Genomic DNA, 125872 nt, shown 5'->3' on the forward strand with positions numbered 1-125872 from the left:
ACCTATCGGTTAATAAACCTGCAGACTCGCGGCATTCCCCTGTCCGAGATACGCCTCCTACACACGGTCATAATAACCCATGAGCGCCGGTTTAACGCCTCATGGGGACAGCACTGCACACACCTCCACTCATCCCCTGAGCGTGTACACGCCTCATGATGACAGCCGGAGTGAAACGCAGCGTGTGGAGGTTTCCTCGCAGCCCTTTTGCCTCACGGGCAGCGGTGGCGAGTGCAATGGCGTGGCTCGTCACCATGACGACCATTACAGCACGTCACAGAGAAGCCAGAACGGGGGAATGAGCAGTATTCCAGGCTGAGTGCCCCCAGCGGAAGCGCCCGCAGCGCCACGGTGCCAGGGCTCGCTGCAGAATCCTGCTGGTTTTAACCTATCGGTTAATTAACTGCAGAGCTCGCTAATTAAGCCGGCTGCCACTAATCTGTTGATTACCAGCAGGGCTCGCTGCAGAAGCCTGCCCGTTTTAACCTCGGTTAATAACCTGCAGAGCTCGCGGCATTCCTCTGTCCGAAATACGCCTCGTACACACGGCCTTAATAAACCCATGAGCGCCGTTATAACGCCTCATGTGGGCAGCACTGCACACACCTCCATCCATCCCCTGAGCGTGTACGCGCCTCATGATGAGAGTCGGAGTGAAACGCAGCGTGTGGAGGCTTCCTCGCAGCCCTTTCGCCTCACAGTGGCGGCGAGGGCATCACAGAGAAGCCAGAACGGGGGACTGAGCAGTGTTCCAGGCTGAGTGCCCCCAGCGGCAGCGCCCGCAGCGGCAGCGCCCGCAGCCCCACGGCGCCAGGTCTCGCTGCAAGAAGCCTGCTGGTTTTAACCTATCGGTTAATAACCTGCAGAGCTCGCTAATTAAGCCGGCTGCCACTAATCTGTTGATTAAGTAGACAGCAGGGCTCGCTGCAGAAGCCTGCCGGTTTTAACCTCGGTTAATAACCTGCAGAGCTCGCGGCATTCCTCTGTCCAAGATACGCCTCCTACACACGGTCATAATAAACCCATGAGCGCTGTTATAACGCCTCGTGTGGACAGCACTGCATACACCTCCATTCATCCTCTGAGCGTGTACACGCCTCATGATGAGAGCCGGAGTGAAACGCAGCGTGTGGAGACTCCCTGGCGTGGCTCGTTGCCATGACGACCACAGAACATCTCGAGCATGTGCGCCCGCTCTTAGAGTGTTTCTCAGAGTGGCAGCGCGTGTGTCTGATGGACAGATGGATGAGCAGGCTGATCAGCAGAGGATACGTCCTGCAGTTCGCCTCTCCCCCCCCCCCCCACAGTTCAATGGGATACAGGAAACACTCCTGTCCTCCCAGAAGCTATGTCTTGCGCTCCAATCCGAGCTGCTGGAACTCCTGTTGAAAGAGGATATTTCCAGGGTTCCTCAAAGGGAGGAAAATCAGGGGTTTTCACTCCCGTTATTTTTCTAATCCCGGAAAAGACTGGGGGAATGAGATATCCTCGATCTGTCAGTATTCAACATGCTGACGATCAAACAGGTGCTGGAATGGTTTCACCAGGACGACTGGTTCACTACCACCTGAAGGATGCATACTTCCACGTACCCATCATCCCGAAACACAGGAAATTCCTGCGTTTTCCATTCAGGGAATATCAGACCAGACAATCGTCTGCCGTTCGGATATTTCCTGGCTCCTCGCATTTGTGTAGAGAAGGCTGGAGCCACTACACAGAGGAGGGATGAGAGTGTGTTTCCTCTGGAAGACCTGCTATTTGCTGGCTCGCCCCAGGGAGGAAGTCGCTTTACAGACGGTACATCTCGTATCGCATCTGTCAAAGCCTGGGTTTCATAATAAATTGGAAGAAGAGCTGTCCCCTTCCCTCTCAGACAATCGTTTATCTGGGAGTGGAATTAAACTCAGCCAGCATGAGAGCGCGACTCTCGCGGCAGCGAGGGGAAGAACTGACAGCTCTCCTCCGGCGTGTCACAACCCACACAGCCCTCTCCGTGACGCACCTGCTTGGCGTTGGCGTCAGCTGGTCACGTGATGATCCCCCTGAGTCTCTTCCAACAGGGGGACACTCCAGAGGTGGTTCATTCGCTGCAGAAGCCTGCTGTTTTAACCTATTGGTTTATAAACTGCAGAACTCGCGGCATTCCTCTGTCCCAGATATGCCTCCTACACACGGTCATAATAACCACGAGCACCGTTATAACGCCTCGTGTGGACAGCATGCACACACCTCTCATCCCCTGGGCGTGTACGCGCCTTATGAGGAGAGACGGAGTGAAAGGCAGCGTGTGGAAACTCCCTCGCAGCCCTTTTGCCTCACGGGCAGCGGCGGCGATGGCGTGGCTCGTCACCATGAAAGACCATTACGGCACTTCACAGAGAAGCCTCTCCCCCCAGCAGTTCCATGGGATACAAGAAACACTCCTGTCATCCCAGGAACAGTGTTTTACGCGGTTTTTACCCCCGCTATTTTTCTAAATCTCCTCTGTCCTGTGCGCGCGCTGTCTTGCTAGTGGCGCGCACGGCTGCCTTGCGCCATTCTCAGCGCCTGTTTGTGCACTATAGAGAGCGCTCGATCGGGCAACCTCTGTCTGCACAGCGGCTGTCACACAGGTTGTGTGAGGCTGTGTCACAGGCATGTCTCCTCTGGGGTGGAGCTCCCGGAGAACGTCAATGCGCACTCCACCAGAGGAATTTCCTCCTCCACGGCTTTGCATGGAGGAATGTGGAGTGGAAGATATTTGCACGGCTGCATCTTGGTCTTCCCCCTGTTCGTTTATTAAATTTTATTTGAGGGATGTCTCCCATTCCTCTCTGACACACCCTGTACTGGGTGTCCTGTCGGAGTAAGTGACGTCAGGGAGCCAGCTGTGCGCCTCTCTCCTGCCTTTCGGCACGCGGAGAGCGGCCCTTTTCCCCTCTTATAGGAGGGATGTTCCTTTTTCCTCTGACACACTTTGTACGGAGTGCCTGGTCAGAGTGAGTGACGTCAGGGATCCAGCTGGGCGCTCTCCTACCTGTCTGACACGCAGAGAGCTGCTGTTCCCCCACTACGATCGCAGGACGAGGTGGGACTTTCGTCTCTACTTTCTCACAGCGGCCGGTATGTATTGTTCCCAGCCTTCACCCCGTCGGGAAGATAGGCATGTTTTGCTATGTTCCAGGTACGGTGATGAGCCATTAAGCATGGCACATCCAGGCAGGGGGGTGTTATTGAGCAGGTATGTCTGTGCTTCTAGTGCCGGGCGGACCCAGTGGGGCGCAGACTACATCATGCTTCGCCCTTAACCCAATAGCGATAGCCTTAGAGGGCGAAGCCATATACGAAATAGAACTGAGGTTACCTACTGTAACCCCAGCTTCTATGAGTAAATGGCGCAGCCCTCTAAGTGCGGGGCCCCACTGGCTCTACGAATAGCTGAAGAAAAGTTATGTTGTATGGGAGCAGATTGCCGGGCCACCTTCCTATTTATACCGGAAGGAGGCCCGAGGGTGGGGCCCACCTTGCGGGTGGGCGTGGACTACAAGTGTTTCAGTGCTGCGCGGGGGCGCAGGGGGATTACCCAATAGCGATAGCCTTAGAGGGCTGCGCCATTTACTCATAGAAGCTGGGGTTACAGTAGGTAACCTCAGTTTCCACTCGGACTTTATTACAGCTACACCATTGTTTGGTTTCCATGGTAGCGCGTCTCTTTAGCAGCGCGAGCAACTCAAAGTCTGAGAGGGTGAGGAAGATGAAAACTGAACAAGAATCTACAACTCGACCCTCTGATCACTCCTTTCCTGTAAAATACAGGTCCAGCCCACACATATGCTCCATGGTGCCACAGGCATTGCCCTTACAACTACAATAAGCATGTAACTGTTAATCTACAGCTCCGGCAATCCACGAGCACCGGAGTCTACACCTGCAGACAACTACTGTAGCGTCACCTTTAATACGAGTCCAAACAACTCAAAGACACACAGGCCAGTGCGCTGAAAGGGCGCCCTTTGAGCATCAGCTCTGACGACGCTGATTGGCTGAGATTATGTTTCGGCGGCATAGTTTACAGATAGCAACAGTCAGCTTGTTGGCTGCTGCTGCTCTGGCTGAGGGCTCCTTTCTACCGCCCGGACGAGAGAGGGTAATGATACACGCTGCGGCCAGGCAGGAAACATGTGATTTATCAGTAACTTTAGACATCGTAAAAAAAAAAAAAAGAGATTTTATTGTAGATTATACATTTTACTGATACCAACTATATAATATTTACCTTGTTATTTAAAAATAAAAATAAAAAATATATATTTTTTGGAAATATATTTTTTTATTTATTTTTTATTTTGAATGACAATCAAACATGTGGGAAGAGGGGGGGCGGCGCCCCTAGCGCCCCTATGGGCCGGCCACCACTGATTGTAATAGCATTACGTTTCCATTTTTTTCAATTAAATTGTTTGGTATATGCATAAAAGCATGCTGCTCATATTAAAATATAAATTGTCAACACACCGATTATTTGAGGACAATAAAAACACTGCTGTCATTGGGTCTAAACGGGTAAATAAGAAACACAATTTAAAAGGTTGGCCATTTTATAATCATGCCATACATATTCCAGGGATACATACCTCAATTACTGCCTCTTGAATATTCTTTCTATGTGTGGTTCTAGGTATTTTAAAGCTGTTGCAAGGCTCCAGGTAGCCTTTGTAGCTTCGTTTTGGCATCTAAACAGTAAAATCATGTTTAATGATCATAACATATTTTCCAGAATATTTTTATATAAACAAGGCTTCTTATTTAAGATTATACTTTCATCAAATGCATCACAAAGAAAACTATCAAGTGAAACCTCTCTTTTCAAGAAATGTTAGATTCTGATACAGAATCCCACGACAGCTTTAGAAAATAATGTATTGGCAATGCAGCAAATCTTAGAATATAAGCGGTGTATATTTTGTGTCTGAATATTGTGTATTATACATTTTTCTTTTTCTAACAACCATGTAAGCAGCATTGTATACAAATAGTATAGGCCTTTGTATTAGGCTGTATAGGATATAGTCTTTCCATTGTAACACAGGTTTCTGTTTAAACACATTTCAAGGGTTACTTTTGATTCAGAGTAATCAAACTCAATGGAAATAAGATATTTCTATTGAGTTTGATATATGTTGCTCCTATCTGTTGTTCTGTAGGCTACGTTAAAACGTACAGAACAGATAGGAGCAGCTGTTGACACCGCCAACAACTAGGGGGCAGCAGAAGCGCCAGAGTGAGTGATTGACGTTTGAATGAGAGAGAGTAGACGGAGGCCCATTCCCAAACCGCCCCCTACATCCTACCCCCTACCCCTCCGTTTGCGCGTTCACGCGGAGGGTCCGCCATATTGAGGGCTGTTACAAACCAACGAGTTTGGAGCGGTGTGGAGGGGGAGTGGGCTATAGAGAGGCGAAGTCCCTCCCCTTCCGGGAGCCTCCATGGGACCCCGGAAGCGGAAAATTATACATTGAAGTCAATGGAGAGAGAAAAGTTATCTTTTGATCCCGTTTGAATTGTGCCACGAATGACACATATGATGTTTGTCAATCTTAAACAATCATTTCCATGCAAAAAAAGTCACAGTTTGTCGTAAAAATGCTGAAATATAAGACTATGAATAATACGCAACTAGAAAGACTACAAATCCCAAATGCATTCTGGGTCGCGTAAGTGATGTCATAGGCGATAATGCTCCAAGACTGGTTGTGACTCGCAAAGCAAAGAGGAAGAAGAAGACTGATTTATTCCCTCCAATAAATATAAGAGATTGCTCCAATAAATTCACTTTTACAAGATGCCTGTGTGCTTTGTACGAGGTTGTAATCACAAAAGAGATCATACCACTTGCTCGTTCTATCGCTTCCCGTCTGATGAAAGGACCAGGAGTCGTTGGACCAAACATATCAGGCAATATAGGCTACATGTTTTGCATGGAACATAGTCAAGTTAGCTACCTAGCTAGTAGCGAGCATGTTAGTTAGCATTATATTACATTACTTAGCCTTGTCATTTGTATTAGCCTTAACATGAAGTAAACCAAAATGTTAAACAGTAAGAGTAGTCATGATGGTAAGTATTTTGTGAAACATTTGAAGAGTAGCCTATCGCCCCCTCCACCAGGTGCTAAGGGGGCGGGAGGTAGGCTAACGCCACATTAGTATCAGCGATCTTTTCTACTTAATGCTATCTGCACAAATGGTTAACATTGACCATTAAAAGATCAGGCAGTTCAGGGAGAGTCGAAGGAAGGAAGGCAGGCAGCTTTGCATGACATTCTTCTGGACGTGTTTCATTGTGATGATAGTGAGAGTGAGTCAATCTGTTTGTTGGAAAGACAGTAGTTGAGTGATTACTGAGAGAAAATTATTAAGAGATAATTATTCAGTGTTGTTACTTTAAAGTGTTGTTACTGACCTTTTTCTCTTTTATTTTCTTTACCTCACCTGTAACTGCTGAGACCCTGAGGAACATGCACATTGGACTGACCTGCTTTGGCAACCTGATTTCCACTGTACGTAATAGTATTTGGTTATGGTATATTATTTATATACATCAAAGGCACAATGCACCCCTCAGAGACACACATGTATTGAGTGTGATATTTTGCATTGGTCATGTGAAATCATCTTTACACACTAGAAAACTGTAGGAGCGGCAACTTGTTTTGAAATTGAATTTTTAATATCCGATAATAAAGTTGATCTGTTTTCTTTATTCTTCTCTCTTCCCAGCTCCATCCATCACCATTCTCTGTTCCTGCCAGGTCCTGCTTGCTAATCAATGCTCATATTTTTTTTACACAATTACAAATAAAGTCAATGTATTGTATGACATGAAGTTGTGCTTCATTCTGAGTCAATAATAAATTCATTCTGCCTTCAGCTGCAAAATTATTGTGGACTGCACCGACATCCATGTAGCAGCCCCCCCCCCAGTAAGATGAACCAAGCAAAGCTGACATACTCAACATACAGCTGTGCTCTTAAGTTTACATGAAGAATTTGTGAAATATTGGTAATAACAGGTTTAAATGATTATAAGTAATTAATTATATAATTTTCTCATCGTAGATGAGCAGACAGGGAGCAGATGAGAAAAGCAGAATATGCAGCTGCCATTTTCCACATGGAAAAGAGAAAGGGCCAAGTGTATTTGAGTGGACAAAAGAGAAATCCCAAATACGAAAAATAAAATTATACAATTTACAGATATGTATACAAATAAATACATATCCTATATACACCATCATGTATAATGATGGTGTATGATGTAGAAGGAAGTGTGGTAGATAACAAGTAAATATAGAGTTACATACAGATCCATGTTACAGCAAAAGATGGAATAACTAAGAAGCACGCAGTATAATAATAATTACACGCAACAATTAAATAACTGCTCAGCATCTCCACCACAATCCCAATCTGCTGTGTCCTGTTTTCCTCCCCTCTGCATAACACCCCATCACACATACGAAACACAACGCAGAGTCCGAGGGTGTTAAGAGTATGTTTATTTAAATGTCCTCCTCTCTACTGGCCAACACAGGGAGCATATGTTGGGTGTAGAATTGTTCCAGGAGGAGGAGATTTCCATGCCATGCAGGGTCTTTGGGGATGGGGATGATGATCCCCTCCTTCGTGGTCCACAGTAGCAGAGACTCCGGTCTGTGATTTGCAGCTGTTATATAATATACAATACATTTTTTTGAAAAACATTTGATCAAAAAATAAGGATTTGGTCAGGATCTAAAGTCAGTGTGTAGTTTATTAATTAATCAATGCTCTCTACATTAGGAAAACACATACCAGTGTACCAGAGGGAGTCACACACAGCTGTGCCTAGATAACCAAACAAATTAACAGGGATGCAAACTCATCAGGTATGAAAAAGGTGACAAGGATCCGAGCCCCCTGACCCCACAGAATATCGGCTTTAAAATGAGGAATAACAGAGGATTTTAGCAGTCAGAACAACTAAAGCAGCAGTGTTAATATTAACAGAAACGCCATAGAGTCACATCTAATAGAAATATATAAAAAGCATTTATTTTAATTGTGTAGTAGTCAGTTTATAATTTTGGCAGCACTGTTGAGCATTTTGAAAATGTATTTTCAGGCCTCTGTCCAAGGCTTAGTCTTTCTATCTTTATAGCCACTGGTGTAAAGTAACTAAGTTCATAAACTCAACAAGTACTATACTTGGGCACAATTTTGAGATACTTGTACTTTACTTAAGTATTTCAATGTTTTGCTACTTTGTACTTCTACTCCACTACAGTTCAGAGGTAAATGGTGTACTTTTACTCCACTACATGTATGTAATACCTTTAGTTACTTTACAGATGTGGATGAATGATGTGAAATATAATCAAGTGTTAAATCAGACTTTAGTTCCACCTGGAGTAAATCCAAAAGCTACCCTGCAGTATACAAAGTCATTCAGGCTAGCTGCACCTTTACCAGCTTTGAGAACACTTTCATGATCAATCATTATAAAACATATCATATTATTCTGAAATGGACCAATCTGCAAAATGACTACTTTTACTGTCGCTACTTTCACTATATTTTGATAATAATACTTTTCTACTTTTACTTGAGGAACATTTGGAATGCAGGACTTTTACTGTAACAGAGTATTCCTACACTCTGGTACTTCTACTTTTACTCAAGTACAAGAACTGAGTACTTCTAATTTTAATCAATTCCAAGATATATACTTATACCACCTCTGTTTATAGCCTATGAAAAAAACGATTAGAAAACGAAGGCTAAAGCTAACGTTAGCAGATAGTGACAATGTATGCTAGTTAGCTAGCTCAAAGATAATATTGCGACGGGGAAAAAAAACTTTTCAGTGCACATCACGCTCTGCCGCTCCGACAGGGAGCTCTACTGTGAACACCTGAACGGCCCGTTCTAACAGCTGTTCACCAGCGGTCCAGTCTGTGCCACAGGGACTCCGGACGCACAGTTAATATTAACGAACGCACCGTAGGTAATGTAGCTGCTGAAGCTAGACCATCATCGCCGAGCAGCAGAGGCTTATTATACATCATGAGCAGAGCCGACAGGCAGGAAGACTCGAGCACACAGCTCACGCTTCATTATAATATATATAAAAAAAGCTCGCGGCCGCACATTAATCCGGGTCCCAGACCCCCTCCCATACCCCAAAAATATTTTTATTGCAGATCTACAGGAATCACAAAAACGACCTATTTTGGATTCAAAACGGAGAATTTCGCCGAAAGGTGACAAGTTTGCATCCCTGGACAAGATAACCAAAATCCTTGAATCTACACACAGCAAATAAACTCAAATGACACAACGAGATGTAAAAAGGAGATCACACATATAGTCTATATAGAACTGGCCGTTTCAATCTGAAGAGCAACTAAAACAAAACACGGGAGTGTATCTTGTTCTTGTGAACACTAATGTTATCCACAGCATACACAGACACCACAAAGTTCTTAAGGAGAAAACTAGTTTCTAAAACAAAACACGTTAGTGTACCTTGTTAGCTAGCTGACATTAACCTTAAACATTGCACTCATATTACTCACTGAAACCTTGTAAAGCCGATCCCGCATGCTGGCTCTTACAGAACCGCTCCCTTTCGTGTATGTACAGCTCTCAACATGCCCAGACTTGTAGTGATTTTCACCTCGTTTTATACTTTTTCGCCTCATTCTGAAAGAAACAGGTGAAATTTACTAACGTGACAGCCATCTTTGTGATGGTGACGCGTATTGTGCGAGACCAGAGACCTGTAGTTCACTGAGCGGTTTCACACAAAAAAAATTGTAACTTCACAGTTTTACGACACATTTTTATTTTTTTGACTTGCAAAATGTTCTTTTAATTTGACAAACATCATATGTGTCATTCGTGGCACAATTCAAACGGGATCGAAAGATGACTTTTCTCTCTCCATTGACGTCAATGTATAATTTTCCGCTTCCGGGGTCCCATGGGTCGGAAGTAGATGGGCGGGACTTCGCCTCTCTATCAAGCCCTCAAATAGCGAGTCTGCAGCGGTGCTGACTTGAGACCGGTCTCTACCTAACCGGAGTCACGCTGTTTACAAGTAGTTCCAGCAAACATCCACTGATAAACTGCGATGTTAACAACCTCATGATAACCTCATATTTTTTAAACTTAGGATCATACCTGTGTTTAGTCTAGAAAAAGGTAAATGTGTGCATTTTATTATAAAGTTGTGTATATTTACAGACTGTTGCAAAAACTAAGAAGCTTATAAACATCAGGTTTAAAACTAAAAGAGCTTTACAAAAAAGTAACACAATGAAATATGTTTGGAGTTTTATTTGAGTGATTAATTTACATTTTTTGTCAAAGAGATGCTGATTTGAAACCGTTGTTACATACAGTTACGGCATTTCCTGTTTCTGCCGGAGAGAGGGGAGGCCGTCCCAGAGCTTGCTGCTGTATTTACTCCCTCCACCTGACAGGAGGGAGCCTCGTTGAGCTGCGAGTGTGGCTACGGACAGAGTTCACTCCGTCACGGAGGGGTAGGGTCGAGGGAGTGGTCTGGGATTGGGAGTGTAAACAAAACTAGATAGCAAATATGGAGAAGGAAAATTATGTTTAGTCACTTAAAGAAACACCCTTTGAGAGGAGGACACTGGAGGGAAAGCTGAGAGTAAAAGAGCTCAGACCTGATCAGTCTGACATAGGCAGGGCAGGACTTGTGTACAGACTCAGAGGAAGGCAGTACACGCTCTTTTTCAAGAGGCGAGGCGAGGCCTGGCTGTACAGTAGCAACACCATGCTATATTTTATGTTCCCCTGCCTCCCTTTTCAAACGTCAGGATCAGACCAGTCTATGTAACAGACCTAGCATGGGTCCAGACAGATGAGAGTGACTTAAAGCACATATCAGAAAAAACTAAAAGCATGAACAAACTAGAGTCCACATGGATGATGCTATGCGACTAGCCATGTTTAGGAAAGTAAAAACAGTTGTCCAATGAGGGTACAGGATAGGGATCACTCAGTAGCCTAAGCATAATAAGGAGGTTGACAAAAACAGGCAGTAAAATAATAGACTGTATCGCGCCACTGCATTACATAATAAGATGAATGACAGCGCTTCATGCTATAATGACAGCTCTAAGAAGAACATTCTAGAATTCAAGATACCAGAGCAGTGTCTCGTGCGCAAAAGAAATAGGTAGCGCATGAGGCCAAGAATGTATACAAGTAATCCGTTCGGCCCGACATCTGTCAGCCAGGATGTTTGCTTATGTGAAATACACGGAAAGATTTAAGGCTATTTTAGCTACCTATAACAAACATCCAAAACTTCAACCTAAAAACATATCATGCGGACATCCTCTATCCCATTCTTTGGGAAGAAAAATATTTCAAGGACCAGGTTCTGCTTGTGAAAGGTACGAATAATTAGGCTACCTTAACATTAATAATTAATAAGCGAGTAGCCAACGGCTTATTCTAACCGTTAGACTTTAACGGTAAGAGTATGCAGACTTCATAAGCCGTATATATATATATATATTTATATTAGTTGTAATATATTCGTTACTGGTACGTTAAGATGTCTTACTCTAACGGTTAGAATAAGCCGTCGGTTTAAGAGAATCACTTTGCAAGCCAACGGATTATTCTAACCGGTTAGAGTATGCGGACTTCATAAACCGTATATACTGTATATGTATGTATATAAACTACCGAAATTAAAGTAAGGTAAAATCATTACCATGGACATTAAACATTAACGTTAGCTTCACTTACAGTTACCTTTTGACCAGGACTCATCAAATCCTCCAAAAAGAATCAGAGTTCCAAGGATCCAAGAAGATTTTGTTGATTTTATCATTGTCAAGGGACATCCACAGAAATGGATGCTCTAAAAATAAATCGGTATGTTGTTCTTATTTTTAAGGGAAATGTTCTGAAAAATTCATCTTCTGCTTCTTCCTCTTCTTCTTCCTGGTGCATGCTGGGAGATTTTCGGAGGGGGAACGTGTTCTATCAGGTAAAGCTATCTGGTACCCAGTTATTTTTTTGTTTGAATTTAGCCTTTGGAATGTCATTTCCAACAGTGCATTGTAAAGACTGAAAGATTTAAAGCTTGACATGATTTGGTCTTTTACTTAAGAGGATGTTTGTCTCTGAACTTCTTTAATGCTTAGTTTTTGTATTGATGATATTGTTTTGTTCTTTATTTTTGTAGTGAGAATCACTTTACAATTGTGTAAGTGCTATATAAATAGTTATACTAATATTATTGTTGTTACCATCATTGCTATTATTAATAATGTTTTCTTTGTTTCGCTGCAGAAAGGATCATGCCAGCCCACATCAAACATCTGATCAAGAACTTGTGAATCTTCAGGCAGAAAAGATGAAAACACCTGTTCAAAGTTCCAGTTCCCTGTACATGGAACCATGCCTGTCTGGGACTCTGTTCCACATGTCTTCAGTCAGTCCTGGACCCTATGACTAGGACACTAGTTCTACCAAGGCTTATTAGAGGTAAGCAGTGGTAGGAGAGGAGTGGAGTTATCTTTGTATTTAGGCTGCAAGTAGACAAAGGTGATCAAATGCTGATGCTAATAACGATCCGAGTCATTTGATATAGATTGTCTGCCAATACCGAATCCTTACCCGATTCTTCTATTTCCCAGATAATACAGCTGCACAATTACAACAGGAACTAATCTTTAGACGGTTAATAGAGAAGGTACATTTAATGTTTGTGTTTTTACCAGTCATAGGGTAACAACAGATTCGACTGGTGGTAGGCTAAAAGGCTGTTTTGTTGATCATTTTATTTTTCATTACATTATAAAGATCTGCTAAATTGGAGGATTCCAAAGCTGAGCTGGAAGGGAAGTCGCCACCTACAGGACAGCAAATCTAAAAATTAATTTGGATAAACTATTAAACCAGGTATTTTCACAAAGTAAGTACATTTGTTTTTAAATTGCAAGCAAATAATAATGACAGTCTTGGATCGATTTTGCATTTTAACTTTCATCAGCAACTACAATAAAAGAAACAGACAAGATGGCAGTGAAATGTGTAAACAATCAGCCCATCAAGATATACGCATATTAATTTATACTATTGATGAAATGTTTTTGTCCTTTCTTTGTCTTATTCACATTCTGTAGAAGAACAATCTGAGACACCTGAACAGTGTGAGCCGGCACCCTGGACACCCACACACCCCAATAATCCCCTTCAAAGAGTGAGCCGCATGGGAAGGTATATATTATTTCCATAGTGGAGCCTTTTTATTTTTGCTCCTCAGTCACATATTAGTGTCTACCTTTTTATGTATAGGCTACTGTACACATTTTATGTTTCAGATTCACTTGCAAGGGGAGATTCCAGTGCGTCCAAAGGTCTGGGCAAAAATAAAAAAAACAACACAAGGGACTCCATGTTCGTGAAGGAGTTGGCTGTGGCGTTTTGGGGCACCGACACCTAGGGGAAACGAGCCTGACTGGAAAAGAATGCCCCACCAACAAGACCACTAGGCAGCCTCTAACCCTGCAGAAACTATGGGGTTTGAAAGGTATGTTCTTAGCAGCACTAGCCACTTGCTCTTTGTGAGATACCAAGTTCTTGGTTATTTGAAATGTAATATTGGGACACTATAGTGAGGCTATGAGGTGTGATTTGTGCCAAAGAACGAACTAACTGAGAGCCTCCTCGATGCTCGAAGCTCGGTCCTCGATGTGCATTTATGGCGCGTTTCCACTGCAGCACGGAGCTCGCTTTAAGCGTGCCGAGCCGTGCGGGGCCCGTTTTTGGTTGCGCTTCCACTTGGCCTAGTTTTGGCCCGGGGCTACTTTTTCACCTTTTTTCTGGACAGAGTAAATCGTGGTTCTATCGAGGCCAACAAACAGGGCTGAGTCGGGCTGAGTTTGCTAAACTAGAGAGAGAATCGCTGTCAAGGGGGCTACAACTACAACAAGATGACAATTTTTGACCGTGATTTAATTGTAATACACGTTTCAAAATGATGCCGAAGTAACAACATACTGATACCGGTTAGTAAAAACCATGAATTAATGCTTTGACAAGTCTGTAGACAGACGGCAGGCGAAATGCGTGATCTTCTTATTATACGACACATGCATTTCCAAACATTTGGTCTACCTACGCTGTAAAATGTATTATCTTTTCAATTTACACACGGCATCTATTGCACGTCTGTCCGTCCTGGGTAAGGGATCCCTCCTCTGTTGCTCTCCCTGAGGTTTTCTCCCATTTTCCCCTTTAAATTGTGGGTTTTTCTCCGGAGGTTTTTCATTGTACGATGTGAGGGTCTAAGGACAGAGGGTGTCGTTTTCTCATACTGATATTCTGCACAAACTGTGCTGTTGTATTTGCTGTAAAGTGTCTTTACTGTAGGGTATTTTTATTATATGTACAGCACTTTGGCTCGACCAAAAATCGTTTAAAAAAGTGCTATATAAATAAAACTTGATTTGATTTGTTGTCTAAATGGAGATCGGCTAAGCTAACGCAATATAGGCTATATGCTCCGACCGTCCACACTCACAACGGCCTATACAGACATAAATAAACCAGCAACTGTATTCGCCATGACACAGACAGTCAGTGGTTTGTACTTGTTTAACTTTTGTCTAGTTTCTGAACAGATATGAGGAGCTTAAGTGCAAACAGCTAACGGCTGATGTTTGTTTTTCTGGGGTGCTCACGGGTGCTCATTGAAGATAAGATGATGTCACGGCTCCGCCTACACTGTGTTATAGTTACTGCCCCAGCTCCTAAACTGTAATGGAAGCGCAGCATTAAAGTGAGCCGGGCCTAATAAGGCCTAAACAAACCGAGCGAGGCCAAGCTAGGCCTGCGGTGGAAATGCGCCATTAGAGAAATGAGATGTCCTTCAACATGGCGCGCTGAAATCCATTTCCGGGTCACTACCGGAGGACCGAGGAGTCACACGACTGTCACTGAAATGCGTGACGTATCAATTTGTGGGACGCGGGACAAATGATACAAATGCTGTGTGTGCAGTCCTGCACAAAGCGGGACACACACACACACACACACACACACACACACACACACACGGTGCTGCCCCTCTCACACACACACGCTTCAAATCAAGTTACATAAATGCTTGAGCTACGTTTTTATTATAATTAATAAATTAATTTCTAGTAACTCTATTGCCCCATCCACAAGTAACGTTTCCACGTCAGGTATATATTATGTATGCTAGCAGCAACACACGGAGTTAACTAAATGATACAAACATGGGTTATTGATTAGAGGTAACTGAGTTATTTATTTTGTTAAAGTTTCAGCTATTCTGTTTACAGTTGTGTCATCACATAATTTAATATGATTTGTTAAAACATTGTTGTTTCTTATTTTCAGTTTGCTTCAAGCATGGCTGCACGAGAAATACGTGGAGGACCAAGAAATGCTGGCCGGATTGGCAAAGACCGGAAGATACACAGAGAAGGTAATGGATATTAACAAGAAAAATAAAAAAATACTTAAAAAAACAAAACAAAAAAATGTTTATAATTTCTTTGTTGCTATTTACATTTTGAATTATATTTGTTATTTCTAAATCAAATGCATCTATTTTAGATGATATATTAATTTAGATATAGGTTTTTTTTGTAATTATTATATTGTTAATGTATAATTTATTAAATAAAAATACTGTTATGAACACTATACAATGTCTTCATTTTGATAGTTACCAGAATACATTGTATATTTAATACTAACATAAGCTGGTGATAGATAAATGCTGGTCTGCTGGTATGCCAGCAAAACCAGCATATGTTGTGTTTTGGTCGCTTGTATGCTGGTCTATGCTAGTATGCTGGTGACCAGCAAACCAGCATACTATGCTAGTATGCTGGTGACAAGCAAACCAGCATACTATGCTGCATCGTCCCCAGTATGATCCACCAGCATGGACCATCATGCTGGTGGTCCATGCTGGTGGTCCATGCTGGTGACCAAAACACAACATAGGCTGGTCCATGCTGGTCAACACCATGCTGGTCCATGCTGGTTTTTTCAGCAGGAGCAGAGAGTTTGGAAGAATGTGCTTTTGAATAATTTTGGTGAATATTTCTAATGTAAAATCTTCAATAAACATGGCATCATCTTCAATAACGTTACTATTATACAGTATAAATATTCACCAAAATTATTCCAAACCATATTCTTCCAAAGTCTCTGCTGTAGTATGACCAACAGGAGACTATTGATGTGTGTGGTGAGTTTGGTAGAAATATAATAGTAACGTTATTGAAGGTTATACCATATTTATTGAAGATTTTACTTTAGAAATATTCCCCAAAATTATTCAAAAGCGCATTCTTCCAAACTCTCTGCTGTAGTATGAGCATCAGGAGACTATTGATGTGTGTAGTGAGTTTGGTAGTAATATACTGTATAATAGTGAAGTGATTGAATATTATTGTATTCTCTTTTTTCGGTGTTGCACTTTGCAGACGGTTCCTGAGAACTCGTTTCTTCTTCGGCTGCGGAAAGAGACCAATTTAATGTGTCCAGTGTGGAGGACAGCACGTATTGGCTTTTTTTGATCAACATGTGATTGTAATTCGTTGTCAACTTTACCACGGTACTTAGGAGACATAATTTTTGTCTGAATAACGTTTTGTTCATGAGTTATTGATCCGTGAAATCTGAATCTGCCAATATCGTTCTAACTTTACTCAACTTCCACACCGAGGGAGAGGCCTGCCGATGCGGAGCCTGAAGAGGCTTCAACAACGGCCACAGCCGCCGGCGTAGTGACACCGTCTGTAGTAGTAGTAGCCGAGTGATTTTATAGCAATTGATCGAATCCGTGCTGCTGCGCCAGTGAACAGAAAGTGCGTGTGATATATTTAGTAGCAGGATGTGCACTGAAAAATAGGGCTCCCCCGAAAGCAAATGGGTAATAATTCGAACACTGGGCCTAGCCACTCTCCAGATCTCAACCCCATAGAAAATCTTTGGAGGGAGTTGAAAGTCCGTGTTGCCCAGCGACAGCCCCAAAACATCACTGCTCTAGTGGAGATCTGCATGGAGGAATTGGCCAAAATACCAGCAACAGTGTGTGAAAACCTTGTTACAGAAAACGTTTGACCTCTGTCATTGCCAAATTAGGGTATATAACAAAGTATTGAGATGAACTTTTGTTATTGACCAAATACTTATTTTCCACCAACATTTGCAATAAATTCTTTAAAAATCAGAACAATGTGATTTTCTGGGAAAAAAAATTGTTCTCATTTTGTCTCTCATAGTTGAGATAGGAGGAAAATTAAAGGCCTCTTTCATCTTTTTAAGTGGGAGAACTTGCACAATTGGTGGATGACTAAATACTTTTTTGCCCCACTGTAAATGCTCTTCTCCCACCAGTGTCTGTCGTTGTTTAATATCTTGCTACACTAAATGAATTCCCCATTTCAAAAGCCAACTATTTCTGATCTTCTTCTATCCTTTAGTAGAGTTGTATGGTGATCTGCTCAAAGTGCTGCAAGTACTAGGAATTTGATACAGAAGTCATAGAAACTTTAAAAGTATGCAATCTTTAAAGTATAGCTGCAAATCATTTGACTTATAAATACATTGAGGAACGGTAAGATAATTGCCAAAAATGTAGATAAATTATAAATAGTTAAATGTTTTCCATGCAGAAATGTCAGAACATGTTTTTTCTCTGAAATAATTAGGTTTTCTGCTTAATTGTCTTATACTGTATATCATATTCAAGTGAACCATAACTGACAAGACAAAACCATACAATAAGTCCAGAAAAGATTGGCGGTTAAAAAACATTATATAAATAATTGTATTTATTTGTTATAGCCCTGGTGTCGAAATCTACCTGGAGATGGCTTTGAATGTATTCGGGATTACGCTGATTTGCACATGAAAACAAAGACGTGATTTACATGGGCGTAGGAAGCATCTTGAATATGGGGGGGACATTTTTAACGGGTGGGGGTCCTCCCCCACGGAAAAAAAAAATAGATTTCCGGTATTCTGGATACTAAACCTTGAGTTTATGTTCTAAAACATAATATTTGCATTGTGTATCATATGTTGACGCCGGGCTGTGTTTCAAAGCACTTGACTACTACTGCCATTGTGTGTTTAAGGGAAACTTCTGCAGCAATGGAGAGTCAGGACTCAGAGAGACACGGGACGAGCAGGAGTTCTGATGTCCAACACGGATCTTTAATCAGTGATGCAAATTAGTCGCTTTTCGGCGCCTCCCGCTTTTTTGACGCTGATTTGGGTGAGTTGTGTAATCCGTGGAGAACCGAAGAGTTTTCGTTTTGGGGGGGGGGGGGGGGGGTCCGTCCGTCAGTACGTGAGTACGTCAGTCCGACTGACGGACAACTTCTCACTTCAGAAAAGAAGAAGAAATCTAGACTGCAAAATAATTAAACAAGTGAGTGCCTGTTTTTCCTGGCCAAGGACAGGTTCCTTGAACACAACACGCGCTTGTACTGTCAGATTTGCATAAACGGGATTTGATTGGCTGACGCTTCCAGCTCAGCTTCAAAAGTTGAACATTGCTCAACTTTTGAATCCTGAAAATCCTGGAAATCTTCGCTTTGCTTCCCCACAATGTAGTTCGGCGAAAAGCGAGGCAAAGTGACGTCACTCCCATTGGAAGATTTTTTTAAGGCTGCTGTGTGGACGTACCGTTACAAGCCAATCAAACCGCGTGCATGCTGGGAGAGCCAGACCGCAGTTCATTTCCTCATACTCCAAACGAGAAATTACGGTAGCAAATCACCCGGTTCTTTACGACCAGAACTATTTACCGGGATACAAACCGGAGGAACCAGGCATGGAGGGAGGTGGCAGAGACAGTGGGTGAAACTGGTAGGTTTTCGCCTGTTTGGGGAGTTTATATATATATTGTAAACTGTGTTCGTTATTCTCCCGTCCAGGAGAGAAGCTTTAAAAGGAGACTAAATGGAGTCTCTGTGAAGGTTCAATTGGGTACTTTAATTAAAAAAGGCGCGGGTATGTCACAAGCATGATATTGTTCAGTCAGACAAACAGCTGTGATCCGCTCCTCGTTAGGGAAGAGAAGAGAAGAGTCCCGATCCCTCGTCCGGTGCTGTTATATATATCCTCTGCTGGCTCCTTCCCGCCAGCCGGCTCGCCTCGTCTCCAATGTCCGTTGTTGCATTTAAACAGAGGATTGGTTCTTTTCACATTCAATATATGCTTAACACGCCTTTTCTCCTCATATTCTCTTTCATCACTTTTCATGTAACACATTCTAAACGCTGTAATCAATACTCTAAAAAATACTTCTCGGCTCGTTTGGTTTCCGGTCATTCCGGATGTTGTCACATGCTACTCTCGTCTGTAAACAATAATGTATTCAAATAAACTGTACCTTCATTTAATATTCAGCATGGTAGTTTCTCGACATCTATAGTTGTAGTGTTAAATCAGTAGGCTTCGGTTTGCACCACTCCATATCATTTCGCTACTAAATTCACCTCTTTAGGAAATTGTAAATTTACCACATGCTAACTGCCAACCGGAGATGAAAGAGTTTCAGAATAAAGCTTAACAGCTGGTTGTGCATAAGAATTTCTGTTTTTTCAGTGTAAAACTGCATTAAAACTGACGGCATGTTTAAACTACATTTCCCCATTAAAACATTGATTTTAATTTCTAACAGTCCCTCCTTACACACCTAAAAGGTGTGTATAATACTGAAATCAATTAGTTCTTCATCTGAACTTTGCATATTACATATCTCATATTCACAAACATACAATCAAATGGAATGGTTCAGTAGGCTTAACTTTACAAAAATACTAAATAAATTATTTGCCTGTGCTTAAACATAAAAGTTTTCCCTTGTGCATAACTTCTGGTGTTTACATTCAATCATTCTTCAAAATAGCAGCAATGGCTTGGTATCAGAACATTTCTTCCTCCCTCCTTTCACAGAAACTGTTCTCATACCACGCTCAGTGTTAAGGCACTTGTTTTTACAAAGTGAAAAGAAACAAACCATTTTAGAATAGCAATGATTTTTACAACATGAGATCCACCAGATTAGAATAGTATAAAGTAATAAAGAATCAAATAAAATATCTTGGATTGGCAAAGTAAATTGAAAAATAAAAATAAACTATCTTGGAATAGTGTAAAGTAAATTTAAATGGATTCACTCCATTTTAGCATTTTATTTTGCTCACTTCTTCACATGATTTCATAATTTAAAGAATCACATCAGCTGGACATTCATTGATCAATCTCATCTCCGAACATCCATATCATTTAAACTAACTCATCATTGTCATCAACATCTGTATACGGGGTGGGTCGTCTTGTTCTGCTAGCTTAACTGTCTCCTCATGAGAAATTTACCCTCCCTCCTTTCATACCATTTAAGGTATGAAAGTAATATGTTCTCTAGAAGGGGCCGTCGTGATCAATCGGTACGTTCTACTCTGGGGTACGGCATTCTAGACAGTCATTTCTGGGAGAAGATTTTGGTCATTTACAACAGTTGTAGAATTTCATCACTTAAATGTTCCTACTAAGTACCTTTGGGTGGTCTGTTCTAATGCAGTGATAAAGTCCCTGAAATGGTGTGAGAACCGGTGGAATATCAATAACGCATTATACTCATTTATTTTCAATTATGGTCTACTTAAATAACTATGCTAACCCCTTTTACAGTGTGTGGAACCTTGGGTGCCCGAGCATGTGATAATTACTCCCTCCTTTAACAAGGACTTTAAAACAGAAGCCATTTCATTAATGGTTTGCAGTTCAATTCAGGAATTTACACTTATGGCAGATATTTTTCTGCTTTAAATAACATCTCTAAATGTCAGGTCATCACTGATTGAATGGATGACCTTTAGGAGCTGGTGGCGCTTGTCTTTTAAAACTCATACTCTGGTGCCGTGCGCTCCCTCTGAAGCTGCAAGTAAGATTTAAAACATCTGCAGGGTGGGTCGAGCGATCCCTTCTCCCTGAACGATATTTGTTGTAAAATATGCACCATCAGAATGAGTGATCCAAGGCCCCGCATGTATTACTCCCAATTATATTAGTTTTTTTTTAATTAAAATGTGCAATCTCTCTTTGCCCAGTGTCTTTTTAAAACTACATCTTGGACGAAAAACAAATGTTATTTCCACCTTAATCTTCCCTCCTGAGGTAATATAATAACCATGCTACAATGGAGAAATCAATACTCTAGATTGGAATACTATCTTTCGCTTGGTACTAGCTCTACCTTTAACATTTTCCATACAAATAAAGATTTGTCTGCTTTTATAGAGTGGTTACTAAAACCATCCCTTTAAACTGTAGGTCTATACTGTAACAAATTAAATCTTCCCCAAATTCACACATGAATAAAAAAACTCTTAAAGAATAATTTGTTCATATGATGAAAAGATTAAATAATATGTTCTACCCTCAGTGTGTTTTTAGGGTTATCTAATAGTTTCCTCTTTCTTTCTTTATAAATTCACCAATTGATTAATTCATGGCTAATAAATATTTTTTCTTTACGTATTTCTCATTGGTGAATAAGTGTGTTTATGTGTAAACTCTCTCACTCCCGTTTTCCTTCTCTCCCCCTCTGGTTGTCAAGCCACAACCCCCTCACGTTCTGCCGGACCATGCCAACTCCTCCGACCTGTCTTCTCCTCCGTCCACCTTCTCCTCAGTCCATCTGCTCTTGGATCCTTCCGCTGTAACTCTTTTCAGTGTCCCATCTGCTTTGCATTTCATCTCCTCCTTTACAGGTCTCTACTGGTTGCATGGAAGGCGTATTCTGCTCTCATGTCCCACACTCTGCTCTTGTGTCCAAATCTTGTGGCTCAGCTTGGAACTTCATGTCCTGTGGGGGACCGATGAGAGTGTGCCTTTTTATGTCACCTGCAGTTCTGGATTCCTCAAGTGGAGATGGTTCTGGATAAAGTCTTGTCATTGTTGGTTCAGCTCTGGTTCTCTGTCTGTTCGATGGAGAAGGAGGAGTCTTCCGTGGTGAGGTCTTTTGTCTGCTTGGAAGTTGGGGTCGTAGCGTTCTGACAGGCGGAGACATAGAGAGAGAGAGATCTCGGGATGCATTATCTATAGTTAATTCTAACACACTGAGGTAAAATAAATCCAATCTTTCCCACTCTATTTTCATAACCATACTATCTTTCTTTGATGTTAAATGTCATCTAAGCCCAGTTAATGTCTTCTAATAATTGTACCATATCCCTAAACATTGTTTTCACCCACTAACATTTTTACTCCAATTAACTCTTTCAGGAAACCACTTTCTTCCATAAATGTAAATACCTAGATGTTTCAAGCACCACATATTTCATACACTATAAAAGAACTTCTCCATATTTTCTCCATCCCTTTAAATCTCACTGTTATTTAGAACATAAGTAACTTTTGTGACTGGACATATCTGCAATGTCGCCACTATCTGCTGGGAAATTTTGTTCATAGAGTTTGTACGTACAAAGCTGTACTTGTGGGTTAGTAGCCTGTTTCAACTGTAATCATTTTCAATAATTCTACTCAGGTCACCGGTCGGTTGTTCATAAACTTAACAGGGGGTGTTTCTGCTACAGACTAAAACATGGATCCAGTGTATTTAGAGATTCCCCTAATCTGTTAATCCCCATCACTTACATATCCCGATCACTTAAACCCATCTCATCATTTGATACAAGAACTGCATATAAGGGGGTGAATCATCTTGATTATAACCGCCTCACCTTTGGGAACGAGTATTTCTAACTCCTCCTCTTGTTGCTCAGCTGATCTTTTGGCTCTGGGGATAAGTGAAAGTCTCTGAAACTCAGCTGGAGTCTTGTTAGTGATGTGGGCATTCTCTATGAGTGAACTAATGGTTCCATGTTTTACTTGATATTGTACTCCCCATCCAACCAACAAGGTGCCAAGTGTAATGAGCACAATCAACAATGCTATTCTGACTCTTATCCCTCGGGGACCCCACAATTGGTTTGGCTTTGTTCTCGTCATCATCTCTATTTTATCCCTGGTTGTGTCCGTTACAGAATTTAAATAATGAGTACAAAAATAACATACAAAAAATTGGACTCTTTTTCAGATGTTAAACAAAAAATAGGTTTTCACTTTAATGTACAATCTATAAAAATCTATAGACAATTTGTCTTTTCAGCTGTTTCTATCTTTATCTTATTTCTATTTATTGTTTTGTTCCAGCTCTGCCAAATCAGTCCTGACTCCCAATAATGTTCTGGAAGTTGCCAGTGAAGGGTGACAATGTGTGAGATGGTGTCAATTTGCTCCTTTTTCTTTACCTTTAAACCGGAGCGCGTGTGAAGTTTGTTACAACTTTTCACGCTTCCGTCCACCGGGGATGAGCCCACTGTCTTTTGTGAACTTTCACCCTCACCCATTCACCTGGCCAAACAGGAGTCTCTTCTGGTGTCTCGCCTGGTATCTCTGTAGCTTTCCTAGCCTGTGTAGACAAAACTTGCATAATATTACTCAGTGTTCTGACATATTCATCCACTTCTATTTGTCTAATATCTAAAACTGGACCACTCCCTCCTTGGAGAAGGCCCAAGCTTTGGCATACCTCTTGTTGTTATGAGACCTATTGTTAACTACATGTTATATTATTTATTAACTACAACGTCACTGAAATCAACATATCTGTATAACCATGACACTCCCTCCTTTGAGCATAACATGCTCAATTCATATTGCAATGATTACCCTATTATGAACAAGACATGTAAAACCCATAACGTTCCATTAAATAAATATAACTTCTCCATGTACCCACAAGGGGTACAAAAATATCGTATGATGTATGGTTTTCTGATGGTATAAATGCATATTCACAAAAAAATCTGCCATTAGCACAAAAAATATTTTACTTGTTTCAATAATGGCTTTTGTCATAGTATTATGCATCATCGTTGCTGCGAAAAAAATACCCCTGGTTCCGCTAATGCGTCTCAATAATTCTAGGATTAGAGGATTGGTTAATACTGCTGAACTAACATATGATAAAATAATATTTCTCCAAACTGGAGGGAAAATATGAACTATTCTCACAGAGAGTGACCTGCATGAAGGGCTGGTGCCCCTCACTCAAAATGAGATATTGCCTTACGCACTACACTATAAATCAGTAAAGTTACTCAAGAATAAATAACTAAAAACTGATTCTTGAAACTGTTGTAAAAACCCTACAACTTCTTCCTCCAAGCTCTCAATCAGTGTTATGTTATTTAATCTGCCGCTCATGCCTTAAAACAGATACTTCAGACCCATTATAAAATTGTGTTTATGAGAAAAATTTAATCTGACTCCATAAATCACATAATTGTTTGATTAAAAACTGCACTTCTGGCTAAGAAAAAAATGAAGTCCCCCTTTAAACACAGCCCCGGTCTTCTGACGGGGTCTATCTATGTACTGGCTGAAAAATGTTGGGCCAGTCTCTGTCGCTCCGTCACAGTTCTCCCGCTAACAGTCACTCTCTAGTTCAGCTGGGTTCTTGTTGACTTCTTCACTGGTTTGAGACAAGCGACCCTATTGGAACACCTCCCTTTGTAGCCAGACTTCACCACAGCAGAATCGAGTTTCTGTTTTCAGGTCTGGACAGCTTCACGTCAGGTGTATCGCCGCCCCTTGCATATTTCGGGTGGAAGCCCATCGTCTTGACCTCACTAGCTGTGTCGACACAATAGTTTTCTGTGTGGGGGAACAACATCACTTGTAATCTGTATCCTTCTCATAATTACAAAAATAGTCTGCTCAATGTTCTACTCTGCTACTTCTAATCTGTGGATGCTCTATGTGTAAATGCAATATTCTACTCACTATCTTTTAAATAACATTCAACCTCTCCCTCCTGTGGTGACATACGTGGCTCTATGTAGCTGGATTTCTAAATACTCTAGTGCTGAAGATGCATCGCCTGATGGTCTGGTCCTCTAAGCTTCCTCATTGTTGTGGTTGATACCAGGCTGTCAGTGGCATTTGGTTCATGTTTGGAAATCCTGTACGTCTTTGACATCTCTGGGACCCCCTGCCTCCGTCGTCATCATGGAAACTGCATGGTGGGCAGTTGTTTGGTGCATGTGGTGGGTATTTCATTTGTTGTTGTGGACAATCTCTAGCCCAATGGCCCAGCTGATTGCATATGTAGCATCAAACCGGAGAACTTTTCCTCTGCCTCTGCCTCCTAGGAAACCTCCTGGTTGTTGGTTCTGCATCTGATTCTTTGGTGTAGCTGCCATTTGCCTTGCCGCTTTCTTGTTTTGATTAGCTTCGGTATCTTTCTCAGCTATTTGTATCTTCAAGAGTCTTAGTTGTAATGTTTTAATTTCTTCGTCTCTTTCTCTCTGGGTTGCTTGGTATTTCATATCGTGGTAAATGAGATGTTTTCTCCATTCTTCAATGGGTATAGCGTCCAATGCCACCACATCTCCCAGGCTTGCCTGCACTGATTGGGGAAGGGCGTTAATGACCGCGTTCTTCCACAGCATTACGACAGACGGTGAAACGTCATGTCGTTCTCCAGTGCAGTCCTCCCACACTCCTTCACATCTCTTCAGGAAGGCATACATGTCTTCCCCCGGTTCTTTTCTCAGGCTGTTGAGGGCATGTAAACTCTGTGTTGTTGGGTAGATTTGACGAATGGCAGCCCAATACCTCGACCTGACTTTTTTGAAGCAAATGTAATCTGGAGAGTTGGTGCATTTGGCCTTGGAATCTATTGCTCTCACTTCAAGTCGTCCTTCAATCCGTCCGAGCAGGGCCCTCATGTCTCCCAAGCACAGGTGGTCTTGGGCTGTGTATCTCTCCAGATCATTCACCCACTTCTGACCTCCTTTCGTGAGTGGAGGTAGCTTTGCCACTAATGCTTCCATGTCTCTGTGAGTCCATGATTGGTATTTCAATCCTCCTTCTCCAGCCGCTATCTGTCATGTAGGGAGGAGGCGCATCTGTCAGGCTTGGAAGGAGCTTTGAAGGTTGGATTACTGGAGCTTCTTCTATCTTTTCTTTCTTATCTTCCTTTGCTGTGAGCTCTGCTCCTTGAGCCACATACATGCTGTTCGTTGATTCTTGGCTGACATATTTTAGATGGAGTACCAGACTTGTAACTAGATTTTATTTTTTCAGCTCTGTTCATAGCGCTTTTAGCAGGTCCACACCAAGGGAGTTGTCCGGCTTTGATCCATGCTTTTCCTGTTGTAGGTATTCAGCATTCTCATGTTCAACTACAGCTTTTCTATGGGCTTTCGTTGGTCCAGGCTGATCATCTGCTGGAAACAGTCCTCTCGTTTGCCACTGTTCCAACAGTTTCTCCATGTGGTTCCATGTCTTTTGTCTAAGATTTGGAACTGTTATAGCATCTGATCTGATTGTTATCCTTCCCTTGATATCTGCTGTTGAGCCTGGCTCTGCGTCTAGTCTCAACTTAGTTTGTTTTGGTGACATGTTCTCTAATTATTTATTAACTTATCAAAGATGAAGCACTAATCTTCTGACTAGCACCTTCGTTGCTGTTCGTCCGAACTTTAAATCTTTTTTTTAAATTAATTAATAAGTTAATTTTCTTCATTATTCGTCAATTTTTTTTTTGGACGAATGCTCCGGGCCAGTGGTTACAATGGTGGGGCCAGTGATAATATAATGCCAGTGGCATTTTACCCTTAATGTCTACCTCTGCGGTAAGTCACTAGCACCGCGGTGGGCCAGCGGTACCGAAGTGGGCCGGTCGAGAGTCCCAGGCTGATTTGTAGTCCCAGTCCGCCCCTGCCCTGGATAACGATCCAGTTTCACCTGGTTGGGTTTATTAACCCCAAGATCATTTGGGGCTGTTGGTCTTTGAGCGATTTTTGGCCCAATAGTACCTGTTGATGTGCTGCAAGGTAGCGTCTGTAGTGGAGGCACCGGCACCGGCACCGGCGAGGAGGAGGAGGAGGATGCTGGAGGATGCTGGCGGGTGTGGTACAGGGTGTGTGGCAACGCAGGTGGTGATGGTAGGGGCACAAGGAGCTGTGCCTCGGAGGACAGCGTTGGTGGCGGCTGTCTGGATGAGTCAAGGCTTGGGCTCGCTAACTCAGCCCCGGGGTTTGCCGAGGTCAAGCTTGTGACATTAAGGCGTGCTGCTGCAACGGCAGGTGCAGGGTCGCCAGCAGCACCATCGGCTGCAGTTCTTTCATCGCTATTTCGTTTTAATAAATCCTTAGACCTTTTAAGCCGATTTCTGATGTCCATTTTGTAATTCAAACTGAAATGGGATTCTACAGAATGCACAATAAACAAATCCAGACTAGGCGGCAGATTGTGACGCTGGGATTGGTCTAAATGTGGACGAATCACAAATCACAACAGACACATGAATTTATTTGACGTAGCCTGCGATTTTTTTTAGTTACTATCTGACATCACACACATCGTAGCATAAAACTTCACAGTGTATTTATAATTAAAAAAAATTAAAAAATATATTTTTTAAATTTTTATAAAATAAAAATCGTGTTTATTAGGGCCTGTCCCTCCCTGGCCCTTCCACAGCGCCGGGCATGCTTCACTACAGCGTCTATTCACAGGCGCGACCCCACTACTGAGCGGCACGGGGATTTGACCTGCTCCGTGTCCGACCTGGGCCGGTGCCCCACTCCTTAGACGACCTGGTAGTCCCGGGCTCCCCCAGGAACACCATATCGATACCAAACTTAGTGCGGACACCCGTTCGACATAGTCCCTGCAGCTCAGAGCTCCTGAGCTCAAACGCTCCTGCAGCCTCAGCCTTCCGGTAACTGGGATTACAGGCGCGTGCCACCGCACCCGGCGAGAGGACTCTGCACGAGAGAGGGTTTGGGGATTGGAGACGTGACGTCATATCTTGTTTTGCATTCATACCGTTCCTATTATACATCCATGATTCATACACAATGATATTCTTCCTCTCTTCATCAGTTTCCAACTTGGTTATCAATTCATCTGATGATTTGTTTTGCTTAAGTTATTGGGAAGTTTCATTTGAGAACATTTACAATTAGAAAAGTAGTTTATGCCTAAAAGTATTTCGTTTTATTTATCATAAGTCTTTTTTCAGTTTTTATCAGTAAAAACTGGTTTAAATGTTTTATATTATAAAGATTCATTCACTTCTCATGAAGTCTGAGGACTGGCTCTATACCTTTAAAAATGATTATTTATATTTTTAAGTCTGAATAACTTTACATGTGTAATATTAGCTAAGAATATGAGTGTGTTGTTTTAGTGTACATGTGTCCTTATGAGTTTAAACATATCCATCACAATCATTTCTACAATTACTCTGATACTAATAACAATGCTTTGCTGCTGGCTATCTGCAATAGAACATTTAAAAATAAACATGAGAACTATTAAAATATCTATGCTTTGGTTTCTTTTTGTGGATTCAAAGGTCTGATGACTGCAGAGATTGATGGACTTTATTGAGCTTTAAGAAGAGTTGGTGATGAAGGAGGATGAGGAGGAGAAATAAAGGTCTCTGATGCTCGGCTCTGGATCAGCTGCTGTAGATCTGGAAGTCTGCAAATGTAATTGCCATTTCTTCACTGTAGCTTATGTACATATGACTGTTACGACCCGGGGTCGTTATGTTACTTAATTATTTACTACTGACCCTTCCATTGAGAGATTAGATGACTGCACAGTTGCAGATTTAGTGTTAATTGCACAGTTTTATGACGTGTTTTTGCCTACAAAAACAAAAAAACACGAATTGAAAGACCTCTTGTGTGCAGAGCTAGTCAAGAAGGGTGTTTTTGAGGAAAAACATGAAGTGGTGGATCTCGCCGGTTTGTCCGCCCCACTCCAAGACCTGCCTTCCCAAGCTGGAATGTCTGCAGAGGGGCTACAGCTCACTCTGCGCATCAGGGAGGTGGAGCTTAGACACAAGGAGTTGGAGGTGGAAGCCATGCTCATAAGGGTAAGAACCCTGGAGATAGAGTGGGGAGCCGCTCTACCATCCAGTCAATCATCTACCCATAGACCACACACAGATCCCATGACAGTTTTGATGTGAGTAGGCACATAACATTAGTCCCATCTCTCAGAGAATCAGAGGTGGATACGTACTTTAATGCTTTTGAACGTATCGCTATTATGCTGCAGTGGCCAAAGAGAGTGTGGCCTCTGTTACATTGCAAATTGGTGGGTAAAGCTCAGGAAGTCTGTAATGCCCTGACTATTGAGGAGAGCCTCGACTATGATATTGTAAAAACCACAGTCCTTCGAGCGTATGAATTGGTACCGGAGGCATATAGACAAAAATTTAGGAACGGTAAGAAAAATTTCAACCAGACTTATGTAGAGTTTGCGAGAGGAAAAGGTGGCCTTTTTGATAGATGGTGTCTAGCCAGCAAAGTCACATCCAGGGAGGACATGCGTGAGCTCATTCTGTTGGAAGATTTTAAAAATCAACTGCCCGTAAAAATTGTCGGGACGGGTAAGATCTCCACCCCGTGGTAACACCAAAACAGCTGATAGTAGGGAGTGTTATTACTGCCGTGAACAAGGACACCACATCGTCGACTGTCCTAGCCTAGAAAGGAAAGAGCAGCTTGCAGGTAAAAGAATGCCATTTCTTATAGGGTTCGTTCATACCAAGCCGCACTCTGTAAAAAAAGTTGCATCAAACGTGGAGGATAGCGCAATTGATGAGGCGTTCAGGCCGTTTATTTCGCAGGGTTCTGTATCGTTGACAGGTGACGGAAAACAAATTCCCATCACAATTCTGAGGGACACGGGTGCAAAACAGTCGATTATTCTTGATGGTGTCTTGCCGTTCTCAGCTCAGTCGTATAGTGGGACAGGTATTTTGGCTTGGGGGGTTAAACTAAGTGTGTTGCGGGCACCCTTACATTTTGTTCAGCTGTTGTCCAAATGTATTTCTGACATGGTTCTGTTCGTCCCCAGTTACCAATTAACGGTGTTGATCTGATTCTTGGTAATGATTTGGCTGGGAAGAAAGTTTTTCCGTCACCTGAAGTGGTAAATGATCCAGCTGTGGACACATGTGTGTCTGAGTCCACGGCGCTGGATTCGGTTCAGTTGCTTCCTGTGTGTGCCGTAACTCGTGCCATGTCCCGAAAATTGGGGGACGTAGTGGATCTGAGTGACTCCTTTATGAGTGACTCCGATCCAATGAGCCCACTGGCAGTGGGTCAAGAGAAAATATCTGTTTCTGTAGAGCCTCAGCTTGACGACAAACCCCTTCAACTTTCAGTAGATAAAGATCAGTTGATTAAAGCACAGAATTCGGACAGTACATTGTCGGCCTGCCTGTCTTTTGAAAAAAACAAAACAGCTGAAAAATCGGTGTCTTACCTGTTTGATGATGGTGTTCTGATGCGCCGCTGGTCGCCAAGCTCCGGTTTTGCACAGGAGTCTGTGTACCAAGTTGTAGTTCCACAGCCGTTTCGTTTACAAGTACTGAGTTTGGCACATGATCACACCCTCTCCGGCCATTTAGGAGTCCGAAAAACGTACCAGCGGGTTCTCCATTATTTTTTCTGGCCTGGACTTAAATCAGATGTTGTTAAATTCTGTCATTCCTGCCATACCTGCGAGGTGTCTGGTAAACTAAACCAGGTGGTCCCGAAGGCCCACCTTAGACCGATCCCCGTCATGGGAGAGCCTTTTGAGCATGTTATTATTGACTGTAACGATTACCGTAAGCTAAATGCCGTTACGAAACCAGATTAGTTCCCACTTCCACGGATGGATGACTGTGTGGACCGCGTGGGCTCTGCTAAATATGTAACAAAGTTAGACCTCTTAAAGGGATATTGGCAGGTCCCCCTCACTAAACGTGCCGCTGAAATCAGTGCTTTTGTTACACCGGATTGTTTCTTTGAGTACACGGTTATGTCGTTTGGATTAAGAAATGCACCCGCCACTTTCCAGCGGCTGATGAGCAGGGTCTTATGTGGGGTTGTCAACTGTGAAGTTTATTTGGATGATATTGTGGCCTATTCATATACCTGGCTTGAGCATCTGAAAACTCTGAGTGAGAGTGAGATTTTCGATCGTTTGCGTTCAGCTTCCCTCACACTCAATTTGGCTAAATGTGAGTTTGGGAAGGCAATAGTGACATATTTAGGTAAGCAAGTGGGATAAGGTCACGTCTGCCCTGTGGCTGTCAAGATACAGGCTATTATAGATGTCCCACCTCCACAGACGCGCCGTGAGCTTCGGCGTTTTTTGGGGATGGCTGGCTATTACCGTGCGTTCTTCAGAAATGTTTCTGATATTGTGGCTCCTTTGACGGATTTAGCAAGTCCCAAAGTCCCTTTCCAGTGGTCATCGTTATGTCAGTCGGCTTTCGAGGCTGCCAAGGCGGTCCTCTGCAGTGCCCCGGTACTTGCTGCTCCAAACTTCACCCGCCCTTTTAAACTGGAGGTGGACGCAAGTGCGTTCGGTGCGGGGGCGGTACTCCTACAGGAGGATGAGCAGGACATTGATTATCCGGTTTGTTACTTTTCAAAGAAATTCAAGAAACACCAGCTTCATTACAGCATCATTGAAAAAAAGGCACTGGCTTTACTTTTGGCGTTACAGCACTTCGAAGTGTACATAGGATCGAGTTCTGTGCCAACTGTAATATTCTCTGATCACAATCCCCTCGTGTTTCTGTCTCGGATGCAAAACAGCAACCACCGCCTTATGCGCTGGTCCCTGTTGCTATAGGATTTCAACGTCTACATTTGCTATAAAAAGGGTGTTGATAATGTCATGGCTGATGCTCTGTCCAGGTCCCTATGATTCCAACATTTCTTTGGAGGGAAATGTTTGATTTTTAGTTGGGGGGGTGTTACGACCCGGGGTCGTTATGTTGTTTGTGTGCAGGTATTTTCTTCCTCCTCCTGTGTCTGTGTGGCTGCGTATGATGCGGCTTTCACACCAGCGCCTTTCCCTTTCTAGCTCCGAGCGGGAGCTTTTCTGGTTCAGCTCCGGTTTCCCTTTTCTGCTCCCGCTCTGTTCACACCGCCCAGAGCTGCCGCTGCTGCGTCATGACGTCACCGTTTACATCGCTGATTTGCTCCCCAACGGCGTTACGGCGCTCACAACAACAACAACAACAACAATGGGGGACGAGGTCGATGATCGTGTTGCTTTTAATCACACGAAGCCAGATTAAATTAAATAACGACTTCTCCAACCTTATGCTTTTCTCTAGAGTGCCGTGGTTCATTGTTTATTAATGTGTCTCAGCGGCATTTACCGACCGCTGCAGTGCTGGCTGCTCTTCCACGGGAGTTTATTCTCCTGTTAGCCCCCGGTTAGCTTACACTGCAGCGGCCTCTCTAAAGTATTCACTGTCTGACTGTCACACAAGCAGCTGATACATATCCCCAGTTCCCCTTAAGTGAATGTGTGTCAATCTGAATTGACGCTGTTTGGCATCACAATGCTGTTATGAAAGTTTATCTGGTATAAAATGGGTGATGTTAGCATAGCAACCGAAGCTAAACTGACTACTTGCTATTGCTATCCTATTGTGGCATAAACCGTTTTCTACAGGCACATTTTACCGGCGTATTTTTCATTATGATTCTACTTGTGATAGTCGGACACGACAACCTGTGCAGCCCATGTATTGATTCCATCCGATAGCTGCTATAATACAAAACAAAACGTCTGGCTCTCTCCACAATGATCAATAACAGTGAACGGATGGTCAAAGTAAGGCACACATAAACAGAATCACACGAAGCCTGGTTAGTGTTGCCTGACTTTATAAAGTGTGTTTACAACCTGTGCAGCCCATGTATTGATTCCATCCGATAGCTGCTATAATACAAAACAAAACGTCTGGCTCTCTCCACAATGATCAATAACAGTGAACGGATGGTCAAAGTAAGGCACAAATAAACAGAATCACACGAAGCCTGGTTAGTGTTGCCTGACTTTATAAAGTGTGTTTATAAGCACTACTGCTTGTAGGCAGGCATGACGAGACTCTTCAGTCGACCCACGTTCAGGGGAGGTGGGTTTAGTTTCCTGCACGCCTCGACGTAAGAGAGACGTAAGCGACGCCGCCTCTTAGCTCTGAAGCTCTTGCCTCTAGACCGACAATTTTTTGGAGCTGGAAGTGAACCGGATTCTGGAGCTAAGAGGCGGCGCCGCTGCGGTGTGAACAGCAAAAAACGGCACTTTTCAGGCTCCAGCTCCAAGCCGGAGCTGAAAATGCGTTGGTGTGAAAGGGGCATGAGGGAAGAGATGGTGCCCGGTACCTGATTGGCTGCCCTCGACAGACTGATTGGTCCACCTGGGGAGACGGGAAGATATTTAGCGGCAGCCGTGCAGTTCCTCGGCCGCTCTCACTGACTCAGCTTTCCTACTCCTAACGCGGCGCTTTTTCTGAGATTATGTTCTATGGTGCTGTGTTCATATCTTGATGTCATTGTCCTTCTCCTCTGGCTGCGGGCCATTTATACCTTACCTGTCTTTCAAAGACAGACGTATGTTCTTAGGAGTACAAAACCTTTTTTGTTTTTCTCTTCCCTTTTTGGGTTGATCGTTTTCTCCTGTTTAGGTTAGTGTAGGTAAGAAGCCTGTATATTTATTTTCTCGGTTAGGTAAGATTTTCGAGTTTTAAGGTTTGTTTCTTTTTTGTTGGTTTTATTACTCCTATTTTTGTATAATTTTTGGGTAAATACATTTACCAAACGTTTTCTCTGACTCAGTGTCCGTGTTCTTGGGAGTGGGAAGAGTGGGGGAGAGTGCATTTTGTGCTGCGCCTAGGTTCCCCTAGACCTGGGCGTAACAATGCCAATAAAACCTTTGAATCTTTGAATATTGAGAGAAACTGAGACAATACATGTCTTACTGTTGTACATCAGAGTAAAAACTTTAACTGCAAAGCATTGTGGGAAGAAGAAGATCACTTTGCTGTGGATGAAGTTCAGCAGATGATGGAGGCTCATGTTGATGGCTGTATGCTCACAAACAATTCATGAGAGAAGAAGAAGATGTAGTTTATACTATTTCATAGGAATATTTTACTGAAAATGTAGCATTTATTCCGATAAAAAAAAAAGCTTCCATATCATGTGCGATTCAACAGAGCAGTAAAACTGGTCGAATAGGGCACATATATAATTTGATTTAAATGTTATTTTTTTGTAATTTACGTGAGTGTTTCATTTGAAACTGAATTTACGACTTTTCCCATTCATCCTCAAATGTTTGGGGAATATTCTTGTAGTCTAATTGATTTTGGCATCAGAAAACGATATCATTATCCACAAGACAAAATCACCAAAATTATGCAAAGGCATAATACTTTAAAAAATAAATCTTGTAGTATAACGTGCAGGAGTGATTTTGGAAGCAGCTGTTGCTGCTCTCCTCCAGGAGGAGACGCTGCAGGACAAACACACAGAAGTGGTTTGTGAAGGTTTCCATGTGAAAAACCAAATAAATGTAGAGAGATGAAACTGCTGTAACATGTAAACACATTGTTGTTGAGTGTGTGTGTTGTCCCAGGTGTGTGTTCAGAGTATACAGAGTGTATAAAGACTGGGTCCCGCTGTATTGCTCAGGCTTCACTGCAGCGTCTATTCACAGGCGCGATCCCACTATTGACTTCAATACATAATTTTTCCAAAATAAGGTCCCATGGACTGGAAGTAGATGGGCGTTACTTCGCCACTCTATAGAAGTCAATGAAGAGAGAAAACGTATCTTTCGATCCCGTTTGAATTGTGCCACGAATTACAAATATGATGTTTGTCAATCTTAAAAAATCATTCACACAAACGTGCCATAAGTGCACTCCACCAACTCACATTTTGCGACAGTACTAGTTTCTTTACGTGAGTTCACCACAACATCAGACATCATGGCCTCCGGCTCCGCAGCTCCGGAGGATTTACCGGAGAACCAGGAGGGTTTAGCGGCCTCAGGAGACACTGGGACACCGGGGGCTGCTGCCATGGACAAACAGGTGTGTCTGATTGTGCTGGGGATGGCGGGATCCGGGAAAACAACCTTCGTTCAGGTGAGTTAGCATCGGGAGCTAACGGGAGCTAGCTGCTTCCACTAGGGGTAAAACAACAGTATTAAAAGGGTGTAAAAAACATTCTTAAAAACGGTATGAAAACAGTATTAATATAGTATTTAAAACAGTATAAAAACAATTTCGATACAGTATTCAAAACGGTATTAAAATAGTGTTAAAACGGTATGAAAACAATATGTTATCAATATAGTATTAAAAACAATATCAATACATTATTAAAAACAGTATAAAAAAGTATCAATACATCATTAAAAACAGTATAACAACACTGTCAAAAACGGTATTGAAGCTAGGGATCGACCGGTATGGCTTTTTCAAGGCCGATACTGATTCAGATTATTAGTAATCAAGGAGACCGATAACCGATATTTAGAACCAATATACATTTGAAGTAAAATCAGAAAATATTGGTGTCAAAATGTAGAATAACACAAACTTCACCCCAATTCGTTGAAATGCCTTTAAGCATATGTTTAATGAACTTTTCGACATCTTAAAACAATAAGTGCAGGGAGTATGAAGGTAGATATGGTGCAAAATGCGAGAGCGTGTAAAACCTGATGTGAGGACTTGCAGAAAAAAAAATCTGAGTTTGTGTGCATACATTTACACTTGTACAGGGGTGGACTGGCCATCTGTAGAATCTGGAGAACCACAGAACGGCCGGTGTTACAGTATAAGTTGAGTCATGACAACTGGCGACATTCTATTATTTTCGTCATAGGAATCCGGGGCGTGTACATTGAGGACCCATTGTTGACTTACCAGGAAAGAAACATCGTTTGTCGTTTACGTTCATCTTTTGCTATATCTGCCTCCATAGGATCACTTTGATGCACATTCAGTACTCGTATGTGAGGTTGTGGGGCAGAGGCCGATATCGTGACGCTTACAGGGAGGTATCGAACATTTCAAAGTAGGTGACTGTGTGGATGCCTGTTCAAAACATTGCAAACTTCAATAAATCATTTAAATTATATATTTGTGTCCGACTTTCATTTGTTCATCGTTCTTAATGTGATGTATAGTAGCTTTGATAGCTGTCCATACCTTCAGACAGCCTAAAAGTAAAACACAAGTTGTTTATTCACAGCCTGAACGCTCATCGAGATGACTGGATCAGTCATGACAACTTGTGATCAGCTCCGATTAAATTGTGATATCAATTCTGTAGCTAACCTCCAGGGATCACGTTTATTTTATGAAATACCTGTATCCCTCTCATCACAACACGACTCTACACTGTGCAGGAAAAACAATTACATACATGAAAATAATCTTCATGCATGGGAATTAAACACACAAACTAACAGATAAATCATCAGAAGAAGGCAGAGAGGAAGTAAATAAAAAAAGGAACACGGAAGGCAGACAGAATTGCTTAGACACGGGTGTCACATGAAATTTAAAGGTTCTGGAAAGTTCCTTATACAGATTCCTCATGAGATTTTTCTATCTCATGAAGTCCCTAAGTGACACACACTGAACAGTCTGGGGTCATGGTCCTTGTCATTTGCTTTTGTCTTCCCATAACAACATGTCCAAGATGTCCATGTGTCAGGCTAAAACATGTGACAGAACTAGCTAGATTTGGAAAGGTTTTTTGTTGCTAAAGTTAATATTCAAGCCATTTAAGAATAAAAATGCTTACATGACATGTCATTTGTTAAACATTAAGCTGTCTTCGGCTCTTTTCTGCTGTAACAAATGTAAATTTCCCCTCTGTGGGACGAATAAAGGTATTCTGATTCTGATTACATTTAACCTGTTGTGGAAACATTTCTTGATGAAATTGATATGAAACAAATGCCATAAATATTGCTGTGACACATGGTGTCACATCGGGACTTTAACCCTAAACATTCACAGTAAACCCGGAGTGACATATATGCACAATTAGAAATATGATTATGGTCTGGTCAGTTAATTTAGCTGATTCAATTATATTTAGTTAACATATGCTTTATTCTTCAATTCATAGTATGTTCAAACAAATGCAAACCAAAACATCATCCTTGTTAATTAAGTTATAAATAAGAGTTACTTTACCATTAAAGCCCAGATATTTGACACTAGGGGGGGTTACTTGTCAGAAATGTGTCTATTTAGTCTAAATGACGTTCCCCTTAATTTCCCCAAAAGTAGAAATGGGTCCGGGTTCTTATGGGTTAAACGTATAGGCTTAAAGGCATAATAGAACTACCGTATTATATGTATTCAACTTGTGCCCTGCTGGACTTACTTTTATGTGGTTGACTGTTACTGTGACATATCAGTATAGCCAGAGATAGTTTGTGTGTTTAATTCCCATGCATCAAGGTTATTTTCATGTATGTAATTGTTTTTCCTGCACAGTGTAGAGTCTTGTTGTGATGAGAGGGATACAGATATTTCATAAAATAAACGTGATCCCTGGAGGTTAGCTACAGAATTAATATCACAATTTAATCGGAGCTGATCACAAGTTGTCATAGATGATCCAGTCATCTCGATGAGCGTTCAGGCTGTGAATAAACAACTTGTGTTTTACTTTTAGGCTGTCTGAAGGTATGGACAGCTATCAAAGCTACTATACATCACATTAAGAACGATGAACAAATGAAAGTCGGACACAAATATATAATTTAAACGATTTATTGAAGTTTGCAATGTTTTGAACAGGCATCCACACAGTCACCTACTTTGAAATGTTCGATACCTCCCTGTAAGCGTCACGATATCGGCCTCTGCCCCACAACCTCACATACGAGTACTGAATGTGCAGCAAATGGATTTTAGGAAGGCAGATATAGCAAAAGATGAACGTAAACGACAAACGATGTTTCTTTCCTGGTAAGTCAACAATGGGTCCTCAATGTACACGCCCCGGATTCCGATGACGAAAATAATAGAATGTCGCCAGTTGTCATGACTCAACTTATACTGTAACACCGGTCGTCAAGGGCCGTTGACGGCCGGCCGGTGTTGCAGTATAAATTGAGTCATGACAACTGGCGACATTCTATTATTTTCGTCATAGGTGTCATGTTATTCAATAATACACGTGAGTTCATCTGTCACAATTACGTGTCCTTTTATTGGTAGCTCACATGCTCGTACAACCCTAGCTCACATGCTGGTACCATCACATGTCCCCCGCCTAGGACGTCACTGAACCGTGCCCGTAGGGCTTCACTACTATTGGCTAACAAACACACACAGCACAATAACACCACATCTCCCTTTTTATGAATCAATGGGTAGACTGCCATTGACTCCACAGACCTTAGAGCAGTGGTCGCCAACCAGTCGATCGCGATCGACCGGTCGATCGCGAGTGTGGTGCGGGTGGATCGCGGACCGTTAAAAAAAAAAGTAACAAAAGAAAGACAAATTAAATTAAAATAATAATGTTTGAAAAATACGTTTTTAGATGTAAACCTATCATCCACCACCCCGTTAGCAGGTGCCACTTGATTGACGTATATTTGAGACACCTCAATAATATAATACATTAACCGTGCTTTACGTGAACCTCATCATGACACAAGAGACAATTGCAGGACTGTAATTTCCCGTGTTCTGTGAACGCAACAGAGGCAAGACAACAAACCAATCAGAGATTGCATGGAAATACACGTGTGCTTGTGTCATTCAAGCTCGGCTCTGTGTGTGTGTGGCAATAGCGCATTTAGTGTGATAGAGAGAGTGGGAGAGAGGGACCGGTGCTAGCGGGGACCGTGATGTTAGCATCTGGTTAGCTAGCTCCACTAACGGACATAAGGAGCTGTTTCCACAACAAGCTGGAGGAGAGTCCTCTCCTGTCAGACTGAGGGGCTCAGGTGAGCTAAAGGACTCTAAGTGTTTAGAAAGGTTTTGTCAGAAATTATTGAAAAGATTATTTCCGCGGCACACCTTCATATGATCATTATAGTTATACAAACAATAAGAGAATAAATGAAAAACAGGTATGAAATAGCCTACTATATGGCAGTAAAACAAGAATACAGTTTAAAAGTAATGTAATGTAATGTAAAAAGGAGAGTGATTTATAAAATATCCATAAAGAAAAAGAAAATCTGTTTACAGTTCTGTTTCATATGGGTGCTGAGAGAGGTATCCATAGATCTCTTAATGTTGCTCTCAAAGTGCACCAGATTGATGCTTTCAACTTCAATATTTAAAAAAAAATCTTCCCGGGGGAGCATCCCCCCGGACCCCCCTAGAGGAGGTGAGGTCCACCCCCCAATAGCACGTTACCCCTGCCTATATGCCGTTAGCTGATTATGGAGCCTTCATTGTAACAGTAATTCAGATGCCATTAGCCTATATAAAAGGCCTCAAATTGGAAGCATTGTCTGGGCTGTCTTTTTCACTCAATTCTGCAATAGGTAGATCTCGCCTTTCACCTCGGCCGAGGTCGGTGATCTTGGGCTTAGAAAGGTTGGTGACCACTGCCTTAGAGGATTATTCTGCCTCTGAAGGGTGGAAGGTCTGTTCCTATCTGAACCAGAGATATAAAATAACAGTTAACTCTAGACCAGGGCTATTCAACTACACATTCAATTGGGCCAGATTTTATAACTACAAAATTCAGCTGGGCCAGACATTCAGCGGCCTGTAAAAAGCGGGTAATGACACATTTTAAACCAACACATATTACTGCGATGAAAAACATGCAATTTGTATTCATTGTTCATCTAACAAAGGTACGTCAAAAAGTGCATAAAAACACAACAAATTAGCATTAATTTAACAGAATCTGAAAAAAAAGTGCACAGTTGTAGCATTACATTTGTTTGCTTTAGAAGTCAAATATTCAGGTTATATTTTTTTAACCAGGCACATCACAAAGTGCATTTAATGAATACAATAATAGCAGTCTTAATAAATGTCCTCACATACAAAAAAAACAGCTAAAGAGCTCCAATGCAACACAAAGAGGTAGTACTGTAGCAATACTATTTTTTCACTTTTCAAGTAATAACAAAAAAATCATACGTTTTGGTCACATTTAACCCAGACACATTACAAAGTGCATTTAAATGAATACAGAAAGAACTGTCAAGTTACCCTTCAGTGCACAAACCCATAACAAGGGATACGGGTAACTATATGAATGAATACTACAGTACACGTCTACTATAGTAAACTAGGTGCTTACTATCACCTAATTTGTGATTTGTCATCGCTGACTTTCTCAATGGGAGAAGGGACATTTTTAGTTTTGAACAAGAGCAGTGATTTTTGGCTCATAGGATGTCAATGCAATCCTAAGACATTGGTGAAGAGTGCTGTCAGTCAGGGAGCAGCGAGTGCTACTATTGATTGAGTTCATGTGTGAAAAGCTTGATTCACATGTGTATGTTGATCCAAACATACTGAGCACACAGATCGCTACTTTCTGAACGTTAGGGAACTGCTGTTTTTTGACATCACTCCAAAACTTCGCTGGCCCGTTGGTGCGCTGCATGTCAATAAGTTCCAGTGTATATTTCCCCTTGTCGATGCAGGGGAGGGGACCACTTCCGTTGCTCTGGTTGATACGTCCCCCTCTATTGCAACAGTGAAGAGGTCTCTGGCAAAGCCCATCATCACCTCTGTGGGCAGAGCAAGTCCATCCAATCGACCGGCAAAGTTCTCTTTCAACCCCGCAAGGAAATCTGTCATCACATCCTTGATTTGTGCCGAAGATGTGATGTGTTTGGGGAGCGTCGGAAAATGCAGCATCCGACCCGTGCTCAAGTCGGTCGCGAAAAAGTCCAGCTTGACTTGGATCTGCTCCACAAGATCAATGACCGTTTTGTCTCTGTTTACGCTTCAGAGTTGAGAGAGACATGTTTTAGAGTTGTTATCATAGGACCACCGTTACTAGCACCACTAGATGCACTTTCAAAAAACGTGCTGCGTTGTGGTTTGGTGGTTTCTATGCAACGCGGAGTGTTGCGTTCATGGTCTGTACTAGTGTAGGAATTTGGCTACGGGAGGCTGGGCCACTCGGGAGTTGGTCCTGGGTCGCATCTGGCCCGCGGGCCGCCAGTTGAGTAGGCCTGCTCTAGACCTTCCTGAACTATCTGTAACCCTATAATATTTTGTGTATACACAACATTAATGCACAACATCATTATTAACCAGTTTTATTTCTCCCTTGTACGACTATATATATATATATATCCCTTAGGTCGCTGGTTTGTTTACAAGTCCAACCTAGCCGGTCTCACCACTGCTCTCCCAGACCTGGTTCTAGGGGTAGGTGGCAGATCTTGCGCACTAGGCTCCGGAGGTTCTGCGATACGCTGCTCTGGCACACCTCCTGAATGCGGCTCCGCTGCATCTCTGCCGCTCTGCTCTGACGAGGAGTACATGGGGATGAGATGATGGCGATTTCGCCGGACTGTCCCATGAGGTCCCTCAAGAATGTAAGAGCGCGGCGTGTTGTGACTGCCAATAACAGTTCCACTCGCCTTCTGATCCGTGACCCAAACCTCTTTTCCCGGTGCAAGCCTCTCAAGACTTCTCACTCGATGACGCAGGTTGTACCGCTGTGCATCCTTTATTCTCCTCTCTCTTTCTCGCAGAACTACAGCCTCGGCGTCGGGAAGAGCAGGATCCAGCAGCGCTGGTAATGTTGGCACCGTCGTGTGAAGCCTCCTCCTCATGAGAAGTTGCGCAGGGCTATACCCGTTCTGTAGTGGGGTGGTTCTGTAAGCCAGCAGAGCCAGATATGGGTCTGCTGCTTTCTTAAGGAGACTCTTCACAGTCTTTACAGCCCGTTCTGCCTCACCGTTGCTCTGTGGATATTTAGGGCTGCTGGTGACGTGTTTAAATCCATACGACTCTGCAAACTCTTCAAATGCCCTTCCCGAGAACTGCGGCCCGTTGTCTGACACCAGCGTCTCAGGTATACCATGTCGTGCGAAGATGGATTTGAGATGGTGGATTACATCTGTTGATTTTGTGGGTGTCAGCAAAGCCATTTCCGCATACCTTGATGCATAATCCACTACCAGCAGATATGACTTGCTTCCCAGCATAAACAAGTCGGCACCCAGTTTCTGCCATGGTCGGCCTGGATATTGTGTTGGCATCAGCGGCTCTTTGGGGTTTTGTCTCTCCTTGCTGCATGTTCTGCAGTTGAGAACCTACTCATTTAGCTGGTGACTTAGCCCTGGCCACCATACAGACTGTCTGGCACGCTCCCTACACTTCACCACTCCTTGGTGACCTTCATGTAGTCTGGCAAGCACATCGTTTCTCATTGTTGCGGGGATGACAAGTCTGTCCCCCTTTAACAGTAGTCCGTCTTTTACAGTTATGAATGCTTGTTCCGCCCAGTATAACTTTATGGCTGGTTCACTGTTGCTGTGTGCTGGCCATTTCTCTTCGCACAGCTGCATCACTCTTCCGCACACACTTTCCTTTGCCAACTGCTCTTTTAGCTCTTCCAGGTAAGCCGTGCTTGCTGGCAAACTGTCGATAATCATGTCCACATAGATATTCGTGCTCTCAAGGAACTCTTTTTCATCTGGTGTGGAGTCTCTTTTCACAGGTGCACGTGACAGTGTATCGGCCGTCCACAGGCTTTTCCCTGGCACATGTGTGATTGAGTAGGAATAACGCACCAGGCGCATCCGGAAACGTTGAATCCTAGGGGGAAGCGCATCCAATGCCTGAGACCCCAGGAGTCTCAGAAGAGGTTTATGATCTGTTTCCAGCTCAGAGTGTCTGCCGATGAGAAAGTTGCGAAACCTTTCACACGCCCAGGTTAAGCCTAAAGCGTCCTTTTCTACCTGTGCGTATCTCTGCTCCGTCTGTGCGAGAGAACGTGACAGATAGGCTACCGGTCTCCAATCCTCTTCCCATTTCTACAGAAGCACACTCCCCAAGCCGTATGATGATGCGTCTGCTGAGACTTTGGTTTCTCTGTTTGTGTCATACATGGCTAGCACTGGTGGAGATATCAGAGAGTCCTTCAGATCTTGGAAGGCTCTGGCCTGATCGTTGCCTCACAGCCAGCAGTTTTTTTTAGATAGCAGGTCTCGAAGTGGCTTGTCTCGCTCTGCTAGCTGCGGTATGAACTTCCCCAGCTGGTTGACCATGCCTAGAAAGCTCCTCAGCTCGCTCACATTTTTCGGCTCTTCCATTTTCCTTACCGCCTCTGTCTTGCTCGGGTCTGGTCTAATGCCATAAGCAGTGATCACATGGCCCAGGTATGTCACCTCCTGTTTGGATATGTCGCACTTTTCCACATTCAAGGTGTTTCTTGCCTTTTGGATCTTCTCCAGCACAGCATACAGACGAGCGTCATGCTCCTCCTGTGTTTGGCCCCACACCAGTACATCGTCCATGTGACAGACAACCCCCTCTAGTCCCTCGGTTACCTCAGTTGTCATCCTGTTTTGGAAATGCTCAGGGGTTGAGGCTATGCCGAAAGGTAGCCGATTGAAGTGGTATCGGCCAAAGGGTGTAATGAACGTTGTGTACTTGGCTGAGCCTTTTGTTAAAGGTATTTGCCAAAACCCCATGTTTGCATCCAACTTGCTGAATATTTTGGCTCCAGCCAGCTTTCCCAGTGTTTCTTCCACTGAAGACACACAGACTCGTTCAGTTCAGTTAGATCCACACATATGCGAACAGCCCCTGTCTTGTTAGGCGCCACCCCCATGCCAGCGCACCAATCTGTAGGCTCCTCAACTCTGCTGATCACCCCCAGGTCTTCCATGCGGGACAGCTCCTCTTTGACTTTGTCCATCAGTGGCAGTGGAATCCTTCTAGGCGTCTTCAGAGAAAACGGTTGAGCCCCTGGTTTCAGCTTAATGGCATATGGCTGCCGCACCTCTCCAAGACCGCTGCATACTGTTGGGTAATTAGTCTTTACCGTGTCCATAGTGACGTTGTCTAGTCGTGCCACTAGCTTCAGCGCTACACTGGCAGGCCTCCCAAGCAATGCTGTTTGCAAGCGTCGAATGACATACACATCCTCCATAAGTTCTCTCTCTCCTTTCTTCAGCAGCATACTAGCAAAGCCCACTACGTCTAAAGGATTTTTCCCTGGACCCGAAAGTGGCTTCCTTGGCTTTTGAAGAGCTGGTGGAGCTTTATGCTTATAGACCTCCTTAAACACAGAGTGAGGAATGACTGTAACATCAGCCCCAGTGTCAATTTTGAACTGCACACTTTTGTTGTTAATGTCAATGTCTGCCATCCACGGATCATTGTCGGCCTCAATGCTGCCTAAGAGCAAGCTTTCCTCTTCTTCATTAATCTCATGCACGCTTTTAGCTGCTTTACACACACGCATATAATGTCCCATTTTCCCACATGCATGGCATTTTACATCCTTGGCTGGACACTCAGTCTTTACATGTGATGGAGAACAACCACAGTTATAACACTTTGCATCATTACCCTTGTTGTACTGTGGCTTGGCTTGGTAGCTATTAGCAGATTGAGCTTTGTTTTTCGCATATTTGCTACTGCTCTTAGACACTCTGTCCACTGATTTAACGTTACATGCCTCAGTTCTATCGTCACCTCGCAGAGAAGATTGTTGCCGTTTCACCTCTTCACTCTGCCGAGCCATGGTAATAGCTTTTCCCAAGGTAAGGTCTGAGTCCAGTTGCATCCGTTCAGACAGCCGCTTATCCGTCAATCCGACAACAAGCCTGTCTCGAATGAGTTCATCATGTAGCACGCCGTAGCTACAATGCTCCGCTAGAGCATATAGAGCTGTGACGAACGAGTCCACTGGTTCACCTTCTCCCTGTCTGCGCATATTAAACTTTGCCCGCTCATATATGACATTTTTCTTGACAACAAAGAAGCCTTGAAAGCCATCCCGCATACCTTGGTAAGTGTCTCTCTGAGCCACCGTGAGAGTCAATCCACGTAAAATATAATCTGCTTCATCTCCCATGCAGTATATTAATGTGTTGACTTGATTCTCTTCTGAGCTACTGTTCAGATTACTTGCCAGGCGAAATCTCTCGAACCGCCGTATCCATTTGGCTCATTCCTGCGGTCTTGAAAAGTGGAAAGGCACCGGTGGCTGGATGCTAAATGTAGCACTCGGTCCCGCCGCGGGCCGCGCTGCATCTCCGTTAGCATTTTCGTCTGCCATGTCCCTTTTCTTCCTTTTCACCGTCTATTGGCTCCAAACAATACTTTTTCCCGGTCACACTCAACGTACTGTCGACAGGACTTCTGACACCATGTCGTGTTATTCAATAATACACGTGAGTTCATCTGTCACAATTACGTGTCGTTTTATTGGTAGCTCACATGCTCGTACAACCCTAGCTCACATGCTGGTACCATCACATGTCCCCCGCCTATGACGTCACTGAACCGTGCCCGTAGGGCTTCACTACTATTGGCTAACAAACACACACAGCACAATAACACCACAATAGGAATCCGGGTCGTGTACATTGAGGACCCATTGTTGACTTACCAGGAAAGAAACATGTTGATCGCCTCGTTTGTCGTTTACGTTCATCTTTTGCTATATCTGCCTTCCTAAGATCACTTTGCTGCACATTCAGTACTCGTATGTGAGGTTGTGGGTGAGAGGCCGATATCGTGACGCTTACAGGGAGGCATCGAACAGTACAAAGTAGGTGACTGTGTGGATTAGGGCTGTCGCGATACACTAATCTCTCGATACGATACACGATATTGAGCTCACGATACGATGTATATCACGATATTCAGCCAACGATACGATTCGATATAATTCTATACACTTACATAATTTTCTGAACGATTTTAAAGGTAGTGTGATTTTGGTGACATCTTGTGAGTGTTCCATTGACTTGGATTGAATTAATTCAACTGAAAACTGAAAGCATCAATTATACAATATATGGCTCTGACTAGACAGAGAGTCTACAGCTTGCAAATGCTGGACAAATGACTCAAAAGATGTGGTGAGAAAATTTGTTTCATTTATTGAAACAGTGCCAACTGTAGCTTACAAGCCATTGAAACGTAAGTACATAAAGCGCAGTATCACAATGGACAATGGAGAATTAAAAGGTGCAGCAGGTGGCCTGTTCTGAACAGATTCTTTTAAAGCTTTTTTAGCTTAACACAGAATATGAGGTAGCCAATAATTCAAGTCACTAAGAACAACATTGAATGTAAAATGTACCTGCCAATAATTCAAGTCCAAAGGAGTAACATTTAAGCCAAAAACGCTAAACAGAAAGGCTCCTCTCTACATAACTGCATCTACATTCTCTTCAGATTTTTGTTCAGGAATATAATCTGATCAACGTGGTCTGGGAGAAGTGCACTTCTCTGAGCAGTGACGATGGCCCATTCCCAAACCGCCCCCTACACCCCCCTACACCTCCGTTTGCGCGTTCACGCGGAGGGTCCGCCTACGAGTGTGGAGCGGTGTGGAGCGGGAGTGGGCTATCAAGCCCTCAAACAGCGAGTCTGCAGCGGTGCTGACTTGAGACCGGTCTCTACCTGACCGGAGTCGCGCTGTGTGTGTCCGCTGCTGTCAAGCTGTTAACAAGTAGTTCCAGCAAACATCCACTGATAAACTGCGATGTTAACAACCTCATGATAACCTCATATTTTTTAAACTTAGGATCATACCTGTGTTTAGTCTAGAAAAAGGTAAATGTGTGCATTTTATTATAAAGTTGTGTATATTTACAGACCGTTGCAAAAACTAAGAAGCTTATAAACATCAAGTTTAAAACTAAAAGAGCTTTGAAACACAATGAAAGATTATAGGAGTTTTATTTGAGTTATTATTTTAAACTTTTTGTCTAAGAGATGCTGATTTGAAACCATTGTTACATACAGTTACGGCATTTCCTGTTTCTGCCGGAGAGAGGGGAGGCCGTCCCAAAGCTTGCTGCTGTATTTACTCCCTCCATCTGACAGGAGGGAGCCTCGTTGAGCTGCGAGTGTGGCTACAAACGGAGTTCACTCCGTCGAGGGAGTGGTTTGGGATTGGGCCGATATATCCGGCAGTAGAGAATACCCTCTCCAGTGTGGTTAATGTTTGCCGCCATTCTCCTGAACCGCTTTGCACTCACTGCGAGAAGAAGACACCGGCGTCTGTGTATCTAGAAATGCTCTACAGCGACACTAGCGGCTCGGCTGGCTGACGTAATCGCTCTTCATGCAAAGCGAACGGGGGGGAATGGGCAGCGAGCAGAGTGCCAGGCGGAACAAGGGGGATTTGAATGGGAGTTAATTTATCGATGCCCGCGGCTGAAATATCGATACTTTCTCGGGACACAAAATATCGATATATATCGCAGGATCGATTAAATTACACAGCCCTAGTGTGGATGCCTGTTCAAAACATTGCAAACTTCAATAAATCATTTAAATTATATATTTGTGTCCGACTTTCATTTGTTCATCGTTCTTAATGTGATGTATAGTAGCTTTGATAGCTGTCCATACCTTCAGACAGCCTAAAAGTAAAACACAAGTTGTTTATTCACAGCCCGAACGCTCATCGAGATGACTGGATCAGTCATGACAACTTGTGATCAGCTCCGATTTAAATTGTGATATCAATTCTGTAGCTAACCTCCAGGGAGCACGTTATTTTTAATGAAATATCTGTATCCCTCTCATCACAACAAGACTCTACACTGTGCAGGAAAAACAATTACATACATGAAAATAACCTTGATGCATGGGAATGAAACACACAAACTATCTTCCGTGGCTATACTTATATGTCACAGTAACGGTCAACCACAGAAAAGTAAGTCCAGCGGGGCACAAGTTGAATACATATAATACGGTAGTTCTATTATGCCTTTAAGCTTATACGTTTAACCCATAAGAACCCGGACCCATTTCTACTTTTGGGGAAATTAAGGGGAACGTCATTTAGACTAAATAGACACATTTCTGACAAGTAACCCCACTAGTTTCAAATATCTGCGCTTTAATGGTAAAGTGACTCTTATTTATAAGTTAATTAACGAGGATGATTTTTTGGTTTGCATTTGTTTGAACATACTATGAATTGAAGAATAAAGCATATGTTAACTAAATATAATTGAATCAGCTAAATTAACTGACCAGATCATAATCATATTTCTAATTGTGCATATATGTCACTCCGGGTTTACTATGAATGTTTAGGGTTAAAGTCCCGATGTGACACCAGTGTCACAGCAATATTTATGGCATTTGTTTCATATCAATTTCATGAAGAAATGTTTCCACAACAGGTTAAATGTAATCATAATCAGAATACCTTTATTCGTCCCACAGAGGGGAAATTTACATTTGTTACAGCAGAAAAGAGCCGAAGACAGCTTAATGTTTAACAAATGACATGTCATGTAAGCATTTTTATTCTTAAATGGCTTGAATATTAACTTTAGCAACAAAAAACCTTTCCAAATCTAGCTAGTTCTGTCACATGTGTTAGCCTGGCACATGGACATCTTGGACATGTTGTTATGGGAAGACAAAAGCAAATGACAAGGACGATGACCCACCAGACTGTTCAGTGTGTGTCACTTAGGAACTTCATGAGATAAAAAAGGCTAAAGCTGTATAATGAACTTTCCAGAACATTTAAATTGTATGTGACACCCGTGTCTAAGCAATTCTGTCTGCCTTCCGTGTTCCTGTTGTTATTTACTTCCCCTCTGCCTTTTTCTGATGATTTATCTGTTAGTTTGTGTGTTTAATTCCCATGCATCAAGGTTATTTTAATGTATGTAATTGTTTTTCCTGCACAGTGTAGAGCAGGGGTGGGGAACCTTTTTCCTCTCAAGGGCCATTTCAATTTTTACAACATCCTCCGAGGGCCGTACAAATTATTGACCTCTGCTTAAAAATACTAAAATCACAGCCCATTCATTTGGCCTTTCTTTCATGCTGTGCAAAGAAAAAGCAACCTCTTAATCCAGATGTCTTACCATGACTCACGCATGCATGTCAGGGCTCGACATTAAGGGCCGCCCCATGGCCCGGGGCCATCTAGTATTTAGCTCGGGCCATGAAGCCTCACCTGCTGGTTTCCCGATCGGGCAATCTATTATACCAGTATCATGCAGCTCGCGGATCCAGTAATGAGTGACCCGACAGTAAAACTAAACATATCTATAACTAGTTTAGGTAGTTTGAGATGTAATTAAAATAACTATGTGTGATATTCTAACCTGAAGTGTGTGTTTTGTTCCGCTCACCGCTGCATGTGATCATGCAGAGCTGCGTGTCGACTCGTCAGCAGCAGCTGATCTCTCTCTCCCGTCAGATTAGACTTCACTCGCTTTTATGTCCATATCGATCAGATCCAGCTAGTTTTAGCTAATGATATGACTACCTGCTTATTAAAAGACACCGTGACCTAAACAATAAGTGTCGCTATGCAACTGGGTGAGGCCACAAAGTATAGCGCAGCATTATGCATTTGTTTACATGCCCACCGGAACCCCGAGGCATTAGCATCAGATCAACGCACAATCAATCCATACAGCACATCTCTTTCTCCACATTAAGTGTTACACATTAGAATTGACTACTCTTGTCTGTCACATACTCTTCTTGTCTGTCACATAAGTGGTGCAACTGAAGTGGTATTGCGCTAAAGGGAAATTATTTTTGACCGGACATTTTGACCAAAGAGATTTAGATTTGCTTGCTAACGGGAACTCTGACGTCGCCATTGTGTGTGCTTCGCGGATGCACTCGGCTGCTCGGGCCTGCTCGGTCAGCTTCTGGATGAGGAGGCATTCCTTCGACCAATTTACAGTAGATAACATTACAAACATTTTTAACAGGGGCCATAATAGCGTAAATAATGTTTGTTTTGGCAGTCATAACTACATGTAATGTTTTCTACTTTTTTACATCTGGGAAGGCATTTGCCTTCAACAGATGGAAAGTGTCTTGACCAACAACTTAAGTATTTATTATAGCTATGCAGGGCATGCAAGCGAGCAAACACAAACAAGTGAAATGAAGAATACAATTGAAATTGTAATATTGTGGTGGTTCATCTTATAATTCAGTCTAGAGAATGCACCAGACAGCATCTAAGACCTGCAAAAATCTAAATGTTCTAGGGGGAGGCCCCCCAAACCCTTCGTGCGTCATTTCGTCCGCGCGCATTTTTCAGGGCAATCTCTATTGGGCTCAGGGCCATCTGTAAATTAGCTTAGATGGCCCACAGGGCCATCTCCCAAAATCCTTAATGTCATGCACTGCATGCACGTGCACAGTTGTGGCATGACCACCAAAACAGAAAGATATGGACACAAGATGTGTGGGGGGGACCTAACCTCCTCTAGGGAAAAAAAGAAAATCTTCCCTGGGGAGCATGCCCCCATTTTTTTAAATGTTGAAGTCAAAAGCATCAATCTGGTGCACTTTGAGAGCAACATGAAGAGATCTATGGATACCTCTCGAAAACACCCATATGAAACAGAACTGTAAGCAGATTTCTTTTTCTTTATGGATATTTTACAAATCACTCCCCTTTCAAACTGTATTCTTGTTTATTAATAACAACTTTGTTTTTTACAGTCATATAGTATTTTATATCCGTTTACTTTATTCTCTTATTTTTTTATAACTATAATGATCATATAAAGATGTGCCTTTACCTCACTGGTTGTAGAAAAAGCTTGTTATATTCGTTAGCATAGCTAGCTAACCAGATGCTAATAACAACAAAGTTATTGACTTTATGATCAGTATGACAGATGAACAGATCGCCACTTGGCTTACAACTAAAGACACAGCCACGCAAAAACTGCGGTATGTGTACGGCTCCTTAGGGGTACTGCAATTTGTGAAAGTGCCGGAGCGACGTTCTGGTGCTCTCCGGCAGAACTGCACCCCTGTCAGATGAGACATATACCACGTGATGACACCTGAGGCTCGTGTTGTGTTCAAGGACCCTGACCTTGGCCAGGAAAAACAGGCACTCGCTTGTTTAATTTTTTTGCGGTCTAGATTTCTTTAATTTTTTTCTTTTTTGCGTGTGTTTATAAATTACCTCGAGGGCCGTACCAATTGGTCTCGCGGGCCGTATACTGCCCGGGGGCTGGAGGTTCCCCACCCCTGGTGTAGAGTCTTGTTGTGATGAGAGGGATACAGATATTTCATTAAAAAACGTGCTCCCTGGAGGATAGCTTCAGAATTGATATCACAATTTAATCGGAGCTGATCACAAGTTGTCATAGATGATCCAGTCATCTCGATGAGCGTTCGGGCTGTGAATAAACAACTTGTGTTTTACTTTTAGGCTGTCTGAAGGTATGGACAGCTATCAAATCTACTATACATCACATTAAGAACGATGAACAAATGAAAGTCGGACACAAATATATAATTTAAATGATTTATTGAAGTTTGCAATGTTTTGAACATGCATCCACACAGTCACCTACTTTGTAATGTTCAATGCCTCCCTGTAAGCGTCACATTATCTGCCTCTCACCCACAACCTCACATACGAGTACTGATTTTGCAGCAAAGTGATCTTAGGAAGGCAGATATAGCAAAAGATGAACGTAAATGACAAACGAGGCGATCGACATGTTTCTTTCCTGGTAAGTCAACAATGGGTCCTCAATGTACACGCCCCGGATTCCTATGACGAAAATAATAGAATGTCGCCAGTTGTCATGACTCAACTTATACTGCAACACCGGCCCTTTAAAAAAAAAAAAAAATAGTTTAACGTCATCATTTAAATTGCGCTGACGGCCGACAGAGGGCGACAGCGGCCGCTAATGCAGTTGTCTGGTTCTTATCTGTCAAATAATCACACACGAAGAAGAAAAAAGACCGGCGGCCACACGAAGAGAAGGGATTAGACGCCGCGGCAGACAGGGAGAATGAAAAAACATGGATAAAAATCAAAGAAAACGAAAAGAAAAAGGTGGGGCCGAGAAGGCAAGAGAAAAAAAGTTGAAGTCACTCGCAGCTGAAGCATACAAATGTTGCAAATTGACAGACCTTTTTGGCAGCAGCGCTGCTACAAGCACTATCAGCAGCAGCTTAGAACAAGTGCAAGATGATGAAGAGAATGATGAGGGCGCGAGTTCAGATATACAGCCAGCCTCCTGCGTTCATGATGAGGGACAGAGTTGAGCTGCTGGAAGGACCAGCTCACCTGGCACATACAAGTGCAGGGCAAGAGCAAGAGGTGGGTGAGAATTATCCCTTGAACTCGGTGGCGTTTTCTCCTGGAGACCAAGGGAAGCCAGGCTTCCCCTGTTTTGTTGGATTGTAGTTATCATTTTAATAAATAAATAACACTTTGTTTAGTTTCGGTAATTATTCTGTGTTGTGTGTTGCTGCCGGCCCATCTCTCCCCCATTCTCATTGAGTATTTTACAAAGAGTGAAACAGCGTCCCTAGATGTTATGGTGAAACAGTAGGTTGCACTCTGTTGAGAGGAGGCTAGCCGAAATTGGCTTCCCTTGGTGAAAGAAATTGAGGGATTGACCAATCAGATGAAGCTCACGTCGTACCTCACAATCCAATCCAATCAAATCGCATCAACTTCAGTTCGTACTGTAACTGTCATCACCGCCCTTAAAAAGTAGCAAGCAACTGAAGCAAGTGCAATTATGGAGGGTGGAGATTTGGAGTATTTCATCAAAAATAATTGTACTAAACTTCTGCTACACAGCAGCAACTAAAAATGAAATCTGATGACAGGCCAATGTCCAAACTGGAGCTGTGTACAGAGAGGAAAAAAGGAGCGAATCAGACGTAAAACTTTAAATAATAAACAGCGGATTTCTAACATTTGACATTTCATGTGGCCGGACTGGGTCAGTTTCCAGGGCTGAATCTTAGTCCCATTCCGCCCCTGCACTTGTATAAAAATATCCACGTAACTGTGAACCAAATTTACACTTGTATAAAATAGCATAGTAAAATAGCCACGTAACAGTGAACCAAATTTGAAGTCACAGAAGAAAAAAAAAAGTTTTGTAGCTTGTAGAAAAAAAATGAACTTAGTGATGAAATGTTCACTTGCAGAAAAATATATATTTTTTAAAATATATTTTCCATTACAACTGCAACTTGGTTATTACAACCTCTCAAATCAGTCATTACAACTGGACGAATCTGTTCTGTGGCAGTATAAATAGAAGAATCTGCGGTCTTGACTTTTGCTACACTTGCGATAAATGTGTCGCTAAAGTAATTTTCACCTGTAGATGTAGGGGGAGGGAGGGGGGTTGGAGCAAAGGGGCGGAGCTATCAGAACGACGAGGCTCGGGTCAGGCTAACGGTCAGTGTCGCTACCAGTCTGCTGACATGGTGCATCAATCAACGGTAAGTTTTGCCCATTACTTTGAATATTATTATTGTGATTGAGGATTAAATCCGCTTTGAAGACCACCGTTTTATATCGTGCAGTTTAGCTGCAAAATAACGTCAGTTAGCCGGCTAACGCTAGCTTTGTTGAGTTTATGCTAGCTAAACAAGTAGTGGTTGTAGTCTACAGCAGTAATTAATATATTATAGCCTACTGCTTTGGCACTAACGGTTGATAACCGTTTATGAAAATAAATCCAATTGAACTGTAGTGAAATAATGACATGTTTTATAATTGTCTTGGGCTCCTGCTGTGTTTTTAAAGCCTTTGTAAATTATCCATGCTATTTTCTATTTAGCTAATGTCGAAGTAGTGTATGTGAAATCACCCTCACAATAAGATCTGTGTATATTACAATTATTAATGTCATATTTCAAGATGATTACTTAGATATTACAACATGGTTGGTTGAGCTGGAGTTCATTATTGAGCTTACACGTTAACGTCGGTCATATCTGAAGAACAAACCCAAACCTTGTTGTTTTTATTAATTGTATTACCAAATTGATATCAAATAAACAGTAAGCATTGGTAACACAACTTCCAAAGTTACAGTAAAATAAAAAGGACCCTGACTCGGAAAATACACAATCCAACATGTTCAACAGAGGAGAATCAGTTATATTGTTTGTACACATGGTACTTTACATATATATATATATATATGTTTGTTTAAGGTGTCCAGGTGATGCAGACAGGCTGGACCAGAGAGTGAGAGACAGAACTGGATTCCTCACAGCAGTGAACTTCAGCACAGGTACAAATACTATTTTTTCATACTGTACAAAGAATCAAGAAAGATATTGGTTTAAATAAATGAAGTATTGAATTTAATACACTGATATACATTCCATTAAACAATACTAAATACTAGATCACCTACACATCAGTGAAGTTGAGAGTTTTTTCCATGCAAAAGGTTACATTTAGATGTTAACAAGCAATATGATTTTGTCAGCTTTCTAATTTAATGTATTGAAGGCAAAGATATTTAACACAGTGAGAACTGCTACTATTTATCTCTCAACATTGTCCTGTAAAAACGTGGTAAAAGTTATTATTTCAGTGAGGCAACAGCAAGCTTCTACAGTTGAACTACGTTTTGTAACAGTTAAATGTTATTTTGATAATAAAATATATTTCAATGTTGATGAAGTTCATACTGTTCATTCATAATCTGATTACAATTAAACAATAATTATATCTGCAGCCCCTAAACACACAATAAATATAAAATAAATAACACACTTGTTCTGCAATAATATGTTTTATGTTTCCTGTCATTTTTATTAGGAAAGGACATGCCTGAAAGACACGACTCAAGATGTTCTCCTTCTCTGAGGGTCAAGAAGAACATCCAAGAGGAAAATTAAAAGCTGATGTTATGAGATTGTAAGGACAAGAAGAAACTACTTTTATTGTGAAAACAAAAATCTGCACTCCGAATATTTTTGTAGTCTATCAGGACCATCATTTGTTTGTGACGCTGCACCTCAGAGAAGGGGTGGTTATAGTCAGGCTTATAAAGTGTGGTGAAAAACATAGTCAGCTGATGGGATGCATCTATTTCCACATCTACACTCCATCAGCTGATTATTTCTATTTGCCTCGCTTTATGAGCTTCACATCACTTGTACCTTGTACCGCAGAGTTTGCAACGTCACAAATAAATGGGGCCACTCTTCAGTCAGATGTGAATGTGTAATCTAACATTTTCAGTAAAAATAATGGACAAAAGGAGTGCAAATACAATTTTATTGAAATGTGAACCAAAAGTTAATCAAACATGTTTTAAATAAAAAGCACATCTGGACAGAAGGTGTAAACCTATTAAATGTATAAGTCATTTAGTCAAATAAAGTGACAGACTAGCCCTTTCCAGGTGGTATCAGCTTTGCCCAGCATGGGCTCCTCCATCAGGCCTGGTCCTCCTCTCCGGGCCAATAGACAGGACGTCCATCACACGGAGGTTTCTCCCTGAAGTCTCTGCAGTTTTCTGGACACCACGCTGTCTCAATCCGTCCACACTGAATATGAGAGGGGGAAAATGAAAATAACAAATGCTTTAGACAATAAGAAACATAAAATTGACTGTTGAGTTGCTCATTTTTTTTAGATTGTCAATACTATTACTGTATAACTAATATATCAGGTTAAGAGGCACCTTCAAATAAAGATTGGTCTTTAAATACATTTTATCTTTTGAATTGTTTGTCTCAAGTCAAGGATCTAGAACTGGTACTTAGTTTTAATGATACAGTCTGGTTATTATGCTGTTTGGAGGAAGCATCAGAGGTAAGAGTACTAACTAGCTACCATCACATGTACCTTAGCTCGACTTAAATGTATTAAACGTATAATTAAGTGATGGCAAAATATAAATAACTAATGTCATGCAAACATATTAATATTTGCTTGGTTCCAGAGTTGAATTTAGCACTATTGCATACAAACGTCAAGGGATTTTAAGATTCTGACATCTTCGTTCTAAATAGAAAATAGCATGGATAATTTACAAAGGCTTTAAAAACACAGCAGGAGCAAAAGACAATTATAAAACTTGTCATTATTTCAGTACTTTTCAATTGGCTTTATTTTCATAAACGGTTATCAACCGTTAGTGCCAAAGCAGTAGGCTATAATATATTAATTACTGCTGTATAGACTACAACCACTACTTGTTTAGCTAGCATAAACTCAACAAAGCTAGCGTTAGCTGGCTAACTGACATTATTTTGCCGCTAAACTGCACGATATAAAACGGTGGTCTTCAAAGCGGATTTAATCCTCAATAATAAATAATCATATTCAAAGTAATACTGGGCAAGTAATCGGCAAAACTTACCGTTGATTGACGCGCCATGTCAGCGGACTGGTAGCGACACGAACCGTAACGGCCCGTCCACACACAGGCATGAAAAAAATCCTGATGCTGGGCGTGTCTGAAGCTTGGCGATTTTTTGCGACCAACAACCACCAATCACATGAATCTCCCGCCCCCGACATACAAAGCAATAGCAATGTTAAAACGAATTAAACTGGATATAAACTCCCCAAACAGGCGAAAACCTACCAGTTTCTCCCACTGTCTCTGCCACCTCCCTCCATGCCTGGTTCCTCCGGTTTGTATCCCGGTAAATAGTTCTGGTCGTAAAGAACCGGGTGATTTGCTACCGTAATTTCTCGTTTGGAATATGAGGAAATGAACTGCGGTCTGGCTCTCCCAGCTTGCACGCGGTTTTATTGGCTAGCGCTTGTACTGGCGGGATTTGCATAAACGGGATTTGATTGGCTGATGCCAGCTTCGAAAGCATCGGGAGCATCAAAAGTTGAACATTGCTCAACTTTTGATGCTCACGATGCTTGCAAAGCCATGCTCCGCTCCCCACAATGCAGTTCGGCGAAGATTACAAATCTTCTACATCACCCCATTCAAGTGAATGGGCGAAGCTTTGAAAGATTTTTTTCATGCCTGTGTGTGGACGGGCCGTTAGCCTGACCCGAGCCTCGTCGTTCTGATAGCTCCGCCCCTTCGCTCCAACCCCCCTCCCTCCCCCCACATCTACAGGTGAAAATTACTTTTGCTACACATTTATCGCAAGAAGTGTAGCAAAAGTCAGGACCGCAGATTCGTCGATTTATACTGCCACAGATCAGATTCGTCAAGTTGTAATGACTGATTTGAGAGGTTGTAATAACCAAGTTGCAGTTGTAATGGAAAATATATTTTAAAAATATATTTTTCTGCAAGTGAACATTTCATCACTAAATTCATTGGTTTTCTACAAGCTACAAAACTTTTTTTCTTCTTCTGTGACTTTAAATTTGGTTCACAGTTACGTGGATATTTTATACAAGTGTAAATTTGGTTCACAGTTACGTGGATGTTTTATACAAGTATAAATTTGGTTCAAAGTTACGTGGATATTTTATACAAGTTTAAATGTATGCACACAAGCTCATATTTCTTTTCTGCAAGTGCTCACATCAGGTTTTACACGCTCTCGCATTTTGCACCATATCTACCTTCATAAGGGAGCTTCCAGCAGCATTTCTTATGAAGCTATAGTTTTTCTCATGAATTGATAGAACTAATTTTAATCTGTGAGACATGTGTATCTTTTTTTGGAACATGTTTATATTGCTTTCGTTAATAAATGCTGTGACCCTCAGTAAAGTACAGATCCAATATATTTAAGAAAAATACTCCTAATATTCAACACCAGAATATACCAATATTTGTTCTGTGGGCTGATTTTGATTTAGGAGACTCATTTGGATGGGACATATTGCTTATTTATTATAAAAATAATTGTCCACAGTAGAGATAATAATGTTCATCTTGTGCTCTCTATATCCAATGATCTCAACTCTACTTATGGTATTCTAAATCAGCCCACAGAGTGAACAGATATGGCCAATTTCTAGGTCTGCCCTCGACTAAAAAAATGTATAGTCAATTAAGGCGATTAGTCGACTAATCGTCGCACGTTTATGATACATTATCATTATAAAAAAAAAATTTTTTCTCCCAAAATGGTTGAAGGCTGATAAAGACCGTTATTATAACAGCATGGTACATTGTGCTTCACATAAAATATAAAATAAAACTGTAATAATGAACCTTCAAAGCGCACAGGCGCAGCGTTATAAACAGCAGAAGCTCCGGTAAGGATTCTTATTGTGTGTGTGAACAAGCAGCGAGAAAACTCACAGAACATTTAGTTCTAGTTTATATTATTCATATCTGAATATAACAACCCAATAAATACTTCTGAGGAAACGGCAACACTGAAAATATGAGCTTCTGCAAAAATCCCTCTCATGAAATGAAAGCTTTATCGTTTTCTGAGGTCAGAATGATGTTTATGTTTATTAAGGATCCCCATTAGCTTTTGCTCTTGACAAAAGCTACTCCTCCTGGGGTCCGACACTTAAATAGTTCCAGATGGCAGATGTTGCTTTTCTTTTTGGAAGTAAATCTTCATTCTCGCCGGTATTGTCCTCATGTTCCTCGCTCATTTTTTTACCGGTGTTTTGATGGTCAGCATACTAGCGGGGCGGGGCCTGCTGTGATCTGATCAAGAATGATTGTGATTGGTGGTTTGCTGTGCATGCAGAGCCTGCATGTCACTCACTCAAGTACCCCTGACATGAGAGACGCGCAAGTTTTCCTTTTGTAGCAAGCAGTAAATAATTGTAACATGACGTGTTTGAGTTAATTTACCTACTTAATATCGCACGTCCTAAAAAAAAAATAATGTATAAATAAAAAATAAATAATAATAATCGCACGTCCCTGCGATGTGAATATCGCACATGCGCATATCGCGGTTATCGCCATGACACGATATATCGTTCAGCCCTACACTGGACTTATTTAATACGTAAGGAAGGTCATTTGTGAATATAGAATACAACAAAGGCCCAAGCGAACTCCCCTGTGGGACCCCATACTGCAACACCTTACTTTCAGAAAAGCTCCCAATGAAAATGACTCGCTGCCTTCTCCTAGTCAGGTAGCTCTCCATCCAACACATAGCAACAGAACCAAAGCCATAGCATTTGAGTTTGTTCAGCAGCAGACTATGATCGATTACATCGAAAGCTGCGCTAAAGTCTAACATCACAACTCCTACAAGCCTCCTATCATCCATGCTCTTTAACCAGTCGTCGGTCATTTGTGCAAGTGCTGTACTTGTAGAGTGACCATCTCTATAGGCATGCTGGTAGTTCCTTGTCAGATTTTTACTTGAAAAGTAGTATTGAATTTGGGTGTATACTATTTTTTCTATTAATTTACTTAACACTGGGGGGGAGACTTATAGGTCGACTATTGGAAACAGCAAAGGTTTTTATTTTATCTTTGGGTAATGGGATAACCTTGGCTTCCTTCCAGATAATAACAATGATTATATTGTAGCGTCTCGCTATAGGAACACAGGGAGGCTTTTTATGCCTTTTTATCCGGGAGTTTATTAATAACGATTACAGGTTACTGTTGGCCGTAACCACGCCAAAACAATGAAACAACTCGGTTAATTCCCCACTTTCACACACATACTCCGTCAGCTCTTTCGTTGCATTACCCGGCTCTCTCTCTAGGAACCTCCCTCTTCGACACCCTACCAATCAGACGACACTCTCTCACCCACCACAAGTCACAAGAACTGTCTATCAAAACAGTGACACGTTCGCTGACATTCTGTAAATAAACTGAACAATAAAACATTTGTCCTCAGGTTTTTTCAGAAACAATAGGCGCGTTCACACCGCAGTACTTTTCCCACTGTAGTTCCGATATAGTTCCGAAATGTTGCGTTCACACTAGGGTATCGGCCTTTTTTTTTAAATGAAATTGCCGATATAACTTTGGCTCTGATGCGGCCGTTTCTCTGGCTGCAGTCACCACTCTCTGTACACGAGCAATGTCCCGCCCACAGCGCTATCTGATAGGCTATTACTGAAGTGTCAATCAACACGGAAGATTTTCCGGGCGGGAGCCAGTCAGAGAGGCGGGACCTTCTCAGATTACAGGCAGGTGCGAAGAACACAGACACAGACAGAGGCATGCAGCAGCGCTGAGCGGCAGAGCCATACATGTGTTTCGAAGGTAAATCAGTTGAAAGCCGAAGTTCAATAAACATCCCAATCCCCTATGCTGAAGTTGCAAAAACAGCACGATCTTATGATCCAATTCTATCAGTTTCCCAGTTACAAAGGGACGCGGGAAGTCAATCAGAGTTGGGGGTGCGTGCAGCGTCTCGCAGCGGAGTAACTGTGGTGCGGAGGGGGGGGGGCTGCGAGTGGAGCCTCGCAGTTTTTCAGGTTGATATGTGAAGCTCATTAGCTAGCCATCATGTATCTAGCAAATGTTTAGCAAAATATTAGAAGTGAGGCTACTACTAGACTAACGTTAGGTCTACTGTAATAGCCTCACAGTGTTTCCCACAGAATTTGATTCTATTTGTTGGGGCACCGCACCCCCCGGCAAGAAAAGCCAAAGGCCCCTTAACCTATTCGGGTGGTCCATGCATCACCCCCCCCTCAAATAAGATAATACATGCGAGTTCATGGCTACTGTAGACAACGATCTTGTTGCTCTGTGTTGCGTTGTTAATGAGTGAAACACACCGGAGTTGAGGATCTGTGGGGTTTATTCTCCCAAAAATATAATTTACAATTTACTTCTGGCATTTAGCAGACGCCTTATTCCAAAGCAACTTACAATTGCCTTACTCAACCACTAGTAGTGGTGTTCCAGGCAGGATTTGAACTCGCAACCTTCCGATCATCAGCCCACCTCACTATCCATTAGACCAGGGTTTCCCAAACTTTTTCAGCATGAGACCTAAAAGATAATATAAGATAAGATAAGACTAAACACAATAAACACAGCAGCAAAAAGAGCAATTAAACATCCACAGACAACATAAAATGTAGAAACATAGAAAGTCACACAATCAATGCAATTATTATTAGCAGTATTTAGTAGTTATAGTGCAAAAATTAAAACGTAGTGGCAGTTACGTAATTGCACTTTTTCATAGCATTATTAATAATACTAATAATATTGCACATAGTTATATATATATAGCAGCGAGTGTATTGCAGTGATGGAACTTACAGTATATTGCACATAGTGTTGGTGTGGGAGTTCTCAGTGCCCTTTACTTAGGGGTGAAGAGTTAAAGAGTTTGATTGCCATTGGGAGGAAAGACCTCCTGTGGCGCTGTGTGGTGGTTATGGGTGATCTCAGTCTGTGGCTGAAAGTGCTCCGGTAGGAAACCAGTGTGGCATGCAGGGGGTGAGACCCGTTGTCCAGAATGCTGAGAAGTTTCCTCAGCATTCTCCCCTCCGACACCACTGCCAACGACTCCTGATCCACTCCCAGGACAGAGCCTGCTCTCCTGATAAGCTTGTTGAGTTTGTTGGCATCAGCTGTCTTCACCCCGCTGCCCCAACACACTACAGCAAAGAAGATCACACTGGAGACCACCTAGTCATAAAACATCTGCAATATAGTGCTGCAGACGTTGAAGGATCTGAGTCTCCTGAGGAAATACAGGCGACTCTGGCCTTTCTTATATAGGGCGTCAGTGTTTTTACTCCAGTCCAGTTTATTGTCTATGTGGACGCCCAGGAACTTGTAGCTGTCCACAATGTCCACATCCATGCCCACGATGGTAATTGGGCTTGGGGCGGTACTCCGCTTCCTGAAGTTAACCACTAGCTCCTTAGTTTTTGTGACGTTGAGCTGCAGGTGGTTCTGACCGCACCACTCCACAAAACTTTCCACCACACTCCTGTACTCAGCTTCCTGATCTCTGATGATACAGCCCACAATGACAGTCATCTGAGAATTTCTGCAGATGGCAGGACTGTGAGCAGTGTCTGAAGTCTGATGTATAGAATGTGAACAGGAAGGGAGAGAGGACCGTGCCCTGAGGAGCGCCCGTGCTGCTCAATATAATGTCAGAGGTGTTATTCTGCAGCTTCACGTACTGTGGCCGAGCTGTGAGATAGTTAGTTATCCAGCTCACCAGTGGAGCATCCACCTGCATGTCCAGTAGCTTACTGCTGAGCAGGGCAGGTCTGATGGTATTGAAAGCACTAGAAAAGTCAAAAAACATGACTCTCACAGTGCTGCCTGCCTTCTCAAGGTGTGTGTGTACTCTGTGCAGCAGGAAGATGATGGCGTCCTCCACTCCAATACGAGGCTGATATGCAAACTGCAGGGGGTCTAGTGATGGTGCGACCACTGTACGGAGGTGTTTAAGGACCAGCCTCTCCAGCGACTTCATGGCATGTGATGTCAAAGCCACCGGTCTGTATTCACTGTGTGTGCGTGGATTTATCTTCTTCGGCACAGGAACCAGGCATGATGTCTTCCACAGGGCAGGGACGGTCATCATGTCCAGGCTCAGGTTGAAAATGTGCCGAAAAACTGCACACAGCTGAGTAGCACATCCTTTCAGCAGACTGGGGCTGAGGTCGTCAGGCCCTGCAGCCTTCCTTGAGTGTAGACGGCTGAACTCTCCCGTCACGTCCTCTGCAGTGATGGTAAGTGGAGGCATGCACAGTGGAGCTGGGAGAGAGCCCTGGTCGGGGGGGGGGGGGGGGGGGGGGCGGGGCATGAGGGATGAGAGGGATGAGATGGGAGGAAAGGCTCCCTGGGAATCACAGGTGGAGGAGGAGCTGGAGGAGGGAGGGGTGGTAACCTCATCATCAAACCTGTTGAAAAACAGGTTTAAGTTATTGGCCTCCTGTAGATCTCCTCCCTTCACCTGGTCAGTCTTGTTTCCATACCCAGTGATGGTTCTCATCCCACGCCACACTTCCCTGGTGTTGTTTTGGGCCAGTTTACTCTCCAGCTTCCTCCTGTAGCACTCCTTGCCCGTTTGTATTTCCTTCTTCAGTTGTAACTGTGCCTTCTTCATCTCCTCCTTGTCACCACTCCTGAAGGCAGCTTTTTTCCTGTTAAGTGACGCCTTGATGTCTTTGGTCACCCAGGGTTTATTATTGGAAAAACAGTTAATTGTTCTGGCGGGGATTATATTGTCCGTGCAAAAATGAATATAGTCGGTGATGCAGTCTGTGAGTCCGTCTATATCCTCCCCATGTGCATCACAGAGGACATCCCAGTCAGTCACCTCAAAACATCCCTGTAAAGTCTCCACAGCCTCCTGTGACCACGTCCGTACAGTAGTGGTAGTCACAGGTTCAGGGCTCGAGCTTAAGGACGTCCCGTCGTCCCGGGGCCGGAAAAAATAGTGTCGGGGAGGATAAAAAAATATTTGGGGACGAATTTGGGACGAGAGATGAACCGCGATGAAAATTAAACTGACTGCACATTTTGTGTAGCACACAGTTATTAAACCTCCTTGTTAACATAAACGCACAAAACATTTAGCAACCCGCGAAATACACACACACACACACACACACACACACACACACACACACACACACACACACACACACACACACAGTACGTAGCTACAGCTGTGCCGCTGGCTGTCAGCCAGTGCCCGCGGATTCCTGGCCTGCAAATTTGCGGGTCTAGCTATGTACTGAGTGTGTGCAGTGCCATTTATCTATTATATGGCTCTGAGTGTGTGTATTTCGCGGGTTGAGTGATGTACAATGACAATGGCATCCCGTGGAGGAATTCTGAAATGTTTTACCGTTACATCACAAAAACGCACAGAGGAACCAGACCCTGGAGCCCCGGCCTCTTTATTTACTTACTCCCCTTCATCCCCTATGGGATGTAATAACAAGGCTGAGATGAGAACCCTCCATCGTATTTAGTCCTTAGAAATATGCTGCGCCTCTCCCCATGTAGGGGTGGGTACCGAGCCCCGGTATTAAACGGTCCCCGGGCCGGAATTATTAAAGACAGTGGTAACGTTAAGCTCCGAAGTTATCTGACTTTTTATCGGTACTGGAGACATTTAAAAAATATATATCATATGTATTATTGCTACATAAACATTATATGGCAGTTTTAGTTTCGCCAACTCCGTTTCTAATATGCAATAAGACTACAACATGCGTCTATGATGTATTTTCGAGCTTTCTAATCCAGACGAGATCTCTCTCTCCCGTCTGTGTGCGAGGGGGCGGGGCAGTTTGTGAAGGTCTCCTGACTGTGTTACAGACTGTCATCTTGGTTAGTGGTTACTCTGTGTTCTGTCTTCAGGACAGAGTGTTGGATTTGTTTGTTAATTGGATGGGACTTGCTTGGATTCAATATTAGAGTAATTTTCTTGTTTGTGTGTTTGTTTAAATATATTTGGCCTTTGTTTATGTGATTGACTGATTTACTCAAATAAAAAGGTTGATGAATTATCATCTAATGCAGGGGTGGGGAACCTCTGGCCCCCGGGCCGTATACGGCCCGCGAGACCATTTGCTACGGCCCTCGAGGCAATTTATAAACACACGCAAAAAAGAAAAAAATTAAAGAGATCTAGACCGCAAAAAAATTAAACAGGCGAGTGCCTGTTTTTCCTGGCCAAGGTCAGGGTCCTTGAACACAACACGAGCCTAACGTGTCATCACTTGGTATATGTCTTGTCTGACAGGGGAGCATGGCAGGGGAGCACCAGAACGTCGCTTCGGCACTTCCAAAAAGTGCAGTACCCATAAGGAGCCGTACACATGCCGCAGTTTCTGCGTGGCTGTGTCTTCAGTAGTAAGCCCAGTGGCGATCTGTTCATCTGTCATACAGTCAATAACTTTGTTGTTATTAGCATCTGGTTAGCTAGCTATGCTAACGAATATAAGAAGCTTTTTCTCCAACCAGTGAGGTAAAGGCACATCTTTATATGATCATTATAGTTCTAAAAAACAAGAGAATAAAGTAAACAGGTATAAAATACTATATGACAGTAAATAAAAGTTGTTATTAATAAACAAGAATACAGTTTGAAAGGGGAGTTATTTGTAAAATATCCATAAAGAAAAATACATCTGCTTCCAGTTCTGTTTCATATGGATGTTGAGAGATGTATCCATAGATCTCCTAATGTTGCTCTCAAAGTGCACCAGATTGATGCTTTTAACTTCAACATTTAAAAAAAAATCTTCCCGGGGAGGTGAGGGCCCCCCTAGAGGAGGTTAGGTCTCCCCCCCACTTAAATCATGTCAACATGGATAGGAAACGAAATACATTTGCACATATCTTGTGTCCAATATACTTTCTGTTTTGGTGGTCATGCCACAACCGTGCACGTGAATGCATGCACGAGTCATGGTGAGATATCTGGATTCAGAGGTTGCTTTTTCTTTGCACGGCATGAAAGAAAGGCCAAATGAATGGGCTGTGATTTTAGTATTTTTAAGCAGAGGTCAATAATTTGTACTGCCCTCGGAGATGTTTAAAACATTGAAATGGCCCTTGAGAGGAAAAAGGTTCCCCACCCCTGATCTAATGATTTGTATGATGTTTTATTTATGTTAAAGCTCACTTTGAATCATTCTAGCTAATGATAATGTAGAAAAACTCATATTTTAAATTTCGGGACGGTCCACATTAATTTCGGGACGGGTTAGATTGTATTTCGGGACGGTTCCGGGAGGATAGTGAAAAAAGTTAGTCGAGAGCCCTGCACAGGTTGCCGCTGGACTGCTGGTTTATAAAGGGGTTTTAAGTGCACCAGGTTATGGTCTGATCTGCCTAAGGGGGGGAGTGCTATTGAGCTGTATGCCTCCTTGACATTAGCATACAGTAAGTCTAATGTTTTACTTTCCCTGGTTTTGCAATCAACATACTGTTTAAAGGTGGGAAGAGATTTCTTTAGATTGACATGGTTGAAATCCCCAGATATTGCTATGAAGGCATTGGGGTGCAGAGTCTGAAGTCTTGCAGTCGCAGAGTTGATGACGTCAGCAACTCTTTGTGAGTGATGTTAACTCGTCCATTTTGTTTGCTCGAGATCTTACGTTCCCCATAACGACCGATGGAAGATAGGGTCTGTATCTCCTCTTCCTTAGCAGTCGTCTTCTCCCCGCTTTGCAGCCCCGTTGTTTCCTCCTCAGCTCCTTGGGAATTTCGTGTCTCAGTCTAGACATGCTGATAGATTGTAGGTCCATCAGCTGCTCCCTCGTGTAAACAACAGAGCCCCGGTGCAACTCAGCCAGAACAGTCCGGCAATATATCAGTACAAAAGTGATTAAAATGAGACCAACAGTGCACAGGAACTGCATAGTTGCAATTCAGAGCGAGCTGCACTGTGCTTAGCAGCGGAAATAACTGAAAATACTAACCTAAAGTGCGACAAGTAAAGAAAAATAGACAAAACAGACACAATGTTACGAGCAACTCTAGCAGGCAGCCACCCGTGGCAGCGCCATCTTGGATGCCAACAAACAGAAATGTTGTGGTCCTAAGGGACCCAAGCTCAAAAAACGTCATGATTTTCCATAATATCTACAGTTGTAAACAAAGAATGCAACACACCATGAATTTAAAATGTAAATGAAAATATTTATTTAATTATAAAAGTGCATCGCAGCAATTAGGTTTCTCACCATAACAACCTACCCTTTGAGCTTGCCCAGAAAAAATAAGGATCAAAGCAGAAAGACGAAACATGGGACGTGCAGTCAAGTGTATATACAGTACAAATCAAATTTAAATTATACAATTATCAAAAGTGCAATATTAAGTTTGTCGCTAGCTCAAAAACTATGTACACAACATTTTAAACTATTTTAAATGAACAAAGAACAAACATGTTGTAAACAGAAAGGGACAAAACACTAACTATAGGAAGTGCAGTATACAGTACATCACAGGTGAAACCACATTTAAATTAACAGAAGTGCAACATTAAGTTTGTCAATGGATCAAAAACTATGTACACACATTTTTTAAACACTTTTAAATGAACAGAGCTGTTTTAAAGCACTCTGAGAGACAAATAAACTCCAATACTTGGCAACTGATTAACTTTTTTTTTGTGGAGGCTGACTTGATAGGATGCCCTCAGTGCCCCTCTGTTCCCTTTGAATGCCTGAAAATAACAGAGAAGATATTATCATTAACATTGCTGGGTTATTGGGTGATTTTTAACACCAGCCGGCGTACGCTGTATACCCAATGTGGACCTTGCAACCGCATTTATAGCGCATTATATTACATGTTACTTGTTAGACGCTTTTATCCAAAGCGACTTACATACTCAATACTGTGGGGAATCCCCACAGAGGGATTTTGACAGGGTTGTTGCACAAAAGATCCAAGCTCGTACAGAAGAAATCTGAGAGCAAACATTTCAGGAGCGCACAGAAACAGCCTGAGTGCGAGGAGAAGCTTTTAAACTGGAACACAGGAAATCTGTAAGCAGAAATACATATATCTGAGTGCAAGCGTACAGTTTGAGCAGAAGCAGAGCAAATCTAAGTGCAAGCAAGCACTATTTGAGTGTGAGGACAGGGTTTGAGGGAAAGAAATACATATTCTGAACGTGAAATCAATAAAGTATGCTCTCAAATTTAAAGACCACGCTCTTGAATAAAGATAGGGAATAACCCCCATATGTATTCCTATGTGCATCACACTGCAGCAGTCACGTCCGTGCGACTGATACTTTCTCTCGCTTTCCTTCTCATACTGCCTGTCACTTTCCCTCTAATCTTCCTGTGGTTATTGTTTCTCTGTTTTTCTCCTGGCCGTTTTAAAAACATTTTAGGCTAGTAAAAGTTGAAACACCGCTCTGTGCCGCTGCAGAATGTAGTGGACTCGCGGGAGCGAGTAGAGGACGCGTGAGGCTCAGTCTGCATTTCATCAAACTTTGCATTAACGAAACAATTTCACAGAGCTTTACAAACTCACAAAAACACTAAACAAATGATTAAAATTAGTGACTTACTTTTCCACCGTCAAAACACTGCTTCTTGAAAGACTCTTCTTTGCAGATGAAAAAATCCTTCGATTTGTCCCGATATAGAGGATGTTTTGTTTGGAGATGCCGGTCCAATTTATTCATTTTCAAGCTTTCGTTACTGAGCACCTCTCCACATAAAACACACTGAGGCCGCTCCTCTCCATTTCTAACAGCTTTTGTGAAGCCAACGTTTAAAAACTCCCCTTTGTATCGTCTTTTTGCCATCATGTACGATCGGGATTAATCAACAGACAATAAATAGACAGCACGAAAACTTTCGCGGGAGACGCGTCAGAGTTGATACAAATACAATCTTTTATTTTTAGTTTATTTGTATTTAGAAAATTAAATCATTACATACAATGCTATATTGCATCATTTCTTTTTCAAAATAAAAAATAAAATACAAAAATTATAAAAAAATTGTATTTGCAACGCAGCCATCAGCTCTGACGCTGTGTCTGTGCATTTAACTGGCGACAAAATCAAAACGGGTCCGCGACCCATTTTGGGTCGCGACCCTGAGTTTGGGAAAGGCTGCATTAGACTACCAAAAAAATAATAATAATATATATATATATATATTTTTTTTTTTATGAGATCCATTTGTGGCGGACGATATTTAATTGTGGCGGCCCGCCACAAATAAATCAATGTATGGGAAACACTGCCTCACTTTTAATATTTTGCAAAACATTAGCTAGCACTAGTGTTTTACAGTTGCTAGCAGCTTATTGGGATTTTATGCTAGATAGACAGGCATTGTTTTGATATAATAAATTAAGCATTATTGTTAGTTAAGCATGTCAGCCTGCAGCCCTACTTTTAACTCTCTGTCTCTCTCTAACTCATTGCAGATGGCTGCACAAAAAAAAAGGAAACCAGTTGTAAGATCTTTAAAAGTTAATTAAACATAATATATGCTTAAATGCATTTCAAAGAGGTTGTGTTGGAGCTTGTGTTATTCTACATTTTGACACCAAGATTTTCTGATTTTACTGCAAATGTATATCTGTTCCAAATATCGGTTATCGGTCTCCTTGATTACTAATAATCGGTATCGGCCTTGAAAAAGCCATATCGGTCGATCCCTAGTTCACACTAGGGGTTTCACCAACTAATCGACTAGTCGACTACATCTACCACGAGTCGTTTTTGCAGTAGATTTGGTGAGTCCAGTTACTGTTTTTTATTTAATCAGCCATGTAACCCATGTAACCCAAATTAAAATGCTGCTGTGTTACAGTGTTTAACGTAACTGTATGCATTACAATACAAATTAAAACTGCGGTCGCACTTGTGCGCGCAGTGATGAGCGGGCCCTCGCGTCCGTGCGCCTGTCGGGGAGGGCGGCCGGTCGTCCCGGCGTCAAGCAGACGCGCGCGAGTCCTCGGAAATGAGCCGTTTCTCATTTCTCTATTTTCGCGTCCCATACTCCCAGGTCCTCCGGCAGCAACCCGGAAACGGATGTCGACGTACCGTCTGGAAGGAAAACTAATTTCTCTGAAGGCTCGTCAAGGATCGATTATCGAGGAGGCTGTCTGGAGGAGCTATAACCGAGGGTACACTGAAGTATTCTCCGGAGACGATTTCAGCCAACAGTGATGTTTAAAAGAGGCGTGACGCATGGCTGGATGTCAACGAAGCACAGCTCTGCAAACTGTTCCCGTTGTGATTATAAGTTATTCAAGATGATCAAATGTGCATCAGACTTTCTGCCCTTTACCGTTTGTTTGTTTACTCACTAATCACATCTCCCCTGGATGTTAGGTTATGCTTTCATTGTGAGGCGATGTTTACAGTGAGAACAGCTGCTGAGGTCAGTGCAGAAAGCAGAACAGTGTGTATAATATATATCGCTCAATAATATATGTAACAGGCCTACATTTCACACTTTATCTGTAGGCTTTAGGAAATATCTACAAATAAACAGTAGATATTTTTCATGAAACCATATAGTTCTTCACATAATAAAATATACAAGGGCAGTAGCCTGATATTTAGTTATGCTTTAGGAGCTGTGTGTGTGTGTGTGTGTGTGTGTGTGTGTGTGTGTGTGTGTGTGTGTGTGTGTGTGTGTGTGTGTGTGTGTGTGTGTGTGTGTGTGTGTGTGTGTGTGTGTGTGTGTGTGTGTGTGTGTGTGTGTGTGTGTGTGTGTGTGTGTGTGTGTGTGTGTGTGTGTGTGTGTGTGTGTGTGTGTGTGTGTGTGTGTGTGTGTGTGTGTGTGTGTGTGTGTCAGACGGTGCAGACAGGCGGGTCTCAGTAGCTTAAAGAGCCTGTGACACGAACCCAACAACTGTTGTGCAATGAAATAGTGGGCTACTAGTAATCTCGAACCGTCAATTTAAAAAAGAAAAAGCGATACCGTTCCGATAAATATCAATAATTTCGAACATCGCGGGAAAATTCCTTCGACTCATTTTGAGGTTTTGGGGGAAGCCGGAAGTGACGTCAATGCGGGAACGCTTCACTGTGCGGCGAAAGAGCCAAACACGGACAAAGTGTGTTGTCATGCGTAGAAATGGTGAATTACTGAGTTTAGGCACGTTAATAACGTTTTAATGAAGTTGAATACAGTATATTCATATTTGTCAGTGCTTTCATCTCAATTCGGCGAACATAAACATAAATGATCGTGGTGAAGATGATGATTAAATTAGGATTAAAAATCGGTAGTGAGAGCTGCTGAATTTCCTCCGGTCGGATGTCATATAAAAACAAATCGATTATTTTTGTAGTTGTAAACTCAAGTGGATGAAACTACATTTATTAGTGCTTTCATGTCAATTCGGCGAACATATGATACATTAAATGATCGTGAGGATGATGATTTAAAAATCTTTTGTTTCAGCCGGTCTGCATTTCCTGATGAGAAAACAAACCTTAGCTTTTTGTAGTTGCAGTCAGTGGTGTAGTGGGCGTTGGACGCGGGGGTACGCCGTACCCCCACTTATTTGAAGCATGATTTCTTTTTTTAATAGTCTAATACATCTAAAATCATTGCCAGTGTTATCAGTTGCAAGTGTGTGTTTGTTGTAATAATGATGAAAACATAATAGGCAGATTTCACAGTAATTATAATAAAAACGTAGCTTAAGCATTTATACAACTTGATTTGAAGCGTGTGTGTGTGAGGGGCAGAACTGTGTGTGTAGGGTGACCAGGTGTCCTGCACTGTGCGGGACTGCACACTAGGGCTGCCACCGACCAAAGATTTTCCTGGTCGACCACTGGTCGTCAGGTAAGGCCACTGGTCGACCACTGATCGACACTTTCGCGCAACCGGCAAGTAATTAAATTATGATTCTGAATGTGTTGGAAAAATCAACAAGGAGACTCTCTTAACATTTTGTTAATTTATTTCAACACAACACAACATATAAAAATATCACACAACTTATGAACTTTTAAAACCAACACAATAACTTTATAAAACAAACAAAAAACAGTCTTCTGTTAAAAAACTACATTTAAACTATATTTTTCGTTTCTTTTAAACATGTAAAATAAATATAAATTATATAAACAAACGAATAAATAAATATAGGCTCAAGCCAACTTAAATATTTAAATATCAGTGCAAAAGTAAACACTTTAAAAATAAAACTTTCAGTTTTTTCCTGAGGTCGGAATGCAAACAAAAATTATAAATATACCGCAAAACTTAACTTAAACACTTCAGTTGAACGAACGAAGAACGAAAACTATAAACTACAAAACTATGGTGTTATATTAGGCTAGGCCACTACCTGACTTTCAGGGTTTCCCTCCGATCTTAGTCTTCTCATATTATGAGACAAGAACACGAGTTTGTCTGTGTTGTCCGGGAGAAGTGAGCTCCGTGTCTTGCTCACAATGAAGCCGGCTTTGGAAAATATGCGCTCCGATGGCGTGGATGTGGAAGGGATGGAGTGGATGCGCTTAGCTGCTCTGGCAAGCTTGGGATAGCGTTCCTCATTCATTTTCCACCAAATCAGTGGTCCCTTGTCAACCTTGGTTCGGTCCTCCAAGTATGTCTTCATTTAATTTTTCTCTTCTTCCGTCTGTTGATCTTCATCAAAGCCCATCAGCATTGATATGTCCTGCTGCTTTTCCCTTTGCCTCTTTGGTGTGGGCTCACTTTCCTCTGCGCCGCTGCTGTCCTCTCTCTGAGCAGTAGCTTCTTCTGCTGGAGATAAACTCTCAGCCAGATCCCACACCGTTGTGTATGCATCGTCCCGTTTCTCTGCACCGAGGAATGACAAGCTCTTGAACCGTGGGTCAAGGACTGCAGCTTGAATATATATGCTGCCCTCCAGACTCCCTGTGAGCTCCCACCTTTTGTCGATTTCCTCTGTGATTTTTTTCTTAACTGCCTTCACGGTCGTGCTGTCATCATCACGACTCAACAAGTGGCGCCTCTTCATGTTGACGAGCATCGGCAGCGTAGCAGACAGAGATGCGTTTATATCTTGTGAGAGCAGCTCGGTGAGGGTGATCATGGGCCTCAGCACGGAGACAATGTCCTCCGCTGTCCTCCATTGGGCAGTTGTGAGATCCAGATCTCGGTCAGACTGGTGGGTGGTCCCGGGTTCTGAAAGCACAGCTGTAACCGGACATCTCTGTTCCAGAAGACGCTCCAGCATTGAATAAGTGGAGTTCCATCGTGTGGACACATCTTGTATCAGTTTGTGTTCAACCACATTCTGTTGCTTCTGTTTCAAAGTGAGAGCTGCTGTTGCCTTGGCACTTTTTTTGAAGTATCCCACAAGGCGTCTGGCAGCAGCAATCACTCGGCAGATGGGATCTAATTTAACAGCCGCGTTTATGCACAACTGCAAGGTGTGCCCCGCACAACGAATTCCCTGGACATTACCCCAGCACGGGTTTTGAGATAGCTGTTTAGCGCACAACACCATATTAGCGGCATTGTCGTGTACCACAGCGACCCTCTTTTCTGGCGGAATCCCAAACTCCTCCATCACTTCGCTGAGTTGCTCTGCTATGTTGGCAGCTGTGTGGCTCACCTCCAGCACTTTAGTCTCCAACACGAATGAATGTAATTGCCATTTTTGGGAAATAAAGTGTGCCGTCACAGTCATGTAACCATCCATTTGGTTGGAGGTCCATGTGTCAGTAGTGAAGCTGAGTTTTGAGTTTCTCCAAAAGTACCTGTTTGGTCGTGTTATATTTGTTTTTAATGGCGTGCATTACGGTGTCACGTTTGGGTACAGTGTAACCCGGTTCGATGAACTTCATCATCTGTTTGAACCCTTCCCCCTCGACAATGTTTACAGGTCTTATGTCCAGTGCCACAAATCTGCAATTTTGTAGGTGATGTCTCTCTTCCTTTTCTCGGAAAGAGGGGGCTTCAAAACGAGTGTTGTCTGTGAGAGTTTCAATGGCGACTGCGAAGATGAAGTTGAGGTAGATGCGGTGGCCCTATCAACGTATAGCGGATGAGCCTATTGAGAGAAATGCACATTAATTTAAGTTTACACTAAGCCTAATAGCCCATAATATGACAATACATTTTATCTAACAGGCTTTTTATTAAGGCTAGAGCCGCAGAGCGTCCATCTTTTAATGGCTTGAACGGTACTTACATGTTTCAGGTGATAAGTCATGTTTGTAGTTGATGAATGATAGGAGAGTATTTGCTTGCAAAGTTTGCATATCACCTTCTTCGGGTTGTCTGTTACTTTTTCGAAATACTCCCAAGCTCTTGATTTTACGCCTGACATGGTTAAAACTATCAGCTTATCTGACGTGAAAACAAGTGACTCACTGTCACCTCCTGTTTCCCGTTTATTTTTATTTTTTTCCTCAATCTTTTTATTTTTTTTTTTCGGCGACCAACGACCAATTAAATCTTGACCGACCAAAGACTCTTTGGCCGACTAACCTTTGGTCGACTAATCGGGGGGCAGCCCTACTGCACACACAGCATTTTTATTATTTGTCCCGCGTCCCACACATTGAGACTATGTCCCGCATGTGAGTGATAGTCGCGCAGAAAGGCCGGATCGGTTCGCTGACAGCCGGCACCGCCCTTTATTATTATATTGTCTAAACGGCATCATGTAGGTTGCGCTGACAGGCGACACAGAGCTCCCCAAGCCCCCCCCCGTTGACAGTTCACGAGCACGTCCATAGTGTCTACCGTCCACCCACCACCCCGTCCACCCAGTAAAAACATCCCCACTACAACACTGGTTGTAGTAGTACACCAACATGGATTAAACGTGTGTTTTTTTTTACCACAATGTTGTGGAAATTAATGGATAAAATGCACGGATTATTATTATTATTATTCCCACTCCGATCGGGATACTAGATCCACCGTTTCCCCGCAGCGAGGCTCCCCCCGTTGACAGTTTACGTGGGCTGGGCTGGGTGCAGTGGCAGACTGGCCATCGGGACGAATCCCGATGGGCCGGTACCAAAGTGGGCTGGTCGGATAAGTCACTAGCACATCCCCCACTCCCCCCGTTGACAATTTACTAGTGGTACCGAAGTGGGCCGGTCGAGAGTCCCGGGCTGATTTGTAGTCCCAGTCCACCACTGGCTACATGACCGGATGATCGCCCATATTGACGCACCTAATTCCTAAACTTCTAACAGATACAAAATAAACCGATCCTTCAGCCTCATATGAGCTCTCAGACACGTTCAAAATTAAACTGTCATCGCTGTCTGAGCTTGCTGCTGTGTGCCCCATCGTGCGTTTACATGCAGATGCTGGGATCCTGAACGGTGCAGCTGGAGCACTGTGCCCGCAATGACGTCACACATAATTTGGCGGGACTTGAAGAATACCCGAGAAGATCTAGAAAATTGTCAACATTGAAGGGCAGATTAATGGTTATCAAAGTACAAATATCCAAAATCAGTTCAGTAACGGTTTTCAAGGGGACAATATTTACTCAAATTGATGGGTTTGGATGATGGGGGAAACTCGTGTCACAGGCTCTTTAAGGTAGTATGTGACATAAATGGTCAAAAATTGTACATTCTCCATTAGCTTACGAGCTCCATGTTCAAGCGATCAACTATTCCTTCGCAATGTAGCATCACATTGGATATGCGCTTAAGTTGCCCTAGATTGAAATTTTTCCGATCATTTCCCTATGACGAATTAGCACAAATGTGCTTAAAATCCAGCTTTCTGGGGGGCGGGGCTAATGAAAAGCAATTTGAAATATGTGTGCAATCATAATAGTAATGGGTATACAGCGTTTCGTGAATATCGGAAAAACTATATGCGAGCAGTTTGGAGCAATTTGCGACATGTAAATCGTCAAAGATGGTGTATTCGCTGTTAGCTTAAGACCTCCACGAGTGATTTTTCAAAAATGTGCTCCGCAATTAAGTATCATATTGGATAGGGGCTGAACGTGGAATTTTTCCGATCATTCCCTTAGGAGGAGTTCGCAAGAATGTGCTTAAAATGGCGGAAAAACGCATATTTTTCAAAATGGCCGACTTCCTGGGGGGCAGGGCTTATGGAAGGCAATTTGAAATATGTGTGCAATCATAATAGTAATGTGTATACAGCGTTTCGTGAGTATCGGAAAAAGTATATTCCAGTAGTTTGGAGTCATTTGCGACATGTAAATCGTCAAAAATGGTGTATTCGCTGTTAGCTTATGACCTCCACGATTGAGTTATCAAAAATGTTCTTCTCAATTTAGCATCATATTGGATAGGGGCTGAATGTGTCCTGGATTGGAATTTTTCCGATCATTCCCCTAGGAGAAGTTCGCAAGAATGTGCTTAAAATGCATGAAAAACGCACATTTTTCAAAATGGCCGACTTTCTGGAGGGCGGGGCTAATGGAATCTATTTGCAAATTTGTCCGCAATTCCATGAGGAATGTCTGTGCCAAAGTTCTGAGAAACCAATATGTGACTACCACACAATAGGTGCGCTAGTGAGCAGTTTTTTGGAAAAATGATGGGGTTTTTTTACATTCTCGAAAAGGTCGTGGGCTCTGACGTGTGTCCCAAGTTTTACGTCCGAAGCTCATTTTATGCTACCACAATTTCAAAAAAATGTTTAGGCCACGCCCACATTCTGAATTTGTTGCAACACTTTAAATCTGAGTTCGTAGTCACCCCGAGAGTGTGTGTGTAAAAAATATATATATATCAGTCCATCCGCTCTTGAGTTATAAATTGGTGGTGTTTTTGGCGCCCCCTATAGTCCAAAATGAAAATGCTTTGGTGTGTCTATTCTCCAAGACAGTTTGAACCTATCTACCAAAATCTGTGATGTTTGGATACATTGTTGATGAGTTATTGTTTGTTTGTTTGTTTGTTTGTTTGTTTGTTTGTTTATTTATTTAAAGGACAGTGCACATTAATTCACATTGCTGTAAATGAGCCAGTATTAGCCAGCAGGCTAATTTTCAACTTTTGTCCTTGGCAAGATGTTAAATGACCACAACAAGACTAGAAAATAAAAACATAATTAAATAGAGTACAGCAGACAACATCAGTACAACAATAAATAAATAGCAGTACAACAATAAATAGGAACAGCAGTACAAAAATAGAGAGGAACAAACAAACATGCAAACAGATTAAATATCATCATACCTGCTTGATACAGTTAAAAGTGTTCACATTTTTGATTGTTTAAAAGCCAGTTCTTATGATTATGGTTAAATGTATGATAGGAGGTGTTATTCCTTATCTGTATTGGTATTGTGTTCCAGAGTGTTGGTGCCCTCACAGAGAAACAGTGTTTACCAAAGGAACTCGACCTAAGAGGGACTACACATTCCCCTCTTAGGGCAGACCTTGTGGTTCTGCTGTTTGAATTTTTCTGCTGTATAAAAGTGCAGAGTGGTGGGGGTGCCTTGCCGCTTAGAATTTTAAAAATGAGACATGCATCAGTGTGTTTTAAAATATTTTCCCAGCTGAGCAGGTTATGTTTGTCCAGGATTTTGCAATGGTGGTATAGCTTAGGTTTTCTGTCCAAAACTTTGAGAGCTTGTTTGTGAAGTGATAGGATAGGCCTTAATGTTGTGCTATTTGCCTGGGTCCAGCTGGTCATACAGTATGTTAGGTGGGGAAGGATCATGGCAGTCATATAGAGTTTTGCTACAGGTGTTGTCAAACAGTTCCTTATATATCTAAAGTTTGCTAGATTGTATTTAGTTATTTGCATTACCTTTCTCACTGGTTTTTTGAAGGATAAAGTAGTGTCAAGGATAATTGCGAGATATTTAAAATGTGTAACTGTTTGAATGACCTCCCCAGACACATAGACCTTGGGTTCACAGTGTGATACAGTTTTGGTCTTGCTAAAAAACATACAGACTGTCTTCTTAAAATTCAGATATAGCTGTGAGTCAGTAAGCCATTGATTTACATGAACCATTGCATCATTTAATTTGGCCGCAGCTTGGGCCTTTGTTTTTGCATGGACATAAATGACAGTGTCATCAGCATACATTTGCACCTCACATCCAGTGCACACTGATGGCAAGTCATTTATATAAAGGCTGAATAGAATTGGTCCCAGGATAGATCCCTGGAGTACACCCAGTTCATTCCTTAGGGGTGGTGATGTCTCGCCACTAACCTTTACACACTGAACTCTGTCTGACAGATAGGAGCTCATCCAGTCTATTGCACTGGGTGAGAAATAAAAATAAGACATTTTGTGAATGAGTACTTGATGATTGACTGTATCAAAAGCTTTCTTAAGATCTAAGAAGATTGCTCCAACAATGCCTCCTTTTTCCATTTTTGATTTAATATTTTCAACAAGGAAACAATTTGCGGTCTCAGTGGAATGATTGGCTCGGAAGCCGAATTGCATGGGGTTTAGTGTGAAAGGACTACTGTTAAGATGTCCAGTCAATTACTCAGCTACACATTTCTCAGAGATCTTAGACATGACAGGTAAAATACTAATGGGCCTATAGTTGTTTGCATCAGTTGTGTCCCCGGATTTGTGGACTGGCACAACAATGGCTAACTTCCAGTCTTTTGGGAATTTTCCCTCCCTAAAAGAGGTGTTAATTATGTTGGTAATTGTCCCTGTGAGGGTAGTAGCATGTTTCTTTAGAAACAGAGAATCCAGTCCAAAAGTGTCTTTTGATTTGGAATTATTTAAAGAAGAAATTATAGAATTAACTTTGGATTCAGAAGTCTCTGTCAGGGAGAAGACTGGCTGTGTACAATCAATAGGTGATGAATGTATTTGACCAATTTGGGGACTGTTTATAGTCAGCCTCACAGAATTAATAAAATTGTTATTAAAAATAGCCGCTATTTCTGCTGGCCCCTTACATAATGTTCCATTGTTACTGATCTCCAGCTGCTTTGTTATTTTATGCCCTTTCCCTGTTAGGCTCTGCAGACAGTCCCAGATTTGTTTATGATTTCCCTTAGATTCATGAATGAGATTAACAAAGAAGTTGGATTTAGCTGCCCTGATTTCCTTTGTAACTCTGTTTCGTAAGGACACAAATATATGCCTGTCAGTCACTAAATTTGATTTAAGAGAGTGCTTTAGAGCATTATCTCTCTCCTTCATTGATTTCCTGATGTCACTATTAATCCAGGGGAGGGTGTGTTTATTTTTGGCCTTAGATTAGTTTATCCTGAGGAATCGTTTTGATATATTTTTGGATTGTTGACATAAGGGCATGTGTGTTGGTATCCACATCTGTACCTGATAATATTTGGCTCCAGTTAATGTTTTTAATTTCCCTGTCAAATTCATCAATATGACTCTTGGGTATTCTTAATTGGTAAGATTTTGTTTTGGGTTTCAGATGGAAGCGGGATTTAGTGAGCTTTCTGGCTATGAGAGTTAGGTTGTGGTCAGACAGACCAGTGATAATATTGTAGGTTTTTGTCACCCTTTCAGGTTTGTTGCTGAAAATCAGGTCAATCTGGGTTTTTGAGGATGTGGTTATTCTAGTAGGCCCCTTAATTAATTGTGTGAGATCAAATTGATTAGATACCCATTCTAGTGCCTTATTACTTGCTTTGTCCTCCCAGTTAACATTGAAGTCACCCATTAATACTATTTCCGTGACAGAACTGCATTCTCTAAGCATTTTTTGTAATTTGTCAAAAAAAAATAGCTTTTGCAGATGGTGGTCCAATGAGAATGAAAGACATCTGTGGTGACAGGCTAACATTAAGACAGATATACTCAAGCTCATTCTCAGCAGAGCATTGAACCTCATTACATGATATGTGGTCTTTGATATGAAACAGTAACCCCCCACCCCTGCCCACATCTCTATCTTTCCTAAAAACATTGTAGCCAGGAATATGTATGGCTGCGGATGGGGAGTTTTTATTCAACCAAGTCTCTGACAAACATAAATAGTCCAAGTTAGAGTCTGTTAAGAGATGTTTTATCTTTATCTGATCACTTTTGGGTACAAGACTGCGGATATTCAAGTGACCCCCCCAGCAGACCACTGGGTTTTGCATTATGGTCCCACAGCACTCTGGCATTGTTCACTGTCTGAAAGAAGTTGTGTTTTCGCAATTTTTTAATTGCTGGATTTAATCCTGCGGCTTTCCGTCGAGCGGCGCCAACTCTTGTTGTGAATGAGTTCTGGATTGGCCCACGCGTACCTGGACCGTCGCAGAGAGTGTTGACAGGAAGAATGGAGTTTGTTGGTTTGAGATCGGCTGGTTGTGCGCTGCCCAGGGGCTGGATAACGATCGCCCGTGGCGTGGAGATTCGGGAGTCATCCGTGTAATGGAGTTGTTGTTGCCGTGCGACCTCGGGGGTTAGCGAGGATGCCGACCACGGCTCTTCCTCCACACCAGTCAGATCAGGCCCGGCCCGTGATATCTGTTGAGTGGCGATTGCAGTCGATATACTCCCAGAGACATCCGAGGGGCAGGTATGGAAATTAGGTGGGTAATCAGACATTATAAGTAAAGCGTTTGTGACAGCAGTTTGTATCTGTAAGATAGGCGAGTTACATGCTGTAACTGAGTCAGTTGGTAGTTTAGCCGCAAGTTCAGTGTGGTTCATTGGGCCAGGGCATTGATGAACATCACCGGCTAGCAGCAGACAGAAAGTAATGATGAGTCGTTCCCCTCTTTGAACCGTTTTGGTGAATTGTTTGTTTGGGCCCTGCATTCCCATGCCATTGCGGACAAAGGTGGTAAACAAAACGAGGTGAACAAGTCCAAACTGCTTTTGTGATATATGACTACTTATCGAAGCTAAGCAGTCCCGTTCATGTGAGTGTTTGGCTCCCAGAAAATGTTTTAAGAGTGCGTTATGAGCATTTATTTCTAAGCCCCGCCTTTTTGCGAGAACGTTTTGATTGACACTGGCAATATTTATCATCCTAACATGCTCATTTTCTACGGTAATGTGTCTGCCCCTCCACCGATGCTGTATACGAAGTTTGGTGTTGAAAAACTGAAAATTGAAATTTAAGTGAATATTTAACTGTTTTTAACATTATGCTAATTTAGAAGAAAACAATGTAGGCGGAGCTTAGGGTTCCAAGAGGATTATTTGTAGAGCAGGTCCACCTGGATATGTGTGCAAAATTTCAGGTCATTTGGAGTTATGGTGCAACATTGTAAATTTATTCCGAAATGGGTTTTTCATAGGTGGCGCTAGCAAGCAAGTTGGACAATTTGAACCCATTGACTCCAGAATAATGTAGTTTTCACCAGTTCTGGCGTCCGTGCAAAATTATACAACTTTTGAAGCGAAGTAAAACAGGAAACGCCAGCAGAATAATAATAATAATAATTCCACCAATAACAATAGGTTTCCTCGCACTTCGTGCTAGGACGCCGTTGGGTCCTAGCGCTCCGTGCTCGGGCCCTAAATATAGTTTTACACCTCTCTTTGTGTGTCTTTATTATGACGTAACAACTAGTCGACTACTATTTTGAAAAACTTGTCGACTATTAAATATTGGTAGTTGTGAAACCCCTAGTTCACACCAAAAAAATCTGGAACTAACATTTCTTCATGAGTTCATGGCCGTTCATAGTTCTTTTTATCACCTTCTCTAGTGCCGTCCCTGCTAGAGAGCAGGGACTTTCGTGGGAGAAAAATGTTCCTATTTCTGAATGGCTGGGCGGATTGCAAACCACGCCCCGTAAAACTCCCAAAAGGTTTTGTGAAGACGCCATTTTATTATCCTTGCATTAGCATTAGCCCAGCACCCAAACGCAGAGAGACTAACTTATGTCAACACAAAATAAAACATAGGAGCTGTGGAGATGAGGAGGTGTCGGCGTTCTGGTGATTTACTTGGAAGGCTGCTGGGAGTCCGAGAGCTTCTACTGAAGCCAGTCCCCAAATCCGGAGACTCCCGGCCGGGGAGTTCGGGTGGCAGTATACGCCGTGAATTTGTTTGCGGGCTGCCAGTAAACCCAAACCAGAAGAAGTGCTGTCAGCGGCTTCATTTGCCTAATCCTCCCCCAGGGACTTATTCCGGTGTGAACGCAATCTGTACTTAGTTCATGAGAACTAAAGAGTTCAAACAAGTGCCATTAATACAGTTAACGAGTGGAGGACAGAGGAGGCTCTTAAAGAAGAAGTTACAGGTCTGTGAGAGCCAGAAATCTTGTTTGTTTGTAGGTGACCAAATACTTATTTCACAGAGGAATTTACCAATTAATTCATAAAAAAATCCTACAATGTGATTTCCTGGATTCTTTCCCCCCATTCTGTCTCTCATAGTTGAAGTGTACCTAGGATGAAAATTACAGGCCTCTCATCTTTTTAAGTGGGAGAACTTGCACAATTGGTGGCTGACTAAATACTTTTTTGCCCGACTGTGTATGTATATATATATATATATATATATATATTATATGTATGTGTGGTAAATAAAAAATAAATAAATAAATATGAGAACAAATTGTCTGACAAGCAAAAAAAAACTCAACAGGCCCTATCCAAATCTGTATCAATCAAAGTTTTCGATCAAGGAATACCAACATGTTTGCATTGTCGGGCAAATGCATCTTTGATTGCAAACTGTCAGAAAGGTGGGGGATCTCCAGCTGCCGTGTTTGCTCCCAGCTAGGAAAACGGAATGGGGTGGTTGTGTTTCACGTGCAGTCTAAGGTTGGTCGTATTGCTAGCTTTTGTTGCTACCTTTTTAAAACAAATGCGACACACGGCCCGGGTCATTCAAGTCCGTAGGTTCGCCTCGTTGATTTGGCTTCAATCCAAAAATATTCCCACACCGGAGATGGAGTTAGGTTTTGCAACAAATTCCATTTAACTTCAAATTCCCCTCGAGTAAGTCACACGTTGTCTCCTGCTTGTCTCTAAATTATTCATTTGGCTGCTACACTGCTGCACGTGGAGTGTCCTGACCTGGCTGTGTGTGAGCTCCGCCCCTCACAGCGCGCCTAGCCGGCAGCCACAGCCTGGCTAAAATGCTGGTCACATTCTTATGTAAACAAACACGCATGTAAACTGCAATTTATCGAGGTCAGAAAAGTTATCGAGTTCATTTTTATTTATCATACGATAAGTCAATTAATTGCTTATCGCGAAAGGCCTACCTGAGACACAGTTTCGTGAATATTGTTGTGATAGCCGGCACGGGCTACCGGGCTTAACAGGTTAACATCGGCATCTGTATCGGACAAGAAATGCCTAATCACAACTTTTCTCTGGAAAGTCATGATTGTATTGCTGCACCAGCAGCTCACTCAAGTAGGGGTGCACCGAATGGGAAATTCTTGGCCGAAACCGATACCGAAAATAGGAAACACTTGGCCGAAAACCGAATGCCGAAAGGCCGAAAATGATTAATAGAAATATATATATATATATAATGTATACATTTTTTACCAATGTTGTTCTGCTACCTGATAAATACATGATTATGGCAAAACTTAACTCAAATAATAATCACTATTATGGGTCCATAAAACATTTATTCAGCACCTTGTAATGCATACAGTACATTAATTCCAAGTCAAGTGCATTTTCTTTTCTCTGTAGGATAACTACAGATGTAGCACTGAATTTCGGACTCCAGCTTACAGCTTCCTGCCTACTACCTGCCAAATACCAGTATAGAGGAATGTTAAGCCCTCCCACTATTTTCCAAGAGGGCGTTGCCAGATTTTCAATTTCAGGTTTTAACCAGGAGATGGCGCTTCATTCACAAATACAGAAAGACAAGTTCCATGGACTTTCAGTTGTGTTTTGAAGAGCATTTGAACACATCAATATTTTAGATCAACTAAAGTATATCTAATCTTGTAATTCAATAATATATAGTCTTTATATATTAAATAATCATAATGTAAATGTTTACATTACACTTCTTTATTTGTTATGCTCATACTTTAACCTTTACAATCGTTTGCTTTAATATGCAGTATATTTTTGTGTTTGCTTCCTCCTGCTCCCTTTCGGACACATACTGTATGATTTATTATTAATATGAAGATATTATTAAGATAAGATAAGATGTTACTTTATTGATTGAACATTTTAGTTTAGAATGTGCTGTCCCACGGTAATTCAGAAGGCTCACAGGTCACATTCCGACCATTATTTAAAACAATAGGTGCTTTCACACCATCTACAGTTTGATTTGTATAGAGGGAGCTCTGTCAGTTTTCGAATTACCCATTTGCTTTCGGGGAGCCCTATTTTTCAGAGCACATCCTGCTACTAAATATGTCACACGCACGCTCTGTTGACTGGTGCAGCAGCGCGGATGCGATCAATTGCTATAAAAACACTCTTCTACTAATACAGAAGGTGTCACTATGCCGGCGGATGTGGCCGTTGTTGAAGCCTCTTCAGGCTCCGCATCGGCAGGCCTCTCCCTCGGTTTGGAGCTGTCAAGCTCGACCCTAACGCCACTTACAGCCGGCCAACTAAAAGTTGTTTTCCGTTCACGTTGTCATTTTTAGACTCCTTCGCTTCTTTGCTTGTGAATCCAAAAGCTGTGACGCTTGGCTGTTTTCGTTTTGCCATATTTTTTTATTACACAGCCAGAGTTAAAAAAATATCAATATGAACATTTCAAATACCGCGCCGGCATCACCGCCATAACCATAGCAACGTAAGTAAGAATGCAGCGCCGCCACGTACAGATGGCAACACCCAGACATATTCACAAATATAAAACAAATATTCAGAAACTGTAATGAACAATAACTATTATTTATTTCAAGAACTGTTATTTACAGAAACTCAACATTTCTAATCTGTGTGACACAAATATGCACGATTGTTTTGGGCTCCCCCTATCTATCTCAAAGTCAGCCTTCAGGGGAGCTCCCTCCCTCTTCGGGGGAGCCAAGCTCCCCCTAGCTCCCCCCCATTTCGAACAGTGTCTGTGGTTGAATGGCCAGCGATTAGGTGCGGCGCATTTATCATAGGTGATCAGAGCTAACTGCCTGCCGTCAGATTTCATTTAAAAAACAGATCTGATTTTAAGACTATTTCTGCGCTCATAAAGAATGATAAGAATAAGAATAATGCGTATTGGTTTCATTAATTAGTGAGTTTATTTAACACTAGAACCGCCAATCGGGTCAATTTGTGTGATGTGTGTTGTGTGTGTGCAATGTAACTTTTTTTCAATAAAGTATTAAAGTCTCCCAGTCCGTGACTTTTCCTGAAAGTGTGTTATGTAGCACCCTATGTTGTTAAAAATTGCATTTTAATAGCGGGATTTGACGGGTTTAGGTAGGCCTATACAAAAACCTCTGGCGGTTCTAGTGTTAAGGTAATTAGGTACAGTAGAAGCCCTTTTGTATCAGTAACGAATTTAGCAGTCCAACATAAAAGTCAACTAACTGAGGGTCACTTGCAATTACAGTGTTGTGTCTAACTGTAAGCTTGTCACTCAGAGTAACCTACCGTTAATTTAGCTGCTGGAGAAGAAAGATCAAGGGGGAGGGGGGAGAGAGCTGTGGTTGATGGGCCATTAGTTGTGTAAATACACAGCTGAGAGCTGCCGTTTCATTCAGACTGTTTAAAAAACTGTAACAACGGACAATTTTTCTTAGCGGATGCATGTCAATTTAAATCAATACATACAACTATTTTTTCAATCAATACATACAACTATTTTTTAAATCAATAAAAACATTTTCTAAATTCATAAAAGCATTTCAATTAATATTGGGAGTCATGTCGTTACTTTGTTGAGAATGTGGCCGTGTAATAAGCGGGATAATTTGCAGCGACTTGTTCCTTATGGGGAAAATAACACCCGTCATGTGTGTGTAGAGGTGTGTGCGGTTAAAACACTTTCATGAAGTGAAGGAATTTCCTTCTATAAAACAGCTGTGGGCAGCAGTGAGTGTCACGGACATGAATTCATAGATCAAGGCAGACTGGTGCACACACTCTCCTGTCCTGCCAGGCGACACGCCCGTTCTAAGCCGTGTCCCTCACTCCTCACACTTCAAGCATCCCCAAAAAGTGTAATATGTTGTTACATCTCAGATGTTATGTTTCAGTTGTGCTCTGTCTATGTTCAGTGATGCAAACTTGTCACCATTCGGCGAAATTCGCCGTTTTGAATCCAAAATAAGTCGTTTGTGTAATTCATGTAGATCTGCAATACAAATATTTTTGGGGTATGGGGGAGTCTGGGACCCGGAGTAATCTGCGGCCGTGAGCTGTTATGTGCCATCATGACACGCATGGTGTTCTTTTTTTATATATTATAATGAAGTACGAGCTGTGTGCTCGAGTCTTCCTGCCTGTCGGCTCTGCTCATGGATGTATAATAAGGCTCTGCTGCTCCGAGATGATGGTCTAGCTTCAGCAGCTATATTACCTACGGGTGCGTTCGTTAATAATAACTGTGCGTCCGGAGTCACTGTGGTACAGACTGGACCGCTGGTGAACAGCTGTTAGAACGGGCCGTTCAGGTGTTCAGAGCAGAGCTCCCTGTCGGAGCGGCAGAGCGTGATGTGAACTGAAAAGTTTTTCTGTGGCAATATTATTTAAGGAATCGTTGAGCTAGCTAGCTAGCATACATTGTCACTATCTGCTAACGTTAGCTTTAGCCTTCTATTTCTAATAGTTTTTTTCATAGGCTATAAACAGAGGTGGTATAAGTATATATATATATTGTACTTGAGTAAAAGTAGAAGTACTCAGGTCTTGTACTTGAGTAAAAGTAGAAGTACTCAGGTCTTGTACTTGAGTAAAAGTAGAAGTACTCAGATCTTGTACTTGAGAAAAAGTAGAAGTACTCAGGTCTTGTACTTGAGTAAAAGTAGAAGTACTCAGATCTTGTACTTGAGTAAAAGTAAAAGCACACAGATCTTGTACTAGAGTAAAAGTAGAAGTACTCAAATCTTGTACTTGAGTAAAAGTAGAAGCACACAGATCTTGTACTTGAGTAAAAGTAGAAGTACTCAAATCTTGTACTTGAGTAAAAGTAGAAGCACTCAGGTCTTGTACTTGAGTAAAAGTAGAAGCACACAGATCTTGTACTTGAGTAAAAGTAGAAGTACTCAGATCTTGTAATTGAGTAAAAGTAATAGTCCCAGAGTGTAGGAATACTCTGTTACAGTAAAAGTCCTGCATTCAAAATGTTCCTCAAGTAAAAGTAGAAAAGTATTATCATCAAAATATAGTGAAAGTAGCGACAGTAAAAGTAGTCATTGTGCAGATTGGTCCATTTCAGAATAATATATATGATATGTTTTATAATGATTGATCATGAAAGTGTTCTCAAAGCTATTAAAGGTGCAGCTAGTTTGAATGACTGTCTACTGCAGGGTAGCTTGTGGATTTACTCCAGGTGGAACTAAAGTCTGATTTAACACTTGATTATATTTAACTTAATTAATCCAGATCTGTGAAGTAACTAAAGGTATTAAATACATGTAGTGGAGTCAAAGTACACCATGTACCTCTGAACTGTAGTGGAGTAGAAGAACAAAGTAGCAAAACATTGAAATACTTAAATAAAGTACAAGTATCTCAAAATTGTGCCCAAGTATAGTACTTGTTGAGTTTATGAACTTAGTTACTTTACACTATGTGGCTATAAAGATAAAAAGACTTAAGCCTTGCACAAAGGCACAAAAATACATTTTCAAAATGCTCAACAGTGCTGCCAAAATTATAAACTGACTGCTACACAATTTAAAATAAATGCTTTTATATATTTCTATTAGATGTGACTCTTTGGCGTTTCTGTTATTATTAACACTGCTGCTTTAGTTCTGACTGCTAAAATCCTCTGTCATTCCGTGGGGTGGGGGAGCCGGGGGCTCGGATCCTTGTCACCTTTTTCATACCTGATGAGTTTGCATCCCTGTATGTTAAAAAACCTCAGTCACCTTAATTCATGTAATAAAAACATCTCAGGTCAGTAACACTCAAAGCTAAATGTGCAATACCATGTTCAGCTATGTTACTATTTATAATGTTATTGTTGTTACATCAGAAGATGTACATCTTGAAATGATTTCTTAACTTACAGTAGGCTATTTTTTACAATGTGTGTTGGAAGGATTTATTAAATTACAATGAATATTGTCATTGTTGAAGGCTTTTAGAGAAGGGTGAACTATAGGCCTGAATTACATAACATTTTATACCTAAAAACATAAAAGCCACAATAAATAAATCACAATTATTCTAGTTATTTTACCTCCCGTATTGCTTTCAACCCACCAGCTTTTATGGTGTTGTTACGTCACTAACTGTAAACTTGTCACATACAGTCTATGGTCACTCAGAGTAACCTACTGTTAATTTAGCTGCTGGAGAAGAAAGATCAGGGGGGGAGGGGTGGAGAGAGCTGTGGTTGATGGGCCATTAGTTGTGTAAATACACAGCTGAGAGCTGCCGTTTCATTCAGACTGTTTAAAAAACTGTAACAACGGACTATTTTTCTTAGCGGATGCATGTCAATTTAAATCAATACATACAACAATTTTTAAATCAATAAAAACATTTTCTAAATCCATAAAAGCATTTAAATTAATATTGGGAGTCATGTCGTTACTTTGTTGAGAATGTGGCCATGTAATAAGCGGGATAATTTGCAGCGACTTGTTCCTTATGGGGAAAATAACACCCTTCATCCAGATGAGGATCCCTCCGCTACACTTTGGGATCCTGATCGACCGACGAAGCTCCATTAAGATATACATATTTTTGGTGAATTAATGAGTTTAGGCACGTTAATAACGTTTTAATGAAGTTGAATACAGTATATTCATATGTGTCAGTGATTTAATGTCATTCGGCGAACATAAACATAAATGATCGTGGTGAAGATGATGATTAAATTAGGATTAAAAATCGAGAGCCGGGCTGCATTTCCTCCCGTTCGTTTTTTTCGAATAACAAAATTATTTTGTTAAATAACAACATGGTGATGTTTTGTAAATGATTACATGTCTCTTATTTAGCACAGTAGTATGATATCCGTGACATATGGATCTTAACAAAGTTCCGCTGTACATCCAGCATACTGTATCTCACTTTATTTCACATCAGCTCCAGTGTGGAACCCCACTGCACCCCCTGGTGGATCAATGATCCATTGCAGCTGGCTTCATTATAATTACATTTATATATCACGGGGGCGGTCTCAAGTCAAGCTGGAGGTTTTCCCTTGAGTGAGGGCAGATCACGTACCAATCACGGCCCTCGCGTTTCAAACTGTCTGAAATGAATCGCTACATCTGTACAACAAAGTGCATTCAAAACAAAGCCAAGGTGCTTTAAAATAAACATCTAGGCCAGTAGGCCTACAACAAAATAGTGTAAATAAAGACTAAGAGCCAGGCCTCCAACAACAACAAATGCACCTATAAGTTTGGTAACCTAACGTGTTGTTGTGATGACGTAATCAAAACGCAGCGACAAGCACGGCGCGCGACCATGCTCGCGGCTGGCTCACAGCCAACATGTCTGCCGCTTGGAGATATTTCAAAATATCAGAGAAAGAGGCGCGGATTGCGATTTGTAAAACATGTTCAGCTGACATTTCTCGAGGGGGTGTAACTGCAAAGACTTTCACCACTTCGGGATTACTCCACCACTTGAAATCAAAACACCCGGACAAATATGCGGAGTATGATCAACGTAACCCTGTTCTCTGACATTCGGTGATATTTTTTCGGTGCGAAAGCCGAAAGGGCCTTTTTAACCATTTTCGGCCGATAATTTTCGGTGGCCGAATATTCGGTACATCCCTACACTCAAGTATGTCACTGATATCCGATTAACAACAGCATATATGAAATATTCTCAGATTCAGTGGTTTCCTGATTCCGTCCATTCACAACCCAACCTAGGACTGTCTTAACTTAGCATCTCAATGTTATTCCCATAATCAATCATAATTAGGGATGTAATGATAAATCGAATATCGCAGAAAATAAATGTCTCAATACTGTCGTGAGACGGATGAAAAAGATGACAGGAGATGTGATTTGGTTTATTCAGTAAATTAGCTCAGGATAATTGGATGTTCTGTTTATACCTGTTGATGTGAGGCTAATGCAGGATTTGCTAGCTTGATGCTACCGGCATTTAGCGGCAGTGACTCAACAAATTGCCTCTTAAAATCTATCGTCAGCAATGTATGACAAGCAGACTGCTTGTTTAATGTTAGACCCACACCAATAGCTCAATATGATCATAACACGATTGCTTTCATATTAGAGATCAGATGAGGTGGAGCTGCCTCCAGCAATAGAGGATGAGGCAGAGAGAAGCAGCAGCAGCAAAGGGTTGCAGCAGGTATGTTATATGCTGTAGTCAGGTGATTTAAATGTGTCAATGAAAGGAAGAAGTGTAGGCTACATGATAAGAAGGGAATACAGTTTGAATTAAAGTAATACAGTACAGTGCAACACTGTACTGTATTACTTTTGAATGTACAAATACTTTGTTACTGTACGATATCAATAACAATAATCCACAGCTCCTCTCTCTGCTCCAGAGGATAACAAAACATTTTCGGGCCCCGAGCAGCACCATGCCAAGGCAGTAAACCTAGGGGAAACACTGACAAATATAATAAACACAAACAGTTAGTAAAAGTAGTATTTTGTTAACTGAAGGTTTGTATTAACTGAGTTTTTATTTTGTTAACTGTATATTGCATAACATTTATATTATGTTTGGCTCTATGAAACCTGATGTACTTATATGATTCTGTTTTCTTCAAGGTTGTATCTTCCTGGTCGAATGCACTTATTGTAAGTCGCTTTGGATAAAAGCGTCAGCTAAATGCAATGTAATGTAATGTATATGTATTTATGCTTTTTAGATTTACTTTCTCTCGTTCTCTGTCCATCTGTTCTAGAAACCGAAAGGAAGAGAGAGACGTCACAGCTGTCAGCAATGTGACAAATCCTTTACAATATCTGGACATTTAAAGCGCCACCTGCATGTTCATACTGGAGAAAAACCGTACAGCTGTGAAGAGTGTGGGAAAACGTTCACTCAATCTGTTAATCTCAAAACACATCAACGTACTCACACTAGAGAAAAACCGTACAGCTGTGAAGAGTGTGGGCAAACTTTCACTACATCAAGTAATCTCAAAACACATCAGCGTATTCACACGGGAGAGAAACCATATTGGTGTGAAGAGTGTGGGGAAACGTTCACTACATCAGGTAATCTCAAAATACATCATCGTGATCACACAGGAGAGAGACCATATTGGTGTGAAGAGTGTGGGAAAACATTCACTGCATCAGGTGCTCTCAAAAAACATAACCGTATTCACACGGGAGAAAAGCCGTACAGCTGTGAAGAGTGTGGGAAAACTTTTACTCAAAATATTGTGCTCAAAACCCACCAGCTCATCCACACTGGAGAAAAACCATACAGCTGTGAAGAGTGTGGGAAAACATTCACGACATCAGGTGCTCTCAAAAGACATCAACGTATTCATACTGGAGAAAAACCTTACAGCTGTGAAGAGTGTGGGAAAACATTCACAACATCAGGTGATCTCAAATCACATCAACGTATTCATACTGGAGAAAAACCGTACAGCTGTGAAGAGTGTGGAAAAACTTTTTCTCAAAGTTCTAACCTTAAACTCCACAAGCGAATCCACACTGTATAGTTTTGAACGACTATGAGAGCCAAGCTAGCTGTTTCCTCCTCCTGATGTCCTGAGAGCTGTATTGTCATATTTTAAGAGTCTTTCTGAATTGAAGTCTGACTTACAGTTTTTTATGTTCTAACCAGCGCTCACACTATGCCAACACAAGGCCACAGAGATGCTGTGTCTCCCGAATTAATTAACCTTTTAATGGTTCCTGACTTATAAAGAAATGTTTTGCTATGCTGTATTTCAACCATGGTATTGATTTTCTTTTTTTATATTATATCTCAACTGCTAGCCTCGTTAGGCTGCATTGAAGGAATTTAGTTTCACTGTTCATTAATCTGCCTAGTAGTTTCTCCAATAATCTGTTTAGTTAATCAAATGTTGTGACTTTACATTCCGATTGAGATGTTTTTGATAGTTCCTGTTGAGTGGGCAGTCTGTTCTTTTCTAAAAGAAGAACCAATGATAAATGTATCCAGAAAATATTCACGATGTTTTCAGTTTGATTCTGTTTTCTTTTGTTTAAATGGTCAGAATTTACCAAAGTAAAAAGGCCTTAGAAACCGACTCACATCCCTGCATATTTTTTGTGTTTTTGCAGCACATCATAAACATGTAATTCCCTTGTTTTAGGACAGGCAGGTCACTAGGGTTGGGTACCGAAATCCGGTTCCGGTTTGGACACAACTTTCTCCACACAGTGGCTCCGTTTCACAGCCTCATCTTTGTCAACCTTTCTTATGATCTTTCTTTAACACGTAATGAAGGTTATTAAGCGTTTTAGCTCCTATGCTGAATCTGAACAGGAATCGTTAAAATCAAATCAAAAATCTGCGTTTCTCTAACAGTGCTGGAATAGAGGGATATGAAGGATGTCTAAAATGCATGATCTGTTTGGTATTTTGAGTAAAACACATAACAATTCTTATATATCATATATTCATAATATATGCCTAAAAATTACATAATAGGAGACCTTTAAGACATGTTTGGCGGTTTCCGATTTATTGCAATCTGTACAGAGTCCAGTGGGGTGCCTGCCAATTCTGTGGAGTGTCATGTTTAATCGTGTGTGTCCTTAACTTTGTAATGATCTTTTTCTTCCCTTGGGCTCCTGCTTAGTCTTCTACCCCTACATGTTTCTGGATGCTGTAGAGATGCCTTCCTGTATCGCTGAGATCCCAGTATTCTTGCCAAGTTTTTAATGATTATAATAAGGGCTGTACAATTGTTCATACTAGGTAGTTTATTTAGTTAAAAAAAATATACCCGCTGATTTACAGCCGTTTCTTTCCCCATGTTAGTCAATGGGAAAAAGTTGTTTTGGGCCGGGTGACGTCACGGACTGATACGGAAGTTACAGTACCGCCGTTTGGACACAATGAATGTTGGGCACAGTGTCCGGCGCACTTCCTGGGGGCTTGGAGTTGACGCCCACTTTACATGGACGTTGTGAGGAAAGACGTAGTATATTAACGTTCTCCTGACGAGACCTCATCATCTTCGTAATACCTATTGAACTATAGATCCTATACTTCCACTGGACGTGGATTTTAAAAGTACAATATACACTTCTCGCTAGAAATCAAATCAAAAAGCATTTTAATGGTCAAACTATTTTACAATTTAGGATTTTCCAGAGAGGGTTATTTGTGAATATACGACCCTCCGGAGCGTTTGCAATCAACGGGAGCATATTCCGCAAATTGTTTTTTCTTACACGACCACTAGAGGTGCTAAACTTTAAAACCAGGGCTGTCAAACGATTAACATTTTTAATCAGATTAATCACAGCTTAAAAATGTATTAATCATGATTAATCACCATTCGAACTATGTCCAAAATATGCCATTTTTTTATGTATATTGTTGTGGGAATGGAAAGATAAATGAAAGAAGGCGGATATATCCATTTAACATACAGTATGTATGTATGTTTATAACATTGTTCTGTGTGTCAAAATGAAAGACAGCCCACACACCTATCAATTATCAAACCGTGGGGTCTTATTTCGTTACGTGTTGATTTCTATCAACACAGGGGGGTTCTCCAGTGAAGGGGGGGAGTCTCCCTCCGCAGCCAGTTGGCGTAGTTTTGGCACAATTCCGTTGTACAGACCGACGTTAACAGCAGCCCTGTCTGTGCACACGGACACCGACTCTGTCGTCCGGTTATCTAACCGCCTTCTGGAAAAGCTTCACAAGTACGTCGGTACGCAAATGCGCTATGTGACACAAGTGACGGTACGTTGCCGCGCATGCGTACCAGTTACAGTGGGGGGAAAAGGATTTAGTCAGCCACCAATTGTGCAAGTTCTCCCACTTAAAAAGATGAGAGAGGCCTGTAACTTTCATCCTAGGTATACCTCAACTATGAGAGACAAAATGAGAAAAAAAATCCAGAAAATCACTGTCTGATTTTTAAAGAATTTATTTGCAAATTATGGTGTAAAATAAGTATTTGGTCAATAACAAAAGTTAATCTCAATACTTTGCTGTATACCCTTTGTTGGCAATGACAGAGGTCAAACGTTTTCTGTAAGTCTTCACAAGGTTTTCACACACTGTTGCTGGTATTTTGGCCCATTCCTCCATGCAGATCTCCTCTAGAGCAGGGCTTCTCAAACTCCGAACCCTGTGTCCCATTATTAAAAAATAAATAAATTATTATTATTATTTAAAAAAAAAAAAGAATTTCTGATTCTGATGTAAATTAAAGTGGACCTATTATGCTATATTGGAAACATATGTTGTAGGGCCATACCTATACAAAACATGTCTGTGAAGTTTTTTGCTTAAAATACCAAACAGATCACCCATTGTAGCCATGCCTCATACTGCTCAAACACCTCTTTTGCAGCCCTGTTAGAGAAACGCGGATTTTGGGCCCTTAGCTTTAAAAAAATAAAAAGAGGAGGCGGAGCTAATGCCTGATCAGAATTCTACCGGAGATAAAGTTGAATTATGCTGTGATAAAACGCCATCCTGTTCTAAACCACATCAAAGATTACATTTTCTGAAACAGTATGGAGCTCAAATGCTTTTTCTCTTGCGAGTTTATCAAAAGGTGCTCTCCAGTACAGGTTAGCTCTGAGTGTTAGCGACGCTTGCTAATGTAAACAAAGACGAGATTACGTCCAAAACATGTCAGGCATTGTTTCTGATGGCAACTTTGTGTGGGTCCGCCGCCAATTTGACGTCAGATCGGCAGCAAATCTGTACCCGCTCGTTGTACCCCTGTTTTTTTTTTTAAAAGGGTACGGAGGAAAAGAGAGGGTTTTATTGTCTGATGCTGCGTGAGTTCAACATGAACATGAAACACCCTTTAATTTACTGCAACGACATGTTGGGAAACCCCCTCAAGGGGGCCCCATGCGAGCCGAAACTTTGTTGCTCCGCTCCGGGTGGGGGGGGGGACTTTACTGACATTGATCCGGACCATTGACCTTGTATAAAATTCACAAGTGGACCTTTAACAAAAAAGTTTGAGTACCCCTGCTCTAGAGCATCAATGTTTTGGGGGTGTCGCTGGGCAACACGGACTTTCAACTCCCTCCAAAGATTTTCTATTGGGTTGAGATCTGGAGACTGGCTAGGCCACTCCAGGACCTTGAAATGCTTCTTACGAAGCCACTCCTTCGTTGCCCGGGCGGTGTGTTTGGGATCATTGTCATGCTGAAAGACCCAGCCACGTTTCATCTTCAATGCCCTTGCTGATGGAAGGAGGTTGTCACTCAAAATCTCACAATACATGGCCCCATTCATTCTTTCCTTTACACGGATCAGTCGTCCTGGTCCCTTTGCAGAAAAACAGCCCCAAAGCATGATATTTCCACCCCCATGTTTCACAGTAGGTTTGGTGGTCTTTCTCCTCCAAACACGTCTAGTTGAGTTTTTACCAAAAAGTTATATTTTGGTTTCATCTGACCATATGACATTCTCCCAATCCTCTTCTGGATCATCTAAATGCTCTTTAGCAAACTTCAGACGGGCCTGGACATGTACTGGCTTAAGCAGGGGGACACGTCTGACACTGCAGGATTTGAGTCCCTGGCGGCGTAGTGTGTTACTGATGGTAGCCTTTGTTACTTTGGTCCCAGCTCTCTGCAGGTCATTGACTAGGTCCCCCCGTGTGGTTCCGGGATTTTTGCTCACCGTCCTTATGATCATTTTGACCCCACGGGGTGAGATCTTGCGTGGAGCCCCAGATCGAGGGAGATTATCAGTGGTCTTGTATGTCTTCCATTTTCTAATAATTGCTCCCACAGTTGATTTCTTCACACCAAGCTGCTTACCTATTGCAGATTCAGTCTTCCCAGCCTGGTGCAGGTCTACAATTTTGTTTCTGGTGTCCTTTGACGGCTCTTTGGTCTTGGCGATAGTGGAGTTTGGAGTGTAAGTAAGTAAGTAAGTAAAAGTTTATTTCTAAAGCACCCCTCCCAGCACGAATGCACAGAGTGCTGTACAAAATATAGCAGTCAAAACAATTAGGCCAATATGGCACTAAGGCATAATAATAACAAAGCATAACATGACAGGAAAATAGAATAAAAACTTAAAAACAATATACAAACATGAAACCAAGTGCAAGAGGACCAGTGATCGACAGTGACAGGACAGTGACGTGATGAACGGCCTAAGACTGCTCAAACGCCTGCTTAAATAAGTGCGTCTTTAGGTGTCCCTTGAACAGGTTGAGGGAGAATTGAGTGTGAATGTTTGAGGTTGTGGACAGGTGTCTTTTATACTGATAACGAGTTCAAACAGTTGCCATTAATACAGTTAACAAGTGGAGGACAGAGGAGGCTCTTAAAGAAGAAGTTACAGGTCTGTGAGAGCCAGAAATCTTGTTAGTTTGTAAGCGACCAAATACTTATTTTACCGAGGAACTTACCAATTCATTCATTAAAAATCAGACAATGTGATTTTCTGGATTTTTTTTTTTCTCATTTTGTCTCTCATAGTTGAGGTGTACCTAGGATGAAAATTACAGGCCTCTTATCTTTTTAAGTGGGAAAACTTGCACAATTGGTGGCTGACTAAATACTTTTTTGCTCCACTGTATGTGCACCCCTGTACTACAGCAAAAGTATTCTCCGTCGGGACTTCCTGAAACAACACCACGCCATTATCTTGATTCTGATTGGCCAGAAGACATTATCAAAGATGTTCTATTGAGAAGACGATCAGTACGTGACAAAAGTTTTCAAAACCGTTTCTGGTCTGCGGTATTTCCAGACAAGTGGCTACTGAAATCAATCTTACTAACTGCTGTCTGTGCAATTCTCGGCGCGAGTTGGCGGACTTTATTTGGCTTACTTTAACATCATTTTTCATGGTGGGGCTAAGCCATTTCTTGGTATGGGTTTAGCCTACCCCAGCCATACCCTGGCGCTGCCACTGGTGGGATGTATGGGGCGGGCCATTCTGCACATGCGTTAAATGCATTAAATATTTTAACAAAATTCATTCAAATTAATTACTGCCGTTAACGCGATAATTTTGACAGCATTATTTCAAATGTGACTATAGGTCGTAATAAGCTGCTGAACAATTGACCTATTTGGTCGTTTTTTGGAGGAGGACAGGCTGGTGCGTGGCAGTGGCGGCGCTAGGGGGTGCTGAAGCACCCCCATGAAATGTATGTCTTTTTTTCTTTTTTATGGGAGAAATTCATAATTTGAAAAAGGATTGATTCGAAAATAATATGCTACAGTACAAGTAGCCTACTTCTGTTTCTCTGTGTTTCATTCAAGCTTTGCTCTATGTGTGTGGGACCAGCCATTTTGTGTGCGTGCGTGAGAGAGAGAGAGAGAGAGAGAGAGAGAGCACACCGGTACCGGAGATCGTTGTGGTTAGCATCTGGTGTTAGCTATGCTAACGGGTATAAGGAGATAACAGTAGTCTCAGTTATCTCAGTGGGTCTCAAACGGTTTGGTCACGATTAATGTAAATAAGTAGGCTATGTACAAGGCACACCTTTTTATATGATGATTTATAGGTATAAAAAAATAAGAGCATAAATAAAAAACAGTTATGAAATACTATATTACAGTAAAACCTGAATACAGTTTAAAAGGGGAGTGATTTGTAAAATGTCCATAAAGAAATAGAAAATCGGTTTACAGTTCTGTTTCCAGCCTGTCCTCCTACAAAAAACGACCATAGAGGTCGATTGTTCAGCAGCTTAATACGATCCAGAGTCACGTTTTAAAGTGTAGCATCTCAAGTGGTCGTGTAAGAAACGACATGCTCCCGTTGATTGCAAACGCTCCGGAGATTATTTTATTCACAAATAACCCTCTCTGGAAAATCCTAAATTGTGCAATAGTTTGGCCATTAAAATGCTTTTTGATTCGATTTCTAGCGAGAAGTGTATATTGTACTTTTATAATCTACGTCCAGTGGAAGTGTAGGATCTATAGTTTGATAGATATTACGAAGATGATTTGAGGTCTCGCCAGGAGAACGTGTATATGCGGCAGCTTCCATGTAAAGTTAGCGTCAACCCTCACGGGGTGAAAACAGTAGCTTCAACAGTAGCGGTCTCGAAGCTTTCAAATAAAAAACTGAAGTATTCCCCTCACTGTCAAATGATTACACAGTGATATCTGCATTACTCATCAACTCAAAAACACCAGATTATCCTTGTTAATTACACAACATTGATTTGGTTTAAATTGTTTACAATGCTTTTGTATTTTTCCCCTTCGATTCGGAGAAACAAATATTTTTTCGGAGTTTAGGAAATCAGATCAAATCAAAAGGCTGGTAATATTTCTCCATTTCAACCTCTGTTCTTCTACTTCTTTGCCTTTATTTACAGCCAAAGCCTAAACTAACAACTTCTGGCCAAACTACGCTTTGATTAGCCAGATGTATTTGCTCAAAACCTGTTTTCTTTGCGAAAGTTATCTCCACATTTGAATGGACCCACACCTGTATATGTATAACATCTTCACAGCTTAAACAGCACTACTGCAACACTGTCGGACTCAATGGGCGGTTTAAAACAAGAAGTATCAACCCAGTCTCACATCTAAACGTGTAATAACTACGTTGGTCCACAACTTGGGACGTAGTATTTCTACAAAAACGTCTCTGAAATTGTAGGATCCCTACGTTTTTTTCACCATTCATTTCCAATGGCTTGCGTCTGTCACGTGATCTTCAAATTTCTCTCCGCATAAATAAAAACATTGCCGACCTTCGTTTTATTCTCGGTGGAAAATGACTATTTTAAGGTTAGTTTTGCCATTAAAATGCGTTTTGATGTTATTTGATGCGAGAAATGTGAGTTTTTATTTCAGATTATGTGTGCAGTGGATGCACATGATCTTTAGTTTGCTAGTTATTACGAAGAGTACTTCAGGAAATTGTGTACATACAACGTGTTCATTGTTACCAAGGTGGTTGCTAGGGACGATGCTATCGATATTATTTTCTGTTATGTTGTGTAACTGTTTAATGGTGTTATCTTTATTGCTATTTCTTTATTGCGTCAATTTATAGTGTTGGTCCACAGCGCAAACGTATTAGTTTAACAAAATAGATAGATACGTTATTTTCCCCTGTGCAATTCTCCAACCCAGTCTCACATCTCACATCACATCGTCGTAAGCAATACCGGAAACAGATGTAGGCAAGATCCTCAGCTCGATGATTGGATGGTTTAGCCGCAATGCACATTGGGAGATGGTGTTTATGTGATATGAAATCCGAAAACATTTTTTAAAAATAAAATAATACTTTATTCCGAGTGTGCTTGCTTTTCTCTTTGAAAGTCATCACATAACGGCATTGTAATACACGGTTCGGCTGCATTAAATATTCCATATCTGCTGTAGTTCTCTATTTATAGAGCCCTGATGAGAAGACTTCATAACAACTGGTGTAATAACGGCATCATCATTGACCATCACTGCTCTCCTGACCTGGAGTTCATGTCGGTTAAATGCCGCCCGTTCTTTCTACCTAGAGAACTAACTGTAGTGATTGTCACGGCTGTATATATACCACCACAAGCTAATGTCAACACTGCATTCTCCCTCCTGCTAAACACCATCAACCACCAACAGCAAGCTCACCCCGATGGCGGTCACATTGTTGCAGGAGATTTCAATAAGGCCAACCTAAAATCTGTCCTGCCTAACTTCTACCAGCATGTCAAGTGTCCGACCAGAGGGAAAAACACTCTTGATCATGTGTACTCCAACATCAAGCACGCATACAGAGCCATACCTCTCCCCCACCTAGGCCTGTCAGATCATATCTCCCTGACCCCTGCATACACCCCCCTTAGACTGAGAACAAGTCCAACCAGAAAGTCTGTTACAACCTGGCCTGAGGATGCACTTGCTCAGCTTCAAGACTGCTTTGAATACACCCAGTGGGATGTATTTGAACACCAGGACCAGGACCTGGCAACCTACACAGAGACGGTACTGTCCTACATTAAAGGTGACCTATCATGCAAAATGCACTTTTGTACGTCTTGTATACATGAATATGTGTCCCCGGTTTTCCAGGGAACTCACCAAGTGTCAGAAAACACAACACACTCTATTTTCCTCCATACCCAAATCTCTTAAAAAGGGGCTGCAACGGATCTGATACAGACTGATCCAGATTTGAACACTTCTATGACGTCACAGAAGTTGCACTACGGCTATTGGGCCAACTCCACCAATAAGGAAGAGACAGCCACGGACATTGCCGTTCGAATGCGCTGGAGACGCTGTAGTACATGCCAGGCCTGTAGATGGTGCTGTTCTCACAGAATCAGCCCATGACAAGACACTGTTAAATTGAGCGAAATGAGGAATGGCTAAAATGCATGATCTGTTTGGTATTTTGAAAAATAAAAAGTATAAATATGCCTTATATCCTATTCAAATATAGCATGATAGGTCCACTATGGTCAAAAGCATCAGGGTTTTCCCAAACCAGAAACCCTGGATGACTGGTCGGCAGTGTTACAAAGTAACACGTTACTGTAACGCAACTACTTTTTGCGGTAACTAATAGCGTTACTAGTTACCTATTCCCATGAAGTAACGTCGTTATAGTTACTGTGATTTAAATGGGTGCGTTACTGCGTTACATTATGTGACCAAACCGAATCTCCCTGCGGATGTAACTTACAGGCGAATACAGCGATGTCCTCTCACAGCACCATGGAAAGTGAAAGTAACCAGAGAGGAGTGATGATTGGTTAACGCGGGGTAACATTTCAGGGTAAGCCAATCAGAGACAGAGCTGGGCGGGTCTTGCCTTATGGGGAAAATACACACGAACACTTGCTAATGCTAACACAGACACACACGGCAACGCTCACCACCACCAGCACACACACACACAATGGCAGATGCAAGAATCAGCGAGAGCAGCAGCGCATTTACAACTTGGAGATATAACCACTATTTTCAACTTGTGGGGAGAAAGGACGCAAAAGATATTACGGTCAAATGTAAACTGTGCGCAGGACAGAAAGTATTGTCTTACTGTGCCACAGAACAACACAAACATTTGTATTTTTATTGTTGTTATTTTTAAAGTAAAGTAACGTGTCACTAGTTACTTTTATAATTTAGTAACTAATAAAGTAACTAGTTACTTTTTGAGAGCAGTAACTATAACTATTACTAGTTACTTTTTAAAAGTAACTTGCCTAACAATGCTGGCCGGGTCCGCATGCTGCTCAAGGCCCGTGACTCAGCCTTCAGGTCAGGGGACAGACTCTCTACAGTGCTGCTCGAGCCAACCTGAGGAGAGGAATTACAAAAGCCGAGACAGACTACAAAATAAGGATTGAGGACCACCTCACAAGCAACAACCCTAGGCAGGTGTGGCAGGGCATTAATAACATAACCAACTAAAGGGGGTGTGACACGGCAACTGGGGACTCAAGCGTGTCGCTAGCAGAGGAACTGAACTGCTTCTTTGCTCGCTTTGAGACACCAAAGCAGCAATCAGCAACTCCACCCCAGCCCCCAACCGCCTCCAGCACCCCCCCACTTACTGTGGAGGAGCATGATGTGAGATGGGTGCTCAAAGCAGTGAACCCCAGGAAGGCTGCTGGTCCAGATGGAGTACCTGAGAAGGTGCTCAGAGCGTGTGCCAACCAGCTCTCACAGGTCTTCACCAGCATTTTTAATCTCTCCCTGAAACTCGCTCTTATCCCACCTTGCCTTAAAACTGCCACTATCATTCCTGTTCCTAAGAAAGCAACCACAGATAGCCTTAATGACTACCGCCCCATTGCACTCACACTTGTGATCATGAAGTGTTTTGAGAGGCTGGTGTTACATCACATAATGGCCTGCCTTCCCCCCACCCTCGACCCACACCAGTTTGCCTACAGAGCAAATAGATCCACTGAAGAGGCCATAGCCATAGCTCTCCACTCTGCACTGAGCCACCTGGAGCATCGTGCTACGTCAGCTTGCTATTTATTGACTACAGCTCAGCGTTCAACACAATCATCCCGGACATTCTAGTTTACAAACTATCATACCTAGGCCTTCCCCCACCCACCTGTTCCTGGATCAAAGATTTCCTCACTAACCGCCCCCAGCATGTGAGACTTGGCTCCCATCAATCCTCCACCCGCACTCTCAGCACCGGCTCTCCTCAAGGCTGTGTGCTGAGCCCTCTCCTGTACTCGCTCTACACCCACGACTGCAGTCCAGCCCACCCAGAGAACATCATCATCAAGTTGGCTGACGACACCACTGTGGTGGGGCTCATCTCAGGAGGAGACGAGTCGGCCTACAGAAGTGAGGTACTGAAGCTCTCAGCGTGGTGTTCAGTGAACAACATGGCACTGAACCCCACAAAAACCAAAGAGATCATCGTAGACTTCAGGAGGAATACTACCGAGCTCGCTCCCCTCGGCATTAACGGCGAGTGTGTGGAGAGGGTCCACACCTTCAAGTTCCTCGGCGTCCTCATCACCATCAACCTTTCCTGGAAGGACAACACCACAGCTGTCATCAAGAAGGCCCAGCAGCGTCTGCACTTCCTGAGGGTGCTCAGGAAGAACAACTTGGCCCCTAAGCTGCTGGTGACCTTCTACCGCTCTACCATCGAGATCCTATTGACATACTGCATCACAGTGTGGTACGCCAGCTGCACTGAGGCCGACAGGATGAGGCTCCAGAGAGTCGTAAAAGCAGCACAGAGGATCATCGGCTGCCCTCTCCCCTCCCTGATGGACATTTACACCTCCCGCTGCCGCAGTAGAGCCAAACACATTATCAAGGACAGCTCAAACCCCGGCTTTCACCTGTTCAACCTGCTGCCCTCCGGCAGGTGCTACAGGTGTATCACATCCAAAACAGACAGACTCAAAGACAGTTTTTTCACAAGAGCCATCATTGCTCTTAACACCTGAAATCATGTGAATCAATGTGACTCTGTACATATATACATATATATCATTACTATTATTATTATTATTTATTACATTACAGATTTTATTTTTATACTCCTGGAAATAATTACTGCACTGTATTCCTTATTCCTAAGTATGTATGCTGCGCGTATTTTGTTGTCTTATGTTATGATGTTTTTGTTTTTGCTTTGATGGCACCCATGAAAGGGAGAAGCATTTATTATTATCTCATTGTACATGTAAAATGACATTAAACGATTCTATTCTATTCTAGACAAACAGGAAGAACTGCCGCAAAAACTAAAAATGTGACGTGGATCATAAATATATAGCAATTAAACAACATCTTACATTTCTTTTCACACAATACGTCTCCTTGCAGTATCAACACTAATTCGGCTGACTTTTATATTTGATCCAATTGGTAGATAGGCTGTGTTTACACCAGGGATGGGCAACTTGGATGGTGGTGGGGGCCACATAATGCATGTACTAGCCACCAGAGGGCCGCAGATTCACTTGGAACACACACACATTATTAACAAATTAAGTCTGACATCTTCATTGACATTTTATAATCTTTCAGGGAGCATCCTCTAATAAGCTCACTAAACAAATATCAGTTCACAGAAATGTTATTTAATTTTTACAAGTGGCATGTTTGAACAGGTTATTTAACAGTGGAATAAAACTATTTTATACAATTGGAAAGCAAGGAAAAAATGTGTTTGCATTAAGATTAACCATTAAGATGACATAAACATGAAGTCATGAACACTAACCCAGACATTAGTTGTCTAACTTGAACCTAGCTAAGACACTTGTAGCCTTTCTCTGCTGACGCAGAATAGAGTGGCGAAGTCCCTCCCTTTCCGGTGGACCTCCATGGGACCTTATTGCGGAAAAATTATGTATTGAAGTTAATGGAGAGAGAAAGATTATCTTTCGATCCCGTTTGAATTGTGCCACGAATTACACATATGATGTTTGTAAATTGAAAAGATAATTTTGCAAGTCAAAAAAAATAAAATTGTGTCGCAAAACTGTGAAGTAACACATTTGTTTGTGTGAAACGCTCAATGAACTACATCTCTGGTCTCGCAGAACAACACATGTCACCAAGATGGCTGTCACTACTGTCTTGTCAACAAAACGATTGACTACCCTCACTATCACCACAATGAAACAAGTCCAGAAGAATGTCATGCAAAGCTGCCTGCCTGCCTTCCTTTGATTCTCTCTGACTGCCTGGTCTTTTTAATGTTTAATGTCAACCATTTGTGCAGATAGCATGAAGTAGAAAAGATCGGCGATCGCCGATGCTAGCGTTAGCGTTAGCCTTTCTCCCCCGGGCTTAAATTGTGTATTATAGAATGATCACACCGGTGACAGTACTCTTCAAAGGGTTCACGAAATATGACGACTACTCTTACGGCCCCTACACATGGCGGCGTGCGTTGCCGCTTCAACGCTTCTGCCCATTCACTTTGAATGGGGTGACGTCACGATTCGCCGAACTGCATTGTGGGAGCAAAGCTTGGTCCGGGGCGGGAGATTCATGTGATTGGTTGTTGGTCGAGTTTCAGCCCCCCCCGCCGGCATGCGACAACGCACGCCGCCGTGTGTAGGGGCCGTTACTGTTTAACATTTTGGGTTACTTAATGTTACTCCATATTAAGGCTAATAAAAATGACAAGGCTGTAATGCTAACTAACGTGCCACTCCTGGTCCTTTCATCAGACGGCAAGCGAAAGAACGAGCAAGACCCATTGCTGGTATGATAACAACCTGGTACTAAGCACACAGGCATCTTGTTAAAGTTATCTTATCTTAGCCAGCACCATATAGATAGATTATATCTATATGGCGCTGATCTTACTATCTCTTAGTGGATGAAAACAATTGCGACAATTTACTCTGGGATTTGTAGTCTTTCTAGTTGCATATTTTTCATATTTCCACAGTTTTACGACAAACTGTGACTTTTTTGACATGGAAATTATTTTGTAAGATTGACAAACATCATATGTGTAATTCATGGCACAATTCAAATGGGATCGAAAGATACGTTCTCTCTCTCCATTGACTTCAATACATTATTTTTCCGAAATAAGGTCCCATGGACCGGAAGTAGATGGGCGTGACTTCGCCACTCTATAAGGGGAATGTCAACACAGACACCTGTATACCCGCACTCTGCTGTTCCTCAGCGCCGCTTCCCCTCCCTCCCGCTGAAATTATAAATGAAAAGCGTATAGTAATCATAGATAACACGGGTCCGTTACAGTTTGTTTTCATCTGATTTCAAATAAACATGTCTTGGTTTTTAGAATATTAAACTTGTTTCGCCCAGGCATGGCAACAGCCGGTGTTTCGGCTTTCGAGTGTTTCCCGGGAAAAAAACACAATACACACAAACACGTCACAGATTATTTTGTAGTATTTTGCTGCCGAACGAAATCATGTACGCAGCTCGCGACGTAACTATTAGTCTAGTGGACAATATCAGTACTATAAGTTAAAAAATAAAAATAAATATTATTTTTTAATTAATTACGTTGTTTATAAATGTATCTGAGGGCCGCATGCGGCCCCCGGACCACTATTTGCCCATCCCTGATTTACACCATAATGGTGCACAGCTGATAGAAAGGGACACCTAGTGGTTAAAGCACGTTATTGAATTTTATTATTTATATTATTAGATATTAATAGGATCCCTATAAAGCAGGGGTAGCCAACATGGTGCCCGCAGGGGCAACGTGAGTCGCCCGCCGGGCATGTTCTAAAAAGAGCTCGCCAAGCAAATCCAAAATGTATAAAATACACAAAACAAAAAAGGAAATGTAATTAAAAGAATCTACCATAAACGAAACCTAAATCATTAGCCGCATTCACACCGCAGGACTTTCCCTGGTACTTTGGTTCTTTAGTTCCGTTAGTACCAATAATGTCGCGTTCACACCGTCGGGACTACTCAGTGCAGGGAACTCTTTTGGCAATTTTCAGTCCCTGCTAGAGAGGTGGTACGAACCTGGTGATAAAAGGGTGCCAATTTCTATTCTATTTCTATTGGCTGAGCGAATTGCAAACCACGCCCCCCGTTAGACTCTGAATTTTTTTTGTTAGGCAGCCATTTCTTTCCTCGCTACAATATGGGCTTCCATACTACAAAACCACATCCAAACCTGAGCGAGTAGTTTTTTTGTACTTTAAAGCAGTTATGACCACACGTACAGCAATACCGGAGCGGTGGAATGATGAGGAAGTGTCGGCGCTTCTGGCAATTTACTCTGAGGACGGGATGCAGCAGCTTCTACAGAAAGCAGTTCCCAACTCCAAATGTTTTGAGCGATGTTCGCAAAAGCTACTTGAGCGGCGTGATGCCGTTATTGTTATGTCTTGACTGTGCAATAAAACAAAGAAACTGGCGAAGCTTTATTTATTGTGTCCAACCCCAAATTTGCAGAATAGAAGAATGTGAGTGCAGACAGGTGTCGGTGGTTGAATTTATCTACAATGTTGCAACCTTGTGCAGCAATGGCAGGGGCAGAAACACAAGTCTTACACACATAAACACAACTAATTTATTATGTCATTTGTTTTAGATAAATAAGGGAAAAACACCAAACAACGGTTAATGTCCTTTTCCAAAATCAGCCTGAGGGGGTAATATATAATAAATACATAAAGATAAAGTCCATTGTTATAATGGGGTATTTTATTTGTAAATTACCCTTATAACCCAGCCTCATGGTGCACATGATTCTTTGCTTGGACATTTTGTAGGTTTGAGTCGTTTGAGCTCGGATTCTAGTAGGGACATAAAGTAACACGTATCTTAGGAAGATATGAACTTCATCTTGGTGAAGTTGATGCTGAATTCACTATTTAGTAGATAATCATGTGACACTTTATCTTTGCACTACGGTCTGTCTGCTGAGCCTACCTATTATATATATATATATATATATATATATATATATATATATTATATATATATATATATATATATATATATTATATATCATGTACAGCGGGTGGGCTTTATACCCCCTCCCCCGTGTAGTTCTTCTTCTCTCGTTTTTTTTTTTACTCGCCGTGAAGTGGTTTTGCGGCCTGCCATTAAACCCAGAGAAGAAGAAGACGAAGTGACGTCAGCGTAATCTTGCCTCAGGGAAAGTACTGTGGTGTGAATGCGATTGGCACTAGCCCCCTGGCGGATTCAGTGCCGTGGTACTTTAGTGCCGGCACTAAAGTACGGCAAGTCCTGTGGTGTGAAAGCGGCTATAGTGAACTCTATCTACTTACTACAACTCTACATCTATTTAATACCTCTCCCCCCCACCCCCACAATAAATATCGACCTATCATCACGTTCTTGCTTGATTTGCGGGACCAGCGTTGCAGTCGGGAAGAAAAGCAATGTGGCACCTCCCTGCTTCATAAGGAGTTTGACCGTGATTTTCCTTCTGGCAGAATCTACACAACACATCAGCCCCATTGAACAGCCTAGTCGTGCCAGCCTATACAACACATGAGGGGCAGAGGTTTACTCTTGTGTGTTGCACCTTGCATATATATGTGACGCACACACACGCATGGCGTAATTTCCACTGGGGACAGGGGGGACATGTCCCCCGCACTTTTGGAAATCCCGTTTGTGTCCCCCCACTTTACAAATATGTTTATTATAATTGTTTTAAACGCAAGCTGTCATCGCCACGGAGGAGCATACAGCCTCTGTGAGCGAGAGAGAGAGAGAGAGAGAGAGAGAGAGAGAGAGAGAGAGAGAGAGAGAGAGAGAGAGAGAGAGAGAGAGAGAGAGAGAGAGAGAGAGAGAGAGAGAGAGAGAGAGAGAGAGAGAGAGAGCTAGGGAGAGTTCAGAGCAGGAGCTTGAAAAGCACCGGGTTTTCCTCTTGACACCGCAGCGGAGCAGCCTCTTAGCTCCGGAATCCGGTTCGTTTCAAGCACCATAAAACTGTCCGGCCAGAGCAAAAGCACCACATACGTCACGCTTACGTCGAGGCGGGGGGCAGGGGCAGGGGCAGGGGCAGGGGCGGGATCAACTCCTGAACAACAACCAAAAGCCCGCATTTTATCCAGTTTGGATATGATGAAGAAACTTAACAAGCAGCAGTGGTCCACTGAGTGGTACACTGAAGAGACCAGCTACCTACTGGGAATCTGGTCTTCCGAAGAGGTACAGAGGAAGCTGGAGCACAATCGGCCATTGTTGTTGTTGTCGGTGTCAGCTGTGAGGGGTTTCCACGGGCTTTGGCTTTATGAAGCAGGCACGCAAACGGTTACGTCATGATGCAAACGATGACGCAATGACGCAGCACCATTCTGACTCTGGGCAGTGTGAAAAGAGCCGGAGCTAGACCGAAGAACCGGTTCTGAACCTGAAAAGCTCTAGCAAGGAGCTTGAACCGGAGTTGCGTTGGTTTGAATGACGTAATTGTGCACCAGATTGATGCATTTCACTTCAACATTTAAAAGAAAATCTTCCATGCATGCCCCCGGAACCCCCTAGAGGAGGTGAGGTCCGCCCCCAAATAAAGTAGGTTAAAATAATTAAATTGCATACATGTTCTTTTAGTGAACACTACAAACGGGTCCCACAGACCCAAACAGCACACAAAGGTTAAAGGTCAGCATATAATAATGTTAAAATGTGCTAAATATATACACTGCAAAAAACAACAAAAAAGAGGAGTAAAAGTAGCACTCGACTTGTTTTATTTTTTGAAAGTAGCCCTCATCCTAAAAAAGGTTGGTGACCCCTGCTATAAAGTATATTCATTACTCGTTATTCTCTACTAATAGTTAATTAAAGACTGTATATAATGACTATTTTGCATATCCCTTTCAAGATTTCAAGATGTTATTGAGGTTTATCATATTATACACAATTACATTACATTACATTGCATTTAGCTGACGCTTTTATCCAAAGCGACTTACAATAAGTGCATTCGACCAGGAAGATACAACCTTGAAGAAAACAGAATCATATAAGTACATCAGGTTTCATAGAGCCAAAGATTTCAAGTGCTACTCAACTTGCTTTAGATAAGCCAGCCCTTTATTAGTAGATAAGTGCTTTGTTAGTAATTCAATCGCTCGAAGTGGAGTCTAAAGAGATGAGTTTTCAGTCTGCGCCGGAAGATGTGTAAGCTTTCTGCTGTCCTGATGTTAATGGGGAGCTCATTCCACCATTTTGGAGCCAGGATAGCAAACCCACAAGTTTTTGCTGATGGGAACTTGGGTCCCCCTCGCAGTGCGGGTGCAGCGAGCTGTTTGGCTGATGCAGAGCGGAGTGCACGGTGTAGTTATGCAATGAATGAAAAACTTGTCTTGCAGGTTCCTCAACAGTGCATTACAAGACGTCTATCAATATGTGTGTATACCTCCAGCATTAATCAATGCATCAGATCTTCACGTTGTCCAAACCTCTGAGCTCCAGTTTGTTGTTTCTGCCTTTGTGTGAAACAAGTGTCAATCTTCCATGATGACGTGCTAACTCCAGAGGAAAAGCTGGAGTCCAGTAGCATGTTGTCTCAGCGCTTTGATAACATCTTTATACATTTTAAAGCACGTGTTTTATAAATAAAAAATGTACGACAGCGAGCGAGAGGTCAGAAGGACTCATGCAGCGGTAGATTTTTTACATTCCACGTTTTCTCTCATCCGAGAACACAAAAAACAATATCACACCTCATCGACAGAATGGAGGTTAAAGGTCGGGGCTCACAGCAGACAAAAGACGAGCAAACATTCCTGGGAGTGACGATGATGAAGTGGAAGAAGATGAGCTGATGACAGTGTTTATGTGAGTGTGTGAGTATGTGTGCGTGTGTGCAAATACGTCAACTTGCATGAGGGCACCGTGTGTGTATGCGTCTATCATTTTGAAGTGCACGTCTTTTCAGCATTCAAAATATTCTGTTGTATGATTTTTTTTTTGTCAGAGGCAGTTATGCAAAGCTAAATTAATTTATTTCCCAAACAGTCCAATTACCTCATGATTGTGAGATGGAGAAAAACATATTGAATGGTTCTTAACTCCATGTCTTACGGTGAGAAGAGCACCCTCCAGATATGCTATATTACCTTTTAGCCATTTAACTCATTGCTTTTGAGAAGAACAAAGGTTTTAAGGTTAATCTCTTTTGCAAATGAACAAACTGGTTGGGAGTTGTTCTAATGCATAAAGTGACATTAGCTTTAATACATTTCTTATTTGGCGTTTCTGCCCAATAACTGATCATAAATGTACAAAATCCATTAACTACCAAAGAGGCAATTGAAAGTGCAACAGGAATGTATTCATTTAGGTCAGTGTAAGTAGAATCCATTTTGTTTTTCTGTTTTAATGACATTAAATATCCCTGCTTAATGTCAAGAAAAAGCATTTATTTGTAACTGAACATGGTGAATGATTACAGAACTGAAAATAAAAAAAAACTTTACAACACCTGTGAAAACACTAATCTCCTACTATTTAGCCTTTTTCAATGTTGGCTTTATGTAACCGGTGTGGTTAAGCGTCTCTGCGTTGTGTGAATAGACGAGACCCGAGCCAGCGTAGAGTTGAGACGATCTGTTTATTTTCTGACAATAGATAAAACAATCAGTTTTACATCAGTTTCCCAAAGTCACTCCTCTCACGTGGAACGTTTACAAAAGGGCAGAGGAAACGTGAGGGACACAATATATATGAGGGAAAGTCCTCACAACAATACACTCCTGGCTACAGCGACCACACTTCAGAGGTTCCGCCCACTGATCTCCGACCTTGCCAGGTATTTAACAATCAATAAAATGAAGAACACAGAATAAAATAATATAAAACACAGAATTTGTGTGATTATACAATAAACAATTAAATAAACCCCACTGCATATTTACATCTGTTACATTTACTTGGTTCCTAATGTATTGCTTTCAGTTTCATTCATTTTCCAGTCTGGGAACAGCAGAACTAAGTATTTTTAAACACCACCTGTCTGCCAGAGTGAATACCACACCCTATTTTAGATAAGGCCAGGGTTAGTACTCTGTTCTTCTCACGTAAAGCACAAATCCAATCTTAAAATGTAAGATATGCAAATGGTACTCTTGAATCATCCGATGTTGAGAAATAATTTAGTGATTTAACTAGATTGCCATGCCTGGTCTGTTCAGAGAAAATATATATACATGTTAAACACCACTGCCTCCACGTGACTGAATTGAGCAATAGCATCTCTGTGTGAAAACATTTTTGATTGAACTGAGCAAGTGAATACATACAACCCATCTAGGCAGATAGCTAATGTTTAACAGTGTATTTATTGACGAGAGGAAAGCATAGGTTCAGGTTCAGTCAATGAACAACTTTATTTTCTTGACATTAATAAAACAGCATGGATCAGAGGTCAATAAAGCGGAATGTTTGCCTTTCTAATACTCCTCTCCTTCCTCATCCTCCTCATCTCCCAGGCTATCAGCTCCAAACTCAGAGAACTCTCCCTCGTCCATACCCTCACCCACATACCAGTGCACAAAGGCACGCTTAGCGTACATCAGATCAAACTTGTGGTCAAGCCGAGCCCAGGCCTCTGCAATAGCAGTGGTGTTGCTCAGCATGCACACAGCCCTCTGGACCTTGGCCAGGTCTCCACCAGGAACTACAGTGGGCGGCTGGTAGTTGATGCCCACCTTGAAACCAGTGGGGCACCACTGATTGTAAAGCAGTGAGAAGGAAAAAAGCTTGGTGCGTCAATTCATTACATTGCCAGTATTTTTCGTTGTTGTGAAAAATAATCGCAGCTGTTATAGCGGAATATTTAATACAGCGTATTTCTGATATTTATTAAAGATCACATGGTATTCCATATGATGTGTGTTACTGAGTTGGGTCACACACAGTTAGAGAGGCAATGGTCATTCTGAATTATCAATAGATGTATTCGTTTTAAGTGAGCTGACACCGAGGGTAGAGGAAGTTCAGAGAAGGCAACAGGTTATAAAAACAGTTAACCTTTGGTAGTTAACTAATCCTATGGATGTCATGAGACAATGACGTTTAAACAGATACAAGTATAGCTTTCAGAGAGATAAACATGTGACATTTGTGTGGTAGGCTGCATGATAAAATGTGTGTGCATTAAACATGCTTAGGGAGAATGTATGTGTGCTCATTACAGTGGCTATATATGCTGTATGATTGTTGCTACTATTGGGGGGCATTTCCACGATTGGCTGCTGTGGCAGCAGGTGATGTACTTCCCATTATTGTTTGTTTGTTGCAACAACTAAATAATAATTACTGATTAGCTATATCTGTGTTTGTGTTTTATTGATTCCTATCTGTTTCATTCTTTCCTGTTGTGTTCTGCTGGATCGCCACAACATTTTGGAGGTCCTACCGAGATTGCCAATGCTGGAGGTTGCTGTGTTCCTTCTCTGGGGGTCTCAACTCCCTTGACCAGGCAGCCAGACGGCTGTGGTAAACTCAAAGAATTGAGAAACCAGACTTGAGACTTCCACAGAAGAGATACCGACTCACAGTAAGCAAAACGTATTTGGAATGAAATTGACTTTTGAAGTTGTATTGGTTATTTTTCAAAATGTAAGAAAAAAAAGCAGAGGAGTGGATTCAAGGCATAGCTATAGCCGCGTTCACACCGGAGTACTTTTCCCACTTTAGTTCCGATATAGTTCCGAAATGTCGCGTTCACACCAAAAAGAGCCGGAACTAAAATGTGTTAATGAGAACCTTTTTACCCCCTTTTCCGTCCCTGCTAGACAGCAGGGACTCTCATGCGGCTCTCTTGTGAGAAAAGAGCTATATTTCTGATTGGCTGGGCGGATTGCAAACCACGCCCCGTAAAACTCAAAAAAAGTGTTGTGTGAAGCCACCATTTTATTATCCTCGCATTACCATTATTAGCATTAGCATTAGCCCAGCGCAGAAACGCAGAGGGACTTATTTATGGCAACACAAAATAAAACATGGGAGCGGTGGAGATGAGGAGGTGTCGGCGTTCTGGCGATTTACTCGGAAGGCTTCAGTACTGAAGCCAGTCCCCAACTCCAGGGACTTCCGGCCGGGGATTTTGGGCGGCAGTATACGCTGTGAAGTTGTTTGCGGCCTGCCAGTAAACACAAAGCAGAAGAAGAAGAAGTGACGTCAGCGGCTTCATTTGCCTAATCCACCCCCAGGGACTTATTCCGGTGTGAACGAGATCTGTACTTAGTTAATCAGAACTAAAGAGTTCTGATGAACTAAGTTCTCATGAACATTTGTGGGAAAAGTACTGCGGTGTGAAAGCGCCTAATAGCTGAAATCTGTTGTTGATTGTTCTGTCTGTTGGTTGTCATATAAATGTTTGTACTGGAGAGATCACTGTATCTGACCTCGTAGTCTGCCTGAAAAGCTAAAGGTTTGACGGAGGGGATATGATCTTTGCTAGCCGATAAATGTTTGTACTGGAGAGATCACTGTATCTGACCTCGTAGTCTTCCTGAGAAGCTAAAGGTTTGACTGAGGGGATATGATCTTTGCTAGCAGATATACATGTAATGCTGGAGGAATCACTGTATCTGACCTCGTAGTCATGAATTCAGCCTGAGAAGATCCTAATGATTGTCTTCAGGTTCAGAGATTCATTTGGCTGAGGGGATATGATTTGCTTCGAGCCAAGTGCACATCCGCTCCGTTCGGTAATTAAGAGATTAATAAGCCCGATCTGAGTTAAGGGAGTTAAAAAGATCAAACTTGCCGGGTGACTCTGTGAATTCACTAAATACAAAAGTGGAGTTCTCCATGTTTTGTCAGACCGTAATGTAGAGCCTGTGATAAAGCGCTAAATGTTTTTTTGGCATACCATAGTTTGTTGTTAATTGTTCAAAGAAGCCCCCTTCTCCTGAAAAGGCTGAGAGCTCCAGCCGGGGTGTGTCTGTATTTGTCTGTGAAAGTATTTCCCCCTCTTTCTGATTCTGTAGAAGAGGCGACCCTTTGTTTTATCAGCCGTGAGAGCAGCAGTGCTTGCTCTTTTCTCTGATGCCTGAAGTTGGAGTGAATACATTGAAAATGAATAGATCAACGAGTGATCTGAAGTTGGAGTGAATACATTGAAAATTAATAGTGTGATTTGATGTAGTAGATATATTGAAATAAATAAGAAACTATAATTTGTTGTTTTTAGCATAGTTTTTGTAGGATACAGTTACGTCACATTGTGGTTTTTATGAGAAGTTTTGAGAACTGATTGTTACCATTGCATTGCATTGTGAATTTCATGGTATTTGTCATTAACTAAGAATTGTACTTAATTATATTGAAAAGAAAAAATTATATTACATACAGTAACATTAAGGGAAATTAAAAAGAGTCTAGAGAGAGTAAAAGTTATATAAAGTTAACTACTATTCTGGAAAATGTCATATTGTTTTATGAGTAACATAAAATAAAAATATATTTACTAGATATAAGAACAACATGCTTATCTAGGTTAACAGAAAGTTGCTATTAACCAGTTTCAGTTGCAACTATCCTATCTTTGTTCTAAATAGAACATACGTTGAAAACTAATATTAAGAAAGTTCACAATTGATACCACTAAAGACCGTTTTGAATTAATAGGGCGAGTCTGTCATAAACATTCGTGCTTAGATGGAATAAAGTGTTGAGATGTTCTCAAGAGTGGGGGTTTTCACAATGCCTTTTTTAGTTTTTATTGAAACAATTAAGTGAGAAGGAAATAAAACTGTTCCGTGATGATTTCTTTAGGTTTTAGCTTTAGTAACGAAGATTACATTTTGTGAGGAAACTTTTCCACCAATAATTCCTTTAAGTGTTCCAAAAATATATTCATTAACTGTAATTAGATTACTTGTTTTTCAAATATAGTGCTGAATACAGTTAGTTTTGTATTCTGTTACAAACCTAACCATGCTTGTAACACAACTTAGATAAACAATTTGAAAAAGAATAGAATAAGCAAGTAGATTAAAGCTGAATCTATAGTGGTTAAGGAGGGTTTCCCTGTTTTGACTTAGAACTGAAGTAAAGAAGAATAGTGTTTTATGAGAACTGTCATTCCTCATGGTTTTTAAAGATAGATCATCAGTTTGTATGGACTTTGATGAAGAAATGGATCATGGTGGAGAATGAAGACCTTTTTGGTTTTCAAATTTAAGAAGATTTTAAAGATGAAGTTTATTTTATTTTCCTGACTAGAATTTTAAAAGCAGGACGTCAACTACACAAAAGAGATTTTACAATGTAGTTGTACTACTTTTGATGAAGTAAATAATCTGGATACTTCTACCACCGTTAGTTTGTTTTAACATTCACATGTTTCAGCATTCCTGACCATATAGACACTCAGCCATTTAATAACCTGTTGGGGGAGAGATTTAAATTGAGTCTTTCTCTAGTAGCTGATTTGCTGTGATTACAGCAGCATTGGATAGTTATGCACCACCTTTGGGTTGTACTCTGAATCAGTGTGTTGGTGAAATGTTGCTCACTACAGAAACAGAAGAAGTGTGCAAAGAACGCATCTCTGAGGAGGTTTTGACTTTTTGCTTGTGCCTCGTTGTCAAGGCAACAGTGGTGTGAAGAGGAACTGCAGTTTTTTGGGGATTCATACTGTGCAGAGGACAACGTCTGTCTGCTGATTGTACCACATTGATCCAGAGGTTCCTTCCCTCTGGACATCCCAATGCCAAAGAAGAGTTTCCTTGATCCAACTGACAACAGCTCCAGGGGACAACACATCACTGACTGTTCTCATTATGGCAAGATCTTGAGACAGGCTTTTCTCAGACTGGTCAGACTCTGAAGACATTAAGCAATGATTTTACAGCATAACTGTGCAAGAGTTTTCCAGAGGGTGGTGTAGAACGTTATGCTTAGTGTTTAAGAAGAGAGGCTGATGGTTTAACGATGGTCTGGAATACTGAAAAGATTAAAGTTTAATATCCTTGTTTAGCATACAAGACACCTGATTATTATGTCACACATAATCGTGAAATAGAAACTAGCTATGGGTAAAACGTGTGGTCGTTATACCATTGTTATCATGAACTAAAAATAAATAGGGAAATAGTATCTGGTTAAAGATGAATGGATTTCATATCCTAGAGAGGGTTAGTTATATTGTGAATACTTCACAAAGTATTTACTAATGTATTTTGAAGAACAAATAACAAGAACACAAGTCCAATCTTGTTTTGTCTTTAGATTAAATTGTCCATTACCAAAACTGTTCACCTTAGGTCTAGCTTTAAACTTTGATAGTAAAGGAGTATTTAGGCTTATTTTCATATATCTGACATTTTTAAATATGTTGGCTATTCACTAGATAGACATTTGTTAAGAACATTTCTGAAGATTGAATATTTGTTCCATTTCTAATATTCCTATTTAAAAACGTAATCTTAGAGTAATGAAGGCTGATGCTGAACTTGGAAAAATGTGTTAGAGATTTGCGTGTCGTAAACAAATTGATAAAATGTATTGTTATCATTGATTAATTTGGAATATTAATTAAAAAGGCCGTTATCTTCACTTAAGAATGCCTTGCATGAACATTTGTCAGGCTTTGTGTTTCCTAGGGGCAGTATATTAAGGAAGTTTATTGATAATTTTTTTGTTTAAACATCTGAAGAAAATGGTGCTGCGAACACGGGAAAAAACTTTGTTGCATTGTTTGACATCAACACAATGATGTCACTGATTAAAAACTCCAGCTAGTAAAATATCAAAGTGCACTATTATAGGACATGAGATCTCGAGACTGACTTAGACTTTGCAAAGACTGAATGAATGTGAATTAATTTGTCAATTCCTGACTGTTACAGTTACACCGACCCACCAACAAAAGGCGATTTTATTTTGGGATGCACACAATGCTTTTGGCAGTGGTTTTCTGACTATGCCAGATTTGAAGCATTGTGAGACATGACGCATGAACTTTCTATGACTCTGCATGATCCCTGCATGGCTTGATGACTATGTAACTTGTTTTTTAACATTGCTGATTCTTTTTGACAGGAGAAAGTCTTTTTTTCCTTTGTTTTAGGTGTTCCTGATCATCATCAGGAAAGTCATAGGACTTAGAAATAACATTGTATATGAAGATGGGTTACTTTGAAGTATCTTATTTGGGAAACATGGTCTCTACAGTTTGTAGGACAATGTTTCCAGGAGGGGTATAATGGGTTTATTGTTCAATTTAGTCATTTCATTCTAAGATGTATTTGTCTGATAATATTTTTGCTTCCATCCCAGGTGAAATGTTTCATTATTTCTTCTGTGACACATTGGTTTAAGATTTCTTTTAATTCTTGTCACATGAATCTTTTAACCCTCAAATGATCCAGAGGGTAAATGAAACAACTGTTTGCTTAAAAAACTTTTTTCCTACATGGTGAAGCTCTCGATTGGGTTTTCGTAAAGACAGGTATGATTAAATGTATTGTTCAAGGTCGGGACCTGATTGGTTTTAGCACCATGGCTGAACAATTTGCAGAAAATGTTTGTTTCGTGCTTAGGAAATTGTGGGTAAGTAAAAACACAACACAAACAACAGTTTATGGTTTCAAGAAGTTTAAAAATGATAGATAAGACTCTTAAGACCTAGTGGTCGACTGTAGGCTATTAACCCAGAATGCAAGTGCTATTTTCTACCTAGGTCAAAGCTGTCTTTCCCCTTGCAATCTTGAGGAGGGAAGATGGATCATTCTGAGGCAGATGTTTAAGGAGCTGTGTCTGGAGGCAAACTGGAGTGTCAATGAAGGCAGCTGGATGACTTCCAGCTATTCTTCCTCTGCTATTGTCTTATGGGTTTGGGTCAACACGAAGAACAAAACCCAAAACTTCTGAGATGACTTACAGCCAAGTATATTAGTAATCTCAACACTCCAGAGAACATATTGAAGATCTACCGTTAACTGTTTTTTTAAAGAAGTCTCAGTTTTTCTGACTACAGTTCCGTCCAATTCAAATGATAATGATGTTGCTTCAGATGTCATCAAGGGATTTTGCTATGAGAGGGGACATTACAGCAAGAAGGCTAAGATATATATTCCATCTAAAGGCTACGCATGGAGATCGTAACGTGCACACCCTGAAGAAGTGTTTACTGGACAATATAACATAAGTAGAAAGGGTGGACAACAGTTACATCTTGCTATAAGTGTTTTGGAAGATTTTTTATTATGTATAATCAATTATTAATTGTATGTTACTTTGTTATGAGGTTATGTATGTACGTTTGTTAAACTTGAATGGGACAAATTGATGTTTTCCTCTTAAGCATACTGAGGTTTTTAAAAGATTTTCCATTTAAGTAGAGTAGATTAGCGCAATTGTCTTTTCTTCCACTTTTTGTGTTATAATCAAAAAGGCGGTTTTTTGGCTATTGTGAGTAGGTACAGTGCAGGTGACCTGTGACTTCTGCCTTGAGTAAAATGATTACCCATTGATAAATATTTTTCAGAAAGTCATTTTGGGCTTTCGAGGGCAGAACTCAGTAGGTTACTTGTAATAATGATCTTTTTTGATTAAGTGATCTTAATTAATAAAAGGAGGGAGTGTTATAGCGGAATATTTAATACAGCGTATTTCTGATATTTATTAAAGATCACATGGTATTCCATATGATGTGTGTTCCTGAGTTGGGTCACACACAGTTAGAGAGGCAATGGTCATTCTGAATTATCAATAGATGTATTCGTTATAAGTGAGCTGACACCGAGGGTAGAGAAAGTTCAGAGAAGGCATCAGGTTATAAAAACAGTTAACCTTTGTTAGTTAACTAATCCTATGGATGTCATGAGACCATGACGTTTAAACATATACAAGTATAGCTTTCAGAGAGATAAACATGTGACATTTGTGTGGTAGGCTGCATGATAAAATGTGTGTGCATTAAACATGCTTAGGGAGAATGTATGTGTGCTCATTACAGTGGCTATATATGCTGTATGATTGTTGCTAATATTGGGGGGCATTTCCACGATTGGCTGCTGTGGCAGCAGGTGATGTACTTCCCATTATTGTTTGTTTGTTGCAACAACTAAATAATAATTACTGATCAGCTATATCTGTGTTTGTGTTTTATTGAATCCTCTCTGTTTAATTATTTCCTGTTGTGTTGTGCTGGATCGCCACAACACAGCCTCTGATTTTTTAACAGCCCCCTCAGTAATTCCATCCTGGAGCCGGGCCTGCCGGGACCACCTGGTTGTCTAAGGAGGGGGGCACCGGCCCAGGTCGGACACGGAGCAGGTCAAAGCCTCCGTGCCGCTCTAGTGGGATCGTGCCTGTGAATAGACGCTAGTGAATCCTGAGCAATAAAGCGGGACCCAGATCTGAGTACTTCTCCCCCCTCTTCCAGCTGCAGATCTGAACTCAGCCTTCATTATTGTTCATACCCAGCCTCCACCAGCAGACAGCAGGAAGCTGCAGACGCATGCTCCACCTAAAACCTCTTCTGGAATCCTCCCGCCTGTTGGACCTCTAACTGCTAAAACCCTATTCCCTCTTCAACCGCCGTCAAACTTTACCTCCAGTTTCCTAGTCATCAGACCTGTCATTTGAATCCACAAAAATAAACCAAAAAATAAGTAGCCTACTTTACCAATCACGGGGTAGAGCACCACATTGACACTGAAGGCCCCCCTGTCTACGCTAGGGCCCGGCGGCTCAACCCTGACATGCTGGCAGTCGCCAAGTCGGAGTTCGTCAACATGGAGCGTCTGGGCATCATCCGCCGCTCAGACAGCCCTTGGGCTTCCCCGCTTCACATGGTCTCTAAATCAGCCGGTGGCTGGCGACCGTGTGGTGACTACTGCCGCCTTAACGACGCCACTACGCCAGACCGCTACCCGGTCCCTCACATCCAGGACTTCTCTGCACACCTGGCGGGCAAGCTGGTTCAACCAACACGGCCTGATTATCAACCCGGCGAATTGTCAGTTCGGGTTGGAGTCCGACCCTTGTCAATTAACTACAGGGGTCCCTCAGGGCTCTGTTCTTGGTCCCCTCCTCTTTTCCTTGTACACAAACTCGCTCGGGTCTGTCATTAGCCCGCATGGTTTTTCATACCACTGCTACGCTGACGACAACCAACTAATTCTGTCCTTTCCCCGCTCAGAGACCCAGGTCGTTGCACGCATCTCTGCTTGCCTAGCAGACATCTCTCGGTGGATGTCTGCTCATCACCTCAAGCTCAACCTTGACAAGACTGAACTGCTTTTCCTTCCGGGAAAAGATTGTCCCACTCTTGACCTAACAATCAACATCGGCACCTCTGTTGTTTCCCCGACTCAGACTGCAAGGAATCTGGGTGTGATCCTAGATAACAAACTGTCCTTCACTGCAAACATTGCTGCTAAAACCCGCTGCTGCAGATACACGCTTTACAACATCAGGAGGATACGTCCCCAGCTGACCCAGACATCAGCGCAGGTTCTGGTCCAGGCTCTCGTCATCTCACGCCTAGACTACTGCAACTCCCTCTTGGCTGGTCTACCTGCCACCCGACCTCTGCAGCTCATCCAGAATGCAGCGGCTCGTCTGGTCTTCAACCTTCCAAAATTCTCCTACACCACGCCGCTCCTCCACTCCCTTCACTGGCTTCCAGTAACTGCTAGAATCCACTTCAAGACACTGGTACTTGCGTACCATGCTGCGAATGGATCTGGCCCTTCCTACATCCAGGACATGGTTAAACCGTACACCCCAGCACATGCACTCCGCTCTGCATCAGCCAAACAGCTCGCTGCACCCGCACTGCGAGGGGGACCCAAGTTCCCGTCAGCAAAAACACGTGGGTTTGCTATCCTGGCTCCAAAATGGTGGAATGAGCTCCCCATTGAAATCAGGACAGCAGAAAGCTTACACATCTTCCGGCTACGACTGAAAACTCATCTCTTTAGACTCCACTTCGAGCGATTGAATTACTAACAAAGCACTTATATACTAATAAAGGGCTGGCTTTTCTAAAGCCAGTTGAGTAGCACTTGAAATGTTTGGCTCTATGAAACCTGATGTACTTATATGATTCTGTTTTCTTCAAGGTTGTATCTTCCTGGTCGAATGCACTTATTGTAAGTCGCTTTGGATAAAAGCGTCAGCTAAATGCAATGTAATGTAATGTAATGTAATGGATTGTCCTCCATCCATTTCCTCGGGCACCTCATCAGCAAGGATGGGGCCGCCCCCCTCCCGTCGAAAGTGGAGGCCGTGTTTGCCTTTCCACGACCGCCTACAGCTCGGGCGCTCCGAGAGTTCCTCGGGATGGTGACGTTTTATCACCGGTTCATCCGCCGGGCGGCCCACACCATGCGCCCGCTGTACGAGGCCCTCAAGGACAAGTCCCCCGGCCAGGCCATAGACTGGACGGCTGAAAGGGAGGTCGCTTTCAACGCAACCAAAGCCACCTGAGCGAAGCCGCCATGTTGGCTCACCCGTCACACAGGTCCCCATCGCTATCACCACCGACACGTCTGACTACGCAGTGGGCGCGGTGCATGAACAATGGGTCGACGGCGCCTGGCAACCGTTCGCCTTTTTCAGCCGCCAGTTGACTCCCAGGGAGCGCAAGTACAGCGCTTTCGACAGAGAACTCCTCGGTCTCTATTTGGCAGTTTGCCACTTCCGTTTCCTGCTGGAAGGCCGGGAGTTTGCGGCGTTCGTGGATCACAAGCGACTGGCCTTCTGCATGTCCAAGGTGGCCGAGCCGTGGTCCGCCCGACAGCAACGCCAGCTTTCGTACATCTCCGAGTACACCACGGACATACGACACATCGCTGGCAAGGCTAACGTGGTCGCGGACTGCCTCTCCAGAGCGGTCATCGGAGCTGTGCAGCTGGGCCTCGATTATCTCCGCATGGGCGCTGACCAGGCCTCTGACCACGGGGTCCAGACCCTCAAGGCCTCGGTCACGGGATTACGCCTGGAGGAGATCACGGACGGTGACTCTGGCGCAAAGCTGTGGTGTGACGTCTCCACGGGCCAGCCTCGACCGCTGGTCCCTGCGGCCTGGCACCGACCCGTTTTTGAGGCGGTTCACAATCTTTCCCACCCCGGTAGGAAGCTGTCCGTGAAGTTGTTGTCACAGAAGTTCGTGTGGCAGGGGCTTAAGAAGGACGTGAGGTCCTGGGTCGACTCGTGCGTGGCCTGTCAACGGGCCAAAGTCCACCGCCATACTAGGGCCCCTTTTGAACTTTTTGCGGTTCCTGAGAGGAGGTTTGACCATGTCAATGTCGACCTCGCTGATCCGCTTCCCCCCTCTCACGGTTTCACCTACCTGTTTACGATGGTGGACAGGATGACCCTCTGGCCCGAGGCCGTTCCCCTCGCCTCGACGTCAGCTTCCGACGTCGCCCGCGCTTTCATCGGCACGTGGGTGGCAGGCTTTGGGACCCTGTCTGACCTCTCCTCTGACCGCAGTTCTCAGTTCACCTCGGAGCTGTGGAACGCTGTTGCTGTGGGTTTGGGGGTCAAACTGCACCGCACCACCGCATATCACCCCCAGGCTAACGGATTGTGTAAGCGGTTTCACCGGTTCATGAAGGCGTCACTGCGTGCCGGCTTAACCGACGGCAACTGGGTGGATAAGCTCCCGTGGGTTATGCTCAGCCTCAGGTGTGCCTCCAAAGAAGACCTGCAGTCCTCGTCGGTGGAGCTTGTCTATGGCCAGACGCTACGGGTCCCCGGGGAATTCATTCCCACCGCCACTGTGCCCTGGTCTGCGGCCGGGCAGAGCTCCTCCCTGCTGGAGACCGCCGGGACATTCGCGCCCGTCCCCACGTCGCAGCACAGTAACCCAGCTTTCCGGGTGTCCCCCGGATTACGGTCGGCGGATTTCGTTTTTATTCGCCACGACGCCCACCGCGGTCCCCTACGCCCCCCTTACGACGGTCAGTTCAGGGTCATACGTCACGGGGACAAGAGCCTGGTGGTGGACATTGGTGGCAGGCCTGAGACTGTGTCTGTTGATCGGATTAAGCCTGCTCACGTGGACGTTTCCAGGCCGTTGGAGTTGGCTCTGCCCCCACGTCGGGGCCGCCCTCCCATGGCCCGCACCCCGCCCCCTGTGGGGATGCCCTCGCGCTCGTTGGCGCCCCTGCCCCTGCCCTCGCCTGCGGCCCGCCATCCTCGGCCCCTGTGGTCCGTACGCGCCGTGGTCGGGTGGTACTTCCTCCAAGGCACGAGGATTTTGACTATGGGTGAATACTGGGGGGGCTTGTGTGGTGATTGACATTATTCACCTGCGGATCTATGGGTTAGGGCAGGGGTCTGCAACCTTTTTGACCAAAAGAGCCATTTTGCTCCTTTTCCCCCCAACATTTTTTGTCTGGAGCCGCAAAACATATTTCATAGCTTAATAGCTAATAAAGTTGTATTTATTGTTATATCAGACAAAAACTACAGTTTTTTTGCATTTATTAGGCTATTTATTACATTATATAAAACTGTTAACCTCTAATAAGAAACAAAGAACTCCTATAAGGAGAATTAAAAATAATACACAGGCCTACTTTAAAATAAATTAAACACAGCACTTGGGGAGTCCTCTGAACATTCGAAGGAAAACAAAATATTATTAAAATGGGCCCACTTTGAAATAAATAAAACATATAGCTGCACCCTAAAAATAATTAAAGGTAGGGTAGGTAAGAATGGAGAAACCAGCTCGAGTGCGCTAGAATTTCAAAATACACAACCGGAAAAAATATGCCTCTTCCTTCAGACTTTCTTACAGAGTCCCTCCTCCAATACACACAAACGCGCATCACCAATGAGGCCACGAGATAAGTTTGTGCACAGATGGAACAGAGATGGAAGGCTGACAGGCAGGTAGGCCATCCAGTTATTTTAGCCGGGTCGGCTAAAATGATTGGTCGTGCTTTTTACAGCGCTACGGCTTCCAGAGATGATTTTTTGTATGTATTTATTGTCAAAGCATTTAATATATTCATTGCTATCGGGACATTAAGAGCATTCCATGGAATATAACAAAAAGTGTTTCTGAAATAAATTACCTACCCCATTGAATGATGACTGAAGATCGTCAGCTGTCTTCCTCTCCCGTGTTGTTCCTCTATACGTAAAGGCTGCAGCACCTTTGACAACTTCTCTCTACATATCAAACATACCGGTAAACCAGCATCCTTTGCTGTGAAAGCATATAACTCTGTCCACACAGAATTAAATCCTGTGTTCCTCCGGTACTTTTCTTTGATTTATCCATAGTTCGCTCATCGAGCCGGGGGTCCCCGCGCGAGTGCCTCCAAGAAAAGGCGCTTGCGCGGGACCGTAGCAGGATGTGACGCATATTTTTAGTTGACCTAATTAAAACCGTTTTGTTTTTTATTTATGTGTCACAGTATCACCTCAAAATACAAGATACGAAACATTTTCAACCGTGCAACAAAATATAAATAGTCCTACAAATACTTTTATTTTATTTCCTTCTTATTTTTGTCTAAGCTCAAGGGAGCCAGAGCAGAGGGCTTAAAGGGCCGCATGCGGCCCGTAGGCCGCGGGTTGCCGACCCCTGGGTTAGGGAATGCTCCGGTTTTTGGACAAAATTAACATGGGATCACTCAGGTCCATGTACGTACTTCGTCTCACTGGAATATTAAGGCCAGATTGAATACAACATCGACCCGATTTCTCCGGTCAATGACAGGAGAGTTTTGAAAGTGACAAAACACTGTTCCACACATTTAAAAAGACTTAAACAATTAAACAATGTTTACCCAGGATTCATGCACCTTCCCTGGCTTGTAAAATGTGGTGATGCGCCCTGGAGGTATCCTACTATTTAAAACATGTATACACTCATGTACACCATTCATAGGGTTCCCTAACACAATGCACATAGTCTGGAGCTCTCACTGGGGTCTTGCATAGGCTACAGTCAGGCGTTTTAACGAAATGGGCATATTTCGTGAATGTCATTTTCACGAAATCAACTTCTTTTGTTAATGGCACGTTAACGAAATGGACATATTTGACCCAAAATGATTTATAATCATTATCTTTGCATTTGAATGATTCATTTTATCATTAACATGTTTCCCAAACACAATGCACATAGTATGGAGGTCACTGGGGTCCTGCATAAGCTTCAGTCAGGCATTTTAACACTTTTTTGTCCATGAAAATGATTTTTATTCACTATCATGGGCCTATAAAAATCAAATTCCGGATAATGCAGAGCACAATTGTACCTTTAACTATTTTAATTTATTTGTATTATATATGTTTGGGCTATAAAAGTGACATATTTGGATGACTTTGTCAGTTTATGGAGCTTGTTCCACAAATCCTGGAGCTTCCGGGCCGAATTTGGGAGCTCATAGGCGGTCTGCCATGCCCCCCCACCCGTGAAAAGAAAAGAAAATGAAAGAAAACGGTCAATTATATTTTAAAATAATCAAAAATGAAGTTTTTTGAAAATGTTGAATTTTTTCAGAGTGCCAACGGAGGAGGGGCTTCGAAAAGCTCAACCCTTCGGCGCTTCGGGCCGAAGCCCCGGACACTTTTCCACTCCCCCGTTGCAACTTACAACAGAGAGGGGAATCCAAGCCTCCCCTACTCCGTCCAAAAAAATCATTCATCTTTTTCAGACTACTGTCTTCACGAAATCTGAAACCCAGTTTTTGAGAGGACTCAGAAAAAAAACGGCTGTGTAACTTCATGGAGGAATTCATCCGCTCTATGTGCACTCTGGCTCGGATACATTTGTTGCCTCGGAGACCCACCAGAATGGTTCTTAAAAAACTTTACGTTTTTGAAATGACCTCTGAAGGAATGTAAGGGGAGTTTGATGGGACTCTACCTGCCTTATGATGCACTATTTTCGGATACATTTTAACACTTTTAGCCCTTTTTTATGGATCTCCAAAAAGTTAACTCAGACTTTTTCTGAGTCTGGAGGAATGCAAGGGGAGTTGTCAGGGGACTCTACCCGCATTATGATGCACTATTTTCGGATACTTTTTTTCATTTTCACCCCTTTTCTATGGATCTCCAAAAAGTTAACTCAGACTTTTTCTGAGTCTGGAGGAATGCGAGGGGAGTTGTCAGGGGACTCTACCTGCATTATGAGGCACTATTTTCGGATACTTTTTTTCATTTTCGCCCCTTTTCTATGGATCTCCAAAAAGTTAACTCAGACTTTTTCTGAGTCTGGAGGAATGCGAGGGGAGTTGTCAGGGGACTCTACCTGCATTATGAGGCACTATTGTCGGATACATGTGTTGCCCAGAGACCCCCCGATCATGGTTCTTACTCAACTTTAAGTATTTGAACTGGTCTCTGGAGGAATGCAATGGGAGTTTGCTGGGACTCTACCTGCATTATGAGGCACTATTGTTGGATACCTTTTTTCCGTTTTCACCCCTTTTCTATGGATCTCCCAAAAGTAAACTCATACTTTTTTCTGATTTCTCACTGATCGAATGGCAAACGTGACCCGCCATCGGAGGGCCTCGCCCTGTATGTCCACCGTGCGCTTCCGGGTACCTGACTCCCCTGCCTCCTCCGTGTGCTGCGTGTG

The 125872-nt window shown here is 42.2% G+C and overlaps 1 protein-coding gene and 1 long non-coding RNA gene across 7 annotated transcripts; both read left to right on the forward strand.

The window, feature by feature from the left end:
* Positions 1–4234: 4234 nt before the first annotated feature.
* Positions 4235–18352, forward strand: LOC307042594. 3 transcript variants are annotated; one of them, XR_013809187.1, is made up of 8 exons: positions 4235–6541; positions 6762–12054; positions 12360–12554; positions 12873–12984; positions 13196–13289; positions 13368–13602; positions 15441–15528; positions 18200–18352. It is a non-coding gene; the product is annotated as an uncharacterized lncRNA (long non-coding RNA). The 3 variants fall into 3 exon arrangements; XR_013809188.1 differs by having other exon boundaries at positions 13394–13602; XR_013809189.1 differs by having other exon boundaries at positions 6762–11449; positions 13394–13602.
* Positions 18353–34414: 16062 nt separating this feature from the next.
* Positions 34415–105724, forward strand: LOC307045110 (uncharacterized protein). Of its 4 annotated transcripts, none has more exons than XM_079690617.1 (3): positions 34765–35067; positions 89492–89569; positions 90138–91466. In XM_079690617.1, the coding sequence occupies exons 1-3, from the start codon at positions 34963–34965 to the stop codon at positions 90909–90911; spliced, it is 957 nt and encodes a 318-aa protein (XP_079546743.1). In that variant the 5' UTR covers positions 34765–34962; the 3' UTR covers positions 90912–91466. The 4 variants fall into 4 exon arrangements, with proteins under 4 accessions (XP_079546746.1, XP_079546743.1, XP_079546745.1 ...); XM_079690619.1 differs by lacking the exon at positions 89492–89569 and adding an exon at positions 90001–90030 and having other exon boundaries at positions 34770–35067; XM_079690620.1 differs by lacking the exon at positions 89492–89569 and having other exon boundaries at positions 34415–35121; positions 90138–105724.
* The last annotated feature ends 20148 nt before the right edge of the window (positions 105725–125872 follow it).

The sequence above is a fragment of the Notothenia rossii genome (assembly GCF_949606895.1).
Source record: "Notothenia rossii genome assembly, chromosome: 6".
Taxonomy (NCBI): domain Eukaryota; kingdom Metazoa; phylum Chordata; class Actinopteri; order Perciformes; family Nototheniidae; genus Notothenia; species Notothenia rossii.

Bases quoted from the DNA above. Each gene is read 5' to 3' on its own strand.
- LOC307045110 (XM_079690617.1), top strand. From the start codon at position 34,963: ATGGCCTCCGGCTCCGCAGCTCCGGAGGATTTACCGGAGAACCAGGAG. The intron at 35,068-89,491 runs GTGTGTCTGATT...CTTTCATATTAG, and splicing joins CTGCTGCCATGGACAAACAG to AGATCAGATGAGGTGGAGCT. The intron at 89,570-90,137 runs GTATGTTATATG...CATCTGTTCTAG, and splicing joins GCAGCAAAGGGTTGCAGCAG to AAACCGAAAGGAAGAGAGAG.